Here is a 144,179-nt window from a genome sequence, read left to right as displayed (position 1 = left end):
TAAAGTGGTTAAGAACAGTTTCAGGTTAAGAACAGACCTCCAGAATGAATTAAGTTCTTAACCCGAGGTACCACTGTATATCACAACCAGGTTGTTGGCAACAGTGGGGCTTTTAAAAAAATGTATTGAACTTCCCCACATACTGTAAAGGGTAAATTTGGATTAAGGTGTGTGTGGGGGGGGATATGGACTGAAATTTTGATGACGTTGTTTGGACTCTGAAAAACTTGCACATGTATGCAGAACTCATCCCACAATAAACACCAGTCTGGAAGCATCCAGGAAAAACACAGAATCTCCAAACAAAGAATCTCTCTATTTGCACCAGAGAGGGAAATTGAAAGCGCCATTCAGAACCTCCAATTAGGCAAATCTCCAGGCCCTGATGGACTTACCTCCAAATATTATAAGGTTCTGAAGGACTATTTGATACAACCTTTGTTGGAGGTTTGTAACCAGATTATGGAGGGGAGGAAGGCACCGGAAACGTGGAAAGAAGCTTTCATCACATTGATACCTAAACTAGAAACTGAAAAGACCCAGCTCAAGAACTACCGCCCCATCTCACTCCTAAATGTGGATTACAAAATTTTTGCAGACATTTTGGCAAGTAGGTTTAAAAAAGTGCTTAATGAAGTGATCCATAAGGACCAGGCTGGCTTTCTCCCTGGTAGGCATTTGTTTGGCAACACAAGAAACATTATTGATATTTTGGAACTTTTACAAACAAAGCTTAACACTAGAGCGGTGCTAATCTTTATTGATGCGGAGAAAGCCTTTGACAACATTTCCTGGATGTTTATGAAGAAAAATTTGGAAGGGATGGGAGTGGGGCGGGGGTTTGAAAATGGAATAGAAGCAATATATTCAGAACAAAAAGCGAAATTGATAGTAAACAATGTGGTGACAGAGGAGGTTAAAATTGAAAAAGGGACACGGCAGGGGTGCCCCCTATCCCCCCTATTGTTTATTTCAGTTCTGGAGGTGCTATTGAACTTGATTAGAAAGGACCGGTTGGTACAGGGAATTGAGGTCGGAGTGAAACAATATAAATTGAAAGCATTTGCAGATGACCTGGTATTAACATTGCAGGAGCCTGTCTCTAGTACTAAAAGAGTGTTAGAATTAATTTCGGATTTTGGTCGGGTGGCGGGATTTAAGTTGAACAAGCAAAAAACAAAGGTTCTAGCAAAAAATTTGACAACTACAGAAACAGATGAGTTCGTGAAAGAAACAGAATTAAATGTGGTTAAAAAAGTAAAATACCTAGGGGTGTATCTGACCTCCAAAAATTTGAATCTGTTTAAAGACAACTACGAGAAATGTTGGTCAGAAATCAAAAGAGATTTGGAAACGTGGTCAAGATTGAAACTTTCCTTGTTGGGCCGAATAGCAGCTATAAAGATGAACGTTTTGCCAAAAATGTTATTTTTGTTTCAGACCCTACAGATCGTGGACAAGGTGGAATGTTTTGGAAGGTGGCAGAAGGATATCTCTAAGTTTGTTTGGCAGGGCAAAAAGCCCCGAATAAAGTTTAAGATATTAACTGATGCGAAAGAAAGAGGGGGATTTGCCCTGCCAGACTTGAGGTTATATTATGAATCCGCAGCCTTCTGCTGGTTGAAAGATTGGATCTTACTGGAAAACAGTGATGTCCTAGATCTGGAAGGGTTTGACAATGCTTTTGGGTGGCATGCATATTTGTGGTATGACAAGGTTAAAGTGCACAAACTGTTTAAAAACCACATTGTCAGGAGAGCAATTTTAATGGTCTGGACAAAATATAAAGACTTATTGGAGAGTAAGACTCCGAGGTGGCTCTCACCGGTGGAGGCCAAGGCACGTAAGAGACCTAATATGGAAGCCAATTGGCCTAAATATGGGGAAATTATTGAAAAGATTGGAGACAATTGGAGGTTGCAGAGCTTGGAAAAACTAAAAAATAAGGTGCGAGATTGGTTGCATTATGCACAAATTCAAGAGGTCTTTAAAGTAGATAAGAAGGTTGGATTCCAGGTGGAAAAATCGAAACTAGAGACAGAATTGTTAGAACCAAAAAGTAAACTACTTTCGAGAATGTATAACCTGCTGCTTAAATGGAACACTCAGGATGAGACAGTCAAATCCGCAATGATAAAGTGGGCGCAGGACTTGGGGCATAACATTATGTTTGAAGACTGGGAAAGGTTATGGAACACCGGAATGAAATTTACGGCATGTAGTGCCTTGAAGGAAAACATTATGATATACCGGTGGTACATGACCCCAGTCAAGCTTGCTAAGATATATCACCTGTCTGATAATAAATGTTGGAAATGTAAGGAGGCGGAAGGGACATTCTTTCACCTCTGGTGGACCTGCCCGAAGGTGAAGGCCTTTTGGGAAATGATTCATAATGAACTAAAAAAGGTACTTAGATTTACCTTACCTAAGAAACCAGAGGCCTTCCTCTTGGGCATGGTGGACCAGAGGGTGTTTAAGAAGGATAGAACTTTTTTTATGTACGCCACCACAGCAGCAAGGATTTTGATTGCAAAATATTGGAAGTCACAAGATTTACCCACACTGGAGGAATGGCAAACGCAGTTGATGGACTACATGGAACTGGCCGAAATGACTGGCAGAATCCGAGACTTGGGAGAAGAAACAATCGAGGAGGACTGGAAAAAATTTAAGGACTATCTGGAAAAACATTATAAGTTGTATGAATGTTAAAAAACGCACCTTTTAGGAAATTCTAGCTTCAGTAATGTTAAACTAAAGAAATGGAAATTAAGGTACAAGAAGTCAGAGATAGAATAATGAAACAACTTTATTGTGTTAAAATGAAAACGTACATGATTTGGGTTACAATATATTTGAAATTGGGTAACATGATAAAATGAAAGATACAACAAGTATTGAAACAAGTTAACAAATTGCTGATGTTATGTATCACAGAGAATGCAGGGTTGGGAGGACGCGGGGAAGTCCAGTAGATTTGGAAAAAAGAACAAGAAAATTTGTAACTTTCTTTCTCTACTTTTATAATATGCTCTTTATTCTTTTTTCTGTATTTCATAAAACTAATAAAAATATTATAAAAAAAAAAATATTTGCACCAGAGAGGCAATATTAAGAGGATTGGTGTCAAACATCAGTCATAAACCTTGCGAACTACCCCACAAAGCAACAGTTCTATTTCACCTGCTCAATTGCAGAAGACTAAGAATGAACTAGGGACACGGATGGCGCTGTGGGTTAAACCACAGAGCCTAGGACTTGTCGATCAGAAGATCGGCAGTTCGAGTCCCCGCGATGGGGTGAGCTCCCGTTGCTCGGTCCCTGCTCCTGCCAACCTAGCAGTTCGAAAGCACGTCAAAAGTGCAAGTAGATAAATAGGTACCGCTGTGGTGGGAAGTTAAACGGCGTTTCTGTGCGCTGCTCTGGTTCGCCAGAAGCGGCTTAGTCATGCTGGCCACATGACCCGGAAGTTGTATGCCGGCTCCCTTGGCCAATAAAGCGAGATGAGTGCTACAACCCCAGAGTCTGCCACGACTGGACCTAATGGTCAGGGGTCCCTTTACCTTTACCTTTATGAATGAACTACTGCAGGTATATTTTCACAGGTACACTACACGGTGCCTTAACTGTTCAGAAACAATATGTGAGCCTGGATGATAAAAATGGAAAGCAAATATGTGCCAATCTCTCAAAAGACAATTGTGCAGACGTGCCAGGATGTAGACAAGGAAGCTTTATGTAAATACAGAAGCCAACAGCTACAGAAGCATCTGTCTTGAGTTTGTTTTGCAGAAGAAATTTTTAACACAAGATTTAAATAACATCTTCAGTGACCATAATGAGCCATCTGGCTTTGAGTGTAAATAGCCTGGTGGTAATAAATAATTTCACATAATTAGAGAATCCCTTCAAGCTCACACAGAGAGGAATGTAGCAGCAATTTACACATTATTTTTCTTACCCAAGCTGGACACGAATCTCTGACCACTCCAGATCTCTAATATTACAAGAGTGTGAAGCAGTGGCGTAGTGTGGGTTGTCAGCACCCGGGGCAAGGCAAGTAATTCATGCCCCCTAACCCTGGATTTGCGCCCCCTAACCCTATTCCTGCGGGACGCAGGTGGCGCTGTGGGTTAAAGCCAGCGGGAAGGTAAACGGCGTTTCCGTGTGCAGCTCTGGCTCGCCAGAGCAGCGATGTCACGCTGGCCACGTGACCCGGAAGTGTCTCCGGACAGCGCTGGCCCCTGGCCTCTTGAGTGAGATGGGCGCACAACCCTAGAGTCTGTCAAGACTGGCCCGTACGGGCAGGGGTACCTTTACCTTTACCTTTTAACCCTATTCCTAACCCTAACCCCCAGATGTTGCGCCCGGTGCGGCCGGGCCCCCCTGCACCCCCCACGCTACGCCACTGGTATGAAGTAGCATATCTAATGTGCCTTTGTTTTAAATAATTTTCTTCTTCTTCTGAGAAGGAGGATTAATTGCATGCATGGTTGAAGTTTACAGTTCAAATAGAACAATCCTAAACCACACTTTCCTTTAAAAATAAGTACGTAATGAAAAAGGTACCAGATCTTTAAACTGGATTAATTAAATCCTCTAGACTGTTTAAATAGTGGAGTACCTGTTTCTATTTAATCTCTGGGCTGTACATTTGAGAATTTATTGCTAACTCCTTAATATAAGTAGGTCAGCTTTCCTGCCAATTCCTCTTTAGTATCTCAGCTGGGTTCAGCAGAGCTAGAGTAGCGATAAGACATCAATTTTTTGCTTGGGCATCGTGTTACAAAAGTTGTGTGGCTCTGTTTCTCTCTGCTAAGTGGTGGCAACAGCCCAGGTGTTTTGCAGCACGAAAATTGTATATTCTGATATCTTTTCTAAACACAGTGTAAAGAATGTATGTATTTCCTATTGGCTGAGGAAGTTCGGGGCCAGAACATGACAAGATGTTTTTGTTAGGCGGGTGGGACGTTGGAGAAGAGAGCACTGTAGACTTTATGGTGCTTTCAAATATTTCCTGCTTTTTTCAGATAAACTAACAGAACACAACCTTCAAAAGCACACCAATAGTTTTTGAAGTATTTGTAGTGTCTCAATGAGATTTCCAATGAGTGTTGGGAGAGATTTCAGGTGCTGGGGGAGAGGTGGTACCAAAGGAAATGGGTTTGACAAAACCAAAATACCTAGAGCCAGAATATAATTAATCCAGAATATAATACTGCCTCTGAGTACTGAGTGAACGGCACATCTACGCATGCATGGTGGCTGTCTCAAATGTACAAACCATTCAAAGGGATGAATTGAATATGGCTTATGTTTTCTAGTTTTTTTAAAAATGTTTTTTATCAGGTTTACACTGCAAATTTAGATTTAAACATTAAACATTAAACATGGCCACAGCGTGGTGTAGTGGTTAAGAGCGGTAGTCTCGTAATCTGGGGAACCGGGTTCGTGTCTCCGCTCCTCCACATGCAGCTGCTGGGTGACCTTGGGCCAGTTACACTTCTTTGAAGTCTCTCAGCCCCACTCACCTCACAGAGTGTTTGTTGTGGGGCAGGAAGGGAAAGGAGAATGTTAGCCGCTTTGAGACTCCGTAAAGGGAGTGAAAGGCGGGATATCAAATCCAAACATCAGGATCATCATTTAGGATCCCCTGAATCCTTCGACTCCCCTCCACTCTTCCATGGTTACCATTATCAGTCTTTTTTCAACTGCTTCACTTATTCTATTTTTTTAAAAATAATCCATTTTTACCATAGTTTTCCATACGTTATAAGCATTACTCAAATACTGCCAAAGTTTTTAGTTGTTTACAGAGTTCTCTTAAATACATTATAAATTTTCCCCATTCCTTCTTAAAGTTCTTCTCTTCCTGGTTTCTGATTTCCCCGGCCAATTTAGCCATTTCAGCGAAGTCCGTCATCTTCATCAGCCATTTGTCTCTGGTCAGGACTTTATCTTCTTTCCATCTCTGGGCCAGTAGTATCCGCGCTGCTGCCATTGCATACATAAATAATCATTTCTGCTCCTTTGGTATCTCTTACGTTTTCTAGTTGGATTGAATCTGATTTGATGGAGGGAAACGTATTTGTCCATGAACTACAAGATCAATATGGATTGTGACTAATGTTGTGTGAGTTTGGCTTCTAAAACCAGCAGTGGGAGTGCATTGGATAGGCAGTAAGCAGTGATGTGAGCAATCCCTTAGTTCAGCCATATGAAAGAGGACTTTTAGTTAAAGGTTGACTTGGGAAAAAATTGACAAAATTCTCTTAAGAAATGGTGCCAAAACGAAATGGGGAAAAACGAAAGAGGATAAAAAGACAGGAAGATAGGAGAACAATTTACATAGCCTAGAGTGTCTCTGGGGTGGAGAATATATATACATATAAGGGGGAAAAATAAAAATAAAAAATAAAATAAAGATAAGTAAGATTGTGAGCCCCTTTGGGGAGAGAGAGACAACTTACAAGATGTCGTGGAAAGATGGTAAAAAAGTCGGAGGGACTCCGGGAGATAGAAAGGCATACCGGCAAGAAGAGATTAAAGATCTAGACATTCTATGGCTAAAAATCAAAGAGGAATTCAAGCAAAGAGAAATGCATATGGAAAGTAAGTTAGGAGAATTGCAGGAACAAATAGATAGTAAAATAGAAAGTGCTGTAGGCGAACTCACAAAAAAGATACAAGATCTGACAGTCAAATCAAAAATACTTGAAGAATCAAATAAAAGAACGCAGAAAGATTTGAGGGATCAAAAGAAAGAAACAGAAAAGCTAAAGGATGAAGTAAAAAACTTAAATAAAACACAAGAGCAACTATGGGACAATTTAGCCATGGCAGAGATGCGTCAAAAAAATCTTAATTTAAAATTCAGAGGGATTGCCAAAGAAGCAAATGAAAACATAAGGGAAAGAATAGTTAAGGAACTAGCAAAATGGCTGCAGATGAAAGAGGAACAAGTAGCATACACCATAGAGAACGCATTTAGAATAAGAGGGAAACCACAACAAATCAAATCAAAAAAACCCCCGGGAGACTGCTTAGTAATTTTTAACACCATAGAAATGAAAAACACAATAGTAAGAACGAGCTTCAAAAAAAAGCTGATGATTGGAGATCGTCCAATCATCATTTTTAAAGAAATTCCAGTCAGGATTCTACGTAAAAGGGAAGGATATACACAGTTGACAAGTGTGCTGAAGAGAAGCACAATTCAGTATAAATGGGAATTCCCAGAAGGGGTTTCCTTCTATTACAAGAACAAAAAATTCAAGTTGACAGATACACATGAAGCAGAAAAGTTCCTGAGAAGGTACGAAAAAGACCTGGGTAGAGAGGAAGCAAGACAGCGAGGAGGTGAGCTGGATGCGGGGGGGAGGGAGGCGGGGGGGAGTGGAGTTGGGGGCGGGGGGGGGGAACGGAGGAGGAGACGGAAGACACAAATTCGGAGGAAGAAGAGGAAGGAGAAGACAGAGAATCTAACAGAAAGAATAACACCAGATTCTAAACCAGAAACAAGGATAAAGCGCACGCAGTAATAACCCAAAATGTCTCTCAAGTTTCTTTCGTGGAATGTGAATGGTTTTAATGATAAGCCCAAGAGAAATAAATTTGAAAAGATTATAAAGAAAAAAAATATTGATGTCATTTGTTGCCAAGAAACTCATGTTGCCAAAAAACATAAGCATATTCTAATAAATAAGAAGTTGGGAATAGAATTCATCAATTCAAACTCAAAGAAAAAAAGAGGGGTAGTAATCTATGCGAAGGAGAAACTAGAACCCAAACAAATTTGCAAGGATGAGGATGGAAGAGTTTTAGGAATTCAAATTAACTACCAGGGAGAGAAAATAAACGTGGTAACAGTCTATGCCCCAAACTCAAATAGAATGGAGTTCTTTAAAAAACTGGAACAATCTTTATTAGAGCTAGACAACAATAAACTGGTCATACTCGGAGATTTAAATGCGGTTCCGACACCAGAACTAGATAGAAGTACAAGAAAAAAGAACATAAATCAAGGGAAATTACCGAAATCGTTTAATGATCTGGAAGAAAATCTGGACCTAATAGATATATGGAGATACAAAAACCCTACAACGAAACAATTCACCCATTTCTCTGAACCACATCAGAGCTGGAGCAGGCTGGATCAGGTATGGATCTCAAGAGAATTAATAATAAGAACGGAGAAATGCGAAATTCTACCCAGAACTTTATCGGATCATAGCCCAATAACATTACAATTAAGGTGGAAGATCCAAGGGTTGTACAGATGGAGAATGAATGACTACCTACTTGAAAAAGAAGAAGTGATCGAAAAAGCTAAAACTACCATAAAAGACTATTTTGACTTAAACATCAACAAAGGGACAGGTATAGACACAGTATGGGATGCTAGCAAGGCTGTGTTAAGAGGCTTCCTGATACAACAAAATACCCAAAGAAAAAAGGCTAAAGAAAAAAAAGAAGAATTAATCCATCAATTGAAAGAATGCGAAAAAATATGATAAAAAATCCAAACGACGATGGCCATAAGCAACAATATAAAATGCTCCAAACAGAATACTCAATATTAATAAGCCAAGAGGTGGAATGGGGAATAAAGTTAATGAAACAAAGGTCCTTCGAATCGGCAAATAAAATTGGAAAGTTTCTGGCGTGGCAACTGAGAAAAAGAAGAAAACTTAGTACCATCAATAAAATAAAAGTTGAAGAACAAGTCCTGGAAGACCCCAACGAAATAAAAAAGAACTCCCTTAAATTCTATGAGAACCTATACAAAAGAGAAGAAGAAGATTTAACGGGCATCGCAAAATATCTAGAAGAAAATAGTCCCAAAAATATATCAGAAGAGGAAAGAACCGCCTTAAATAAACCCATAAAAATAGAGGAGATCCGAGAGGCAATCAAGAGGATGAAACTGGGGAAAGCCCCAGGCCCAGATGGGTTATCTGCCAAGTATTACAAGGTCCTAGAGGAATACATAACACCAGTACTATGTGACATAATCAACGAGATACTAAGAGGAGGAAAAATGCCAGCATCCTGGAAAGAAGCCTATATCATGTTGATCCCGAAACCAGATTCAGACAAACTTAACATCAAGAATTACAGACCGATTTCATTATTGAATAACGATTACAAGATCTTCGCAGATATAATGGCACACAGACTTTAAAAGTGTTTAACTAATCTCATTCATATTGACCAGGCCGGTTTCCTTCCCAACAGACAAATAAAAGATAACATTAGACATACAATAGACATTATTGAATATTTAGAATGTCATAATGAAATTCCCGCTGCTTTAATGTTCGTCGATGCCGAGAAGGCTTTCGACAATGTCTCCTGGGGTTTTCTGATAAAGTGCCTGGAAAGATCAGGGATAGACGGCACATTCCTGGAAGGAGTTAGAGCAATCTACACACAACAAAGAGCTAGATTAATTATTAACAATACCCTGACAGAACAGTTTGAAATAGCAAAAGGCACTCGACAGGGGTGCCCTCTGTCACCGCTGTTGTTTATCATGGTTTTAGAGATAATCACAAACAAGATAAGAAAAACCCCAGAGATCTGTGGCATAAAAATAGGAGCGAAAGAATACAAACTGAAAACATATGCAGACGATCTTATGCTGTCATTGGAAGAACCAAAAGAGAGCGTCGGCAAAGTGTTAAAGCTACTAGAGGAATTTGGAAAATTATCTGGATTTAAATTGAACAGAGCAAAAACCAAAATAATGACCAAAAATATGGAAGAAGAAACCAAAAACGATCTCGAAAGTCAAACTGGAATTAAAATAACTAAAAAAGTAAAATACCTTGGAATCTGGTTAACTATGAAAAATATAAATCTGATTGAAAATAACATGGAAAGAAATAATGAATGACCTGGATACATGGAATAGAATACATCTCTCGTGGTTGGGGTGAATGGCGGCGATTAAAATGAGCTTACTACCTAAATTACTCTTCCTATTCCAGAATATACCGATAATTAGAGGAACCTCAATATTCAAAGAATGGCAGAGATTACTCTCTAAATTCATTTGGCAGGGAAAGAGACCAAGAATTAGATTTAAATTGCTCACAGATCAAAGAGATAGGGGTGGTCTTGCGGTTCCAAATTTGAGGTTATATTACGAAGCTGCATGTCTTTGTTGGGTAAAAGACTGGATTGTCATCAGAAACAAAAATTTGTTAGACCTAGAGTGGTTTAATCTAAGATTCGGTTGGCATGCCTATCTATGGCGAGACAAAGGAAGGGTTCATAAAGGTTTTTCTAATCACATTTTCAGAGGGCCACTGCTGGAAGTGTGGGAAAGGAATAAAAATCTGTTGGAGCAGAAAACGCCCTGGTGGTTATCACCAATAGACATTTTAACAATTAAAAAATTAAACATTGAGGGGGAAAGATGGACATATGAAGATTTACTAACCAAAACAGAATCCGGGTGGAAGATTAGACCTTACGAAGAAATAAAAAACAAGCTGACTGGCTGGATTCAATACCATCAAATAAATTCAATGTGGAGGGAAGATAATAAGATCGGAATAAATGACAAGAAATCTAGATTTCAGATTGAAATAATAGAAAGTAAAATAAATTATTATCAAAAATGTACAACCAGTTGCTTGAGTGGGACACCAAGGACGAGGAAGTAAAGGATGTGATGGTGAAGTGGGCGGTGGACCTAGGGTACAACATAGAGTTTGACAAATGGAAGGCATTGTGGTGTAAAGGTATGAATTTCTCAGCATGCACGACACTAAAGGAAAACATGTATAAGATGATGTACAGATGGTACATAACGCCGGTAAAACTACATAAAATGTATAGAACGGGTGATAAACTGTGTTGGAAATGTAGGAGCAAGGAGGGCGAATTCATCCATATGTGGTGGACGTGCGAGACTCTCAAAATATTTTGGGAATCCATCTATAATGAATTAAAAAAAATTCTTAAATATACGTTTGTTAAAAAACCCGAAGCCTTCCTGCTGGGGATAATTGGTAAGGGTATCAAAGAAGAAGATAGAACCTTTTTTCAATATGCAACGGTGGCCGCCAGAACCCTCATAGCACAGAACTGGAAAACACCAAAAATCCCCACACTAAAGGAGTGGCAACTTAAATTATCCGATTATTTGGAATTGGCAAAATTGACACAGAAAATAAGAAATCAAAGAAGTGCAAAATTTAACAATGAATGGGATAAATTTAGGATATATATGGAAATAGAGACAAGGGGAAAATCAAAATGTTGATGAGAAACACATATGTACTTACAGAAATCACAGTAGGCATGAGATAACGCTTACTACGTAAAAAGTTTTATTAAGGAATAGACACAGCAGATAGATAAACAAGGTAATATTTTCCGAAATTGAGATAAAGGGAAGTCGATCAATCTCATTAAAGTTGTATGTATTACATGTTTTTCTTTTTTTCTCTTTTTCTTTTTCTCTTTTCTTCTCTTTTTCTGTTTTCCTTTTTCATTTTGTCTTTTGTACGTTGCCCGCCCTGCCTCTTCTGCTGCCCGCCCTGCCTCTTCTGCCACTGGGGAAAAAGCTGGGGGGATGACGACACACACACAGCTAAAACAGGCTACAGAGACAGAGTGATTTTTGCAACTACGTCATGTTAAAATTATGTATAGTATAGAATAGGTCCGTATAGTAAAAGCTATGGTTTTCCCAGTAGTGATGTATGGAAGTGAAAGCTGGACCATAAAGAAGGCTGATCGCCGAAGAATTGATGCTTTTGAATTATGGTGCTGGAGGAGACTCTTGAGAGTCCCATGGACTGCAAGAAGATCAAACCTCTGCATTCTTAAGGAAATCAGCCCTGAGTGCTCACTGGAAGGACAGATCCTGAAGCTGAGGCTCCAATACTTTGGCCACCTCATGAGAAGAGAAGACTCCCTGGAAAAGACCCTGATGTTGGGAAAGATTGAGGGCACCAGGAGAAGGGGACGACAGAGGACGAGATGGTTGGACAGTGTTCTCGAAGCTACCAGCATGAGTTTGGCCAAACTGTGGGAGGCAGTGGAAGACAGGAGTGCCTGGCGTGCTCTGGTCCATGGGGTCACGAAGAGTCGGACACGACTAAATGACTAAACAACAACAATGTTAAAATCGTATTGTTGGAATAACATTGGGATATTCGCTCTGCTCAAGGCATGATGACTTTTGGCAAAAATCCGGTGGGGAAAGAGACTGACAAGGACAAGAAGAGATATCAAGAACAGAATAAATGTCCACACAGGAAGTATAATGATACAGTATGAGATCTTCACTTGTGGGGGTGGGGTTAATAAATTACTTAATGTGTTAACACAAATAGAAGTCAAAAAATATTGCAGCTGGTGTACAGTAGTACCTTGGTTTACAACCATAATCCATTCCGGAGGTCTGGTTGTAAACCAAAACAGGTTGTAACCCAAGGTACGCTTTCACCAATGGGGCCTCCCAAAAAACGGGTTGTAATCCAATAAAAAAATGGGTTGTAATCCGAAAAAAAGGGACATGCACTTCCGGGTTTGACGTGATTGTAATCCAAAACGGTTGCAAACCAAGGTACCACTGTATAAGGGATTAATATTATGACAGGAAGGTAACTGAAATTACTAAGATTTTGGAACGCATTGTCAAACCAGCAGTCCCAGCATGCGGGGGGCCATCTAAATTATATAATTTGGTATCGGAATGATTTGTATTTGTATTTTAATTGGCATTGTTATAATGAGGCTTTTGTTGGATATTGTAATTGAAAACTAATAAAAAATATTATCCAGAGAGAAAAATGATACTGATTTGGGGTGAGAACTTGAGAGATCTTTCAAAAACCTCTTGAGCCCTCTTGCATTCCCTGAGATCTTGCGATACTTTGGTGAGACTTAGTGAGACCTCATAGGAAATTGGTGTCAATCTGTCACCCTCAGAGGCGAGGGTGTGTGTGGACCCCCCCCCCAGGCGTTTATGCCGCCTGAGGCTTCACCCTGCGTCCTGGGTGGGCCAGCCCTGAATGCATTGTGTGTTGGCATCCATTTGCCTCAGGAGACAATGGAATAATTTGCATTCTGGGGTGAAGTACAATTCAAGAGGAGGTTGCACTCATGTCACCTTCGTTCTGATAAACAGATTTTTCAGGCTTTGCATTGCTTCAAAAACTCTAGGCCTTGTTTTGCACTGCTGCTGTTCATATTTTATCTGATGATTGCAACTATTGTTTTATTGTACTTTTATATGCTGTTATTTGTTTTTAAGCATCCTACTTGCTGGGTTCTCCTCGACATTTTGCTGATTCAGCAAAATTCTGCCCAGATGTCATCTTGCAGCTCAAATCCCGGATGTGTCCAGGACTACCCAGATGTACGGCAGCCCTGGCTTTTCTACTGCTTTCAACAGGATTCCAAGCTGCTCTTCTGCTGCTTATAATATTTGTGTTTTCCATCCAACTGCCATGAAACTTCCAGACATTTTCCTACTGCTCCAAGCCACCATCCGAATCTACTCTTCCTTTTTTCTCAGCTTCCAGAAGTACTATTAAAAGACTAATAGCATCCCTCTTTTTCCATTATTGTAGGGAATAATGTAAGGAAAATACAATGAAGTCATCACTTTAAAAGATTATTGTTGGTTCATAGGCAGTGTTTGAAACTCCCATTGTTCCAGGCACATTTTGCGACAGGGGATTTCATCAGCGCGAGCCATTTCTGAGCTCTGGGCGCAGTACTGCGCCTAAGATTTCAAATCAAAACTGCAAAGCAGAAGGAAAGGAGGACCTTTTTCTGTCTCCCCACTTCCAGCTACTCTCTGAAGACTGGAGAAGAAGAGACCCTCTTAAGAATATTATGGGGTGGGCCGGGGAAGGACTAGACCGTGTGAAAAATGAACATAATATTTTAGCTGCAGTTCAGTCATTTTCAGCTTTGTATTCTTGTTATTATTTTTTTAAGGCACCTAGACGGTCCATTGTTGTGCCCATAACCTTGGTTTAACGTGCCATTTAGCTCCTAGCTTTCATATCTCTGTTTCTAACACTGTTCATAGGTATTCACTGCAAGGGTCAAAGTGACTTAGAAATTCATAACCATACAGCTACATCAGAAAAGAGTATGACATCTGCCTTCATAAAAGGCTCTGGGCAGTTGAAAAAGCTTCTGCATCGGCAGCGTTCTCAGTTATGATAGGAAATGCCTGGAGCTCCCCAGGAAGCTATGGAGATTATACTGTTAATACTTGTAGGGTGTGTGACTGCTTATAAGGGGATTACAGATGTCCTAAAGACTTTTAGGAATGTGAAAAGGAAGTGGTCAATGAGAGCATTGTGCGCTCTGTGAAGCACAGGAAGTGGTCAGTGAAGGCATTGTACACTATACAAAACAGAAGAAGTGGTCAGCAAATGAGGCATCTAATCATAAGCCTGCATTTTTATCAAAGCTTATATGTTTGATCAGGGCTTGTATTTTAAAATGAGCTTAAAGATTTTCAAATGTTTCATGCCAGGCAGAAGTCCAGCTGCCTAAGAACCTTGACAATGTTTTTCCTCCTAGACAAGGGGGCCCCCTGATTTATAGCAGAAAACAATTCTCAAAGTCGTAAAAAGGGAATTACAGGCTGAGAGCAGGACACTGACCTTGCATGTTACAGAGTACAATTAAGCTGTAAGTGGTCAAAATTAAGAGTGGGTAAATAGTAAAATAACACCATGTGCCTCCCATTAAACTTGAGCCATATTTTCCTAAAGTTAAAAGGTCAAGAGCAGTGAAAAAGGCAACTGGCTTGGCTGGAGAAGATAGGTTTCTTCCTATCTTATTTTGAGGCTGGAAACTGTTCCTTCCTTTTTTACTTTGAGAAGATTTCCTTTTAAAAGGTTATTTATGTATTAAATATATTGGCTTAAATGTAATTATGCAAAGGATTTAAGAAATGCTAGATTCTTATTTCATATAGTTGTAAGAGTTGTAACGATCCTGAAATTAAGTCAGCCACCAGCCCAGCCCCCCTGCCAAGCAGGAAACATCATTAGATATATGGTTGTCAGGCCTTTTGTTTAGAGACCTCCAAATGAAGGAGATCTTTCAATGATGATGTGAACTCAAGATCCTTGAAGATAAAAAGTTAAGATTAACCATCTGTTTTAGAAGGCAATAGGGCAAGGAGGGCAAGAGGTGAGCTGGTAATTAAGGTTCCTTGTTGAGACACATGTAAGATATATTACTACTTATTTGTCATTTATAGATATAAGAATATATAGCTTTTTGTGTCCCATAAAAGGGCGAAAGGAAATGGGTGTATCTTTTGTGATTGGTTCTAGCAAACAGCCAATAGGAATTTCAACCAGGCTGATTGGAGGCAGCGCAGGGGGAGCAAGGGGGCTGGATTAAGGAAATATAAGTGCTGGCCAGAATGGCAGGAGGCCAGGCCAGAGCTTGGTAACCATTTACCACTGTGCCTCTCATTTATTTGTCTGACAAATAAATTACTATTTTAATTTCTCTATTGCTGCGTTGAATATTTCATTCCAGCTAAGCGTTAACCACAAGCAGGGTGCTACACAAAGGGGGGTTATTAGGTTGTTGTTTTTATTTTGATTATATATATTGTGGTTTTATACAGTGGTACCTCAATTTTCAAACGTCTCCAGTAATGAAGTTGAATAGCTTCTGCTGAATGTATATGTTATTTTTCTCTATTAAATTTGTAGGCCACACTTTGCGCCTCAGTTTTCAAATGTTTCAGAACTTGAACGGTCATCCAGAACGGATTTCGTTTGAAAACTGAGGTACCACTGTAATGTGTAGAACAGGCACCCCCAACCTGCGGCCCTCCAGATGTTTTGGCCTACAACTCCCATGATCCCTAGCTAACAGGACCAGTGGTCAGGGATGATGGGAATTGTAGTCCAAAACATCTGGAGGGCCAAAGGTTGGGGATGCCTGGTGTAGAAGAATTCTCCTCATGTTCTGCCATCTTTACCCTGTGCATTTCCTTCATTCCCGCTTTCTCTCTTTGGCAGTTCCTGATAGGGACGAGAATAAGAGCAGTAAAATTATTTGAAGAAAGACATGAGCTAAGTTATAATATAGACTGCAGAGAGTGTGGGATGTCAGAACTCTAAATGTTTTTGCCAGGTACATGTTTCTTCTCTCTCTCTGTCATTTAAGCGGATCCATTCTACACAAGTTGACAATGTAAGGTTATTCTGCAAAAATGTACCATAATGTATTTTTCTTTCTTTGCAATAAGAAAAAATGAGACTGATATTCTCTCTTGCTGCCTTGTATTTTTGATTATATATAGTTCTATCCTGAGCTGCGCCACAAAAGACATAAGAATAGAAATGAAATACAATGAATGAGATGCAAAGTATCAGAACATGCCACTGATATTTCTTGAAGCATTTGCAGACAGTGTTGAGATGGTCATTATATTCAGTCTACAGAAACGCACCCTTTCCAGTCCGTTTTAAAATCAATGGCTTACTGACATCTTCATTTATGTCAATTAAGCCTGCAAACTTTTCCTTACGGCAGTTTTCATTTGCTATTCTGTCACCTCTGAAGACTTTGAATGCTATGAGAAACGTATGGAAGACAATCAAACCAGGCGAAATTGCAGGCAGTGATCCTTGAAATCATGTTTTGCCTGAAAGCACTTTCTGTTATGAGTTATAAATTTGCACATCCAAAGCTTATGGTATTTCCCTTTCTCCGACATTACTTAAATAGCTAAGACCCGTAGATGCTAATCGGTTCCAATAAGTTAAGGAAAAATCTCCAAGGTTGGTCATATCTATTTACACGAATACCTACGGCAGCAAACAAACAAAAAACCTCGGCGTCAACCAGTGGCGTAGCGTGGGTTGTCAGCACCCAGGGCAAGGCAAGTAATTTGTGCCCCCTAACCCGTGGATTTGCGCCCCCTAACCCGTGGATTTGTGCCCCCTAACCCCCAGATGTTGCACCCAGTGCACCTGGCCCCCCTACACCCCCCATGCTACGCCACTGGCGTCAACAACTATGTTTAGAATTAGCATGCAATTATTTTCTCCTCAGCAGAAATAGATGCCTGCAAAACATTTTCCATTTGTCACCTATGGAGGAGGCCTTCCTGACTACAGTGACTACACATCCAATTTTGGTAAACATTCCCAGTACTTGACATTCTTCCTTGAGCTTGACAATGCTTGGTGATAAGACTTCACTAGATAAACCACAGAAAACAAGGGGAAGAGGGAGGGAATTACAGTTTTCAATAGGAATATTCATTTTGAACTGAGCCACTAGCTGTTGGTGCATTGCGAAGCATGAGTACCATTCATAGCTGGCTGCACCAACACTGCAACCCTCAAATGACTGGTATCAATCTCCAATATTTCTTCTGTTTCCATACTGTATGCACTTTTAAGGGGCCTGTGACATGGGTGGCGTTGTGGTCTAAACTGAGGTTACCAGACGTCCCCATTTCCCGGGGACAGTCCCCAGATTTACAAATGAGTTCCCTGACAAAATCTATATATTTAGTAGGAAGTTGAAAAGTATCTCCAGATTCACTGAAAAAAATCTGGTAACCTTAGTCTAAACCACTTAGTCTCTTGGGCTTGCCAATCAGAAGGTTGGCAGCTTGAATCTGCATGACAGAGTGAGCTCCCATTGCTCTGTCCCAGCTCCTGCCAACCTAGCAGTTCGAAAGCACACCAGTGCAAGTTGATAAATAGGTACCACTGTGGCGGGAAGGTAAACGGTGTTTCCATGCACTCTGGCTTCCGTCACAGTGTCCCATTGCACCAGAAGCGGTTTAGTCATGCCGGCCACATGACCTGAAAAGCTGTCTGTGGACAAACACCGGTGCCCTCGGCCTGAAAGCGAGATGAGCGCCATACCCCATAGTCGCCTTTGACTGGACTTAAACGTCCAGGGGTCCTTTGCCTTTTACCTGCCATTTTACCTGCGCCAACACTGCAACCCTCAAATGACTGGTATCAATCTCCAATATTTCTTCTGTTTTCATACTGTATTCACTTTTAGGTATACAGTGGTTCTGAATTCTGCTTCGTGTACATTCGATCAGTACATTCCATTTTGGCCTCTTTTTATATCATTCAACCAGTGATTTTTTTCTGGGGCTACACATACTCCTAAACATTTTGTGAATCTTTGTACTTTTGTCCATTTACTGTATTTATTTCCCCTGCAGTGGCGTAGCGTGGGGGGGTGCAGGGGGGGGGGCCAGCCGCACCGGGCGCAACATCTGGGGGTTAGGGTTAGGGGGCACAAATCCACAGGTTAGGGGGCGCAAATCCACAGGTTAGGGGGTGCAAATTACTTGCCTTGCCCCGGGTGCTGACGACCCACGCTACACCACTGTTCCCCCGACCTGAACTATAAAATGGTGGTTTTCTTGAATCAAAATGAGAGTACCCCTAAACATTTTTTTATAGAAAAAAGCACTGCATTCAGCACTTGTCCTACTCAAAGCAAACCCATTGAGATTAATGGACCAACTTCCTTAGTTTCTATGGGTTTACTACGAGTGAAATTTAGTTGAGTACCACCCAGTGGTCCAGATTCAGCTAATCAGTCCTGCTAGTAGAAGTTCACAGAAGGACTTTCACTAGTCAACAAAAGGACTCGAAAAAATTGGCTGGGTGTTTGAGAGAACCTCGGAGAAATGTGTGGGAGGAGAAGGAGAGGCAATTGTTCCATCAGGAAAGCAGAAATGGTTTTGCTCGTGAAGCGATCTCCTCAGCACTTTGGTGAATTATCCCCATTTTGCACCACCACCATTTGTCCCTGCACTTTTTCTCTAGTTATATTTGTGTGATTTTTTAATAATAATTTTTATTAATTTTCAATTATAATCCAATAATAGCCTCATTACACCAATTCATAATACAATCAATAATATCAGTCATTCAAATATATATTTGAATTTATATAAGTTATATAATTTGAAGTTATATAATTTAGATGAGGTGGGCCCCACATGTACAGTACTAGAATTAATGATTTGATGATTTTCTTTATTTCTGCGTTCCAAAATCTTACTGATTTCAATTACATTCCAGACATAATAATAACCCCTTATACAACAGCTGCAATATTTATAACTTCTATTCATGTTGACCCATTAAATGATTTATAAAACTACAGGTGAGGCTCCAGTTCTATTTGTTGTATAAAAGGTAGAGGGACCCCTGACTGTTAGGTCCAGTCGCTGATGACTCTGGGGTTGTGGCACAAATCTCACTTTACTGGCTGAGGGAGCCGATGTTTGTCCGCAGACAGTTTTTCCAGGTCATGTGGCCAGCATGACTGAGCCTCTTTTGGCACAATGGAATAACGAAACCAGAGCAGCACATGGAAATGCCGTTTACATTCCCGCCAGAAGAAGGTACCTGTTTATCTACTTGATGTGCTTTTGAACTGCTAGGTTGGCAGGAGCAGGGACCAAGCAACGGGAACTCATCCCGTTACAGGGATTCGAACCGCTGACCTTCTGATCAGCAAGCCCAAGCGGCTCAGTGGTTTAGACAACAGTGCCACCCATGTCCCATTTGTTGTATAGCCATTAGGATTTGTCACTTTCCTCTTCTGGACTTTCCAACATAACTCTGCCTGTGATGTTGCCCTTGAGGTTTTCGGAATTGCTATGCTATAGTTAAATGCACAATGTTTTGCTGCCGTTCTTAATTTCAATTATTTTATCATTTCATTTCATGATGCATTTTGTGGTTTTTATATTGTACTTTTAGGTCTTGAATAGCCCTGAGATCTATGGATGAAGGGCAGCATGCAAATTTTAATAATAATAATAATAATAATAATAATAATAATAATAATAACAACAACAACAACAATATTAATAAATATTTATTGCATGGTGATGATAATAATTATTGTTTTATTTTTTGTACCCCACCTTTCTGACAAGGTTGCCACAGCCACAATGAAATGATGTCACATTTTATCAGTTAATCTTTTCAAATAAACATTTTATTATTTTTTAATTGCAATTTTGTCTCATTTTAGGAAATCATTAATTTTCCTGTCCGATTTAAAGCAAATACCTTCTGCTTCAGACAATGCCACTATCAGGTGTTCTTTCCATTGTTTCAACACTGAACTGACATAACACATTATTGTAGTACTAGCTTTTTTAGGATGTCATCACTGTAGAAAGTCCAATCACAATTTTAATCAACACATTTAAAAATTATAAGTGGGGAGGGAGGGCCAATCTGGCAAACAAAGTTATGTTAGGCTGCCCTCTGCTGGAAATATTCCAGGTTTGACACATGAAAGAAATGTATTTATCAAACCAGGAAAATACAATTTGTTTTCATTTGTAGGCAATTAGATACAAATCCAGAATATCAGTAATGGCCAGAAAGGCTATAAAATACTTTCTTTAGAGGGCTACAATTTAATAAAATTTAATCTGTTGCAAAAGCATGAACAAGTATATCATGAACTACAGTGGTACCTTGGTTCTCAAACTTAAACCGTTGCAGAAGTCTGTTCCAAAACCAAAGTGTTCCAAAACCAGGGCGCTCTTTCCCATAGAAAGTAATGCAAAACGGATTAATCCATTCCAGACTTTTTTTTTAAAAAAAACCTAAAACAGCAATTTAACATGAATTCTACTATCTAACAAGACCATTGATCCATAAAATGAAAGCAATAATCAATGTGCTGTACTATAAAATAAATAAGACAGTATTGTAGATGGTAAAAAAATATATATTATATTTTCTTACCTGCACTGATGATTGTTTGGATGGGGGGCTTTTATCCATTTCTGCAGTCACACAGTCAGTCAATCAGTAGCTGAACTGAGTTCCACACAGTCACAAAAACAAAACAAAAAGAACCTCAAAATCAAAAACACAAAATAAATAGCAAAGACTGACAGACCTCAGCATAACACTCAAAGCGGAAGTGTGGCACTCAAAATGGAGCACATTTGGCTTCTGAAAAATGTTTGTAAACTGGAACACTTACTTCTGGGTTCGCAGTGTTTGGGTTCCATGTTGTTTGAGTACCAAGGCATTTGAGAACCACGGTACCACTGTAATTCTACTGGTCTCTGTAGCTCAGTAGGTGGTGAAGACAGGCCTCTTGTGAATCATAAAATCAGAGCTTTCCAAACTTTTCATGTTGGCGACACATGAAGATTAAGTCACACATGACACATTAAGATATACATCATTTGGTGACACAGTAATTCAGATTTACTAGTAAACTGGAGGTTCACCAACCCATTTCCAGCAAGCAAGCGAGGCGCAAGCGAGCGTTTGCACGACACACCTATACACACTGCAGGTGTCACAACACACAGTTTGGAAAGCTCTGCATTAAATGAAGTCTGGACTCAGCATCACAGGGGAGCAACTGGTGACCTTCAAGAGAGCCAAGGCTACATGGGTGACCCCAGTTCCCTCATACCAAGTTTTGAGTTAGCAGCAGAAGAAATCCTACTTGAGAGCCAGTGTGGTGTAGTGGTTAAGAGCGGTAGTCTTGTAATCTGGGGAACCGGGTTCGCATCTCCGCTCCTCCACTTGCAGCTGCTGGGTGACCTTGGGCCAGTCACACTTCTCTGAAGTCTCTCAGCCCCACTCACCTCACAGAGTGTTTGTTGTGGGGGAGGAAGGGAAAGGAGAATGTTAGCCGCTTTGAGACTCCTTAAAGGGAGTGAAAGGCGGGATATCAAATCGAAACTCTTCTTCTTCTTCTTCTACATTTTTAACATTATGAAGTTTCTCTGTAGAAAGGCAAACCTGTTTTCTACCTCCCTCAAACCCACATAAGCTACTCCAACCCCTTGTTCAACGTCTTGTTGAAACATCTTTGTGTCTTGCCAAATGCGAGGTGGTTCTTTTTATGAGATTCAGAAGCTATACAAACAGAGGTGAGAGAGAAGATTAAAGATTCTATTCCAAACAGCAAGCATTAAATACATTACCAAGCAAGCATTTCGATCTGCCATTGGGAAGCCCTCAAGAAGTAGCAAACTGAAAAAGTCTCAAAAATATAAACACAAAATAAATAGCAAAAACAAAAGTGCCAAAGTTAATCCATTCCAGAAGTCCATTTGACTTCCGAAATGTTCGAAAACCAAGGCGCAGCTTCTGATCGGTGCAGGCGCCCCAGAAACAATAGCCGACAACTGCACTGGATGTTTGTACTTACCTCTGGTCGTACTTACTTCCAGGTTTTCAGAGTTTGGGAACCAAGGCATTTGAGTACCAAGGCATTTGAGAACCAAGGTGAAGTGAAGGCCCAAGACAGGTGTTTATCATGATGTGAGCTGCGCACAGGTGGGCCGTAGCGAGCGAGCGAGCGAGCTACCACCATTCCTGTGGAGCCTCTTTTTATTGAGACAAACATGCAAGCTAGGCAAATACATTTTTGGGCTGTGACCTTTACACATCTTCCGTCCCGAAATCATGGGGTGGTACAAAGTTATTTTGGCACCTGTTCCACAGCGTCATTTTCCCCTTGCACAATGTATGACCAATGGAGACAAATGTCTCATGGAAAAGGATTACAGACAGGACACCGCAAACTGCTGAGATCGCGAAAGGTCAGGCAGAGGTGGAACGATGTACAGACAGCTGTGGTTTGTCTGGGGGGGGGGGTTGCCCCTGCACCCCAAGGTCACGCGTGCAGGCAGACTGTGGATGCCTGCTGGTGGGGAAGTGTGCTCCCTCTGTACCCCACTCCCCACTCCACGATATCCCTACACCAAGGTACCACTGTAAAATAAAATTAAGATAATCTCTCACCTCTAAATTCAGCATTGTTTAATTTTGCTCAGGTTAAAAAAAATAGAAAAGTAGTAAACCATTGTCAGGGGCTCAGGAGCAGAGGTACAGGAGTGGGAGGAAATGGAGAGCGAGGAGGAGGAATCCGAGGGGGGTGTAGGCAGTGACAGTGGTCAGAGGGATTCCACGAGCCTCTCCAGCGAATCGGAAGATTCACAGAGGGGAGCGCCGATGGCCAGGGCAAGGGGGGTGCCAAGGGGGAAACCCCAGAAGGAAGGGGCCAGCGGGGACTCCCAGAGCAGCAGTTGGAAATCAGGACCAGCTTCCCCACCAGAGCGCAGTGGGGGGGAGGAGTCCCAGGAATCGGGACCAGTGTTCTCACTACCAGCGAGAGGAGATGAGTCAGGATTGACCACGCCTCCATCGGAGAGCGGGGAAACGGTCAGGAGGAAGGTTACCGGCTGGGCGCGCGCGCCAAGTTCAAATGTACAGGCAAGCGGCACAGCAGGTAGCCCGGATAGGGAGCCAGGTCCTAAAGCCCGCCGGAAGGAGGGGCAAGACTCAGGGGGGTCAGCGTCAGAAGAGTCCAGAAAGGAGGAAACCCCAGGGGGCAGAAGGACCCAGAGGAGGAAAGAACAACGGAAGAGGTGGAGTAGGGCTAGGATCTTAAACTGGTGCGGAAGGGGTGGTGATTCAGAGGGGACTTCGCCGATCTAAGGTCAAGACGTAGGGCTGCACGCTCTGGCGTTGGAATGGAAACTAAACTTCAATAAAGACTTTTGTACATTACATCAACCTGGCGTTGGTCCTCTGTGAGCTGGGACCTAGAGGCAGCTCTGACAACCATATAAGTAAAATATACTTTGGCGGGCAGCAGGGGGTAGCTTTGGTGGGCGGTGGGGGCCTTGGCAGCAACAGGGGGCATCATTTTCTGTTTTGGCCCCAGGGGAAAAATGTGCTGGGCTGCTCCTGATGGTGGGATAAATAGATGGCTATTAGCACTAAACCTGAAATGTGTTATAAAGCACGAAACAAACCGCTGATATAACCACTGGTAGGATGTCTCAGATCAAATTTAAAGGAAGTTCAGATATGGTGTTCTCTATTACATAGGTTAAAGCAGTGCTTTTTTTCTGGGGGGGGGGAGGGCACAGGGGTACGCATACCTCTAAACATTTTGTGGATCTTTGTACTTTGGTCCATTTACTGAATTTATTTTCTCCAATTTGAACAATAAAATGGTGGTTTTCTTGAGTCAAAATGAGAGTACATATTTTAAATATAAAAAAGCACTGTCCCTACCTGGAGATGTTAGGGATTGTAGCTGGGATCTTCTGCTTGTAAAACAGATTGCCTAATGCTCTGTATTATGCATTTCATATTGTATTTAAAAGGAGATTAGAGTGGTTCTCTTAGAAATCAAGATAATCTGAAATGGAGATATGAATATGAACAGAGATGTTTCAACAAGATGCTTCAGACAATCAGGTGCCTCAAAGTTCTGAAGAACTTTGAAGACTCAGGAGCAGTGCCCAGGTAGGTGGGTTGTCAAGGTAACAGTGACCTGCCCTCCTTTGTGACATCTTTTTCAATTCTGGCTTAAAGGTCACAAACCAGAGGTGTCCAGTCCAGGAGTCAGGAATGGTAGCAGCAGTGTGAGAATGTGTCCATGGGCGTGTGAGAGAGGAGAAGAGGATTTACAATTTGTTTTTGGTATTTACATATTTTCATACATATTTTAATTAATGCTTCCCATAGCCTTGTATATTTTCAGACTGATATTTAGGGATATGGATTGTAGTAGCTTAGGTGGGTTTTAGGGAGGTAGAAAACATAGGTTTTGGTTGTGTGTTATATTACCTTTCTACAGAGAAACGTCATAATGTCAAAAGTGTAAGTAGGATTTCACTGGGTTAAAGACTTCACTTGAAAGCTTGCCATGTATTACATTATATAAATAAAAGCATTGCATTCGTTCCTTGACATGCAAGCAAAGTTGGATGGCAAAATTGGATGAAGACTATTGCAGACAGCAGATGGCCCTGTTTTCAAATAAATTTCTACAGGCATTTAACAAAACACAGTTATTTCTCTTTGGCTGATTTTTCATAGTAATGACTTTACCATTTGGCTTTCGGTTAATTTTTTTGCAAAAAAAAAAAAAGGAAAAAAAAGTGTCCTCATTTGCAAAACTGTTTGCCTTCTAATTACGTGAATACTCTAGGTAGATGCTACTGATATATAGAGAAGTCAGTCCCCTGAAACAGCCCATGGTGGTCTTGCCCTTGTAGAAGGGTTGTGGGTGAGTCAGAAATTTGGCTGAAGTTTTCCTGTGCAGATAAACAAGCCTCCAGTTCCAAAGAGGTGGAATGTGCCCGCGTGTATTCCCTGTGAATATTGGGTAAATACTGTGTTCCGTCTACATTCCTGTGCTCTTCTCTTCTTCTTCTCTTTGGCGATCACTCGTAGCCGAGTAGGATTCTCTTCCATGAACATGGTCTTAACAGTGAATCAATAAGTGACTGTGGAGGCCAATTTTGGATCCGCATGTCCTTCCACAGTGGGGGCATAGGTTTCCGGGCTGGAGTTGATCATGCCAAGCGTGCCTTCTTCTTAGCATGTTTCTCCCTTTCATCCTGAGTTTGAGCTTCTTCAAAGCCCGTGACACCTTTGGTAAAAGGCTGTTCCCCAATTGGAGCGCTTGCAGGCCAGTGTTTCCCAATTGTTGGTGTTTATACTACATTTAAAAAAAAAAACTGCCTTGAGAGAGTCTTTAAACCTCTTTTGTTGACCACCAGCATTTCACTTTCCATTTTTAAGTTCTGAATAGAGTAGTTGCTTTGGAAGATGATAATCAGGTATCCAAACAACTTGACCAGTCCAGCGAAGTTGATGTTGAAGAATCATTGCTTTGACACTGGTGATATTTGCTTCTTCCAGTACAGTGGCATTAGTTTGCCTGTCTTTCCAAGTGATGTGTAAAATTTTTCTAAGACACCGTTGATGGAATCTTTCAAGGAGTTGCAGATGGCGTTTAGAAGCGGTCCATGTTTTGCAAGTGGGACGCGGGTGACGCTGTGGGTAAAACCTCAGCGCCTAGGACTTGCCGATCGCATGGTCGGCGGTTTGAATCCCCGCGGCGGGGTGTGCTCCCGTTGCTCGGTCCCAGCACCTGCCAACCTAGCAGTTCGAAAGAACCCCTGGGTGCAAGTAGATAAATAGGGACCGCTTACTAGCAGGAAGGGAAACGGCGTTTCCGTGTGCTGCTCTGGTGCTGGTTCGCCAGAGCAGCTTCGTCACGCTGGCCACATGACCTGAAAGTATCTGCGGACAGCGCTGGCTCCCGGCCTCTAGAGTGAGATGAGCGCACAACCCTAGAGTCTGTCAAGACTGGCCCGTACGGGCAGGGGTACCTTTACCTTTACTATGTTTTGCAAGCGTACAATAAGGTTGGTAGTACATTAGCTTTGTAAACAAGCATTTTGGTTTCCCTGTAAATGTCCTCAAACACTCTGCACTTCAGTTGGGAGAAAGCTGCACTCGCCGAACTCAGGCGATGCTGGATTTCAGCATCAATGTTCACCCTTGTGGAAAGATAACTATCCAGGTAGGAGAAGTTTATTTATGCATACTTTCCTGGGAGCAAGTCCCATTGTATTGCCAAAAAAAATAGAGTCAGAAAAAAACAGTAGTGGAACAAAATGATGCAGAAATAATTAGGTGGTAGAGTATAAAGTATAAGACATTCCTACACAATGGTGTTGAATGTATTAGTTGTAAGCAGTGCTTTAATCTGCTGCCTGACCTCCTTTGACAATCCTTCTAGCTTCTGTAGATGTAATTTGGCTAAAATTGGTGGCCAGGAGTCCGTTGGTGTAAACTTATGTAAGGGCTCCCTCCATTTCCCCCATAATTTGAGCAATGCCTGTTGGAATGGCTGTTCAGTTAGGCAGCTACAGTAGTTTTGATCAGAATAACTTTATAAAATATAACAAGCCTATATTTCAGTATGGTATCCCATTGGCATGAAATCTACCGTGCCAAATCTTATGGATTCAATCTGGCCAAACAGAAAATTCTTATGAAGGATGACTGAGTTATAGCAGTTCAAAAACGTTGCTTTTGTGTTGTTGTTTTTTTGTGTGTGCCCATCTGTGGGGAACCATCCCAAGGGCTGCATTCCCTCATGGGCAGCTTTCTGAGGACCACATGCCAGTAGTGGTCTGGGCAAGGGACAAAAGTGAGTGAAGCAATGGAAGTGATTTTTTAATTTTGCCCACTCCTGCCATGCAAAACCCAGGTGTTTCTGCATTCTCACATCCATCCATCCATCCATTCTCCACCAGGTAAGCAAGAGGCATTATCATAGTTCAAGGACACTGGCAGAAGCACTTGAGGAAGGTGTAATGAGGTTCCTCACCTCTGGTGTAAATTATGTTTAAAACAGAAGAATGTGAGTCTTCTTTTTGCTGGTTTAGTGTAAATCTGTTGTGTAATCCTAAAGTTTCATGGTATCCATTTTAATCAGTGATTAAGCTCAGTGCAGCTTATTCAGCTATGCACATGCGTGTTTCCCTGACGAAGAGTGATCTAGATGCATTTGTGAAATGATAATAAAATAATAATTTATTATTTATACCATGCCCATCTGGCTGGGTTACCTCAGCCACTCTGGGCGGCTCCCAAAAGAAGACAATATGTGCTGCTTCTATATACGTTTGCTTGTAATTTGCTGCAGCGTGCTGCTTTTGATGTGCATTGTGCTCTTATTTTCAGAGCCTACTTCTGCCTGTCCTTGTCCATCATTTTTGCTGCTACTGGTGTTGGCTTGCATACTACAGCTTCTCATATTAGTTTGTTAAGTGGTCTTCCTGTCTTTTCCGTTACGTGGCATTGTCATGATGTGCTACTGCAGGTTTGCTCATGTGCCTGGTTGTAAGCAACAAGCTGCTGCCTGGCAGTATATTCATTCACTCATGATGTGCTCTTACCTCTGTTTGCCTGTGTATGGCCATGATGTTGTGCTTCCTGTGTTTGGCCTGACACACATTGCTGCCCATGTTTTCTTGTGCCTATCTTTGCCTATGACATTCTGATGCCTTATTATTATTATTATGCTCTGTTGACCCATGATGTGCTGCTATCAATGTACTAAAGCCCATGTTTGCTTTTGTGTAGTGTTTGTCCAAGATGTACTGCTGTCCATGTTTTCTCATCAAAAGATCTACCCAAGTTTCCTTGTGATGCCCATTTACCCTCTTTTGCCTATGACATCTTGCTAACATTCAGACCTGTTGCCCATGTTTGTCTGTGTCATGTTGCTGCTTATTATGTGCTATTGATTCTCATGTATGTCTATAATGTGTTGCTTCCAGTGCTTGTCTAAGATGTGCTTTTTCCCATGTGGGGCTGCCTTTGTGTGTTCTTGCAACAAAATTCACCTCTTGTTGCTGAATTTCCATTGCAAGAGAGTTTTATTAGTAGTCTGCTTTCATTGTTAGTATTGACGGTATTTTAGCAATTTTGGGTGGGCTGCCTATTTCATCAGTTGCTGGTCTCCCGCTTTATGAGCATTTTTATTGAATGGTATTTCTGTATTTTATGGTAAGCTGCCTTAAAAGAGCTTCCTCTCAAAGGAGGCATAGAAACATTTGAACTATTTTTGTGTGTGTCCAGGGCCCTGTTGTCTACGTGTGCTGCTGTCTGGGATATGATCTTGCCCCTGTTTATCCAAGTTTGGGAGTGACGTGGTACTGTCCATGGTTAGCCTGTGGTCTAAACCACTGAGTCTCTTGAGTTTGCCGATCAGAGGTTCGCCAGTTCGAAACCCCAATGAGCTCTCATTGAAGTGTCAAAATGATTGTAAAATGTATAAACTTGACAAGTATAAACAAAAAACCCCCAAAAAACTTGACAAGTATAAACTATATCAGGAAGAGTGGATTAAATTTAATGATTACTTAGTTAAATTTGTTAAGTTAAATTAAATGAAAACAGCTTGGGGATACCTAATTGGCTTAGGATTTTATTTATGTTAAGAGGTGAATTAATATGTTTAATTTCATAATGTGAATATTTAAGGATGTTAAGGTTAAATTTTATAAGAACTGTGATTTGGAAAACCGTTAAAAGGATATGCAGTGAAATTCAACCAAGGGGAAGTGAGGAAGTCACTTAAGAATGTTAATAAGTGTAATTTTTAATAAGGCTATGATTTATGTTTGTTTGTCTTATGTGTTCGTTTGCTTATAATGTTGTGAAAACCAATAATTTTTTTTTGGAAAAAAAGACAAGTATAAACAAGAACAACAAAAAAACTTAACTAGTATAAATAAAAAAATTAAAAGGGGGGGGGGAACTTCTTAGTTTCCCGCCATCGACCTGAGGCAGGAGAGCGTCTCCCCCACTCCCGCCTCCGCCCCGCGCACGCGCAAAGTTGGCCGCGCGTGCTAACAGGCTCCGCAGCAACGGGGCGGGTCGAGAGATTTCGCCTTCGCCTCACGACCTCAGGCGGCGACACCTGTTCCTCAGGCTAAGCGAAGCGCGGAGGGCGGCGACATTGGCATTAGTCGTCCCCGCGCTTCTCACTGCCGTGTCCGGGACGGAACTTCCTCGGCCGCCTCAAGTTGGCTGCGGGGCAGCCTCCGCCGCTGGCCACCTACGGTCAGCCTCGGCCAGGGAGGAGCCGGGAGAGGCGCGAGTTTCCCCCCGGAGGCGCCGGTCGCTGGCTTGGCTCGTTTGTCCCCTCCGGCGCCCCGTCGGTTAACGCAGCCGCCTCAGCAGTCGCTTCACCTCAAAGCGGGCAAAGTTGAGGCTCCGGAGCGGGAGTTGTCGTCGCTCGGACCGGGCTCGGGAGGAAGCGCCATGGCGCCTTTGGCGAACGGCCCGTAGGGGAGCTGGGCTTTTGGGGGGAAAGGAAAGAGGTCGCTTCGCTCCGTCCGTCGCGGAGGAGCCTGAGGAGACGAGTCCGCCCGGCGCGCCGGCAGCTCCGCTTATAGCAGGTGAGGGACTGGCGAAGGCGGGAAAAGCGCAGGTGCCTCCGCCGCTCGCTTCGCGCCTGTCCGGAGGGGGAATCGCGGGTTGGGAGAAGACCCCAAAGAAAAGGGGAATCCTCAACCCCACCCCGCACACGAGTGTCGCGTGTGGAACTTTAAGGCCCCAGCACCACCCGATCGTCTGAACATAGCCACACACATACACGCATCAGTCCGGGGCTCTGTTCAGACGATCGTTTGGGGGCTTAGGTGGGACTGCTGCTGCCGCCGTTAATGCGCATGAGAGCTGTCTGTTGAAGGTCAGGCGATGGGGCGTGCACGGGTATCGCGTGCGTAACTTGAAGACGGTGCGCGCGTGTGTGGCGTCCACGCGTCGGTCCCGGGCCCCGTTCAAACGATCGGGTGGGGGGGGATGTGTTGGGAGTGCTGCGGCCGTTTACGCGCACGGGAGCTGTCCGTTGAAGGTCAGGCGACGGGGCGGAATTGGGGTGGGGGGCTAAGGTTCGGGCTACTGTAAAACTATGCCGGCCTCCCCTGGCGGTTGGTTGTCTGAATGAGGCTCGTTTGGACCCGTCGGGAGAAACGCGGTAGGGGGAGGTAGCGCTGCTCTGCGCAGGGGCGGACATCGGGGTGTCAAAATTCGGGGCAACCTCCCCCCCCCCCATAACCATGCATGCAAATCTCATTACAAATTTGAGTGTCAAAATTCGGTGCCACACACCCCACATGGTGGGGGGAGGGAGGAGGGGGCAACTTCCTCCCCCCCCCCAAAAAAACAAAGGAAATAAATAAAAACGCCTAACTGAAAGTAGAAATTGTAGAAGGGCTTTGACAGGTGTTTTTTCTGAACGCTTAGGGTGGTAAGGAAGTAATTTAAAACTGTTGCTTCATGGCTGAGTTGGGATTTGAACCCAGATCTCCCAGGTCACAGTCCAACCCTCTTGTAGCCAATATACTGCACTGGCTCTCCCCAGAGACTCTGAGAAATTGTGCATGCATGTTCCTCTGCTGAAAATTTGGGTGTTTGTATTTAAAGTTCTATGACAAAGTAATAAATGTAATAATTGTAAGCACAGTAAAATAATAATAATAATAATAATAATAATAATAATAATAATAATAGAATTGTTGCTGAGCCATTTCATGCTGGATCCCCCAGGCAGTGCCAGACAGAGGATGGTGACAGGTGGGTGTCTTGCCTCCCTTAAATAAATCTTGGCTGTGCCAATGTCCCTCCCCCCGCCTCTCTTGCTCCGTTCTGAATAATAGTTGTGGGGTCCACCATGGTGCTCAAGGTGTGGTAGGGGTTGCAGGGCCACGTGGACAAGCCTCGTCCCTTGATGTCCATGTGTCCAAACTCTTTTGGAAGCGGTTATTTTGGTGTGCACCTGTGGAGCTGCTCCACGGGAGAAGGGGCCGCGGTGCGATAAAGGTCTCTCCCTGCTTGGAGGGACTCTGTGCGCAGACCTTAGTGTGCAAATAGAACTCCTCCTGATGTGTTTTGAACACTGAGGAATGTGATTGCGGGGCATAGTGGCGACAGGAAGTGAAGCTTGCCTGCTGGTCCCAGGACCCTCTCCACATGTTTGGATACATGGAGGAGGTCATTTGAACCCCGCCTAGTCAACTGTCGAAAGAGACATGTATGCCGTTGGCACACACAACTTTCACACTAAATGGGACATCCCTGTAGGAACGTCATTGTGGGCAGAATAGTCTTGTGAAATGAACTTTTTTTGGTAAACAAATGGAGCACAGCAGCCTACGTATCTCTTCAAGTAAATCTGATAAATAATAGTTTTGCCTATAAAAGCTAATTCTCTACATTTCCAAGGCGGCACACTTTCTACTGCTGTCGGGTGTACTGGGTGCGCTTTGCCCATTTCTTTTTGTTGTTCCACTTTCTCCCGTATCCATTGCGACTTTTCCCTCTATTTAAATGAGCTCCTTCTAACAAAAGGCTTGTTTTGAGAAAGAAAACTCCTTGTCCCCATCTCCTCACCCCTACCTTCCTAAGTTCGTGCAGGAATGTCTTCTACTCAGCATGCACTTTGCGTTTCTTGAGGGGTGGGCTGTCGGTCTGGGTTGTTTTGCTGATAGTTCAGCACTGGGTTTTAAATGCCTGGCTAGCTTAACATCCTATACAGCTGCTGCTTTGCTCTAGAGCTGGAGAGCGAAAACTTTTGACCGTAGCTGTAAAACTTGTTTGTTTTTGTTTCATGTGATCCATATATTTCTTGCTGAGAATGGCCTAAAAGGAATACTTTAATTTGTGGAAGCGTTGGTTTCATTCCAAACTTTGTTGGCAATGCTTGTGAAATAATTAAAAAGAAGAATTCTCAGAACAAGTGCAGAATACCTGACCTAATTAACTTCCAGGATGGAAAACAGGGATATCTAACTACTTTAAGCCCCAGAACCCCTCTCTTTCTATTTTTTAAATTAAACTGTCTATGTATGTTGTAGTCTGGTTCCCTGCATCAAAATGTATCTCTGTCGTTTAACTGAAAGGTGTTACTGTAAATGCTGCTGCTGGGTTTTGGTTGTTTTATCTAAATTACAGTACTGGGTTTGGTTGTATTTGAAAATATTTTTCCTGGAGCTAGCTTACTTTAAACTGGTTGTCTTATTGTACTTATGCCGCTATTTTGCATAGATGCTAACAACCCACTGGTGTAGTTTATTTGATTTTACAAGTAGTGTAGACTTGATCAAACGCTACAAAAGCTATATGAGTTGTCAATGCCATCTATGGTGCATTGAGAATTACAACTCTATCCTTTAGTCTAATAGCAAGCAGCTGATTTCCCAGTGTTGATCCTTATGTAAACCAAAGTGCCAACATCCACACATGAGGGAAATATCAGTAGTCTTGGGGGAACCCCAAACTTTTCAGAAGTACAACAAATATAGGGAAAGCCCACTGGTGGCAGTGGGGAAACCACCCCAAACTGCCCATTGAGGACTGTGTATGCTCAGTGAGCAAGGACTGCTAATTGACTGCAAGGGGCAAGTGCAGAAACTCAGGGAGAGCTAATGGAGTATTCTGGAAAAAGTACATGGTTGGCTGCCTTGAACCCTGAACAGAACACTCCATACTGCAACATTTTGTTGCAGGCTTCATTCTAATAGCAGTGTGTTACAAAGTCAGAAGGTTTTAATTGCCCCAAGCACCACTCCATTGGCAGTATTAACCTTTGTATATGTGGCATGCTGTAGAGTTAGTGCTTAAAAACTATGAGTAATCATATACAAAACCAGGAATTAATGGAATGCTTCCACTGTTTCCATGGCCATTTATAATTGATGCATAATCAATCACATGAGCCAGCGGACTGCATAAAATACAGAGCAGGATGTGTCTTTCTTTCCTAGAGGCCAGGGTGGGAAAATGTCAGTGCCTTTCCCCTCATGGGACTGCTATATTGGAACTCTTGCACATCAAGCAAGAAAGAAGAGTTTGGATTTGATATCCCGCTTTATCACTACCCTAAGGAGTCTCAAAGCGGCTAACATTCTCCTTTCCCTTCCTCCCCCACAACAAACACTCTGTGAGGTGAGTGGGGCTGAGAGACTTCAGAGAAGTGTGACTAGCCCAAGGTTACCCAGCAGCTGCATGTGGAGGAGTAGAGACGCAAACCTGGTTCCCCAGATTGCAAGACTACCACTCTTAACCACTACACCACACTGGCTCTCTGTAATGTTTTTCCATTCTATGCTGTTTTTGGGGGGTGGGTGGGGGTTGTTGTCTCCTGAAGATTGATGAATAACAGAAAAAACATGTTTCATAGTCAAGATCTATTCACTTGGAGGATTTGCAGCAGGGAATAGATATTTCCTTGTTACTCAAGACACTTGCTGGGGACAAATGCGGCGGTGGGGGCAGCTGTAGTGAGAAAGCTAAGGTCATTTCTCTGTCCTACTACAAGCCTGCAACACCAACAAGCTTCTTTTGTGCCCCTTTCGCTGCCTGAGGCATGAGACCTGGGCATCCTGATGGATGCACACAGTACTTCTAAAAGACTGAAAATGTGCTCCTTTTGTTCAGTGGTAGATCTGGGTCAGGGGAAAAGGATCAGGGAGAGGTGTCATACTGTCTGTTTCAGTCTTCCTCTCTGAAGACCAGAAGCCCATTTCATCCACTATCTTGATCTCAAAGTGTCCAAACAGAACACAGCCACCATAATTAGTTGCCACTGAGTCCTGTTAGGGAAAAAGGTGGGGTATGTATGAATGAAGGAGTGAGTGGTAGACTTTTTATCAATCCATGAATTTTCCCAGCCTGCTTTTAATAAAACTATCCAAGTTGGTGGCTATCATTTCATCCTGTGGCAGTGAATTCCACAGTTTAATGATATAGTATGTGAAGAACTGCCTTCTCTTGTTTGCTCTGAATCTTCTAATATTCAGCTGCATTGGATGACCTGGTTTTTGTGTTAGGAGAAAGAGAGTAAAATAACTCTCTACCCTCTTTCTGTGCATCACACATACCTTCATCATGTCACCACCCCTCCCCTTTTTGGAAACCAATGGATGGTGATGATGGGAGCCAAGAAGACATTGATCTACCTGGCCTCCCTCTTGCAAGTGCTTTGGTAGGAGATGCAGAGACATTAGCTCTAGTAGGGTGTGATGGTGGAGCTCTTCTCCAGCCACAAGCATGTGTGTCCTATGAAGAATAGGAAGGATTCCAGAGGGTGGGGAGAGTGCTCGCCAACTGATAATTATTGAGGATAAAAGAGGCACAGCAGTCTGAACTTTTATTGAACAAGGTTGGTTGTTAAGCGAAGACCTGTGCAGGTGTTTCACACAATTAGAAATGTGTGAGGAGAGAGCAGAGTATGCTAGCTACCCAGGTGCCCCACCACCCTCTATGCATTGGAGGGCAAATGCCTGCAGTGAGGTGCCTGCTGTGCTCGCTGAGGCTTCTGGCATGATTTAGATCTCTCAATTATGCACCTGCAACATGTGGAGAGTGCTGGCATTGGGGTTATGATGCATAGGATGGCTAATGTGTTCTTGCTCTCTCCCTGATCACATGAGGAGGAGAATGCCTTCATAGGAGTGAGTACTGAGAGTATCAAAGAGACAAAGAGGTGCCAACATTTTTGTTCATTGAAAGCCTCCATTATGGCTGGCTTTGGGCTGTTATGTTGGGCTCCCCATTGATTTTGGTGGGAGCATTTTAATAGATGCCACTTTTGTTGTTGGCGTGTGAAGTTTGCATAATTTGGGCTAGGACTACTTTTGTCTGAGAATAGGATCCCGATCAATTCCCCTGCCATGCCCCTTCATCCCTCTTCTTCTCTTTGCACTAGCACAATAGTCTTAAACCTATTCAGAGCCAGGTCCCACTTTCAACCCAAACACTCATTTGGTGACCCATTTCTTAACCTTCTATATATTGACATGGTGGCAGTGCTCCTGTTGCGATCCAACTTGGATGAAGCTGTGACCCAATAGTGGGCCCCGACCCACTAGTTAAAGACTAGTGCCCTAGCAGACTCCCGACAGTGCAAGGTTCAAGCCAGTCATTGCTTCTCCTCTGTCCAGTGGCATGCATCTTTCAACTGATATAGCATTGTGCTCTGTTGGAATAAGGGTTTTATGAGCAATCCTATCCTGCCTGGTGGCTTTCAGATAGGACATTCATTTACCCTCAGGCCCTCAGGACTCTCTCCAAGCCATGCTTCCTCCTCAGCCACACCCTTTCCCCCTGGTTACAGGTAGGTAGCCATGTTGGTCTGCCATAGTCAAAACAAAATACAAAAATTCCTTCCAGTACACAAAAGCTTATACCAATAACAAACTTAGTTGGTCTCTAAGGTGCTACTGGAAGGAATTTTTTCTTTCTTTTCCCCTGGTCACATCTAGACTTCATTGCTTGATAGAGTGGAATGTGTCCTTGGTTGGCTGGATATAGGATAGCAAGAGCTATGAGAGCAGCCTGCTTTACAAAGGCTTTATCAGTGACTGCTCCCAGACTTTGGCACTCTCTCTGTAGGGAAGCTAGACAGACTCCCTCCTAGCTGTCCTTCCACAGGTAGGTGAAGAATTTCTTGTTCCAACAGGCTTTTTGGAATTGGACTGCTTTTCATTAAAGGGAGGATCCCACACAGTTTTTATTGTAATGATCTGTACGTTTTAAACAAATTTTATATGTGCATATAATTTAAATTCTATCACTGTTTAATTGTGTTTTAATGTTTGTTTGTTTTCTATACTTTTGGTGTTTCTTGCCAGGGTGTAAACAAATATAATAATAAAAAAGTTTGCATGTGTTGTTTTGCCCTTTTTTGCCTGTAGCAAAACAATAACAGTTTTCCCTCAAGGGCCAAGGCACTACTCTAGCCTTGTATCCAGTCTAGCCGACCTTGCTGAGCATAGCTAAGAAACTTAGCAATTTTGATAAAACCAGATTGAGTTTGCATATTATGTGAGCTGAAATGCTCGTAGAAAATGATCTGAAATCCTGTGTCCCACTAAACTTAAGATTTATTTGGGGAAGTTGGCTTTGGGAAAGTTGTTCAGATGATGATGTGGTCTTTGGTCTGAAAGAAGTTCCCCACCCTGGAATAGACCTACTGGGTTGTATTCATCATAACACTAAGGAAATTGCTCCACCAGCGGATGGAACAACCTCTCCCGCCTCCTTTATGAGTAGATTTGTGGAGGGTGCAGGGAGAAGAGTCCCATTGTGAGAGTGGGCATCATTGTGCTGGTTTCCACTTGTTCAGTGATTTAGTTGCATATGACCCACTGAAATCAATGAGCAAGTATACTGTATTAAGTTTCATAGATCCACTCTGTGTATTACTTAGGTCAATAGCACCCTATATTCTGGTGACACTCATGGGGAAGCTTACATTTGGCTCCATCAGGAGCAGGACCTTTTTTGTAACAGCGCTTATGCGCTATGTTTTCTTCTGGAAGAGTCCATACAGCTTCCACCATGCTCTTTATGAAGATGCGTGCGAAACCCTTGCTTTTTTAGGTAGCAGCTGAGAATTGTTGATGAACACTGCTATGCCCCATTAACTTAGTACAGTCGTACCTTGGATCCCGAATGCCTTGGCTCCCGAACAAATTGGCTCCTGAATGATCGAAACCCGGAAGTGGCTTCCACGGCTTCCGATTGTCTGCAGGAGCTTCCTGCAGACAACTAGAAGTCGTGCTTTGATTTCTGAACATCTTGGAAGTCGAATGGATTCTGTTTGACTTCCAAGATACGACTATCAATGTTTTGTAATGTCATCACTTCTGTTTAATTGTTGACTGGGCTCATGTATTTCATTAATTTATGGTTGATGTTTGTGTATGTGTTTTTTTTTTTTTGAGAAACAGTTGTATAGAAGTATTAAAAAATAAAATAAAATACTGGTTGAGTGCAAATAAATCTAGTTAAGTTTAGTGGGACACAGGATTTCAGGTAATTTTCTACAAGCATTTCAGCTCACATAATATGCAAACTCAGTCTGGTTTTATCAAAATTCTTAGCTGTGCTCAGCAAGGTCAGCTAGATTGGATACAAGGCTAGAGTAGTGCCTTGAGGGAAAACTGTTATTGTTCAGCAACTTGGGATGGTTAATGACAAGTCTGGAGAAGTGAAAGTGCTCTGCTTTCGCACTGGATAAGCCACTTTGTTTTGTTTAAAAGAAATGTGTCCATTGACTGAGCTCTATATTTAATGCAAGACTGAAACTGAAAGCTGGCTTCACTCTTCATTTTTCCTTGTAAATACCCCTGAATGCCCAGTAACACAATTCAGGAAAAGAGCACACTTAATTAGCTATGTCTGATCTTCCTGATGTGCATGCACTATGGGATGCAACTGCTGTAACTGGATTTAGGAAAATAGTAAACTGAGTCGCCAGCATATATGTTCTCTTATGCTGCTGAATAACTTGTTTACATCTTTCAGGCTCAAGTTAGGAATGTCAGTTGATTGGCTATGCTGTAAACCTTTTTATCTGAGTATGCAACATACCATGGACCATATTTTCTCATGGTGCAGATTATAACAATCTGTACTCTTCAGCGTGTGTTCTAGATTGCCAGTGGAAATTAATAGTTGATTCCATGTTTTTATTACATCCTAAATAGTATTACTTTGTATACTTTTATAAAATTATGACCTGTATTAAAACAATTTGGCTAACAATATTTCATTATTGGATAATTTTGTAAAACTGGCAAGTTTGGCTTTTAATTTCATCTTGAGCATAGTGGTTTACGTCTGTATTTGCCCATCACGTCCAAAATGAGCAGCTGCTAGTTATTCCAGGTTCTGTATAATATGACTAATTTGTCTCAAGCTTGTTCCCACCAAAGAAGCTTCTACATCATGTGACAGGAACTAATTTTGGTGTTATTTGCTTCAACACAGTAAATAAAAGAGAGAACATGGATACTCTTCTTTGTAGGGTGGAAATGGTAGTACTGTAGAACACAGAGCAAAAACAACAATCGTAGCTCATTACAATTTTCTGTGCCTGTTTCTATAGTTCTACAGTTGGATCAGGGTCCTTTTTTTGTTGAGCAACAGCTGTTGTAAATAGCATGGGGTGACCCCACATTCTCAGGTTAGGGGAGAGAAAGGAAAACCTCTATCCATTTTATTCACTTCATGCTTAATTTTGTAAACCTCTGTCATGTCCTTTCTTGCTCATATTTTACACAATAGTCTGCATCTTATTAACATTTACAATGTTCAGGTTTTCTAATGGTGGAATGCAGTTTAAGTACCTGCCTTAGCTATTGTTCCTGTTCAATAATGTGATGCACTGTTAGTGGCTGACAATTAGCCTTATTCCAGTGGTTTTACCACTTCATCATTTATCTCCTTCGGCTTTTCTTATATCATTGAAACATGAATTGTTTGTAAGTCCCCTTATCTGAAAGGCAGAATATAAGCTTTTCTTTGGCAAACTGTGTAGTATGTAAGGCATTTTGTTGAAGTCTGTAGTTTGTCTGGGTGAGCTTCTTTGCAGTTGTTTATATATGGTGTCACATAAAGCCATAAGGCTGTGAAAAGTCAGTTTGTAATATTTATTATTTGTTTGATTTTATATGAATTGAGAGTTGCTGTTACACAGCAGACTCTCTTGATTTCCTTGCAGAAATCAAGCTGGGGTAATTCAGTCAGTAGAGCAGGAGACTCTTAATCTCAGGGTCATGGGTTTGAGTCCCATGTTGGGCAAAAGATTCCTGCATTGCAGAGGGTTGGGCTAGATGACCCTCGTGGTGCCTTCTAACTCTATGATATTCTATTTGTTTGTTTGTTTTTGTTTTGGAGCTACTTGTTCTCTCTCTCCTTGAGAAAATGTTATTTTAGCTTTTCAAGCAAAACTAAGACCCTCTCAACCTTTTTGGAGTAATTTGGATATGATTGCCTACTGCAGGGGTGGTCAACCTTTTTATACCTACCGCCCACTAATGCATCTTTCTTCATGGTAAACTTTCCTTACTTCCCACCAGTGCTCGATGGAAGGAGGATTCAGCTTGTGCCATAGAACCCTCTACCGCCCACCTAGAATCCTGAAGCGCCCACTACTGGGCGGTAGGGACTAGGTTAACAACCCCTGGCCTACAGCATCAAACAGCGTCTACTTCATAAATCAATTTAAACATTTCTTAAATGGACATTTTACAGAGCTTGCTCAGTCGGTGATCTCCAGTCAGAGAAAGTGGGTGTAACCTTTAATTATTTCCTGGTACCTCTCAAGAAGCAAAACCCACTTGTGCTGTATTGAGCCTCTTTTTCACAGTGTTACATGGTTGTTGTTTTTTTAACGGATATAAATCTGTATGTATACAAATGTATACACTATTAATATTTAACTTTTTCAAACTTAGGAGCTACTTTTAACTAAACTCTGGAACTTAAAACCTGCTTTTCAATTTTTAAACTTTCAAATCAGTGTTTCTGACTTTCAGACGGGGGTCAGCAACATTTCTGGGGCAGTAGGCACTTTACAAACTGGAGAAACTGTTTTGAGCACCACATGCACACACTACACCTTTTAAACACCCCTTTCTGTTTGCCTGTTAAAAGTGCAGGTGGCCTGCCTTCCTTGACTTCTGTAGGCTGGGTTACAATCTGCTGCTTGAAGAACAGTGGTCAATCCTGTAGATACATAGGAAGCTTAGTCCCGTAGAAATATAGGAAGCTTCCTTACACTGAGTTAGACCAATGCTTCCAGCTAGCACAGTATTTTCTACACTGACTGGCAATAGCTTTCCAGGATTCACACAGGGAACTCTCCCAGATCTACCTGGAGATATTAATGTTTGAATTTGGAACTATCTGCATGTAAAACAGATACCGTGCTTCTTAGCTATATCCTTTCCTTTGTGCTTAATATTCCTAGTAACCAGAACCGACTTTCCCATAGGGCTTAGTGGTGTGTTGCGCCAGGGTGCCGGCCTCTCAGGGGCCCCCCAGTGAGTGGGGGACGTTTCCCTTTCCCTGCATGCCCACCTGCGCCCCGCCAACTGTATGGCTGGCAGGCATGCAGCTTCCTTCCCAAGCCTCTGCGGGGATTGCTCTCCTGCAGCAGCATGGGGGAGAGTTGCGCCCCCCCCCCAATGTCTGGCAGTGCACAGCTGCGCCCCCCCCCCCACTGTGTGTTAATTTGGGGTGCTGGGCAGATATTTGCACCACAGTGCTGCATCTGCTAAGGATGACCCTGCTAGTAACAGACACATATATTTTTGGAAAGTTGAGATACTGTAAGCATTTAAGACCACCTGAATCAAAGGGTGAAGAAGTCAGCTGTAGTTCTGAAATTCTTGTTTCTTCCACTCGATTGTATAATGCTTGTACACAGCATGTTGCTTCCTTAACACTTGAAATTTTGGGTCTCAGGTACAAAAACACAAGCCTTTTTATTTTGAGTCATTATAATCATGTTAGAAACTCCCTGAATTATCAGAACCGTTTTTTATCACAGTTCTCCAGAGCTGCATTAATCTCCTAAACTGATTAACTATGAAAGGAGTACAACAGTATTAATTATGAAACACAGAAGTAGGTGGTCTGTTGGAAAGCATGCTTTCCATTTTAAGCCTGGAGTAACAATCCTAGTAACACAACGCTGCTCATGTGACAGCTAGACAAAGAAGCCATTATGCATGGCTAGCTGGAGATGCAGCCTGCTCAAACCTATATTCAGGCAAAACTTGGCAGATCCAACCTTAGAAAGTCTACTTTGTTAACACTCTTCCTTCTTCCAGAACTCCTGGGTTATTTTTCCTTGAAGTTTCCTTGAGTTGACAAAAAAATGGGACACTTACAGTATCCTTGTAATATTTGCTTTATGCAATATATGACATACAAATAAAGACAATTGAGATTTAGAATCAAGCAGAGCTCTAAAAGCTAGCAGATTTTCAGAGAGCAACTTGTGTGGCCACCCCCAATGTTGCATCCTTTGTTCCAGCTAATTCCAGCTAGAAGCTTTTAGCTTTCTCTCATCTTCTGCCTCTGTCTCAGGTTCAAACTCCAAAGTTAATTATTTCTTGCAAACTGTTTTAAGACTACCATAGATAGTCATTAAGAAATATTAATGTTCTTTTTTCAGTACTCAGATCAACGGTGATCAAGGCAGCTAAACTCAGAACAATATTATGGGATCAGTCACAGATTAAACCAAAGAAGTCCAGATTTGCTTTAATTATCCTGCTCATAGTGAGATAACAGGTGCAGGTCATATGCAGTAAGTTAGCCAATGAGTTACATTTTGATGTTCCGTGTTCCATTTTTACCCTTTAATTTGATACTGTCTTCATTGGCTGGCAGTCTCATAGATCAGGCAATGAAGGGATTATCAAATGAAAGGTTAAATTGGAAGCTGTAACATTAAAATGTAAGGCATTATTGAACTTTTGCTTTGCTCCAGTTTAGCCTTCCCCAACCTGTTGGCTTCCAGATGTTATTCCTGATCATTCCATCATTCCTGATCATTGGCCATGCAGGCGGGGCTAGGAATATAAGAAAGCAATGCTTGTTTTACTTCCTTTATGTTCAGCACATGCATCATTTCCCCCCCATTCCACTGCAATTCAGCTTCTGACAAAAACTGTGTTATCCGTCTTGCTGTCTGCTGTGGTGGAATTTTATGTGCTTAATTACAGGTAATCATGCTACCTGACCCTGGTCCACCGCAATACAAATGGGGGTGGGTCATCATTTATGTATTGTTTTGTGGACTGAAAGTGCCAGCAGTGAATACCGATAGTATTTGTTCCAGATGTAAAAAATAAAAATCAACAAACACTGGCAATTTCCACTCCTGTTTCTGTTTCCTTTGGAATTATCCAACATCCCTAGCTGCAGTTGATGGGAACTTCCCTCAAAACATACCATGTTGAAGATAGCTGCTCTTTTTTTATCCCAGTAATGAATCTCAGGGCAGTGCTATTTAACTTATCCTGCCATTTCTAGCATTTGTATTTTTGACTGTGTGTAAAACAGGCGTTATATGTGTCCTTAAATTCATGCAGTATATATTGAATAACCACCTAACAATGATTCCAAAATATAATTGGCTGGCCCATCTATGGGCATATATATTTGAAAGCAAGCTTTCATATGCATATCCCTAGCTCATTTATGTGCATTTGATATTTGAACCTAAAAAGCATGCAATGAAGGCTACTATGTGATGAGATCATAGCAATAACACAAGAAGGGGAGAGAAAAATTCATTCATCCTGGATCCCCTGGAAAGATGACCAACACAGTCTTCAGTGTTGATCTAACTAGGGTCACATAGAGGCAGCAGTTTACTGTTGTGCACATATACTGTTGGATTGGAGCCATTGAGTCCTTCCTTGCTTGTTGATTCTGACTTCTAGTCTGTCTCATGATTCCTGGCTCACCTCACACTGTTGTCCTCAGTCCAGTTCTGACAGACACCATAGAAGACAGAATCAATACTCAAAATTACAGATAGGTAGCCGTGTTGGTCTGCCATAGTCAAAACAAAAAAAAAATCCTTCCAGTAGCACCTTAAAGACCAACTAAGTTAGTTCTTGGTATGAGCTTTCAGATACACTGAAGTGTATCTGAAGAAGTATCTTCAGTGTATCTGAAGAAGTGTGCATGCACACGAAAGCTCATACCAAGAACTAACTTAGTTGGTCTTTAAGGTGCTACTGGAAGGAATACTCAAAATGATAGTCTGGAACTCTGAACTGAAACCAGGAAGATGAAACACTCTGAAGATGAATGCCATGCCTTGCATTTAGGAACAAATAAATGAAAAGCCTACTATTGTATGAAGGACACTGAGCTTGTGGCAGTGCACACAATCTAGGTGCCTTAGTGGAATACAAGCTGAACATGAGCCAGTGGTGTAGTGCAGCTGTTAGAAAAGCTATTGCAATCTTTGTCTGTATCAACAGAAACACAATGTCTAAATTACAGGAAGTAACAGTCCCCCCTTTTTTTTGCATACATATGAAATACTTTATCAAGTTCTGGGTGCCACATTTTTGGAAGAATCTGGATAAACCAGTGCATGTCCAAAAGAGTGGTCTGGTAACCCATGAAAAAAAAAAGCCTTGTAGAAGAGTTGAAAAAGCTGGGTATGTTTTGCCTGCAGAAGAGAAGATTAAGAAGTGAGAATCTTAAAATATCTGAGTGGTTTGTGGACATTTTGTACTACATTCAATTAGCCTCCGTTCTCTTTCATTCACTTTCCAATAGGTCTTTGCTGAATTTTCAGAGGAAAGAATGTGGTTCCACAAGTTGTGGAAAAAGGAGGTCCAGTCTATAGTTCCTCATTTAAATCTTTGACAGTTCAAAAGAGAAAAGATCTCACTCTTTAAACCCCACCATCCCATCTAGTCATAGAACTAGACTAGTTATGTTTTAATACTTGAATCAAATCTGATCCTATACACTGGCAGAAATGTTTTCTTTTATTTAGTGTCACAATATCCAAGATGTAGTCAGAAATATTATTCTACTTTGTTCATAAGTTTTCATCTGGGGATTTGTTGTTTAGCTTTCTGGCATGGGAGAAGATAGGTTGAAAAACTTTGCTAAGCCTCAGCAAGTTGATAGCTTAAATCAGAAGCCTTGCTGGGCTTGCTTGCAGGATTTGAATGAACTAGCAGCTCAGATTTAGCGAAGTTATCTTAATTAACCCTGACTTACACTACATTAATTGAATAATTGATGTTATAACTCACAAGGGTGTTTGCAGTGGTGAAAGAAAAACAAAAGCAGTTTCTTTGTCATTGCCAGTGGAATTGTGTTAAATAATTTATCTTGTTTATTCAGTTAGCTGACACTAATCTATTAAAAAAACTTTATTTATTTATATACATTTGGTAAAAGGTGTCAACAAAATTTGCTTCCAGGAGGATCATATAATCCACTGAGAAATCTGAAACTCTGTTTTGCTGTTTAGTTGTGTTACAATTTATAAGAGAGGGTGGTAGCCAGGTAAGGCATATTCAGAGTAGACCAATTGAAATAAATTTATATCAATTAAACTACTCAGTTATTTGGTGATATCAAACTAAGAGTAGTTTCATTTAAAGATTCTACTTTTTATATCATGAGCATTATTAAGAACAGAAATATGAGTTCTTACTGTTATAATCACTACTTCCTATATTCTACAGACAACACATAATTTATCACACTCTCCTAGATTTACCATTTTGGCCAACCTCACTTTTACTTATAATGACTGTAAAATATGATTAAAGTAATGTATGTTGAAATATGCAAATTTCCCCAAAAGCCTTACAATTTGGAGCTACTAACACACTTGAATCAAGTCAGTGCAAGTCTCTAATGATTCCTGAGAATTGCCATCGATGATTTCTAACTAGGGAAGTAATCATGGTAAAACATGTTCAATAAATTTTTGATCATTGTCAGTGATAAAGGAAAAAATTGAGGAGAATGTTGACACACCACCAGGCCTGAACCCAGAAACAGAGCCTGTCTAGGCTATCTGCTTCAGACATTCTTTCCATTGACTAGATCCAGCCTCCTAGGAAAAGTGATCACTGTGACAACACAGCTGAATGGGTTAGAGTCGTTGGATGAATAAAGGCTTCACAAGTGTAGGGCTGAGCTAGACAGCCTGTTTCTATTCTGTAAGAGGCAACTTTGAAGAGAAGGAGCTTTATTTAACCATTTTATTTTTTTAAAAAAACACACCCTTGTTTCTGAGTCATTCAGACATGGCGGGTGGGGTGAGTAAAAGGCGTTGTGTTCTATTAGAGAAGTACTTTGAAAGTGATGCCTGGGAGCTTTTCATGAACTATTGTTAAAGGGTGTTCTTGGGCTGCAGAACATCATTAATGACTTTAGTGGATTTTAATTATTGAATTTTTTTCCGCAGATAAGTCACCTTCATTAAAATAATCACTTTTTAAAAAATGACAGTCACATAAAACTGGCTTTTTAATGTTTGTAAGATAGTATGGGAGAGCTGAGCAATTATTTTTGAAAATTACTCAATATAGTTGTTTTCTAGTTTCACCATTGCTCTATTTTTATAGAACAGTACTTAATAGTTTTGGGTGGAATCCAGTGTTCTGCAAGCAGATTTCTGCTCAGGAGACAGGCATTTATCTTCTTCCTCCTGCAGTCTTTGTGTGGTTGTAAAATCTGTTCCAGAGGGTCCCCCAGCCCTCTGGAGCAAATTTTGAAGGCCCACAGGGGGTGCAGTGGGGAGAATAGAAAGATGAAGTCATACTGCATGTGTGGAATTAGATTCTGCATGGGCAGCAATATATAAACCCACGCCATTTAGACATCTAATAGCTATTATAGGAGCATAAAATCCAGCCATATTTATATTTATGGCGTATAGTTGCAGAGATTGTTGGTGCATACAGATAAAACAAAGCAGTTGGCACTGTTTTTCTTCCCATAGAGCGAGACTGGAGTATTCCCACTTTCCCACTGCATTTACTTCCTAGGAAGTATGTTAGGGATCCCTGTCCAAAGCAGAATAATGAAAATACAGCATAACATATTAATAGTGCAATCCTTTGCGTGTTGTCTCAGAATTAAGATGCATTTGGTTCAATGGAACTAACTTTCAAATAAGTAGGACTACAGTCTATGAAAGATTCCTTAACATTTACACACATTTACACACTCAAAATGTGAGTGTCGCCATGCTGCAGTTTGCTTGGTCACAGAAAACTATTGACTGATGACAACCTTCAGAGAGCTGCCAGGCCTTCGCAGTAGCATTGGAAGGCAGTGCTGGTGGCAGGAAGCCCAGGCAATCTGCAGAGGAACAGTCACAACAGTCCTCGGCAATTGTTCTGCTGCCACCACTGTCCACTTTACGGATGCCACCAATTGATCCTTCACTCCCAAGTAGGACTTCATGGTTGCCTGGGCAACCTGCTGCCACCTCTTTCCTCTACTTGGGAGGAAGTCTATAGCGGGTTCCTCCATAGATCACCTGGACTGCCCCCACCTCACTCATGAGAGAAGGTCTAAAGGGAGGGGGTTCCTCTCCGTGGCTCATCTGGGCAGCTGCCAACTTCTTCCTTTTTGCAGGAGGATGTCTAAAGGACAAATTGCTTAGAATCGCTGCCTTAATTGGCTCCTTCTCTCAGATGTTTTGGTATTCTAGATTAGACTAAGGTAAGGATATGAATTCCACTCATTGAACTGTTACTGCAGTACATACATACGCAGAAAACCATGAGAAAAAAATAACCCTGTTGAAGCACATCATGAACGGTATGGCAATCTCTTATGACGAATGTCTTCTACTCCAATGTTGTAATCAAACATGGTAGCCATAGGTGACAAATGAGTAAGCTGGTGGAGGAGGGACAGAATACTCCATTCTACTTTGCAGCTAGCATAGAAACCAAGCTTGCCACTGTAGAAGGGACACACACTTTCCCCATTTTCAGCATAAAAATGCATCAGGTTGTTTCAAGAAGGATGGAGCTCTTTGTTTCTCTATCAGTTCCCAGCAGGCTAGCAATATTTGGTGGGCTAATTTGAAAGGTGTACCAAATGGAAGAAATGTGTGTTCACTAAGTTCATAGTATGGAGGCGTGCTTCACCTATTTAACAAAGATATTCTTTTAAAATATGAACCTCAGCATATGAATTTTCCTTTAAACTCAAAGCACATTTTCACAGCTGTATGTCATAAATTTGCACATCTCTCCTGCCATACACATCTCCTTCTCACAATGCTGAAATAAAAAAGCTTCCAAGGCCCAGTACACACTAGCAAAGCTTTGACAAATGCAAAAAAAGTAATCTTGCTAGCCAGATTGGTACTTTACTTGTTTAAGCTTTAGTAGTTTTAAGGGACAATTCATTGGATGACAGAGGCCTGTGTGTAAATTGAAGATACTGTGCCCATTGAAAGGTACATTTGGAAGGTAGTACTTCTCAAAACATTTTTTCTCCCACATAACATTACATTTATCTTGAACTTTCCTATGCATTATTTATATTCAGCCTGAGAGTACACAGGATTAATCACAGATTTTGGACTGTTTTCAATTGTCCTTAAAAGAGACCTTTCTCTGTGTGCAAGATACGGAAACCCCTCTGAAGAGAGTGTCAGATGACAGAATTTACCAGTGTCACAGGAGTTTGGTGTATAAATTCACTGTTTAGCCTACTTTTATAATAGAGCTTTATTGCTACTTTAATCCACACCACATGCAGATGACCTGAGCAAACCCCACGGAAAGACAGTAGTCTTGTTGTGTGTATGTGAAACAGTTGCTCAAAATCTGATGCACCAGCTGTGGCTCGACTAGTTTGGAAGTCAAGGGAAACTTGATCTCTTAATCTTTTTTTTTTTTCACCAGACAGATATTGTAAATAACAACTGTTTCCTAACTGTATTCTGTCAGTTAGGCAGAATACAAGGTTTGAATACAAGGCTTTAAAGAATCATGCTCAATGTGGTCAAAAAGTTATATAGGAAAAGGCCATTAAGAGAAAAGAAATTTATCCCCCCATCCCCAGCAATATTTTTGTCTGGGTTTATTTGTCTTGTTCTGTAGCAGCAGCTGAATATTATGAATGCAGTCCAAAATACAGTGGTACCTTGGTTCTCAAACTTAATCCATTCCAGAAGTCTGTTCCAAAATCAAAGTGTTCCAAAACCAAGGCGCGCTTTCCCATAGAAAGTAATGCAAAATGGATTAATCTGTTTCAAACTCTTGAAAACAACCCCTAAAACAGCAATTTAACATGAACTTTACTGAATAATGAGCCCATTGACTGAAGCAATAATCCATAAACTGAAGCAATAATCAATGTACTGTACTATAAAATAAATGACAGTATTGTAGATGATTAAAATTAAAATTATTATTTTTTCTTACCTGCACTGATGATAGTCATTGTTTGGATGGGGGGCTTTTATCCATTTCCACAGTCACACAATCAGTCAATCAGTCAGTAGCTGAACAGGGTTCCACCCAGTCACAAAAACAAATTAACCGAAAAAGCCTCAAAATCAAAAATGCAAAATAAATAGCAAAAACAAAAGTGCCAAACTTAATCCATTCTGGAAGTCTGTTTGACTTCCGAAATGTTCAAAAACCAAGGCACAGCTTCTGATTGCTGCAGGTGCCCTGGAAACAATAGCCGACAGCCGCATTGGATGTTCGGCTTCAGAAAAACACTTCTGGGTTTTTGGTGTTTGAGAACCAAGGCGTTTGAGAACCAAGGTACCACTGTAAATTAAGTATGCTTGTGCTCCAGTTGAAATCAATGGAACATTGCCGGGTGATTATATTCTCAAATCCCACAGATGTATCTGGCTCCTACCCTATATATATTTTAACTTTAATGTACTTTGATGTAATAGGGACCATTAATGATGGTTTCTGAAGGTAGTAAATTAGGGTAATCGGCAACAAAAAGCTACCCAGCAATCAGTGTCTTTTAAGTCTTTCATGACAGAATCCATGCATAATATCTGGGTAGCTTTCAATGACTAACAGTATATAATGTGAAAGAAACCATTAATACCAGTTGGGATGTAAAGTCTGCTCATGTAGTATGTAAGCCTTTTTTGGCACAGAGTTTGACACACACACACACACACACTTCACACCCTCTCTCTGCAGTCAATCACTTTAAAGTGCTTCATAACACATGTTGCAATTAAGCTGTAGAACTTTCTCCCCCCCCTCTTTTTCTCTTAATTTTTACTATAGAGAATAACTTTAACAAAGTGCCTCATTAAGTCCATAGCCACAGATTTTATTTTAGGAGAAATGGAATTGAAATAGCTGTAAAACTTGGATTATTGAATGCAGTATAACTCCTAGGTGCTTCCTTAGACAATGGTACCAATGACAATCCATTTTTGTAATGACAGATAAGCACCCTTTATCAGTACTATCCAGTTTCAAAAGGGGGTGCAGTCAGATTTAAATAATTCAATAAGTACTCTATAAGGAACATGGTTAAAGGACCGAAATCTTTTTTTTTTTTTTTGCTTATGTTAATAAAAATACACTCATCATTCATTTCCCTTCAAATTACTGCTCACAGCAAGGAATTAGCTTCCAAATTCACTTTCAGAAGGTTTCAGATAACCTGAAACCAGAGTCAATTTACATATTTTAATAGGATGATTTATCTTGGAAAAAATATTAATTACAACAAAAAGTCTTTGATTGTTAGGGTTTCTAAGGCAATGCCTTTGTTGGATCCTTTTAATGATGAAGCAGGCTGTCTCTAAAGCAGATTCTGTTCACATTAAAGGAAATGAATGTGAGAGTTTAATGACATGGGGCATCTTTTTTCTTTTTTTAAAGTAGCATTAAGAAAAGTTAGATTGATATGAATAACAATTGAGAACTTTGATATCAAATTGGTATGAAATTATCAAAGTGTTTTCTGTGCATAATGTATAGGTTTGTTTACCACTATTAAATTAGTGTATATAGCATTATTTTCTATTTCAAATGCCAAATATCAGATGCTGTTTTAAAAGTAATTTCATTCATTCATCGGTTCCTCATTGTGGAATGAGGAAAGGTATGTACAGCAGGGCAGAACATGCTGCAGTGATGACATATCCCCATTCTGTATACTTTTATTGCATTTGTAGGCTCTGGATCATGAAATGTGGTGTATGGTGGGCCACTTTCTTCCATGGCTTTCTGTAATAGATCATGCAAGGAAAAAATGGTCTGGCTATACCCTTTGAGAATATGTGGAGTCTATTTTGAATTTTTTTAATAAAAGCACAAGGTATGCTATCTCTGAGGAGGATGAACTCTGTTCTGTTAAAAGAACTGTTTGGGAAAATCCCTAGGTCAAAGCTTTCCAAATACTGTGTCATGACACATTAGTCAGTGTGTTGTGCGAATGCTCCCCACGCTCCTCCCAGAGCTGGAAAAGGGTTAGTTCAACTCCCAGTTTGCTAGTAAAACTGAATTACTGTGTCGTGAAATGATGCATGTCTAAAAAGTGTGTCACCAACATGAAAAGTTTGGAAAGCTCTATCCTAGGTGAATTCATCAAACCAATTTTAATGTGAAACTGATGTAAAACATAATCCAAATAAATATTCTGAAAAGCTCAAACTTTGAGGGTTTGTTTTGTTTCTGCAAGCAGTAATTAACTTTTAGCTCTTTCATAAAATGTTTATTGCAGGTCTCTAATGTTATGTATCTTAGTCATGCTGGCCACATGACCTGGAAGCTGTACGCCTGCTCCCTCGGCCAATAAAGCGAGATGAGCGCCACAACCCCTAATGGTCAGGGGTCCCTTTACCTTTTACCTTTAATGTTATGTATACCCTAAATTTCCTAAAGTTGCTAATACTTTTAACATAACTTCTTTTGGAATGCCTAGAAACAGAAGGACTAGTCTTTGTTTCTTTTCTGATATAATACCTGTTTTTGTTTATGTGCACCACAGTCTTCTATTATTTGTGGCCAGCATTTTTTAAAAAACAAGATTCTATTGCATTTATAAAGAATATTACTCTACGGCTCTTCAAGTATACTGTTATTTTAAAACTATTTTTTGAGCTCTCTTTTCTATATATTCATAGATAAGTTAGCTTGCATTTTTTCAAAATACAGTTTTGACATTTGATGCCTTAGCCTTCATTCTATGCCTTTAAAATACTCTTCATTATATTAACTTTATCAAATGCTTAAGGTATATTTTCCTTTATTTGAGATCGTCAGTAAAGAGCTAATGCTGGTTATGGCAGTCCTCCATACCCAATGAGTTAACGATTTGCCTTGCAAATTTATACTCTGCTTTCTGTGCCATGAGCCAGATTATAAGGTATGTGACAGAATGCGAAAATATATACATGTGTGAAAATGATTTCCTAGTGCACTGCTCCTGCTGCATTTAATGCCCGTTATCTATTAACACTGCAAGCAGAATCGATAAAAGCAATCAAGTTTATTCATAGCCACAAGTTAACATGAGACTAATCATTGCTGACAAGATTGGGTCAGATACAAGTTTTGATAAGGTCAGCATTGGTTGCTTTAATTAATGTTTCTGTCTGTCAACAAAAGATAACATTTTTGTTTTTATGTCCAAAGTCCCACATTGCTGCCTTGTGTTCGTTGTTTACTGTCTAAGAATGCATTATGAGCAGAGATTGTGTACAGCAAAAGCCATAGTGAGGTTTCAATACCTGTGGGACCAGAATGTATGAAAGTGTTGGCAATAATCGTTGGACTGGTCCTGTCCTATAGACGCTGAGCATTTAGTGAACTCACTGCCTGCTGCTGCACGTTCTGAACCAGTCTGTAGTACATTTGCACATGCTTAGAGCTCCTGCCATGGGCTTGAAAATACTATTTGATGGGGTGTAGATGTACAATAATGTGGGGTGCTGGTTATGCCTCTGGATGCTGATGCATGTCCTAGGGATGCTGGTGGCGCTGTGATCTAAACCACTTAGCCTCTTGGTCTTGCCAATCAGAAGGTTGATGGTTCGAATCTCCGCGACAGGGTGAGCTCTCATTGCTCTGTTCCAGCTCCTGCTAACCTAGCAGTTCAAAAGCACGCCAGTGCAAGTAGATAAATAGGTACCACTGCTGCAGGAAGATAAACGGCATTTCCGTGTTCTCTGGTTACCACCACGGTGCCCCATTGCACTAGAAGTGATTTAGTCATGCTGGCCACATCACCTGGAAAGCTGTCTGTGGACAAACACTGGCTACTTTGGCCTGAAAACGAGATGAGTGTTGCAACCTCATAGTCGCCTTTGACTGGACCTAACCGTCCAGGGGGCCTTGACCTTTTTTTTAACCTTTACCTGCGTGTCCTAGGCATGTTCCCTGTCTTTGCATTTTTTACCTTAGTTGGAGGATACCTGTGCAAGTACAGGTGTATGCACATAGAGTTCTCTACATCAAGTGTGGGCAACATTTTTCAGCCCCAAAGGCAACATTCTTTGGAGGGTAACATTCCAAGGGCCACTTTCCAGTGGGGAATGTGGGCGAGGCAGAAGCAAAGGTGGGAAAAGAAATGGATGTGACTCCTGCATTTGTACAGTATTGCAGCTATACAAAAGCCAGACGAGTTTATAGACATGCTTTGACATGCATCCCTCCCATCTAGGCAAGCAGGTTGGAGTGATTATCACAGTTCAAGGACTCATTCCAGCTAGGCAAAAGGACCCATGAAGGGTTTGGCCTGGGGAGAGGGCGCATAAACTGGAGGGCCAGAGGGAGAACCCTGGAAGGCCGTTTTTGGCTTATGGGCTAGAGATTCCCCACCATGAGGGTGAGAACACTGACCGGGATCTTCATCTCTGTGGAGGTAGCCCTGTGTGTGCATATATCTGTGTTTGCGTAGTCTTGCTTTGAACTTGCATGGCCACCCTTCTTTGGGAATGATGCTGAGCATTCTACACTGGCTCCCAGTACGTTTCCGAGCCCAATTCAAAGTATTGCTGCTGACCTTTAAAGCCCTAAACAGCTTCAGCACTGTACCTGAAGGAATGCCTCCACCTCCATCGTTCAGCCCAGACACTTAGGTCCAGCTCTGTAGGCCTTCTGGCGGTTCCCTCACTGCGAGAAGTGAAGTTACAGGGCACCAGGCAGAGGGTCTTCTCGGTAGTGGCACCCTCCCTGTGGAACACCCTCCTTTCCGATGTCAAGGAGATAAATAACTACACAACTTTTAGAAGACATCTGAAGGCAGCCGTGTATCAGGAAGTTTTTTTATGTTTGATGTCTCACTGTGTTTTTATATTTTGCTGTTAAGTCACCCAGAGTGGCTAGGGCAACCCAGTCAGATGGGTGGGCTATTATTATTATTATTAAACAGGGAACATGATGCCAGCTTGTGTGTGACACAAAGGGAGCAGGGCTAGTCCACATATTCTTGCATTCCCTTTCTTGTATTTAGTACCTGTGGTTACTGCATAGCAAGCAGCTAAATATTCTGATGTAAAAGTTGTTTACAATTCCACTACCCTTATTGCACAAAAAGAAAGCTGTATGAAGAACAGCTTATGCCATTTCATACAGTTCTAGCTGTGAGGTGCCTTGCGTATATTGTGGGGCTACAACTTGCATCAGCCTTAGCCAGCCTGGCCAAAAGCCAGGGATGATGGATGTTGTAGTACAACAACATCTGGAGGGTGCCAGGTTGACTACCTCTGTTCTAGTGGGTCTGTAATAGCCCACCCCAAACACATTGTTGTTTTTCCCCAAACCAGTTTAGTGCTGATCATTTTGTAGGCTGCTCTGTGAGCAGAATAATCACCATTCTAAGTGGATGAAAACTTTAAACCTGCTATTCTTGCAGCTGTCATATGATGTGCAGCTGTTTAGATGATAGCTGGGCTCTGCGGATCATGGAAACACACTCCCATTTATAAAGTCCTTTAGCACACTACTGGGATTTCAGCTTCTCCAAAGTGCTTTTGAGAACAGAGCACCATTTCAATATATGATTAGCAAAGAAAATATTAAAATTACGCTAAAAAAGGTATATATGTGATCACAAAGGTAGACTTGTATGTGAATAAATTGTCATTGCTAATTTTTTTTTGAGGGGGGGGGATTCTTATTTTGAAAGAGATCTGGAGTGGTCAGCCCAAAGAAGTTTTTACTGTCCTATAATTTCCTTTCCCAATGGAAATATGTGGTGTTTCTTTAACTGTACGGTTTATTTTCCAGGGATACTAATGGAAAATCTAAACCAGTAATTTCTTTGCTTTTCTGATATTGCGTGGATCCAGATAGCTGCCACATGCCAGACTAAGCCGCCCCCAGGCATCTGCCAAATCCCATGGGTTCCTGTCCACAGTTAGGACAATGGTGGACTTTAACTAGTGTTTACAAATCCACTTCACATTCTTGATTGCACTTTTGTTTGAAGCTAACCATGGTTAATATTAACAATGGTGCAAATGCAATGCTTTTCAAAAAAACGAATTTCAAAAAATGCAAACTCACATTTAAGAGGAAGGCAAAGAGTGTGAAAGCCCACAGTTCACTCACAATATCTCAATCCTGCTTATGGGACTGGACATGTTAGATCTGCACTAGGTTTCATTCAAATCGAAGAAAACTAGGAAATCCCTCAGTGAAAGGGATTAGCAAGAGTGTGCCAAGCTAGTATCCTTGAATAAAAACCATCCCCTAACCATTACCTTTTGGTTGATTATTATGCAAGTGTGCCATCTCATTTCAGATCCTGTCCTCTTTTATGTAACTATCTACCACTGCCACATTTTTTAAAGAATTTTTTTTTTTTACTACTGCAACTATTTCTCATAATCTCAAACAGTGCTATCTTTCCACCAGTTATAGTGGGATAGTCAGTAGTTTGTCTCTAACTAAGTTTTACTCATAGTAGACTCATTGAAATTAATGGAGCCAGGTGACATGTCTATTAATTTTCAATAGGTCTACTCTGAGTAGGACTAACATTGGATTCTACCCAATACCTTTTATAAGGTAAAAGTGAAAGACCCCTGGATGGTTAAGTCCAGTCGAATTCGACTGGGGTGTGGCGCTCATCTCCGCTTTCAGGCTGAGGGAGCTGCCGTTTGTCTGCAGACTTTTCCAGGTCATGTGGCCCACATGACTAAACCACTTCAGGCACAATTGAACACTGATGGAAGGTAGAGCACACAGAAACACCATTTTCCTTCCCACTGCAGCAATACCTATTTATCTATTTGTGCTGGTATGCTTTTTAATTGCTAGGTTGGCAGGAGCTCAGACAAAGCTCCCAATAAGTATCAGTATTTACCTTCACGTGTCATTTCTACTGTGACACTCGCTTATGTAATCTTCCATCTGGGGGCTTGAAAAGTGGTCACTGGGTATCTTTTTAAAAATGTTCTTTATAAACAACATAACTGACATATGAAACTTTCAACCCCTTTATAGTTTGTGTTGTCAGTGTTGTTCATCCAGTTATGAGGAATCCTTGAGACCTTTATATTAATGTATCATTTAGAAATGTATTTCTGCATACTGTAGATAGAGTTAAATCTTCTACATTTTTTTGCTAATATAAACACTTTAGCAATGCTAATCAGTTGTACTGATTTTCTGTTTTGATTTTCCTTAATAATTAAGCAAAAGAACTAGGATGCAATCAAGTTGTACACTAGGGGGTTCATGCAAATAGTTGAGTCTTTTTTACATTAATCTTTTTTGTTAGAGGCATTCAGTAGGAAATTTATTGACATTTTAAGAAAAGGAAATACAATTTACCTGCATAATCTGCTTTAATAAGGGAAATCACTGCTTCATTGGAAATTAAACTGCAAGTGCACAACTTTTCATTCCTGGTTAATATAGCTCATTGACTACCACAGTATTAATGCTACTTAAGGAGCTTTCAAATCTTGACATGCATAGAACAAAGGGCTTGTGTAGCTGAGAAGTGCAGAAACCCATGAATGCAATTTAGCTCAGCCCAGTCTTATGCTGGTTTTTCCTCAGTTGTGCTCTGATAATGGAAGCAAATCTAGAATGGATATTGCTGCTCACAGGATATTTGCAGTTCAACGGCAGAATGTTTGCTTTGAATGCAGAAGATCCCCATTTCAGTACCTGGCATCTCTAGATAGGAATGTTGTCTGTCTAAAATCCCAGAGAGCTGCTATTAGTCAGTGTTGACAATACTGAGCTAGATGGACCAGTGGTGTGGCTTGTTTTAAGGTGGCTTTCTATGTTCCTAGGCAGCAGTCTTGCTTGCTGTGACTACACGGGTGTTTTGTGCAATAAAACATAAACTTCTAAGAGCAGAGTCACAGCCTATGCACAAGCAAATATTTACCAGTGATCTATGGCCTGTTGGAGGGATGCGGGTGGTGCTGTGGGCTAAACCACAGAACCTAGGACTTGCTGATCAGAAGGTTGGTGGTTCGAATCCCCGCAACAGGGTGAGCTCCCGCTGCTCGGTCCCAGCTCCTGCCAACCTAGCAGTTCGAAAGCACGTCAAAGTACAAGTAGATAAATAGGTACCGCTCTGGCGGGAAGGTAAACGGTGTTTCCGTGCGCTGCTCTGGTTTGCCAGAAGCGGCTTAGTCATGCTGGCCACATGACCCGGAAGCTGTACACTGGCTCCCTCGGCCAATAAAGCGAGATGAGCGCCGCAACCCCAAAGTCGATCACGACTGGACCTAATGGTCAGGGGTCCCTTTACCTTTACCTTTATGGCCTGTTGGAAACAAATGCATCTTAAAGGCCATTCACTGTCCCACTCCCTCTGCTCTGCCAAGGGCTGTGTTAATCATCTATGAGTTCTGTTGATTATGTCCCTACAAGCAGAATTAGAGCAGTGAAGGAAACCTGTTTATAAATAGTCAGTGGAAAGTTGATTGAGGCTGCAGTCCTGTACTTATAGACCCTCTAAGTGTCCCTGTTTTCTAGGGACGTCCCTGAATTTAGAGAAGCTGTCCTGGTTTATGATTTGATCCCAGAATGTCCCGCTTTTCCTTAGGATGTCCCTAATTTCATTGGAGAAATGTTGAGGGTATGGTAGGATGTCCCTATTTTCATCAGAGAAATGTTGCAGGATATGGAGTTATCCGACCCTTAAGCCATCTAAAGGCAGCCCTGTATAGGGAAGTTTTTTAATGTTTAATGTTTTATTATATTTTTCTATATATTGGAAGCCTCCCAGAGTGGCTGGGGCAACCCAGTCAGATGGGCCAGATATAAATAGTAAAATTATTATTATGGAATAGGACGTGCCTATTTTCTTCAGATAAATGTTGGAGGGTATGTACTTACACAGCTCAGGACCACAATACCTCAAGGACTGCCTTTCTCCATATGAACCTTCCTGGACCCTGAGAACATCTTCTGAGGCCCTTCTTTGTGTGCCTATCCATGATAAGTCCAGAGGGTGGCAATGTATCTTTTCTGTAGTGGTTCTCCATTTGTGGAATGCTCTCCCCAGGGAGAATCTGCGAATCTGCTGGCATCTTCATTATACACCTTTAGGTGTCAAGCGAAAACATTCCTCTTTAACCAGGCCTTTGGCTGATTGACATCCAATGACCTTTTAAAATGCGTTGTGGAAGGTGGTGGGTAATTGGGTTGTTTTTGTTACGTATTCTGTGTTCTTATAGTGTGATTTAATGTTGTGAACTGCCCTGAGACCTGTGGGTATAGGGCAGTATACAAATTAAATTAAATTAATTATTAATAGTAATTATGCTCACAAGCTGGAAGTAAGCGCCACTTAACTCAGTCGGACCTACTTTTGAGTAGGCGTGCTATGACTGCACTGCATATTAAATAAACAAAAGTGACCTGTGTGATCTAGTCTGTTGCATCCGCGAACTGCATCCTCGAACATCCCCTACCTTGCTGAAGAAGATATTAAAGTGCAATTCTCAACTCCTTCATGTCACTGGAAGTATGAGTTCTTCTCCACTTATACAATGATACACCTGTGCCAAGTTTATTGTGCTTTCCACCATTCAGACACCAGCTCTTATTTTCATATATCCACTCCTATAGTCCCATCTGAAACAGGTTGCTTCATCCTCCATCAATGCAAAGTTGGACTTGGTTGTAACAAGTTCCTAACAGTAATATTAGCAATTGTTTTCTTTTTTCACACAGGGCTATTCTGTGAAAAAGATGGTTCTTTATTTGGACTGGTTTGTTCACTTCCCTCTCATACTTTTGTACCACTGGGTGACCACAACTTTATCCCTAAATCTTGAGGATCCAAATGTCTGTAGCCACTGGGAGAGGTAACATTTAAGAGCTATTTTGCTTGTAGTTTATGTTTATTTAAAGTGCATACTGCATGTATGAAAACGGATCTGTGCTCTATATCCCAAAGCAGCTATATAGAAAAAATGCATCACTGAGACACACACACACACACACACACACACACACAAACAAACACACACACTACTTTAAAATATATCCATGCCTGGAATGGGAAATAAAAACCATAACAGTGGTACCTTGGATTACAAACACTTTGGGTTACAAATTCCACTAACCCGGAAGTAGTACCTTGGGTTGAGAACTTTGCCCCAGGGTGAGAATGGAAATCACGCACCAGCAACGCTGTGGCAGCAGGAGGCCCCATTAGCGAAAGCATGCCTCAGGTTAAGAACGGTTTCGGGTTAAGAATGGACCTCTGGAATGAATTAAGTTCATAACCCAAGGTACCACTGTATAAATACCAGACACACTATAAATGGATACCTTTAATCCAATTAACTCTGTGGGAGAATGTGCATATTCAAATTAGCCCAATTGGAAGCCATCCAGGTGTAATTATGAAGCTTTTTAATCTACCTTAAAACTTGTTGGTTTAATTATTTTCACATGGGAGGAAAATACAGCTATAATTTCAGTGCAGTGTGTCTTCCACTGGCAGCTCTGTGCATACAAAGGGATGTGTGCACAGATCTGTCTCCTTTGCTTAAATGAATGAAGGAATTACATATACAAGAGGAGCACAGCATATCCACTGGAGTTCTCATGCATACAAAGAGATGAAGGGCTGTGGGTGCACATTTAGCACCATACCAAGCTTGCAAAAGCAAATTCAGATGCTGTTTTTACTCATTTTGTAGCCTTTAATTTTTTGCGTCTTTTCATGTAAACATCTGAAGCATTGATTGCATGTTGTTGGATCTAGTGTTAGTTGTGCTTAGAGTAGACCTACTGAAATCAATGGGATTTACCGTAAGTTTGCCTAAACTTAAGTCTCATAGATTTCAGAAGGTCTTCTCTAAGCATAACAAAGTCTGAATCTTGCCCCTAAAACTAGTATTTCTAAATATAGTATTCTTTCATTCTTCTTCCAATATTCAGGGGTGTGGCAAGAGGGAAGAACATATAAACCACCATCTGGAAAGTTACCATACCACTAGCAGTTGCACTGGAATAGATGGTAGTCAACAAATTACTTGTTGCTGCTTGAATCTTTGGCAATCCTATAGGATAATTCCAACTAAATTGCGAATGTAGGGGAAAGGAATGAGATACTAGCCTCTAAGTGAATTAAGAATGAGCAGAACACCAGGCGTATGCAGCACACCGGTGTGTACAGTCCTATGAAACTCACTGGGACTTATTTTATAGTAGGTTAGCATAGGAGCATGAGACACCTTAGTGAAATTACACTTTTTTCTTTGGCAGTGATAAACAGAAACAGCTGGCCTATGTAATTCATGTAGGTGTTCGCCAAGGAACCTTTATACTGTATTTATACTGTTTACCTTTATACCTATATACCTTTACACTGTTACTGTATTTAGACTTTTCATATATCTTTTTGAGGGGTATTCATTCACTTATTTTTTTTTAAAAAAAAACAAGTTTCTTCAGATGAGCTCCACATACTGAATCTGCTATAGATTTGGAATTAAGGAAGCAGGATTTCAATTCTCACGTATTCAAATCTAAGTGTCGAGATTGCTTTTCTAGGTGCAAATCACATTTCCCCACATTTTGTGGTCATCATTTTCACAGTAAGAATATTTGTATGGATCATCCAACTGTAGCACCACATCTGCTATATTAATGGAAATTTTATTAAAATGTTAATGTCAGGGGCTCAGGAGCAGAGGCACAGGGGAGAGAGGAAATGGAGAGCGAAGGGGAAGAATCGGAGGGCAGCGTAGGGGAGTATGAAAGTGGCCCGAGAGATTCCATGAGCTTCTCCAGCGAATCAGAAGATTCCCAGAGGGGGGCGCCGATGGCCAGGGCAAGGGGGGTCCCAGGGGACACACACCAGAAGCAAGGGGTCAGCGGGGACTCCCAAAGCAGCAGCGGGAGATCAGGACCAGCTCCTCCACCAGAGCGTAGTGGGGGGGAAGAGTCCCATGTATCAGGGCCAGCTTCTCCTCCAGCAGGGAGAGAAGATGAATCAGGGCTGGCCACGCCTCTATCACAGAGTGAGGGAATGGAGGGGAAGTCAGGTCCAGCTAGCCCCTCCGAAGGGGGGAGCAGTGACAGGAGCAGTGTAACGGTCAGGAGGAAGGTTGCCGGCTGGGCGCGTGCGCCAAGTTCGAATGTACAGGCGCGCGGCACAGCAGGAAACCCGGATTGGGAACCAGGTCCTAAAGCCCGCCGGAGGGAGGGGGAAGACTCAGGGGACTCAGCGTCAGAAGAGTCTAGAAAGGGCGAGACCCCAGCGGACAGGCGGGCCCAGAGGAGAAAAGAGCAAAGAAAGAGGTGGAGCAAGGCTAGAGTCTTAAACTGGTGTCAGGGGGGAGGAGATTCAGACGGAGCTTCAGCGGTCTAGAGTTTGAGACATAGAGCTGCGCGCCGCAGCTTTGAAATCGAAACTGAACTTCAATAAAGACTTTTGTATATAACAACGAGCTGGCGTTGGTCCTTTGTGAGCTGGGACCTCGGGCAGCTCTGACAGTTAACTATCAACAATAGTGCAGAAAAGCATTCTGGTTCACAATCCATTTATAATGTTTGCTGTGTTGCCCTCCTTTATCTGTGGGACACCTCTGAACACAAATGGTAGAAGGTGGAAGAAAACATTGCCTTAAAAAGTGGAAAACTCCTTTAGTAGATGCTGGCTGAAAACAGGCACTTACTTTCTGGGCTGCGACAAAACATTAGATGAATATATGCACTCAGGTCTGCACCAAAGAAAAAAGTTTGCTGCTCATCATAGTTTACAATACTTTTCTGCTATCAAAGATGTAACTATAGTAAGCAGATAGTATTTGATGTAGAACAACTTAAAGACTAATTGATTCATTTTGTCTGAAACATGGTGAGTGTTCACTTGCACAGATAATATCTCTGAAATGTTGGTAAACCTATATATTTGTTTCCTTCATAATTATACTTTATTTCACAACGATTGTTCTAGTAGTGTACATACTTAATATTTTTGTTTTGTTTCTGTGCAGCTATTCTGTTACAGTCCAAGAATCCTACCCACACCCTTTCGATCAAATTTACTATACCAGCTGCACAGACATTCTGAACTGGTTTAAATGCACACGACACAGGTGATTCGCTTATAAACAATAAACTATGTTCTTATATTGCTTTGCTAGAATAATCCTTTGTAGGTGATTAAAGATTGTTTCACGTTAAAAAGAGTCTAGAATAATTTATATCAAGCACAAATGAGATCGTATGAGTGCAACCATAGTTTGCATGCTGGCATGTGTGTGCTTCTGGCTATAAGTTATCCAAAGTAAGACTATGAGGTGAATAATCCTCTCACGTGATCACTGTATGTTACAAAGGATTATTGGGCTGTGGAAGATTGTGTGAGGCACTAGTGTGAAAATATGTTCCCTTGCGTTAGAGAATTACAGAGAGACTTGTAATGTTGATGCAGTGGCTTATTCAGTTTTTACTATCTGAAAATAGGAATTGATCAAGCAGTTCTGTAGCATGCCTGCCATATATTTTGATGGATATTGTTATACGGGATATAACCATAGAAGGTGGTCATTTTCAATGCTTCTTGAACAGTAGAGAAATGAGGCCACTTCAGATTTAATGCTTGTACTGATGGTGCCATGAGCCACTGCAGTAACGTATTCTGTGACTCTGGCATGTGTTTTTCTCATGGTGGCCCCCGTTCCCTGGAATTATCACTTCATTTTCTGCCAAGCCTCCCCAAATTACTGTATTTTATATCTGTTCTTAATAACGATAGGATAAATGGTTTTTCTTTCTTTCTCTACACCACTCAGGTATTCCTTGAATGTAGAGCAGTCACTAAATTCTGAAATAAATAAATTCCTCTTCGAGTTCAGCTCAATTAAATCAGTGGGTATAAGTACACAAATTCTGCTGTTTTAACCCTGTGCTAGACACTCAAATCTATCCCAAGGGGTAGCGAATGTGGTGTTCTCCAGATGATGTTGGATTGCAGCTCTCATCATCCTAAACCATTGGCCATGATGATGGAGTCTTGTGGGAGATGGAGTCCAACAACATCTGGAGGGTATTGACTACCTCTGGGGTAGATTGGTTATGTCTGATCAATCCAGTTTCCCACATATGAAGGATGCATTGCTGGCTTGAGTTCTAATAATTATTCTTAAGATATTTTTTGAAATAGTTGAACAGTCCAATATAGAATTAGTGAGAGGAATACTTAATTAACAAAGGAAAAGGAGGGTTGATTTATAGGTCAGCAATATTCCTAACTATCCATAGTTGGTTATATTCATGTACTTGTTAACAAATTTTGCTTTCATGTGTTTTAATAGAATCAGTTACCGTACTGCCTATAGGCATGGAGAAAAAACTATGTACAGGCGGAAATCTCAGTGTTGCCCTGGATTTTATGAAAGCAGAGAAATGTGTATCCGTAAGTAAACTGATTTTTGCTACTATCACGTTAAAATTTGCTTAAGTAATCAAGATTTCAGTTCTATGCATGCAACTCTTGGAGAAGTGTATTAGTGTTTCCCATGACTATCTGATCTCTGAGAACGAGTCCAAATGACCATTGCCTGAGAACTCAAATGCTTCTTTAAAGAAATGTGAGGCTGGTTTGGTGATTTGCTGATGAGTATCTTGACATCCACTGTGGGGCAATTGAGGGGAAAGCACACAGTACCTGACGGGAGGCAAGGGTAGAGTCAGGGTCTTTCTTCATTTGGCACTGTGCAAGTGAGAAGTTGCTGACTGTCTATCAATCTGTGGCATTGACTGCTGACACTAACAGAGGCTCTTAGTCAGTTAGCAGTTTGTTTCCAAGCCCAATTCAATACACTCACATTAGTGTTCAAAGTCCTTAAACGACTTACGCCCCAAGTATATGGAAGAGAAACACCTCCTTCCCTACATATATTCTCAGGGTACAGATCAGCAGAGGGAGGTAAAAAAGGTAAAGGACCCCTGGACGGTTAGGTCCAGTCAAAGGCGACTATGGGGTACGGTGCTCATCTCGCTTTCAGGCTGAGGGAGCCGGCATTGGTCCACAGACAGCTTTCTGGGTCATGACTGAACTGTTTCTGGCACAATGGGACTCCGTGACAGAAACCAGAGTGTATGGAAATGTTGTTTCCCTTCCCGCTACAGCGGTACCTATTTATCTACTTGCACTGGCATGCATTTGAACTGCTAGGTTGGCAGGAGCTGGGACAGAGCAATGGGAGCTCACCCCATTGCGGGAATTTGAACTGCCAACCTGCTGATCGGCAAGCCCAAGAGACTCAGTGGTTTAGACCACAGCGCCACCCCCGTCCCATCTTGAGGGAGCCATCTTGGTAGCTCCACTGCTCTAATAAGTTCAGTGTTTGTGTGGCTTGGGAGAGGGCATTTTCTGTGGCAGCTACTAGATGGCAGAATTCCCTTCCCACATAGCTATGCCTGGCACCTTCATTGTAAAGTTTCCATTGTATTTTAAAGATGGACCACTTTGCCCTGGCATTCGATACGTGAGATATACTTCTTCAGGACCCACCCTATTACTATGATTATAATTTGTTTTAAACTGTTTTTAAAATTTGATTTCAAATTGTTGAACCTGCCTTGGGACTGTAGGATAAAGGGCAGGTAAGAAATTGAATAGATAGTAGTCGCAGTACTGATATTTGTGTGGTTCTGCTAAATGCCCTCAGCCTCCATTGCTTTCCAATTGTTTCTTGTAAATGACAATCTTTCCCCTTCTCACTTTATTGCCCCTCAAGGGCAGCTGGCAATTCCAAATATTTATTTTTCAGATGATTCCAATAATGGCCAGATAATAAGAAGTGGGCTTTCAGTAGTTGCACATTAATATCTGGTAAGCAGGTTGACCTCTGTCTTAGCAGAATAGTCTATATCTTTCACACAAATAACCTCTTCAGGCAGACTTTTCCATGTCTGAGAGCACCAGTGCACACAAAGTAATGTGATTTGCATGTTTGGAGTTGCCTCTAACATGTAAGAGAAAATGAAGCTCATGTGTGAACCCTGATGGAGCCTTGGAGAGAGAAGTGTTGTATTGTCAAAATTTTCTATTTTTCATGTCCAATATCTTCTTTGGTTTAAGGGCTAATGTAGTGTATCATTGCAGTACAGGCTCTAATATCTAAAAAGAATAACAACTTTGCAGAGCTGAAAAGTATGTGTTAATTATGGATTCAATTACAACTGCTAATACCTAATAGAATTCAGATAAAATGTACTGTTTGGATTATATACTGGATGACAGCAGTTGTTTGTCCTCAGGTAGCAAAGGAATTATCACAGAGCACTTAATCGTCAGTGCTTCCCATCTTTGAAAGTAATTCTAGAATTCATTTAGTTTCGTATACTTTTTTTAAAGCTAGTAATCATATAAATGTTCAGTTCTAAAGAGGCTTGCTACAATTAAGTCTTTATAGGATTGTAGCCTTAGTATGTATTTAACTACAACATTCTTTTAAAAAAAGATTCTCAGCACATAGTTGAGATTCTTAAGTGAAAACAGAAAAGGAGACAGAAAAACAGGTCTAACATTATTGTGTTGGAGTTATCAGTATGCTTTCATATAGCTGTAGGATCATTTCTTTATGGAGCCCAAAAAGCGTTGTGCCTGATGGAGTGACACCAATTGGTTCCTGCTACATTAATCCAAACTTCAGTCTATAGTAGACCTTCTTGTGCAGGTGTCCTAGGGGCTTGCACGTCCGTTTGTCTTGACTTCAACAAGAAGATTTGATAGTAATTGAAAAGGCTGTATTTTAATTCACCCTCTCTGAATTCCTTTTCGTTGTAAGTGCCAATGCTGATGGATGCATAACTCTTCGACCGACAGCTCCAGTTGGCAGTTGTAAGTTCCTGTCTAGCATCTCTGGTGCCAGGATTAGAAGAGCCACTGATTATTTCTTCAGCTGTCAGTCAGCCAGGAAGATCCTTGTGTACAAGATTAAAAGTGGACAGTGGCTTTCTCAGGCAAAAGGGAACAAAAATGTGGTCTCTTCCTGCAGAGGAAGGGATGGAGATGAATGTCTGAGATTCCATGAACACTGGCCTTGAGAGTGACATGACAATAAAGGGATTATTCTCAAGGTCCATCCTCCCTGATGCTTCCATCCGCTTGCCATTTCAAAAAATAAAACAAAACTCACTTTCTTTCCTGGGTGCACATGGGACTTTTGTTGCTGGCTTCTGGCTTGTCTTTCTGTCCTACTCTCTGGGATGGACTGAGATGACTCCAAATGTTGTCATCTCACTGCTCATACTTGATTTGGATAATGAGCTTCCCTGGGGAATAAACTTTCTCCAGCTGTATTTGCCCATGTGCACTGATAGTAGCAAAAGAAGCAGAAAACATATAGAATGAACACATAGATAAGAACATTTATTGTTTGTTTCCTTTTTTCTAGTGCCAACTTTTCATGTTGGTCTTGTAAATAAAACAGAGTGGTTTATTTTGTTTTCACTGGCAATAGCTGGTATTGAAGAAAATTGCAACTTGTGGATGTTTCAAATGATTATATTTGGCTCAAATATCCTTTCAACTAGAAACTAACTAAAGGGCAACTGGTTGAAACCACTGCCCTACTACTGCTGCCTTTTATTCTTCTTATACAGTGGTACCTTGGTTCTCAAACTTAATCTGTTCCGGAAGTCCGTTCCAAAACCAAAGTGTTCCAAAACCAAGGTGCTCTTTCCCATAGAAAGTAATGCAAAATTGATTAATCCGTTCCAGACTTTTAAAAACAACCCCTAAAACAGCAATTTAACATGAATTTTACTATCTAACGAGACCATTGATCCATAAAATGAAAGCAAGAATCATTGTAAAGGTAAAGGTAAAGGTAAAGGTAACGGTACCCCTGACTGTTAGGTCCAGTTGCGGATGACTCTGGGGTTGTGTGCTCATCTCGCTCTATAAGCCAAGGGAGCTGGTATTTGTCCGCAGACAGCTTCCAGGTCATGTGGCCAGCATGACTAAGCCGCTTCTGGGGAACCAGAGCAGCGCACGGAAACGCCGTGTACTGTGCTATAAAATAAATAGGACAGTATTGTAGATGATAAACATTAAAAATATTTTTTTCTTACCTGCACTGATGATAGTCATTATTTGGATGGGGGGCTTTTATCAGTTTCCTCAGTCACACAGTCAATCAGTAGCTGAACTGGGTTCCACACAGTCACAAAAACAAATTAACTGAAAAAGCCACTAAAACAAAAACCCCAAAATAAATAGCAAAAACAAAAGCGCAAAACTTAATCCGTTCCGGAAGTCTGTTTGACTTCTGAAATGTTCGAAAACCAAGGCGCAGCTTCTGATTGGTGCAGGCGCCCTGGAAACAATAGTGGACAACCGCATCGGATGTTCGACTTCTGAAAAACGTTTGAAAACCAGAACACTTACTTCAGGGTTTTTGGAGTTTGGGAACCAAGGCGTTTGAGAACCAAGGCATTTGAGAACCAAGGTACCACTGTAATTCAGTCAGTATTCTATAGGAGATACCAGTTCCACACTTTCCCCCTCTCATATAGGCCCCCTTAAGTAGGTATTAGGATTTTGGTTTTCAGTTCAAATGACAAACTAACCAGCATAACCCAGTAGTATCAGCAAAACAGAAACATGCTGTCTATACAAATGCACGTCTAAAGCCATTGTTACCTGCAGAAGAAAATATAATCTGCAAATAAATTAATTTCTGCACACTTTTAGCATTAAGGAATTGATATTATTGACATGTTCTCCTTTGAGAAGGGAATACTTAGTAACATCTGTATCTGACAAATGTTTATAGGTGGATGGGCTTTAGAGCACCATACTAACGGTCTCAGATTCTATCCCCAATGTCTTTAGGAAATTGCAGAATGCACCAAAAAATATACATTTCCTACACAAGAGACACAAAACTTTTTATTCCTAACTATGCTAAAGCTAACCAATAGCAATAGAAAGAAACCTCTTCCTGAGTTCCTGAAGACACAGCACTTGCCCAACACTAGATATTTTTCTATAGATTTACAAAAATGATCGGACTCAGAAAAAGGCAGATTCTGGTTTCCGGTCAAGAGTTGCAATAATAATGTTTATAACATTGTTCTGTGCCTAGCAGTAATTTTCCAGTTGCTTTGAGAAAACCACTTTATTATGTTATTACAGGCAGTTAGATAATGCAGGTCAGGCTAGCCTCCTGATGCTGCAGCTCCTTGTATTCCTAATAGAAAACTAGACTTTAAGGCTGCAGTCCTCTAACCACACACCTGGGAGCAAGCCCCACTGAATGTATTAAGATTTACCTTCTGGTGATTGTGTAGCATTGCATTGCAAGGTACACTAGGCTTTGTACTTCAACATTTTCCTGCATCTGCTCTTAAAATTTCTTGGCAAGCCATGATACAAACACATCCCCTTATACCTTCCTAAAACTCTGCAAGTCTTTGAACTCAGTCCAAATGTAAATATTCTTACAGCTGCTTCTAGTGTGTAGCATATCTCCCTAGCAGCTGTGCTATTATTTTTTTAATGTTTCCTAGCATATGAAGACCAAAATTTAATCTTGTTTTAATCAAAACTCTTCAGAATGCCATGGCCTTAGAAGCATGCTTAATATGCAGATTGGCACCATTTTACAAAAAAATGTCATGGAATGCTATGGTAGGAAGCAAGAAGGAAAGGACAATAGGGAAGACAACAGGAAGAGGGGATAATGACCCAGTGAAAAGGGAGGCTTGTATCTACTGTTTCTCACATATTTTGCCCAAAGTTCATGTCAGTTTTTAGGTACAGTGGTGCCCCGCAAGACGAACGCCTCGCAAGATGGAAAACCCGCTAGACGAAAGGGTTTTCTGTTTTGGAGGCGCTTCGCAAAACGAATTTCCCTATGGGCTTGCTTCACAAGACGAAAATGTCTTGCGAGTTCCTGCGGTTTTTTCCCCTTTCCCCCCCTTTTTCTAAGCAGCTAAGACACTTATCAGCTGATCCGCTAAGCTGATAAGCTGCTAAAAGCCGCTAAACCGCTAATAGCGCTAATCCGCTAAGCTGTCAATGGGCTTGCTTCGCAAGACGAAAAAACCGCTATACGAAGAGCCTCACGGAACGGATTAATTTCGTCTTGCGAGGCACCACTGTACTTGTATGCAGTGGATAATTGCCCTTTTAACAACTTATACAGGGTAAAGTGTTGAGAGTAGGGGCTCTATCCCTTACATCTACAGCGGTACCTCGGGTTAAGTACTTAATTCGTATCAGAGGTCTGTTCTTAACCTGAAACTGTTCTTAACCTGAAGCACTACTTTAGCTAATGGGGCCTGCTGCGCCGCCGGAGAACAGTTTCTGTTCTCATCCTGAAGCAAAGTTCTTAAGCCGAGGTAATATTTCTGGGTTAGCGGAGTCTGTAACCTGAAGCGTCTGTAACCTGAAGCATATGTAGCCCAAGGTACCACTGTATTTGTCATTTTTTGGACTGCAACATTATCTGCAATACTGATTGTTACTTTAGAACCAGGGATTAATTGTAGAGACCCATTGTAAGGATGTTCAAGAGATACAAGTATTAGAAAAAATGTTGAATGCACCTGCCCTGTAGGAAAATCTGATAGCAGTCAATATTACCCTTTTCATTCTTTACACCACTGGAATCTTTGTTTTCAATGTGGTAAGAGAAGCTGTTGTATATATATTTTACTCTTCTCTTGCTTTTACCTCTGAATGCAGTAGCCACAGGCTATCATGTTCACTGATGATCATGACTGAAAAAATATGAGACATATGAGACATATGAGAGAGATAAAACAAGAGAGCAGGAACAGAAGGGGAGGGTAATTATGATGCAGCTTAATCATCTCTCCACTGGAGAAGATGAATGCCTCTAGAGATGGCAGGGGGGCTCTCCTGTGGCAGAGGCCTGAATGGATAAAAGCTCAGAAATAGGGCATTGTGGGAGCAAGGGGCTAGAGGCTATGAATCTGTGGAATTAGAAGCCATGTTGCTCACCCAATGGAGCTGGCACAGCAAAGATGGACAAAAAAACCCTGTCCTTATTTTTCATCCTTACCAGCAGAAGTCAGATGTGGGTGTGACTCCCCAATTCTTCTCCTCCCTGACCTGGTTACAATTATTCTGTCAAGCACCTTTCCTGCACACAGTTGCTAATATAGAGTCACTAAAGGACAAGAACTGCTTTTTGCTATCTGGATAGATAAATAAAGTTGAAGCAGCCATGGTGAAATTCCTTCCAAAATACTGAAACTAGAGAGGACAATCCAAGGATATTGAACACCCAGCAAATGTGGGGAAGTTATTAAAAACTTTAAATATGCTAAATAAGTTTTTGTTTTTCAGGAGAAACCAAAGACAGTATAAAACAGCTGGATTATGGAAAGTAGGTGATTTAAAAAAAATCAGTATTTTTAGTCCTTCTTTCTTTGATGATTTCCCTCTTTCTCTGACAGCTCACTGTGCTGATAAATGTATCCATGGTCGCTGTATTGCTCCAAACACCTGTCAGTGTGAGCCTGGCTGGGGTGGACCCAACTGTTCCAGTGGTAAGTCTACATCTGCTGCTGTCTGTCTGGGTCTCTGTCTGTTCTGTTCCCCTTCTTTGCAGGGAGATTTTGAAATCTTGTGCCAGGAATCCCCAGTGCCTGTCTGAAAAGTTAGCTCTGATTTACATGAAGGTATAGGATCTCTCTGTGTATGATTGTTTCTCTGTTTTCTCTTTATTAAATTAGGAAGTGCCAAATGTCAGCAGATAAAACCCTACATTAATTTGTTTCCTGGCACACAGGACGTGGCTTTTAGCACTTGAACAGATGATATGGAAAGCTGCTATTTCAACAAAATAGCTTGAACAACCATACCTTTTCAAACATCTAATAATTCAGGAGAATATAGTTTCATATTTAGAAGCCAAAAAAAGGGGGGGGGGAATTAACCACAGTTCAAATATTTTCAAAATCGTTGTGTGTAGTATTTTATTACAACTGATGGACAAATCAGAGATATTACAGAGTTTGGGACGTTAAGAATAAAAACTATTTTGGGGGAAATCCATCAATTATTAAAAATGACACAGTCAAAGACTACATGGTAAAATGGACCCAAAATATTGGAGAAAATATCAAGTTGATGTGTGGGGAAAGCCTTCATTAAATGCATGTGCGGTAAGTTCTCCTTGAATATGGGCATAAAAGAGAAGTGCTTTAAATTCTTGTCCAGATGGCATATCACCCCTGAAAAATACAAAGAATAAATAAAAACTATCTAGACATATGTTGGAAATATAAAAAAGAAGAGTGTCCTTGGGTGAAATGGCAACCAATTTCTCATGTTTCAGATCTAATTTATCAATGATTTTTCTTCCCACTTTTGTTTGTTAAACTCACTGTGTAAAATGCTACAACCTTGTATACTGAAACTACTAAGTAACATAGATAAATATAGCAAGGACACAGATTTAGTTTTATTATAGTGATTCAAGAAAAAAAATGAGTAAACACAGCTATTTCACTTTAACTTGAGTATCGCTAGGTGAATTCACATGTTGTTATTTACATAATTCCTTGTGATTCATACTTGACAGCCTAAAGTCCAAAAACTGGCATTAATTGGTCATCATGCTTATTATCTTATCACTTAACCCGTGAGTGTGATGAGCTTGTTGCCTTATTACTTTAACTCAATGTGCTTGCTCCAAGCAGGACAATAACAGGCCAATTATGGCACTAAATTGTATTTAAGTTTTATGTGAAGTGGGACCGTTGAAATTAATGAACCTACATTTGCCATGTTGATTAATTTTAATGGGTCTCCTCTGAGTACGACTAGTGTTGGATGCAACTCAACCACTCTAGCAACAGTCAGTATATAGAAACTATCCCCAAACAAGTTACAATCAACTAGTGGGTCAATCCTAAAATATGCTCTCAGGAAGGTATTTAGAATGTGGGGAGATCTGTGTTATTCTAGTAACAGGGTAGCAGTTTGTCTGTTCTGGCTCCCTGGAAGTCTAGAAGAAAACGTAAGTGTGGATTCTCATGTGCATTTCTTTCATGCTGTTTTCTTGGAGACATTTTTACTGTTCCTCCAAATATTATTAAAACTGCAGGTGAAACTCAGCAGAATATGCCTATGTATACCTGCAAAATGGGGCTTTCGTTCTTTTTCCTTTGCTTTTCTAATACAGAAGAAAGCACAGCAGTTTAACCAAATTCAATTATCCACTGATTTCATTTTGAGGAACAAAGTCTTGTTGCTATGTTCTCCATAACTATTTTCTTCTTCCTTTCATTTGTGCTGGTGCTAAAGCTCTTTCTTCTGTCCCTGCTTTCTCTCTGTTCTTTTGCCACTTGCTGCTAATGTCATCGGGTTCAACAGTGCAGATACTGTGTTCTTGTCTCTGTGCAACAGAAGTCATGTGAAAGAGCCCTTGTTGCCGAGCCTGTACCTTGAATTGAGAGATCCCCTGGGATGTTAGTGATCCCCTGTAAAAAGTTTTTGCATACGAATTGCAACTAACTTGGAGCTTTAAAAAAAAAAAACCTTCAGAAAAATTATACTTCAAGGACAGATTAGGAAAGAAAAAGGCATTTTGTTCACACGCAGTTGAGGCAGGGTTTGGGGAGAAGCAGCCTGGGCTTTCTGGCGTGCCTCCATGTTCCCCTAGCAGACAAAAGAAGAATGAGATGCTGCTTTTATTGGATTGCCCTGCTGCAAATCAAATTGGCCATAGTCAAAACGAAGCAACGCTTTTAGCTTGCATAATTTGAGCTATGCTGTTTGTTATTATCTGAGCTGTAAGGCATGTGTGATTTCCTCATCTGTGTTGACAAATAGAGCTTTTCATTGTGAAGTGGTAGTAGGATTCTCACCAAATAAACAAATGAGCGATCCTGGGAGAAAGTGTGTGGACATCTACTCTGTCCATCTGTAATTGGTTCAATGCATACATAGCATATTAAAACTTCCTTTAAGATTTTTTTTAAAAAATAACTAGGCGATGTGTTCTGTCAAGCAAGACTGAACATTATTATCCTAATACTTGTTCCAATACATGGCAAATATAATCCTTTTTTCATCAAACTTATTTTCTTATCACAGTGTATAAAAATGTGTTGCTTTGTTTATAAATTCAATTGTATATTGTGCTTGTAAATTGTTGGAGCAGCTGCTTTCACGTATACTCTTTTAAGTCAAACATATTTTTGGGGGGTAAATAAAAGACCTGCTATTTATAGAAGAATAGCTACAACTTTTTTTCCAGACATATTAACAATGTGATTTTAAACATGTCTAATCTGTTGGAACCCTATAACTATCATAGGTATTCCTAATATCTGTTTCCATGATATGTAGCTATAATCCAACTAATCATCAAAACTTTTTAACACGTCGGAAAGCAAATTTGATTTTAAATGATTTTAAACACACACTCTTTTACTTATTTCTTTACATCTAGTTTGTATTTTGTTGTTTATCGGTCTTGTAGATGATCATTTTCTCAATTACTGGATGTGAAGTCACATCAGTTTTGAGTTCAGCAGATTTCTCTTTAAAAGTACCAGGAGTTAGGGCCAAACTATTCATATACTGCGCTCAGTTCATAATAATATCTCCCAACAAGCACCCTCCCACATTCAACTAATTGGCAGTCCCAGCCCTGCAGCTGTATTTTGGTTTTTGAAAACGTACTTAGATCAGGAATTCCAATTACAGATCTCTCACATAATCTGTAGTATGGTCCTTAATCCCCGTTTCGGTTTAGTAAAAATAGTGCACTGCTTCCTTAGGCTGCAGTTCTGGTGCAGCAAAACTGGACAGAGTGGTGGAGCCTCACCAGATCCATAGCTCTCTAGTTATGCTGGCCAGGATGGAAGACGGTGGTAGTAAAAATTGCTGATGTTTGCTGCACCAGCTCTAGGTTTCTCCAAATGGAAGTCCCAGATTAGGTTTAGGCTAATCTCCATGTTTCAGGATTGATGCTGGCTATTGCTTTCACCCACCTGCACTTTTGGTAGATGCAGAGAGAATCCTCTGCCACTTCGCCACAGAGGATTGGGGTTAGGATTGCTCTGTTACTGAAATCTTTATTTACTTTGCAGCTGACATGCAACATGTCTGAAACTCTTATTGTAGACCTTCTGATTTTGCATGCCCTTGCAGCTAAGGAAATGATACAGCTTTCTTCTTCTTTTTGCTCTGGCACTTTCTTTACGAAAACCCGCTTTATAATGCTGAATTGGAACGAATGGTGTTATGTACTGAGTTGAATAGGATCCAAAATGCAGCAGTCTGATTGGCCCTAGAACAATGGGATCCAGAATGCAGCAGTCTGATTGGTCCTAGAACAATAGGATCCAGAATGCAGCAGTCTGATTGGTCCGCAGGAGCCACCCAATCCAACTCCGGGTGGAAGTGAATCCGCAACCTGATGGGCCTACAGGATAATCCCAGAATTAGCCAATCACGTGGGGCCCATTGTGTAAATAATTTATATAAAGCAGACATTTCGGGGGAACTTTCATTCCTCCCTACTCTGAGTTGAATAAAGAGCATGAAATCCACACTCGACTCTGAGTATATTTCAAATGGTGATTCGAGTTTTCCATGGGTTGCTGCTTGCTCCTATTAACTGGCAAAAAGCAGGTTTTGTGGGGCCAAAATAAAGTGCTCGGACACAGTGCTTTAAAGCTTGGACCTTTGCTTAAGAACGCAGCACCAAAGGGAGTCTGGATGAGCCCTAACAGATAGCATGAAGCGTAATTAAAGCTGAGCTCTTACGTAGGTTGCAGCTATGTAGAGGATAAAGGTAAAACAAAACTCCCTACTGCCTTCCACCAACCCCCCCCCCTATGGAAAACACTTCCTTGTGTTGAAGTGGGGTAAGGTAAAAAAGAAATGCTTGTTGTGACTGATAGATAACATGAGGTAGCTTACAATAATGAATGAAGCAACATGCAACAAAATTGCTGCTTTCTCATTGAGGCTCCCTCCAGACGTCATTTTTATTGTGCAATTATGATTTGTGCTCCCAATAGTATCAGGCTGGTAATATATGATTCCACTTTCAATACTGTTTGGACCTGCAAAAGTTTCAGAGTGAACATACTGCTTCATTCCCAATCAGTGAATGTCCTGTAGCTTCCTGCTGAAATTATGTGACATGTCATATCACACACTGCAAAATTTTGTAGTGCAAAATTGCCCCTCCAACAACAATATAGTAAGCAAAATAATCACCAAACAACTAATAATGTTGATTGATGTGTGGACAGCCCACTATAAACACACTCTAGTGCACTATTTTTGCAAGATGCATCTGCCGGGGATGTTCACCTCTTTTCACTGCAACACCAGAGCCTTGTATTTCATTAGTCCTAGCAGAGCCACCTGATGTGTTTTGCTTTCCTAGTCTCTCATTATAAAATGATTTCTAATCTCTTATCTGTTATGCCTGCATCCCTGCTTTACACATTATGTGTTTTTTCTTAGGTCAGCAAACATCTCGCTATACAATGACCTTCCTGCTGCTTCTAAACATTGCCCCTCTTACACCCTTCACAATTTCCCCTAAGCAACTCCAAGCACACAATTTTCTCCTTTGCCTTTGTTTTGAAATGGTAATTGTAGTAGTTTCATACTCACAAAGTATGAGATATCCACTCTGAGTCAAAGATTTAGCAGAGACATCAGAATATGACATGCCATAGCATCCTCCAAAAATTATCATAGATGAAAAGTGATACTTTAGGCTTTTTTGTTTTTTGTTTCTATCTGATCTTTCCTTGGCAAACATGTTACCATAATAGCGAGTGTTTGTATTGCCTGAAGTGTATTTTGATGAAAATGGATGAAGGGATGGAAAAGACACGTTACATTATGTAATGGGATATACACATACAAAATATGCTCTTTTCAGCAAAGGACTTGACATTCATTGGAACTAAATTAAAGGATTATTGAGTGAATACTGTAGACAGATCGATGTCATTTGAACTGGACACAAAACAAGTTGAAGCTGTCCCTTGCAGCTACAGAATCAGCACACCACACTGTCAGAGTCACGTCGGGGAAAATTGTTCACGAAGCTGTAATAGTATTGATTGATCTGTTTGTTTCCAAATAATATGAAGGGAAAGGAGATGGTTAGAACTGCAGTGGAAGCAGTTCTGTGGATCTCAGTCTTAATAAAACTTACTTAGGAAACGCTTTGTTTCTCAAAGCATTCAGATCATGTGAGGGGATTATTATTATATGGTGAAAAATCAATGGCTACTCCCCAGCTCAGACTTTAACATTCTAAAACATAATAATAATAATAATAATAATAATAATGATACAGTGGTACCTTGGGTTAAGTACTTAATTCGTTCTGGAGGTCCGCACTTAACCTGAAACTGTTCTTAACCTGAAGCACCACTTTAGCTAATGGGGCTTCCTGCTGCTGCCGTGCCACCGGAGCAGGATTTCTGTTCTCATCCTGAAGCAAAGTTCTTAACCTGAAGCACTATTTCTGGGTTAGCGGAGTATGTAACCTGAAGCATATGTAACCCGAGGTACCACTGTAATATATTTATACCCTGCACATCTGGCTGGGTTTCCCCAGCCACTCTGGGCAGCTCCCAATAGAATATTAAAAGCACATTATAACATCAAACTTTTAAAACTTCCCTAAACAGGGCTTCCTTAAGATGTCTTCTAAAAGTCAGATAGTTGTTTATTTCCTTGATACCTGATGGGAGGGCATTCCACAGGGTGGACGCCACTACTGAGAAGGCCCTCTGCCTGGTTCCCTGTAACCTCACTTCTTGCAGTGAGGGAACCGCCAGAAGGCCCTCGGAGCTGGACCTCAGTGTCTGGGCTGCACAATGGTGGTGGAGATGCTCCTTAAGGTGTACTGGGCCCTTGGTTATACCGCTTCTGCAGCACCAACCTGGGCCTCCACTGCTCTCCTCACCCCCAAGGGCTCCTGTAGTGGGTCCCCTCCTGTACCCAGGCCTGAATGCTCCTCCCTAGTGGGTGGCAGCAGCATAGCCCAGCATTCACCTGTGATTCATTGTCACTATGCAACACCTTTACGCTTCTCAAAATGAAACGTTCCACACAGTCACAAAAACAAAACAAAAAAGCCGCAAAAACAAAAAGGCAAAATAAATAGCAAAAACAGACAGACCTCAGTGTAACACTCAAAATGGAAGTGTGGCACTCAAATTGGAAGCGTAACACTCAAAATGGAGCATGTTCGGCTTCCAAAAAAAGTTCGCAAACCAGAACACTTACTTCCAGGTTTGCAGTGTTTGGGTTCCAAGTTGTTTGAGTACCAAGGGGTTTGAGAACCAAGGTACCACTGTACTTTGCTCCCCTGATTTAGTGAGAGTGTTTGGCCAAGAAGAGGGGGGGGAAGGAAAGACATTTTTTAAACTTGATATTTCATGTTGACAAAACAGACATGACAGATCTAAAGCAAAAAAAACCAAACCCTCCACATCTTTTTACTTCTGAATTGTGCACGTTTGTTATGGAACTTTACAGACACAATCATCTTGCTTCCCTGCGGTGCCATTTCCCATCAGGAATGTCTGTAAAGTTTGCAAGTTCCATACTCACAGTTATGTTTCTCACAGGACCTGGCAGGCGCAGAAGAGAGGAGAAACAGGATCCCTTGGCACAATCTCTGTGGGATATGCACATGAGATGCAAACACTGCCAGATTCTCAGAGAAGCATTTAGTTTTTAATCAGCCCCTGAAAGTCTGAAGTGAATTGACATCCCAAACCCAGGGAATGCACTCAGCTAACTCAATAGGAGAATAACCAGGGAATCAAACCAAATCTGAACTTGAACTCAAAGCTGAATCTTGTTTTTAACTGAACCAGAACTGAACCAGAGCCATTATTGGAAATGTCTGTTGAGTAAGAAGTGGAGCAGATCCTTAAAAAAAATGGTTCTAGGACAGAAAGAGTTATAATTACAGTTGTAATACTTGTCTAATGAGAATTAATCACATGCCCTTGAACCAAATATTTCAGTGTTTTATTAAAAATTGTATACTGCCCTATACCTGCAGATCTCAGGGCGGTTTGTCCATATCTGTATGCTGCTGTTCTTCTGGACTTGGCAGCAGGAGACTAGATGGGAGTCCGATGCAACAGGGCAAATAAGTATTTTGATGTACGAATGGAAAGATGGCTACATTCATATTCATTATAAAAAGAATGCACTAACTATAGAGCACCTCGGCCATGAGGTAATGTTCAACCCATTTCTCTAACTTAAGGTCATTGCAACCCTTTCTATCTAATCCTTGATGTGAAGCTCAAAATACTGTATAGTTTTATGTAAACTGGTTACAATTTTATGTAGATCTTGTAATACAGTGGTGCCCCGCAAGACGAATGCCTCGCAAGACGAAAAACCCGCAAGACGAAAGGGTTTTCCGTTTTTTGAGGCACTTCGCAAGACGAATTTCCCTATGGGCTTGCTTCGCAAGAAGAAAGCCCATAGGGAAATCTCCGGGGACCTCTTTTAAATGCTGGCGGTGGGGAGCAAAGCCTTCCCCCCCCCTCCGGCCTTCAGAAGAGGTCCAGGAAGGCCGGCGGGGGCCGAAAGGCTTTACTCCCCACCGCCAGCATTTTAAAAGCAGTCCGGGCTTCCCGCTATCCTGGACGGCTTTTGAAGGCAGGCGGGGGGAGCCTGCCTTCCCGGGAGAGCAGAGAAACGCAGCGTGTTTCTCCGCTGTCCCGGACAGCTTTTGAAGGCAGGCAGAGGGGAGCAAAGACTTTCGCCCCCCACCCGCCTTCAGAAGAGGTCCAGGACCTCTTCTGAAGGCTGGCGGGGGGCAAAAGTCCTTGCTCCCCCCCTGCCTGCCTTCCCGGGAGAGCGGAGAAAAGCAGCGTGTTTCTCCGCTGTCCTGGACGGCTTTTGAAGGCAGGCGGGGGGGAGCAAAGACTTTCGCCCCCCGCCCGCCTTCAGAAGAGGTCCAGGACCTCTTCTGAAGGCGGGCGGGGGGCAAAAGTCTTTGCTCCCCCCTGCCTGCCTTCCCGGGAGAGCGGAGAAACGCAGCGTGTTTCTCCTCTGTCCCGGACGGCTTTTGAAGGGGGGGGGAGCAAAGACTTTCCGCTCTCCCGGGGTTTTTTAAAATGCTGGGGGTGGGAAGAAAAGCCCTTGTCCCCCCCCCCAGCCTTCAGAAGAGGTCGGGGGACAGACTGTCCCGGACCTGGTCTGAAGGCGGTTTCCATAGGAACGCATTAATTGATTTTTAATGCATTCCTATGGGAAACCGTGCTTCGCAAGACGAAAAACTCGCAAGACGAAAAAACTTGCGGAACGAATTAATTTCGTCTTGCGAGGCACCACTGTATATCTATATCTATATCTATATCTATATCTATATCTATATCTATATCTATATCTATATCTATATCTATATCTATATCTATATCTATATCTATATCTATATCTATATCATCTATATATATCCTGGACCTAATCTGAGTTCCTCAGGACTCACAATTTTTAGATTCACATTTTGAATACCCAGTATTCAAACTTCAAGGGTTTTTACCCAAGGCTAGCTTTTACCCAGCGTAGATTTATTGAAATTAATTGACCTTATTCTTTATATTGGGTTTTATAAACAAGAATAATGTTATACAGACAAATTTGTATATCACAAAAATAGCATAATAAATGTGGAAAAATATCTACAACATTTGTTTCATTATTAGTGGTCAATTAATTGACCTTTCTTAGTCAGGTTTATTAATTTCAGTGGGTCTACTCTGAGTAAACTTAGTTGAATATCACGTCAAGATAGGAAGTTTTCAGCTGACTTGAAGGAGAGAATCCAGCATTCAGAGGATAGGTGGAATAATCGGAGTAAGGAGTTTAATCTCTCCCCCCCCCCCCCATTTAAACATGGCAAGCTCAGGACCTGCAAGAAAATCTGCTAGAGGGTAGAAAATAATGTTACAAGGAAAAAACCCGTTTGTATAAAAAGAGACAAAGAGACATATTTTATAACATAATATATTATAAAGCATAGTATGTTATAAAAACATACACCATCCTTTTGCATCAAGTTCAAGTTTATAGATCTTCAAGTTCTGAAAACAAATTCTGTGTTTGATTCCATTCAACTGGAAGGACGACTTTAAAAAATACAAGAAAGCCCAATATACCTAAATTTGAGATACAGTGGTACCTCGGGTTAAGTACTTAATTCGTTCCGGAGGTCTGTTCTTAACCTGAAACTGTTCTTAACCTGAAGCACCACTTTAGCTAATGGGGCCTCCTGCTGCTGCTGTGCCGCCGGAACATGATTTCTGTTCTCATCCTGAAGCAAAATTCTTAACCCGAGGTAATATTTCTGGGTTAGCAGAGTCTGTAACCTGAATCGTATGTAACATGAAGCGTATTTAACCTGAGGTACCACTGTATAGCATTTATGTTTCCAATGAAATCATTCATTTCCTTCAAAATAGGAACAACTATTTGTTTTGTTTGGTGCATATTCATATTACATGCAAGTCATTATCCCCAGTTCATTTATATCAGAATGTAAACCAATTAATCAGTTACATATTGTTTCAACATACACAATAAGTATGGAAGTGTATTTTCATATTCTAAAAATGGTGGTGGGGTTCAGGCCACTCACTGTCATCCATACCAGCAGCACGAAAAGTAATTCAGGTAGCCTTCATGGGTTTCACTGTTTCCTTGATATTGTGTGTGTGTGTACATCATCAACAATCCTTAACTTCCATTAAAATAAAGAACTGTGAGATAATAAGAAACTTATTTTTTTAAAAAAGAATTTTATTAAGTTTTCCAATAATTGTATAAAAGCAAAATAAAACAATAATAAAACACAGACAAAGAAAAACAAACCAAAAAAGAACAGGTTTCATTCCCTTTTTTCCTTATACCTTACTTTCCCGACTTCCCCATACCTCCCCTCTCTGTATTCCAATTTCTATTATGTTAATCCAGCAAATCCTTCCCCTTAATTTCATTTAAATTTTTAACCCTTCTTTTCTTGTTACTTATCCAATTCAGCTGGAAACCACACAATTTCTAAGCCAACGCCATTCTAACACTCATTAATTTTACAGTATTTCTTAAGATAGTCCTTAAATTTCTTCCAATCTTCTTCCGCTGTCTCTCTCCCCTGGTCTCGGATTCTGCCCGTCATCTCTGCCAGTCCCATATAGTCTATCACCTTCATCTGCCATTCTTCCAAGGTGGGTAGATCTTGTGTCTTCCAATACTTTGCGTTGAGTATCCTTGCTGCTGTTGTAGCATACATAAAAAATGTTCTATCCTTCTTTGACACCGTTTGGTCGACAATACCCAAGAGAAAGGCCTCTGGTTTCTTTAGAAAGGTATATTTAAATACCTTTTTCAATTCATTATATATCATTTCCCAGAACGCCTTAATCTTAGGGCACGTCCACCAAAGGTGGAAAAAGGTACCTTCATTTTCTTTACATTTCCAACATTTATTATCAGGTAAGTGGTAAATTTTTGCAAGCTTGACTGGGGTCATGTACCATCTATAAATCATTTTCATAATATTTTCTCTTAAGGCATTACATGCCGTAAATTTCATACCGGTGGTCCACAACTTTTCCCAGTCAGCAAACATAATGTTATGACCAATGTCTTGTGCCCACTTAATCATAGCTGATTTCACTGTTTCATCCTGCGTATTCCATTTCAACAGCAAATTATACATTTTTGACAAATTTTTAGTATTGGATTCTAACAATTCTGTTTCCAATTTTGATTTTTCCACCTGGAAGCCAATTTTCCTGTCCAGAGATAATAAGAAACTTAAGCAGGGGAAAACTCGCCACAGATTGTATCTTGGTGATGAACCACATTCATATTTGTGGTTTTAAGTTTCCTGTCATCATAATTATTCTCCAGTGTATCCTGTTTTTCAGTATATGAATAACAAAAAGAACTATCCGAACTTGCTTTAAACAATTCTTCAGTTCCATGTATTATATTCCAAAATGCCTTAAAGTGTCTTGTGAAATATATAGTGTCTGAAAGAAATACAATTGAAGTGTTTTTATACCTCTGGGCATTACATTTTCTCTTTTCTTCTACTTCATTGGTCAAAAAGCTTTTACAAAAGAAAAGAAAGAAACAGGGGAGGGGGAAGCTTAGATTCCTGAATACAAATTATTTCTTTATATACAGCAGTAATAGGGAAATGACAGATACGCCAGAAGGTCGAAAGCCAACAGTGTAACATATGAAAGTGAATAGAAGGGGAACTTTACAAAATACGCTATTAGTTCTGGAACAACAATAATTTTAATTTTTTTTATTTATTATTCATAGGCAAAGGCTGCTGACTAAAAAAATAAATAAATCATTGCAAGCAATGTATCACTTTCCAGTTATATAGTATCAGACTTCCTTGCTTCTCAGTTTGCCAAGCACTGCAAGTTTAGGAAAGTGTAAGACTGGATCTTAAGTAGTGTACATTAGAGTTGGATTAGAATGTGAAATGCATCTTCAGATGTGCAAAAGTCCGAAGCATGATGTCTATTACATTACAGCTAAGTTTTTTTTTCTGGAGGAAAGTTTTGGTAACTTGGGATTGTTTCTGTGTATAAAGTTTTCATTTGTCATTGAGCTTCAGAGAGCATTTATAATTTGCCTTTGTTGCTGTTGATGGTAAACTGGCATTGGCTTAGAGTACTGTGCATTTTAATTGTGTTTATATAATGCAATTTTCTTAGTCCCAAAGGCATCTTTTTCACTTGAGATGTTGTTGTAAGTGAAATGTTCTATATTTTGCATGATCTGCTGAATATGTACTACAGAGGACTAAAGCAATAGTGCTCCCAAATGATCTGAATGTTTAAGGGGAGAAAGCGAACAAAAGTTTAATCAAATGTTTTTATTTGCTTATAATATACTGTATATTATTTAAGAACAGTGTCTCTAAGGGGCTGTACTTGAGGTGCAGAATGCAACATTCCTGTAATACCTCAAAATCCTATTTTCCCTGCAGAATGCAACATTCCTGTAATACCTCAAAATCCTATTTTCCCTGAGCATTAAGCGGGAAGCACTTCATTGTACTTAAATAGGAGGAGAACATATAAGTTGTTGCCATGTGCCAAAAGAATGGGTTGTTCTAGGAAACAAAGGACAGAAAATAAAACTTGATATACAAAGGGCCTGTTCAGATGGATGTATTTTCAGGAGGACTCTCACACTGGGCTCAGCTAGGCTGATAAAGAAAAAGTGATTTATATGTGTTGTATGTGTGATATAATATTGTGCCATCAGATGACAATGTGGAGTCCCATTTTTCTCAACCTGTTTTCCCTGTTTAAATTTACATAGCTTTAAACTGAAACGCTTCTTTGACGTGTCTGGATCCAGCCACTGTCATTCTTTTTGAGACTTTGTAAATATCCTTCTCCTTCTTAGGTTGGATGGACTGGACTATACCACATTTAGTTGAACATGGCTTTAACTAAAGTAACGGTAAAGGGACCCCTGACCAGTAGGTCCAGTCGTGGCCAACTCTGGGGTTGCGGTGCTCATCTTGCTTTATTGGCCGAGGGAGCCGGCGTACAGCTTCCAGGTCATGTGGCCAGCATGACCAAGCCGCTTCTGGCACACCAGAGCAGCGCACGGAAATGCCGTTTACCTTCCCACTGAAGCAGTATCTATTTATCTACTTGCACTATGACATGCTTTCAAACTGCTAGGTGGGCAGGAGCAGGGACCGAGCAACGGGAGCTCACCCCGTCGTGGGGATTCAAACCTCCGACCTTCTGACCGGCAAGTCCTAGGCTCTATGGTTTAACCCACAGCACCACCCGTGTCCTGACTTTAATTAGGGCCACTTTATTAAGAACTTAGGAACTGCATAGGGGAAATGAAACCAGTTGTGGGAAATGCTCAAATCTCTTTTTAGGCTCCTATTTTTAAAAAATAGTATTTTGCGTACTTCAGCATTACAGTGGTACCTTGGAAGTCAAATGGAATCGGTTCCGGAAGTCTGTTCGAAGCCATTTGGAAGCCAAGGCGCTGCTTCCGATTGGCTGCAGGAAGCTCCTGCAGCCAATCAGAAGCCGTGGAAGTCACATTGGATGTTCAGGTTCCAAATAATGTTCGAAAACCAGAACAATCACTTCCAGTTTTTGATTGTCTGGAAGCCAAAACGTTCGACACCCAAGGCATTTGAAAGTCAAGGTACAACTGTATTTTGCTCGCATCTGAAAAACATGTCAGGTTTTTGAATTTTTTCAGTGAATACAATGAGGTATCAAAGCAGCTAAAGTTAATAAGGAACATTGACAGTTTTCCTTAAGGCGGCTTATGGTTTCTTTAGGAAACATTGTCATAATCATGATATCTGGAAACTGGCTTCCACTGCCAATTTTAGTCTGTTTCCTCACATTTCTTGGCCCCATACAACTGCCCATGGGAGCACTGGGGGCAGGCAGTAGGATTGGGTCCACATGGAGATGCTGGTTGGGGTGGTTGGACAGGCGATGGAGGGCTCACATAATGCCACTACAATTTACATGATATTGGTACACAAACTGCAGCAGCATCGCACCCACTCTGCATGTGAAGGCACTCCACTGTTTCTGTGAAATCCTGGCTAGATCAAAGAGCTCCTTCAAGGCCTTGCCAATGCACAATCTCAGCCCTGTGATTCTCAGGATTCTAACAATATTCTAACAATATCTTCTGCTATAGAAAAGTGCTATGAGATCTGTGCACCACCTGCAATCATATAAATGTATCTATGTGGGGGTTTTTTTTTTAGTCATCAGCATTAGCAGTTCCACATTGTTCATTTTTGAGAGGCATGCTCTCATGGGTATTTTGGAAAAGCATAATGGGTTAATTTATAGGCTGTGATAATTCAGAGTATTTGTTCTTATAGCACCATGTTTTGTTCATTGAAAATAGATGCCCGGAAGGCAGCCCAAATTAATATTTGATCTGAACTATCCCTTCCCAGTTGAGGCAAAAATATAATTCAATTAGATTGAACACGTTAGTTCACAAATTCTTCCTGGGGAACAGATTGGGTGTAGGGCCCAAGCTAGTCGACCTTCTTTCAATTCAGGGGGAAAAGAATAAGGACATCATATCAGTAGCTGTCAAAATGTGGTGTTTATTGGGAGGAGGGAGAAGCAGAAGAAGGAGCATTTAAATCCAAGACCTATTCTGAAAATTTGCCTGTGAAGAAATTCTGAAGCCAAAGTATAATATGGACTTCTTTTTTGTTTTCCATTTAGGTCTGAATAAGAATAAGAATAAGAATTTTATTATTTATACCCCACCCATCTGGCTGGGTAAGGGACGCAGGTGGCGCTGTGGGTTAAAGCCTCAGCACCTAGGACTTGCCGATCGAAAGGTCGGCGGTTCGAATCCCTGCGGCGGGGTGCGCTCCCGCTGCTCGGTCCCAGCGCCTGCCAACCTAGCAGTTCGAAAGCACCTCCGGGTGCAAGTAGATAAATAGGGACCGCTTACCAGCGGGAAGGTAAACGGCGTTTCCGTGTGCGGCTCTGGCTCGCCAGAGCAGCGATGTCACGCTGGCCACGTGACCCGGAAGTGTCTCCGGACAGCGCTGGCCCCTGGCCTCTTGAGTGAGATGGGCGCACAACCCCAGAGTCTGTCAAGACTGGCCCATACGGGCAGGGGTACCTTTACCTTTACCATCTGGCTGGATTTCCCCAACCACTCTGGGTGGCTCCTAACAGAACACTAAAAATAGAATAAAATATCAAACATTAAAAACTTCCCTAAACAGGGCTGCCTTCAGGTGTCTTCTAAAAGTCAGATAGATGTTTATTTCCTTGATATCTGACGGGAGGGCGTTCCACAGGATGGGCGCCACCACTGAGAAGGCCCTCTGCCTGGTTCCCTGTAGCCTCATTTCTTGCAGTGAGGGAACTGCAAGAAGGCCCTCGGAGCTGGACCTCATTGTCCGGGCAGAACGATGGGGGTGGAGATGCCCCTACAGGTATACTGGGCCAAGGCCATTTAGGGCTTTAAAGATCAGCGCCAACACTTTGAATTGTGCTCGGAAATGTACTGGGAGCCAATGTAGGTCTTTAAGGACCGGTGTAATAGTGTCTCGGCAGCCACTCCCAGCCACCAGTTTGGCTGCCGCATTCTGAAATCTTTCCCATGAGGTTTTAAAAATCATTATAGTGATATAATTTGTAGAAGTTACTTTAAGTGGTGCTTCTCCCCCACCCCGCCCAGTGACAAAGTTGCATTTACAGTGTGCTCCTTCTTGACCTCCTTTAAGCTTGACTTGTAATTTGCTACCCTTATCTTAATAGAAGTTAGGTTTTGTCTCATCTGCCTCCTCTGTCTCTTACCTTGGAACAGCAATGAGTCACTATGGTACATATGCTGATTAACCCCCTGCCCAACAGTCTGTAACCTGAGGATAGTCATTAATTTGAAGGCAGCCTGTTTTCAGCAGATTAACAGCCGTGCTGCTTCCATATGCTTTTTAATGTTTTAAATGTTACAAGATGAAGTAATGAGATAAAGCAGTAATGAGATAAAGATAAAAACCTCATGGAGGTTTTTTTAGCACACGTACTAAATAATAGCTTTCCACTGCAATTTTGCTCATATTTCTGTAATTTCAAGTAACTATTCTTGACAGACCTCTTCAACTTGTCATCTGAGAGCTTTTAAATGTGATTCCTGTATTGCAGAGACTTAAACTAGATGACCTATAGTGTCCCTTCAAACTCTACAATTCTCTGAGTCTGTGAAGTCGGTCAGTATTAGGCAAGAAACAACGTGACTTACTTGTCCTGTACAATAATATTATTTGTTCCTAGCAATGATGCAGGCTTTTTTGTACATTAGTCATGATACTTGGGTAGATAACGTTTCTTGGCTTTTTGACTCCACAGGCCAGATCCGTATCAGAATCCTGACAGGTAGATAGAAAGGCAACCTGGTGTGTATGGTTGCAACCAGGCTAGAACAAAGAGGTGGGACAACACAAGTGATAGGTTAAAATAGGGCCGTATTTTTAAAAAATAATATACTGTATGCAGGTGAAATGAGAAGTATGGGAAGATATCCTAAACCTCAGCTTTGGACAAGCTGAACCCCTACACCTTCCAAGCTGCATGACAAAGCATAGCCCCAATGTCCACACACCGGGAGGCCTTCCTGCCCCACCCTCTTGTGCGCCCCCACAACTCCAGGGAGGTGCAGCAGGTGAACCTCAAGAATATTCCATATCCAGGCTAAGGGACTCGCAACCCAGGAAGAGCTGACCTCCAAGAACGTCCTTCACCTTCAAAGGCGCCGAAGGATGCTTATCTGCTCCCTTAGTTGACCTTAACCTTTCCTACACTTCCCTGCTAAGAATGTGATCTAATTCACCACACCATCAAATTAACTTATTTAAATGCACCCACACACTGACACCCCCCCCCATTCACTGCAGTAGAGGCAAAAACACCTAGTTCAGCTTGGCCAATTTGCAGGTGGACATGGTGAACCACAACAATGCTCCCAAAAGCACTTTTGCGCAGCTGACAGGGGTGGACATGCTTTCAACTTGAACATTGCTAATTGTCCTCATTAGAAATGCTCTGAAACTACTGAATGTCCAATGATAGATTCATATAAATTGACAGAAGGCTGCAATTCTGTACATACTAACTTGGGACTGTACATACTAACTTGGGAGTAAGTTACATTGAATTCACTGGGGTTGAGCTCATACCCGTCTACTGCCCCAGAAAAACCGGGACAACTGTCCCCCCCCCGCCCCGCCCATGAAAGTACAACAGCCATTTTGGGCCCCTTGCTCTTGTGCGATTTCAGTCCGAGATCGCTTTTTCAGGTCTTTGATATTGTGTGGGTCATGTGAAATTCGTACCCAGAAGATGGTGTCTCAGATTTGGGCTGCATCGTGTTGGAAGGTATGGCTGAGCTCTGAGTACACATGACCAGGACTGCGCTGATAATCCTGTTGATTTCAAAGATATTAAGATATCAAAGATATTAAGATAGTTAAAAAGAGAGAATGCTCTGTTTCTTAAACGCATTGCAAAAATAGGTATCCGTATGTAGATAAGATACCTAGACAACATATAGAACAGCTCCACATTTGACATTTGTTAACATGATTCTGAAGGGGTGGGGCGTTGAGTAAACTATTGCTTGTAAAGGTGCCATGATAATTTCTCTGCATGTACATAATTGTAATGAGAGTTGGCATACTGTATTGTAGCCGCTAATACTGTATTGTAGGCAGAATAATCCCTCTCACCCTTAGGCCCCCATGTGCAATATGAACATACAGTGGTACCTTGGCTCTCAAACTTAATCCATCCCGGAAGTCCGTTCCAAAACCAAAGCATTCCAAAACCAAGGCGCACTTTCCCATAGAAAGTAATGCAAAACGGATTAATCCGTTTCAGACTTTTAAAAACAACCCCTAAAACAGCAATTTAACATGAATTTTACTATCTAATGAGACCATTGATCCAAAAAATGAAAGCAATAATCAATGTACTGTACTATAAAATAAATAAGACAGTATTGTAGATGATAAAAATTAAAATTATTTTCTTTTCTTACCTACACTGATGATAGTCTTTGTTTGGATGGAGGGCTTTTATCCATTTCCACAGTCGCACAATCAATCAATCAGTAGCTGAACTGGGTTCCACATAGTCACAAAAAGCAAAAACAAAAGCTCCAAACTTAATCCATTCCGGAAGTCCGTTTGACTTCCAAAATGTTCGAAAACCAAGGCACAGCTTCTGATTGGTGCCCTGGAAACAATAGCCGACAGCCACATCAGATGTCGTTTTCTGGGTTTTCAGCATTTAGGAACCGAGGTACCACTATAATAATATCATTACAGGTTTGTTGTTCTGTAAAATTTACAAGATTAGGTGTGTGAAGTTCGTTGAACGTTCAAAGTGTAATATAAATGTTAAGTTTAAGTATTACGAATGAGTGTAGCACCTTTCTGACTTATGTACTTAATGGGAAAATGAAATTCATGCTGTATCTCTCAATTCAAGTGATACTAAGCATGTATTTCCTCCCTTACACTGAAATGATATTGGTGTTGGGGAAAATTCATATGAGTAGCAGCCCTGATTCATTGATGACTTATAGCTAAAATGTTCACGGACCTGGAAAACTTGCCAGCAGACACCTGCTTTATCTTTTAAAGGCCTCTACAATCACAATGAGCTGTGCGCATCCAGGAAACCAATAAATTACATTCCTTTATTCAGAAAGATGATCTTACAGCTGAAATACTTTAAATTTAGACATACAGCCAGTCACAGTATACAACTCACCTCAACAACAGTGGTAAAGAGACAGGAACATGGTTTGGCATTTTGAAAAATGTCACGGGCTCAAGACCTACAGTTTATGTAAACCAGCCTGTGTTCTGTCTGGTCTGCCTTAATACCATAGCAAATGTGGAGTGATATAAACTTGCTATGGTAACTTTCAGAATGATTAAGCTGTCTCTCTAAACATCTGCATGACCATTGGTGGGTTGCATCAAATATCTTGCTTCCAACAGTCAGTAAAACAATATGAGATGGGCTTTATGAGCCAAAAGAATTGTTTCCCTCTGCTGAAATATGCTGAATATAAAGATACTGGGCCAAGTTCATACCTAGTACAAATCTACCCCAGGGATGAAAATGGTCCATTTTATTCCATGTCTGATGGTCACTTTTAAATTCTTCAATTCTCTATGGTGGTTCAGACATTCCAAGACATTGGAGTTCATTTTTAAATCTCTCTTGGGAGACTGGCTGAAACAGTCTTGTTCCACTTGAAGGGGGACTGTAATCTGAATACGCTAGGAGGTGTAAAGCAAAATTAGTCTGGTGGTCTTTCTAAGGTCTTTGGGGAACGTAAGTCTGTCTAATAAACGCAATGCAAGCATACATATGTCTCAGAGCATTTTGCTTTCTGAGATGTAAGGAATGCATAAGTGTAAACATAGCATTTTCTTGTCTGCCCAGACCCATTCAAAGGGCTTTATTTATATATCTTATTTAAAGATACTAATCTTTAATTTCCAAGCCATAAAACTTTTCACAGTTTTTGAGAGCAATGTAATATCTAATTGTAGTGTGTGCGCACATACAGTGTAGAATACAGAAATGAATTTGAAATTTGGCCAGCCTAGGAAGGAAGCATTTCAAAGTCTTTATAAATGCTATAAGACCTTATCTAATGTAAGGAACTATCTGCCATAGTGGATGTATACCCAATTATTTCCATTGCACATTACAAATTATAAATGCCATTAGAGGAGAATCTTGTTCAATAAGAAATGGTCACATCAAGGTAATCTGTGATCTTATGATATATCTAGGTTACCAATCACATACGGGAAATGATCCTTAAAAGCGCCTGTCCTTTTTTATTTGCATGGTCTGAATGGTTAAACCTTATGCTAGAGTAGTTTTCACCCTGAGGAGATGTCTTGAGTTCTTTGTGTCTCCTTTAAGAAAGTAGGTCTGTTCTCTGCCTGATTGCTCTGCCTCAGGAGAAGGCAATGAGAACAATAGCTGTCAGTCACTAAGCAGGCTGAGTATGTACGATCATAAAGTAGCTGCTCTGGAATTTTGCCACGATACTATTGTTATCAGAACAACATGAAAATAAAAAGCAGATGCTCTGAGCTCATGTTTAGCAAAATCTTGGTGAACTCCATATGACCTTTTTATGGGTTACTTCTAGTGCTTCCATTTTTATTTTTATTTCTTTATTAAAAAAAAACCTTTTATATTTTCTCGTGAAAGGGAGCAAATAGGAGATCTTAGGAGGTACTTACTATTCATATGTCAGCTTTCTGTGAAATAATGGATTTGATATAATACACATTGACAGTGCACATTGACAGATTATCTATCACCTTAGGGCATAATGGGGCCATATCACTGGATGGAATAACTGCTTTTGGATGTTTTTAATTATAATTGTTTTTAGAATGTTTTAAAGAGTGTGTTTTTGTTTTTGATTGTGGATTTGTTTGCCGCCCTGGTCTCATTCTGGAGGAAGGGCAGGTTATTTAATAAATGCAATAAATGATAATAATATTTAAGAGGTTTGAATAAGTTCACAAAAATAATTTCAAATATGCTGTCCTGTATTGATAAATACAGCCAAATAACTAAAGCAGTAATCAAGATAAAATTTTCACTTATGGGAAAATTTATCAAAGTTGTTACAGTTGCAGTGACTTGGTGGGGAATGATGAAACTCATCATTCCCCTTGTCATGTGAGCTGCTACCTTTTATAGGATTCAGAACATTTTGAAATGAACAATAAATGTAACGATGCATATAGAACATACTGAAGTTGTATTAAAAGTTTCTCTTGAGGCCTTGCTAGAGGTTACACGCCGGCAAAAAATATTCACAATACATCAAAAAGTTGAGGGTTTATTTTATTTTCAAAGACTCCAGGGCCCATGCTTAAATCTCTCTCATTTAAACCAGTGAGACTGAAAGCCCCCAACTTTGAATAATTTTTACCAGTGTTAGCAATAAAATCTCTAGGGGGAAAGTCAACAAGAAAATACAAAGAAACTAGATTTAAACTTGTACACAGACATGGGTTCTTATTTCAGTTTTCTTGCTTGGAATATTTCTCTACATTTGCTTTAAAATGATCAGCTTCATTTGGTTAACATTTTCTGCAATAAAGTATGGATTCTCTCTGCATGTGCTTCCAGAGAGGTGTTTATTGTGGGATTGATAATCCTCATGCATTCAAGTTTTTTGTTGTGTCCACGTGGCATTGCTGCCATCAAAATGTGACCCCCTATTTCCTCTACCCCTTTAGTTTGGATTTCTGGGGAGAATCCAATAAATTTTAAAATTCCTGTTTACAGTATGTCAGTAACCGGTTTGCAATAATGAACTGGATAAATATTGCAACCCCTCTAACCCTCTTTTTTATACAAGCACCTATACTTGAGGAAAAGTAATGCACAACTCAATAGTTTATGTTTCCAACGTTGCAGAACATTTATCAGTCCAATGAAAAATCAGTTGGCTTTTTAAAAAAAAGAAAAAGCAAGCAAATCATTTTTGTGCTGCTGATTTCAAATTGCTGAGTCATAATAATTTAAGTATTGGGGAATAAGTGGTTAAGGGAGCCGTTGTCACCCTTGCTTTCTGCTTTCCACTCAGCATGTGACAGTTACCACTGGGGACCGCACTGCAGTAGTCGCTGCCAATGCAAAAACGGAGCCTTGTGCAATCCCATCACTGGAGCCTGCCACTGTGCTGCTGGATTCAAGGGATGGCGCTGCGAAGAACACTGTGACCAAGGGACATATGGAAACGATTGCCACCAGAAATGCCAGTGTCAGAATGGAGCCACTTGTGATCATGTGACTGGAGAATGCAGATGCCCTCCTGGATACACCGGAGCCTTGTATGCAACAGTTGTATTTGTTATGTGTGTGGAATAGCTGCAGATTTCATGATACACGTCATTTATTGGCATGGGTGACAAGATGATCCATACTGCATCAGTGAGGGTTAAACAACTTGCTCTTTGCTTATGGTTGGGTTGGGAGTTGAATTTGCCTCTCAGTTCCAGGTCCAACTTGCTAAAACATAAGATAAAAATTAAGTACTTTGGAAGTTGAACAGAATCTGTTCCGGAAGTCTGTTTGGCTTCCAAAATGTTCGAAAACCAAACCCATCAGAAGCCGCAGAAGCCCCGCTGGCCGTTCGGCTTCCAAAAATCGTTCAAAAACCAGAACACTCACTTCCGGGGTTCGATCGGGTTTGGGAACCAAGCCATTCAAGATCCAAGGTATGACTGTAATAGAAATATGGCAAAAACAACAAATCTTAAAGACTGTTGTAGATTAAGCTTTCACGATCTGCTGGACTGGGACCAGGGAAGCATGGGTTCAGCTCTTTGCTCAGTGATGACTTTCATTTAATTATATTGAGCCAACCACAGTCTTTCTCAGTCTAATCCAGTGGTTCCCAATCTTTTTTTTGGCCATGCCCCACCTAAGCATCTCTAAAATCCTGGTGCCCCTCCCCCCCGTGACATATAATTCTTATTATTCAAAAAATGAACTCATATTCACATGGAGGAAGCCTAAAAAGCCATTAAGTTGGTCTAACTCATTCTCAAATTGTCCCTCTTAAAAATCAAATTGTCCTCTTGTGGGGTGGGGGTCCCCTCGTTGGCCACCACGGGTCTAACATATCATACAGAATTATAGTGAGGGAGGGGATGTATTCTTAGTTCCTTAGAGAACAGTAGTGAATTTTTCTGTAGGCAGCTGCTATGGATGACACTTTCTTGTTTTGAAGCTTGTACTGTAATTGTGGATCCCAGAGCAGAAGATATTCAAAATGGGTAAGATGCCCTTTGCTGAAACAGTGCAAAGAATGGTAACTCTGGCCACAGTATTAGCAAAGTATCCTCAGAAGACAAAAATTAGACAGTCACCAAATAATAGGGAATTGGGATTGCCCATGGTAAGTAAATAAGGATACTTGGAGCATGTGCTGATTTAGTACATATCTTCAGGGGAACCCAGGCTGATAAGATAAAAAAAGCTGATTGCCCCAGGCACAAATTACCCCCCCCCCCCAGTTCCTCAATGCACATACTAAGAGAAAAAAGGTAAGGTACTGAAAAGCCAGCTTCTCCTGGGGCACAGATAGAAGCACTGTACAATTTCTACACCAGCCGTAATATTTTTCATACAATAGGGCTAACATCCTGCAAACATTACCACAGTTAGATAAAGGGGCATTGCAATCCAACTAATAAAATTAGAACTCATTAGAATTTTAACATCGCCTCCCCCCCCAGTGCAACTCAGTTAGAAATTGGACCAGGGAAGAAAAATTTGAAAGGAAGTAGACCTATTTCTGCAGTCCTTTAATTGCTAACATAGGGACAATTTACCATGAATTATGTCTCCGTGCTCCATTGTAAGCTGGGGAGTTGTACTGCTTATGCAGCAAAACTCTTGGTGCAATGCTCCCTTTGTTTTTACGGATTAGTTTTGCATTCTTTAGCTGAAATAAATGTGCAGCCTATTAAAAAGCGCCAGAGAAATGCCAATATATTTCAAAGTATCTGTAATATTTAATACGCTTTTCTTTCTTTTTTTTTTTAGTTGTGAGGATCTCTGTCCTCCTGGTAAACATGGGCCACAGTGTGAAGAAAGATGCCCATGTCAGAATGGTGGAGTATGTCATCATGTAACTGGGGAATGTGCCTGTCCTTCTGGATGGATGGTAAATATACCGTTATAAAAGAGTATAAGCTTCCGCTACTGGGAGCCTCTGGAGAAAAATGTAATTGGAACCACAGCCTAACATCAGGCAAGAAAAGAGGAAATGTGTCAGCACACAATACTATCATAAGGGATCAGAACCAAACCATTACAAAAACATATGGTAATCGGCATCTACCAATTCGCATGAGCCTAGACAGGAAAAGAAAATGTATGCTTTCTGTCCCACACAAGATGAATCACTTAAAGCTCTACCAAGTCAGTGACTTGTATTTATCTAAATTTCTGTCCTGCTTCTATAGTTGTATCGGAATTTATGCATGCATTTATATTCTGTTGCTCTATCCCTAAGGCTATGGACCACTTATACAAATATTTACGGCTTTACATTTTGGACAGAAGACGAGGACCTAAAGATAATTCCCCAATATACTCCATGAATATCCTCCAAACACTTCGTTGCAATTACAGAAAGCACCTGGCTTTTTTCTTTTTTCTCTTTTGGTAGACCTCCACATGGAGGAAGTTTTTCCAAAGTTTGGAAGCATCTTCCAAGAATGTGTCTCTTTTTGCGTTCTGTTTTGTATTTTATGTTTGAAAAGCATAGTCAGAAGACAGACAGAGAGAGAGAGAAGTGCTGCAAGAATTCCAGGCTAGATAGTGCCCTCTCAGAGATGAAGGCAGCCCTGTTTAGGGAAGTTCTTAATGTTTGATGTTTTATCACTTTAGTAAAATCATCATCATCATCTGTTGGGAGCCAGATGGGTGGGGTATATATAATAAATTATTATTATTATTATTATTATTATTATTATTATTATTATTATTATCATCATCCAGCTACTCCTCTCTGAGTCAGCATGTGGTTTGTTGTCCTCAGTTGTTTGTCCCCACTGTTGTTCAAGCTTTACAGCTGCCATTCCATGAAGCCAACATACTTTTTAGAAAACGTTTATTAGACGAAGAATCTTACATATGCCAGGGGTCTGAGCAAAATTTGTGCAGAAGGGTTTGTTTGTTTTTTAAAAAATAAAAATTGACTTTAAAATTTACAGTTGAAAACAAATTTAAAATAAAAAGATTGATGTAACAAGTTATCTTTCCCTTTGAAGCATTTTAACTAAAGTATCTCCTTGTATTACAATGTATGCATGAACACAGAAGAGCTATATTTAAAAGATCTAAATGTTTACTGTTGCTTAGAAATTAAATCTAGGATTAGATTTATTTTACCGAATGAACATTCCAGCAAATTAGCACCCCAACACTTGAGGCAAACGTTTGTTGTGTTGCAAGCTAAAACGGTATCTGGCATTTTTAAGATGTGCACAAGCTGTCTGGTATACGAACATGTTAATCTCCTTGCTTCCTTCAGATCCCCCCTCGTCTTTCCCTCTCGCAGCTGCACTCCCAGGCATAAAACCAAGATTCTGTTTCCAAACAGGGCACAGTCTGTGGTCAGCCTTGTCCTGAAGGGCGTTACGGAAAGAACTGCTCTCAAGAATGCCAGTGTCACAATGGGGGGACATGTGACTCAGCTACAGGGCAGTGTCACTGCAGCCCTGGTTACACAGGCGAACGGTAAGCAGATACAACTTCGCCACTTTCTACCATGGCTACTGAGCAGAAGGGAGAATTCCAATACAGTGGTACCTTGGTTCCCGAATGGCTTAGTAGTCGAACAAATCTGCTCCTGAACGCCGCAAACCCGGAAGTAAGTGTTCCAGTTTGTGAATGTTTTTCGGAAGCCGAATGTCTGGCGTGGCTTCCGCTTGAGTGCAGGAAGCTCTAGCAGCCAGTCGGAAGCCGAGCCTTCGTTTTCAAACGGTTTCGGGAGTCGATCAGACTCCTGTAACAGATTAAGTTCAAGGACCAAGGTACCACTATACAGTGGTACAGATTCAGTGGGGATGCTCAGTGGAAATTCCCCTTAAATTCTAAGTTTCAGTGTGTCCTCAAGGTTCAGTGGAGATTCCCCCTAAATTCCAAGATTCAGTGTGTCCTCAAGAGTTATTCAGTCAATACCTGTTGACTGAATTCCTGTAGTGGAGGGGTGGGGCTGATACCACTTATCTGATACCACAGGGGGCTGACCTCCAGACTGCAGAGTTGCTGCTTACCAGGAAGGGAGAGTATGATGGCCAAGGGTGTTGGGAGGTTGGCTCTCTGCAGGTGCAGTGGCAGGAGTGGCATATTGGGATGCAGGTGATGCTGAGCCTCTTGGGCTTGCCGATTGGAAGATCGGTGGATCGAATCCCCGTGACGGGGTGAGCTCCCATTGCTTTGTCCCAGCTTCTGCCAACCTAGAAGTTTGAAAGCACGCCAGTGCAAGTAGATAAATAGGTACCACTGTGGCAGGAAGGCAAACAGCGTTTCTGTGTGCTCTGGTTTCCGTCACGGTGTTCCATTGCACCAGAAGCAGTTTAGTCATGCTGGCCACATGACCTGGAAACCTGTCTGTGGACAAACGCCGGCTCCCTCGGCCTGAAAGTGAGATGAGCGCCGCAACCCCATAGTTGCCTTTGACTGGACTTAACTGTCCTGGGGTTTTTTACCTTTACCTATTGGCTCCCACTGTTGCTCCTACTAAACAGCAGTTACTCCTCTGCTGGGAGCTCAGGAAAGTGCAGCCATCCCACTATTGGAGAAAAAATATATACTCTAGCTACTAGAGATTTCTTATAATAAAGTATTTTAAAACTGTTGTCCTGGAGAAAGACTGATTACATATTGGCCAATTATGACATCACTGCTCTGCTCCCCCTGCTGGTTCTGAGAAAGCTTGCAGCTCTACAGTTACAATTTCACTTGCCGTATTTTTCGCTCTATAAGACACACTTTTCCCCTCCTAAAAAGTAAGGGGAAATGTGTTTGCGTCTTATGGAGCGAATGCAGGCTACACAGCTATGCCATAAGCCAGAACAGCAAGAGGGATCGCTGTGCAGTGACGGGCTGCCCTTCTCCTTTCTTTGGGGAAAAGCCTGCAAGCGCTGCACACAGCTCCACGCGGCTCATGAAAGGGAGTGCTGAGCAGAGCCTGGGATGCATACAGGCTCTGCTCAGTGCTCCCTTTAAAGAATTTTTTTTTCTTGCATTCCCCCTCTAACAACTAGGTGCGTCTTAGGGTCAGGTGCGTCATATGGATTGAAAAATATGGTATTTTCTGTTTTTATGGCTCATGTCAGGACCCCAAATCCTGGTTAGCAAGTTGAAGTCTTTAGAACCCCCCCCCCCCCCAGCTACTGAACTGGAACTCAGCGTGTGTTTCCTTCCTTTTGTGATCAATATGCTGTTGCATTTTACAGACCACAAAAATATCGATTTGCAACATTAGGCCTTTTGAGAATTAGAAGCTTATTTGGATGGGAGATGGAAGCACTTTTTCTTTCCTGACAACTAACATTTAAAATTCAGCAAGGTTTTAGAATTCAAAGCTGACTTCTTGAATTTACAAAGTCTACTATTGAAATCTGGTGTTGAACGTATTAAGCTGCTTTAGGTGAATCTGAAGCATTTGGTCCTACATCTGCCTACTCTGACTGGCAGAGGCTCAGCAGGTATTCCCCTTGTACCAGAGATCTTTTAACTGAAGATGCTGTCAATAAAATCTAGCAAGAGTTAACTGGGAAGAGCCCCAAAGAGATGAGCGAGACGTCATATTAAAAAACCAAAAAAACTAAAGGGGGGAAAAGGGATGCTGCAGGGGGGCCCTGAATGACGGAGAGCAGAAGGCAGGGAACCCCATCCAGGACATGAGATTCCAAGTTCTGCATGAAATAAGAGGGGATGGAAAATGTGTGGTCTGATGTGTTGCTTGTCTTTCCCATTGCAAGGGGAAACTCATGAGATAGAGACCAAATGAGATGGGAGCATAATGGGAGGCTTGTCTCTGAACTGTGGAAAGATAGTGGTGATGGCTTGATTGAAGCTCTTTTTTCCCTAGCCAGCACACATTTTTAGGCCACCTCATTTTGGGGCACTTCAGTTGTGGCTCAATAGAAGTATGTAAAAAAAGCCCTGCTAGATTAGACCAAGGACACAGCTAGTCTTGCATTCTGTTTCCTACAGTGGCCAACCAGATGCCAATGGGAAGCCCACAAAAGCAGGAATTGAGCACAAAAATAGCAGCCTCTCCACGTCTGTTCCCAAGCAACTGGCATTATATGTTTCCCCAAGGTTAACAAAACATGACTAACAAATCCAATATGAAACATCTGGAAAAAGAAATGTCCCCAAACTGATGAAAGCAACAACAAAAACCTACTAGAAATAAAACCTTTTAGAAATATAAATAAACATGAAAAAGTAAAACTAACTTATTTTTTTCCAGCAAACAACATTGTCAGATGCATGAAACTTAAGGTTATGTACACTCCCCTACCCCAGATACTAGAAGTGAACTTGTCAGGTTGCATCTCGGAGAAAGGTTTCTTTTCACAGCCCCATTTATGAAGGAGGATCCGGTGGCGTCTTCCCTTAGCCTCTCTCAGCTAACAGAGTTTTGGTCTTCTGTGTTCCCTGCTTTCTGTGTGACATACCATCAGGAATCACTGTCAGAACTGGAGGGGAGGAAAAATTCTGACAACTTCCCCAAGTGGGTTTATTTGCATCCTTGCCAAAGAAGGAACTTTGGCTCTGCTCCTTTTCATGTCAGTAGAACTTGTGCAAGAGAACTTCCCAATGGATTATTCCCTTTGCTACTATGTACTAAGAACTCCCTGTGCTCCCCATTTATGTTTCATCAAATCATGCATACTGTCTGTGGTGTTTGAAAAGAATGTGTAGCAGCTGGCCTTAACCCTGGCCTCTTTTCCTAACCGTCAATTATCTCTGCATAACCATTTCTGTGTGTGTTGGAAGGAGCACAGAACTTTGGTAGAGGTTTTCTTTCTTAGTTCTTGCTCCAACTGCCACAGGAAATAACACACTATGCAGGTTTATTCATTGTGGATTTGACCCTGTAGTGAAGTGAAGGCACTTGTGTTTCGAGGGTAAAATGACCTCTCGTATGATGGATCTTGTTGGGTTCTGTGTGGAAGAAAAATTTGGTTTAAAGTCATGTCTTATATTTCACATGTCAGAATTGTGGTAGAATTTTGGGTTCTAAAAAACAAGCATATAAAGAAAATTCCCCATTTCTTCTGAGGTATTATAAGTGCTGCATCTAGGGAGATAACATAATGGGGTGAACTCTCTCCCTCCGTGGTAGCTGGAAATAATTGGCTTAGAGCAGGTCAGACTACTTGGCTGTCTAGCTAAGTATTAACTACGACTAGCAGTAACTATCCAAGGTCTTAAGCAGAGGTCTTCTCCATTATATGCATCCTCATCCTTTTAAATGGAGATACCAGGTTTAAAACTGAGACTTTATGCTTGCCAGGTGGTTTGTACTACCATAGATTCCGGCGTATAAGACGACTTTTTAACCCCGGAAAATCCTCTAAAAAGTCGGGGGTCGTCTTATACGCCAGGTATGGGTTTGCTGGGCAGCAGCAGTGGGCAGTGGGCTCCGCTCCGCACTGGGAGAAAGCCGCCCAGCAAAGCCGGCCTAGCATCGCTGGGCAGCTTCGCCGGGCAGGTTCCTCCCGGTGCAGACCCCGCTGCCCACTGCCGCTGCTCAGCGAAGCTGCTGCGTATAAGACTGGGCATATAAGTTGACCCCCCCAATTGGCAATTTGGGGGGTCGTCTTATACGCACAGTCACCTAATACGCCGGAATCTGTGGTATATCACTGATGTGCCGTCCCTTTCCAGGAGCTTCCTGCAGCCAATCAGAAGCCACACTTTGGTTTTTGAATGTTTTGGAAGTTGAACGGACTTCCGGAACGGATTCTGTTTGACTTCCAAGGTATGACTGTACTCATTTCCATGTTATTTGCTTCCAGCAAAAAAAATGCATTTGCATATAATATGGAAATGAGTGCTAAACTTGAGCTATATTCCGCTATAGTTCTGGAAGTGGTTTTTACATTTTGTGAAAGCTCAAACATCATGTGGAGACTAACAGGGGAATGTCCTGAAAATGGAATAAACTGCAATGTGAATGCTGCGCTGTTCTCTCTAGATTGCACACGTGATTCTGGTCTGAATGATCTATGGTAGTGATAGTGTTGCCTTGCAACAAATGGATCCGAGTTTATATTTGTCTAGCTCTAACCTGTATGAAATAATCTGATTGGGAAGAACAGAGGTGGAATACTGATAAGACTTAAATAGTACCAGAAAGTGACCACATGGGGCTTCATGTGTGGCTACGCATCACAATCTCTTTGAGAAACACACAGACACAAAACCTGTTAAGGTCTTGGAACTGACCTGTTTGGGCAGTTTTTCATATAAACCAGACGAGTCGTCATCTCTTCATAGCCTTGGGTGGGTGGGAGAAATCAACTAGAAGAAAACATATACAATGTTCTACTCAGTACATAGTCATTCTAAAAAAAAGAAGCTGGCTGTTATTTGAGTGCGGAGATCTGACAAAAGTGGGATCGCTTCATACAAATGGGCTTTAAAAGATTAACCGTTGATTTAAATAGAAACAACAATCTCTTAGCATTTATCCTAGTCTATTATTAAGCAGTCCTTTAGCAGAGATTTGCTTTCTTCCTCTTGACTGTTTATATCTGGTAAAGAACAGTTGTTTTTTTCTCTGTTGGTATACTAAGGATTCCACTTCCATCCTTTGTGTTCATGTTATATCATCGAACCATTGACCTGAATCATTTTAAAGGTGTTTGTAGAGGGACCTGCTTCACTCCCTCCTCATTCACATAGAGGTTTTGTACACTAGAGAACCCATCTGGTATTTCTTCAGCAATTATCATCTCATGTTGTGCATGTTTATATCCTTGTCCCTTTGCACCCAAATTTACTGTGTAAGCGAAAGCTTGGCTTGAAATTTTCTTCCTTTTATTTTTTTAGAGTTGTGCATTCCTTTCACAGCCTCCTACACACTATACCTTTAAAGCCCCCCCCCCCAATAATTGCAGTTTGTTAAGGGTTACTGTGAATTGTAACTCCATGGGAGGTAAACTAGAATGCCCAGAATTCTTTGAGGTACAGAATTTACTTTGGATGTGCTTTAAAGGTACAGTGTGGATGCAGCTATTGCCATTGTGGAAGGTATTAGGAATGGAGATTCCAAATAGAACTTCAAAATATTTTAATAGAAAGTAAAGAGCATGTCTCTCTCCCCAACTTTCTCAACAGATGCCAAGATGAATGTCCAGTGGGAACCTTTGGAGTACAATGTGCAGAGACGTGCCAATGCATGAATGGTGGAAAATGCTATCACATTAGTGGTGCATGCCTTTGTGAGCCAGGATACACAGGAGAACGCTGCGAAACAAGACTGTGCTCCGAAGGTGTCTATGGTCTCAAATGTGACAAAAAATGTCCCTGCTATTTGCCAAATACTCACAGGTAAGCTTCTAGAACTTTTGGCAGACATTCTTGTTCTATGCTAGTCCGGGCAACTTCAATTGGCCAAATATAGAGGGAGTTAGACTAAGGTCTGTAAAGGCTATGAGGAGGTTTCTGTTGCTTCTCTGCAGTATTGAGATGGCATTCTTGGTAGCTACTAACCACAGGTCTGAAGCTCCTTGGTTTCTAGTCCAATGTGCCAGTATCTGAAAGGATGGTTAGTTTTCCCATTCATTTCTCAGAAAAGAATAGTGAAGATTGCTTGTAAATAGGAAGTCTTGACTGCCTCTTCTAAGTATCAGTCATCTTGTGCTGCAGTTTTACCAGTTGTGGGCGATAGGTAGAATTAGTTAAGTGGTTGAATCAGGTTGAAACTGGGAACAAATGAAAACACTTTTGTGAGAGAGCAGAAGACAGCTGCTGTTTCAAAAAGGGTAAGGGAGCACAATTGTATGCACACAAGCCTGGGCATGGATGCAGTGGGGCTTGCTGCATTTAATCCAGTATTTAAGATGTATATACATTTTTAAGCAAGATTGCTGTGGCAAGCAGTCAGAGAGCTAATCCTTACATGGTGGAATCCATGGTTTTATCAGAGTTTATGGTTCAACTGTTGCACCAAGTGGCAGAGAAGCTTTAAAAGAAATGTTTTCACTGTTATCTGGCATCATGATCAGCAAGGATTATATATTTAAACATTGTGATTGCTTGATGTGTTCAGTAATTGATGTGGGAGCTGGTTACATTCCTTTCTCATTTTCATTAACGTGACTTTTCACTGATGTGCTTCCTGTTTTCTCATGTGCCATTTCCCCGTGGGCAATAGGTAATGTAGTAACTACCAGGTTGAGTTAGTTAAATGAAGAAAGTTTTACCAAACCAGTGCACCTTGCTTCTGTTAAAATCTGTATGTAGGAGCTACAATTAAGCTTTTAGAACATTAACTAAAGTCTGCTATAAACATTTTACATTGACAAGAATGTATGGCACAGCACTGTGTAGCATTTCTGATATTTCAAGGTTAATGCTTGATTCATGTTCAACACAGCTGTTCCATCATTTATACCACTGGAAAGACAGCTTTGGTCAAGTCAAACTGCAGATGTTCAGATGTAAACAGAAGCATGTGACTATTTTTGAACATGTTTTTGACATTTCCTCTTTTCTGTGACAAATGGAATGGACTTAGAAATAATGTAGGCGTGGGAGCATCTGTTTGTTAATTCTACAGTTTACTTCAAAAGAGCAAACGGTTTAAGTTGGCAGTATAGGATGAAAGCAAAACATTTCAGTTATGCCTGAACATATCCAAAATATATTCACATGTCTCTTTTAAAAGTGTGTGTATTATTCAATAGCATAAAAACATTGGATTTCGCCATGGGATAGTCATACGTGGGTGGCGCTGTGGTCTAAACCACTGAGTTTCTTCGGCTTGCCAGTCAGAAGGTTGGCAGTTCGAATCCCCACAACAGGGTGAGCTCCCATTGTTCTGTCCCAGCTCCTGCCAACCTAGCAGTTTGAAAGCACACCAGTGCAAGTAGATAAATAGGTATTGCTGCGACAGGAAGGTAAACGCCGTTTCTGTGTGCGCAGGCTTCCATCACAGTGTCCCGTTGCACCAGTAGCAGTTTAGTCATGCTGGCTACATCACCCAGAAAGCTGTCTGGACAAACACCGGCTCCCTTGGCCTGAAAGTGAGATGAGTGCCGCAACCCCATAGCTGCCTTTGACTGGACTTAACCGTCCAGGGGTCCTTTACCATTTCCCCCCTCAGCAATAGGCTCTACTTTGCCTCTTCCCAAGGAACTGGGGCATGGAGGCAAGTTTCTTCCTTTCAATGTACTGTATTGCCGACCTTTGCCATTCGAAGCTTTGACTTTCAAAACAGTAGTCACCATGAAAGTGCAGCCGTGCCCTCATACCCTGTTTGTCTTAAAGGCATCTGGTTGGTCACTGGAAAGCAGGATGCTGGACCAGCTAAGCCTTTGGTCTGATCTGGCCATACCCGCAAAATGTTAAGCACCATACCTAAGAGTATAGGCACAATGTATCTGGCATCTCTGCATAATTTGTCGCTGGCAGTAAAATATTTGATTAATTGCAGATTTAGATACTAATTTGATGTCCTGCGTGCTAGCAGATTCCCTAAGATGTGAACTTAAGAGATAAGTAGGTGCCGCATTTCTTAACATCTGTGTGCGCTGTGTATTGCCAATTAAACTAACTAAACACGAGCCATCAAAAGCTTCCAAAGTGTTTCTGCTTCCTATATTTTAATTACAAATTACGGAATACTAATTTTGGTGTCAATCAATATGTGCGCAGCTATGGCTTCCTAGCACACCGTGGCTGGGGAACAGGGCTACAGAATATCAATGTCACAGTTTGACTTCTACTTAAAGAAAAAGAGAGAAAATGAACGAAGAGGGATTTCTTATTCCCCAAAGACTTAAAGAAGAACAAATGGAGCTGTGGTTATTCAGTGGGGCTTTCCTGGCTTCTACTGCTGCACCCGATGCATCTGCTCCTGAGAGTCAGGGGGCCCCTGGAAAACTGTGGGATGAATCTCAAGGAATGTAGCAGGACTTGGGAATTTGCAGAATGCTATTGAGGCCTTTGTTGTGCAAGAAGAAGTGATAGGGGAAGCAGCCATAGTTCAGTAGTCAAGATTGGTATCATCTACATGGACAGACAGCAGCCCTTCAAGATTTCAGACTGGGGTCCCACCCAGCTCTACCTAGAGATGCCAAAGATTAAACCTGACACTTTCTGCATGCAGAGCTGATAATGTACAACTGGGCTACAGTCTTTCCCCTTTAGATACGGCTAGCCTCACTTAGAATCGCTTTTACTGAGCTGCGATTCAAGCTATGCCCTCCGCCATCCTGGACAGACAATATAGTAAGGTAACATACAAAGACAGACTATGTATATGTGGGCAACTGCGTGGAAGACATCTTGCACTATTTACTATTTTGCCCACTATACATTGGACCCTGGAGGTGATTTCTCGCCCTACTGTCCATACAGGAAAGATGCCTCTCCCTGTCAGAGAGGTCCTATGGCTTCTTAGCGATGTAAACTCTTCAGTGGCTCATAAAGTCGCCCACTTTTTGCTTTGGTGACCAAAAAGATCAGAAAGAAGACCCTGGACAATATAGGTGTGAACTGTAAGGGAGACATAGAGATCTAAATAAGGTAAAGGTAAAGGTACCCCTGCCCGTACGGGCCAGTTGTGTCCGACTCTAGGGTTGTGCGCCCATCTCACTTAAGAGGCCGGGGGCCAGTGCTGTCCGGAGACACTTCCGGGTCACCTGGCCAGCGTGACAAAGCTGCATCTGGTGAGCCAGTGCAGCACACGGAAATGCCATTTACCTTCCCGCCAGTAAGCGGTCCCTATTTATCTACTTGCACCCGGGGGTGCTTTCGAACTGCTAGGTTGGCAGGCGCTGGGACCGAGCAACGGGAACGCACCCCACCGCGGGGATTCAAACCACCGACCTTTCGATCGGCAAGTCCTAGGCACTGAGGCTTTTACCCACAGCGCCACCCGTGTCCCAGAGATCTAAATAGAGACCATTATTTGTGGCGTAACACCCCTTTTGCTTATATTTCTTTTTAATTCATATTTGTTGTGGCCAATGGCTAGTGCGATAAAGTTATTTAGATTGGTTCCTTATATGGAAACAGCCATCTTTCACCCCTGAGACACTGTCCATGGGAGGGAAAACATGTCATCATCTCCCATCACTCCCAGGAGTATTCGTCACCCCCAGGATCATTTGAAATGTGCACACCAGAAGTTGCAATTTCTCACTAAGTGGAACGGCTATTAGCTCTTTAAGAAGGTTTTGTTTTATTTTTTTAAGCAGCATTGGGATATTGGGGATAGGAGTGCTCTTAAAGTTGGAGTACTCCTTGGAATGGAGTTGTCGTCTTGGGTTTTGAAAACAGGCTACATGCAGCACGCCTGTGTAGGCAAGCACTTCGTACATGCCTCTTCTCATAAGGAGAACTGAGCACCATTGCAGCAAGCCCACTACCCATATCATTTTCTCTGACCTTCTCAAATGAATTATTATTATTATTATTATTATTATTATTATTATTATTATTATTCCCTGCCCATCTTACTGGGCTGCCCCAACCACTCTGGGCAGCTTCCAGCATATATAAATACATAGTAAAACATCAAACATTGAAAACTTCCCTAAACAGGGCTGCCTTCAGATGTCTTCTAAAAGTCAGATACTTGTTTATTTCCTTGACATCTGATGGGAGGGTGTTCCACAAGGTGGGTGCCAGTACCGAGGAGGCCCTCTGCCTGGTTCCCTGTAGCTTCACTTCGCTCAGTAAGGGAACCACCAGAAAGCCCTTGGAGCTGGACCTCAGTGTCTGGGCTGAATGATAGGGGTGGAGATGCTCCTTCAGGTATGCTGGGCCAAGGCCGTTTAGAGCTTTAAAGGTCAGCACCAACACTTTGAATTGTGCTCAGAAACATACTGGGAGCAAATGTAGATCTTTCTCAGCTGACCTTCTCAAATGGAATATTATTATTATTATTATTATTATTATTATTATTATTATTATTATTATTATTATTGTCTCAGCTTCTGCTCCCATTCACCAGTCTAGCCGCCACACTCTGAATTAATTATGAACTGCCTTGAAAACCAAAGATTGAAAATTAGGATCAAATATTTCAAATAATCAAATAGTAATGAATAATCTCAGTCCTCTATGTTTCCCAAAGATTTCAGAAACATGTAACACATAATATATCAGCTAGAAAAAAATGTGCACTTCCTGCTTTCTGTAGATTGGAGTTGAATGGAAAACTTACTTTATACTTGTGTGTGTGTGTGCTTTTATGCTTTTTGATTTACTCTCATAAGAAAGCCAGTGTCTTTTAGTGGTCACAGCATTTAGTAAGAGTGATAGAGAACATCAAGCATTAAGGAAGTTATATTCAATGAGCAAGGAGTCTTACAGCGAGGATTTCCCCCGCAAATCACTGAAGGAAGGCCATCTCCAGCCATAATTCATTTGATGTGTCTGGATTTTGGTACATCCTCCCCCTTCAGGATGCCTTGGGGAATATTACTTCAATCAGTGATCAGAGTCCATCTTTAAACAAGCTGTCTATTGTAAACATAATTGATCTGGATATTAAGGCTTCCCTTTGGTGAGCGTTAAGCTGAGTGCTTTGTCTGCCAGAGAACCACAGAGCACCCCTTTGTGTCCATTTTCCCGGCACATATATCTTAGCGCAGCTGATGGTGTCCATTTGTTACAAGACAACAGCTGTGTGACTGTTACTGAATGAAGCTGCTATTGAATGGAGCTGCTGTTTTCAGGTAAAGACAGCTGGTCTTTCACCAGGTATGGAAACCACAGGCTATCCATATTCTCCAAGGTTGTAAAAGTGCCCCGACCTTTCTTCTGTAAAAGTGATTTGGCGTCATTTCAAGGAAGGAAATCTGTTGCAGGCTAGCACACCACTTTAAGCGAGGGGAAGCATATATAGGTTTCTTACTCAGGGCCAAACTACACATGAGTTAAATGCATATTTGCACAGGATTTATTTATTTTTTAAATTCAGATTTACAGCATCAGCTCTGAGGCAGGTATTATGGCAAGTACAGCAGACATGGAAGAAATTTAACCCTTTCTTCCATGCTGTGGGAATCCCTGCTCTGAAGCTTGTATTTGCTTTGGGATGAAATTCCACACTGCACGTTAAATGCAAGGATGCCTTTTAACGCCATATCTTTAGTTTTAACTCACAAAGAAGCTCATGGATGTATCATAAAGGAGCACTAAGTTTCAATATGGTCTTCATAATAAAGCAGAACGCAAATTATGAGCATGAGTTTAGTGGTAGTCAGTTTGTGGGAGTAGGTGAGTGAGTTGCACCCTAAAGAGCCATCAGTGAAACACAGAGGTTTGTACACTTCATTTGAAAGGATATTATGGTTGTTTATTCGGATTACTTTTGTCACAGCCCACCCCAGAAATTAATTCTAACCATACCCACGTAACAGGAAATTTTCCACAATACAAAAGGAATGTTTTTAATTATTTAAGATATAAAATAGAAGTCCGTTTTACAATTACATAGGTAACATAATATTACAGTGTGTGTTCCTGTATCCCCACCCACTCCAATGCATGCATTTTCATTTTATTTTTAAAGCCCTCTGTGTGAAATCCTTTTATAATGTGTCTGTAAGAGTATTTTGCTGCATTGGATTCTTGGTGTCATATTTAACTCCAAATGTTTTATTCCTTTCATGCCTTGGTCACAGCTGTCATCCTATGTCTGGAGAATGTTCCTGCAAGCCAGGCCAGTCTGGACTCTACTGTAATGAGACATGTTCCCCGGGATTCTATGGAGAATCTTGTCAACAGATTTGCAGTTGCCAAAATGGTGCTGACTGTGACAGTGTGACTGGAAAATGCATCTGTGCCCCAGGATTTAAGGTACACAATTTCGATTGTCATTGACTATTCCTCATTGGCTATCTCAGCAGCTATCAGTCCTTTGGACACAGTGACTGCATTTTCCTGATGCTTCCTACTTGATAATTTTTATGTATTATGTGATCTGTCAAATGTCATAAAGGCCACTTCTGAGAATCTACAGGAAGTCTAACGTCCATTTCCACATTAATTGCCTATAGAAAAAAAATAGAATCTGTTTACAACCTCATTAACACGGAAAATGGTTGGATGAAAGAAATTTGGGGTACAGGCCTTTCTTGCCATTTTCATGTGTGAATCAAGGGGGAACAGAAGCACATAAAGGGTGCCAGCGTGTCACACCACGCTCATTGGTGTGAATGAAATTTAGTGTGCCATGGTTCTATATTTATTTTAAAAAGCAATAGTTCAGTAGTGCAACAGTGGAAAGGGAATGTTAGAAATCAAGACAGAAGCAGTAGCATTGTAACCAGGAAAACTAACACAATATCCGCCACTTCTGAATGTGTCCACTGAGTTGCTTGTAGCAATAACTGATAAAATGTAGATGAACCAGTCGCCTTAAAAAAAATAAAACTGAATTAAAAAATGTATGTCGGGAGGGGGATAGATCACACCTACAGGTTATGGAATTCAGTAAAGCAATCTGTTAGAATCTCCTCACCCATATTTGAGAATAAGAAAAATGGAAAGCTGCTAATTCGTTTGCCCTCCTTGGGTGGGTGGCTTTGCGGGCGGGCACCAGGTCTTCCCTGTGAACCGACCTATTGCCAGCCGGATTGTACTCCTGCCTCCAAATTGGCCAATGGTGGCAGGACTCTAGGGGGCGTTCACCTGGGTGCGGTGCCAACTGACCAGTATCAACACTTGGCCCCGCGCCCAGGAGAAGGATAAATACCTGCTGGCAGGGCCTGTGGAAAAGAAGCAGGGGGAACTATGGGAAGTTTTGATCCAGGGATTTAAGTGACAGTGTGTAATTCTCATTATAAATTGAATTATTGGTGTAAACCTGACATCTAATGTAGCAACCAGTCACCTGTATTTATATAAAAATGTAATGCTCAAAATACAGTCTTAAAAGCAATGATACTTTTTCTTCTGTTCTTCTTTTCCACCTATTTCTACTTACATTGTATGCCTTTAGTTGCCTCTGCTTATAGTAGAAGTAACAGGAATAAGGGAGAAATTGTGAAATGATGCATTATCTTTCATGCCAACTAATATGAAATTAGTATCTTTTATTAAGGATGATGTGGCAGTCTAGCAGGTTTGGCTTCCGCTATTAAATTAGCTTTGTGTCAAAAAGAAATAGCAGCAACTAGATGTATAAGCTAAGCCCCTTAGCTAACTTGCCAGAGCTTAAGTAGGGGGACATAACACTCAGATGTGCATATGAATTTCCATGAAATTGAAAGCAGTAGACACCATGTGCACTTGGGTGCACATTACTCTGTGCATCAAATTTTCACCTGCAGTTCCTAAGAGCTAGGGAATCTGAGACACTCTGCAGAGTTTCTCTTTATCATGACAGAAAAGAGGAAAACACTGTGGAAATGCAAATTTTACACATTCTTATTTATTATAGATTATGCACTTCCTAATATTTGCACAATTTCAGAGTGAGCAAATGGATATCTAGAATGCACTAAGAGACTTTCATATATTATATTTTTCCTGCCTGGGGATAATCTCAGTAAGAAAATATGTTTATGTTGCATGTTTGTTTGTTTGCTGTGAATATGCTATGTGCAAGCAGTCAGTAGGTACAGATTATCTCTTGCACAGAGATGTAGGACATATATGAAGGTATATGCTCTGCTTTAAAATTCAATAATGGCAATTATTCATTCAAAGACTGCTTGTGTAGTCATTGAAATCAAAAGGCCAACAACTTTCCTTTCAATTGCAATATGGCTTTTCTTTTTGTCAACCATGTTTTAGGGTTCTGATTGCTCTATTCCTTGCCTTCTTGGAACATACGGAGTAAAATGTTCCTCAACATGCAACTGCAAAAATGAGGCCACCTGTTCCCCTGTGGATGGTTCTTGTACCTGCAAAGCAGGTACGATAAATAATGTACTACTTGTAATACGGGAGTCATATGAAACATTAATTTATTTTTTTAAGGCAAGAAGTGGGACATGGATCACTTACTAACTTACTAACTGGATGTTAAGGCAAAGGGCTGCTGAGACCTTCTAATGTTACCAGAGGTGTTAAATATAAGCAAAACTGCAAAATGAAGAAGAAAGAATGGAACCCCCCTCCCCTCTTCTGTGGTTTCTAAGCACTGCTCATGCAACCAAGCTCTTCTCAAAATCTCAACAAATTTGATCCTACTATTCTGCAGTCCTGAGGAGTTGAGACAGTCAAACGGAGCACAAATACATGATTTTCAAATAATGTTTGGGGATGCTAGCATCATCTCAGAAAGGACCTAAATGTCCAACATAACAAATAAGCAGATGGAAAAGAGCTATAAGATAACAATTGTAACCAGCCCTTGACTATAGGAAATGCATTTTTATTTATTGTGTTAAGTGCACAGCGGCCTGCGTCAACAAAATGCCTTTCCTAAACATCTAATTATGCAGCTGGGGACTCTGGTCATGAGACAAATTCATCACAGAACATGTGTTTTGAACAACATATTGATTAGATTCAGCACAGAGTTATTTTTCTTCCCCTTGCTGTAAGTGAAGTATAAAATTAGGAATCCTGTTTGTGTCACTATTGATTACACAGAATTGCATTTATTTTTAATTTTAACTAGAAGGGGCATCTCCACCACATTTCCTATGATTTTATGGACCAAAATGTTCACAAGTATCAGCTTAAAACTAATTGTTCTTGGACAGCTCGGATCTTTTTTAAGGAAGGCTCATTTCCCTTCAGCTCTTACATATTTGTATCTTACTCTCACATACAGTATTTAGAGAAGGGTAGTGATAATCCCTACTGGATAATTTCTAACATCTATCCCAAGACAAATGGTGGTGTTGTTGTTGTTTTAAAAAAGCTGTGTGTTGTGCTAAAATTCTCAGTCAAAACTGTATCTTCACATCAGAAGTCTATCTGGCCCTCAGGACTCTCCCTAAACCGGCCTGAACGTGCCATGTTACTGAATAGTGACCTTACCAGCAGTTCACTTTTGATAGTAGCAAAGTTCAGCTCCTATCCATGTCCATTTGGCATCTTAATGTTCCTAAAATGTAAGCCAGCCCTCCCCCCGGGCTGGATAGGTGTGTAGGTGCCTGATTTTGCATGACTAGAAAGTAACCTATTGTACAAAGTCACATTTATTGCTCTGCCTGCTTTTGCCTCTCAGACCTGCAGACCCCAGACATGTAGTTCCCAGAAAGATGTCCATAAGGGAATTTGGCCCTCCCTTATCTATAGGCCCGAACATTGCATTACAGGTAAATTAAAATGGTGGGAGACCACCATGGATAGGCGTTCAGCTTGGCTCTGATTCAGTTATGGCACTGCTGCCCACCATCCACTAAAATCCCACCCAGGAAGTCTGCAGGCAGGGTGGTGAGTGGCACTGTTGGTGCCACTGCAAAGACAGCAGAATATAAGAAGGGGGAAAAGACAGTTGTGGCCATCTTTCAGAAAGGGAGCCCATTGATTCCACGGCACTAAGCATCCCCTGAAATCTGACATTGATTGTTGGAAGAAATAGGCAGGAAGAATTTGAAAATTAGAACTCTCTACTGAAAAGAGCTGTTTTGTTTTCATTGTGGTAGGTTGGCATGGAGTTGACTGTTCTATAAACTGCCCTAGTGGGACGTGGGGTCTTGGCTGCAATTTAACATGCCAGTGCCTTAACGGAGGGGCATGCAATACTCTGGATGGAACTTGCACCTGTGCTCCAGGATGGAGAGGAGAAAAATGTGAATACCCTTGCCAGGTAATTAAACACATTCCACTAAAAGGTGGGGTTTGTGAGTTTCAATATTCATAGAAATGTTTAAACTGTCCTGCTAAATCTAAGATGTTACACTGTTTAAAGGGGTGTGTGGAGTGCTAGGGGAGGGGTAATGCCTCTGGTGGGAGACATATTGTCTTCCTTCTGGGGTAGTTTTGTCCACCTTTGGTCCCCACCCTGCACTCCACTATCACCTGTGGTTCCTAAAAGCTGTCAGCATGCAACAGAGGCCGCACCCTGGGAAACAGCTTTGACTGGCCAGCTAAACCAGGTGAGAGTAGCCGATGGGTCTTAAACCTTCAGTGAGTTAAGGATTTTCCCTGCATGCAAAGACAGGCTCCGGCAGATTGAGGTCAAGTGGTCAAGAAGGTGGTATCTGCTTGTCCTGTAGAGGGAAGTGATGGGCAGATGGGGCTCATCAACCTGGAAAGGTAGCCCATCTAGGAGAAGGAAAAGTCTGATCCTGAACCTAAAACTGCCTTGTAGGGTATCTTCAGGTAAACAAAAGGTTAAGGAGTAAACTCTACACAAATCTGGAGTGGAGTCCCTAAAATGGTCAAATGGTGGCTTGTATGCTCCCTTCTGGCTCCTCCTGCAGCAACCTCCTGGTGACAAACGTATTGCTCTGTTTTCCTTTAGACCACATCAGTAAGGCCAAGAGTGGTTGTCTTGACAGCCGAGGACTTCTATACACACTCCATCTAGTGTGGGCAAACTGGTTGCACTCCCCTAAGTCTGCCTCTGAATTATAGCTGTACTTACGACAGTTAATCTTTGGTGGCAAAGATAAACTTGTAGCTAGATAATCCAGTCAACATCTTAAAGGTAAAGGGACCCCTGATCATTAGGTCCAGTCGTGACCGACTCTGGGGTTGCGGCACTCATCTCGCTTTATTGGCCGAGGGAGCCGGCGTACAGCTTCCGGGTCATGTGGCCAGCATGACTAAACCGCTTCTGGCGAACCAGAGCAGCGCACGGAAATGCCGTTTACCTTCCTGCTGGAGCAGTACCTATTTATCTACTTGCACTTTGATGTGCTTTCAAACTGCTAGGTTGGCAGGAGCAGGGACCGAGCAACGGGAGCTCACCCCGTTGCAGGGATTCGAACCGCCAACCTTCTGATCAGCAGGTCCTAGGCTCTGTGGTTTAACCCACAGCACCACCCGTGTCCCAGTCAACATCTTACACCTCTTTTAATTTCTTTTAAATCTAGCCATGGTGTTAGTGTGTGTTTATATGAATGAGAGAGTGATTGGATCAGGACCCCATGCTGTTTCCCCTGATCAAAATCCCCCCTTCCGAGTTGCTTTAAGGCCCGTTAGAGAAAAACATAAGAACATAGGAAGCTCTCTTATGCTGAGGCAGACCATTGCTCCATCTAGCTCGGTAATGTCAGTGCTGACTAGCACCATCTCTCCGTGGTTTCATGCAGTGGACATTCCCAACCCCACCTGGAGAGTCTGAGGGTTGAGCCTTAGACCTTCTGCATCCAAAGCAATTGCTCTGCCACTGAGTGATGTCCTTTCCCTGTACAAATATGGAAAGCAGCCAGGAATTGCTTTTTATCCCATCAATTGGAGCCCAGAAATTTGAAGCTCTAAACCACTTGCATACCAATGCCATCTAAAATTTACTGTTTACATTCAGCATTATTTTGTCTTCTTTTTTTCCTGACAGGATGGCACATACGGGTTGGACTGTTCAGAGCGCTGTGACTGCAGCCATGCAGATGGCTGTCATCCCACTACTGGCTATTGTCGCTGCCTCCCAGGATGGTCAGGTACATTTGAAATGAGTGGGGCAATAGTACAGCAGCATCCAAAGTATGGTAGGGTTTTACCATTGTTCTCTAAATCAGGGGTGGGGAACCTTTGGCTTTCCAGGTGTTGCTGAATGGCATCTCCCAGCATCCCTGTCCATTGACCATGTTTGCTGGGGCTGATGGGAGTTGTAGTCTAGAGCATCTGGAGGACCAAAGGTTACCTAACCGTGCTGTAAATGGATAAGATCTAGATCAGTTTATTCATTGGACAACAACTATTGCTTGTACATAACAAATATAAGAACCAAATGACACAAAATGTTGGAAATGGTTTGAAACCAGCATACTTAACCAGGACAGTTATATTTGCGGGGGAAATAGAGTCATGGGTCTCTGATACAAAATAGGTTTCCCATCTTGATCAGGGGCTCACGCCAGTTTTTAAAATGAAAAATTGCCACCTCCCTGTTTGCCCCAAAAGTAAAACAGTATCTTAGGGGGCAAAATGAAACCAGGAGGGAGTGACTTTCAGTACAAAAGGGGTACTTTCTCTCTCCTTTGCCTCTTTCAAGTAAGGTAGCTGTAGGACAGACTGCATCTGCTGAGGACCTGGATAGGCGATCACCTGGGGATTCTATGTATGCCACTATTGAGTTACATGAGGAAAGAAAACCATGATATAAATGTACTAAATATACATAAATAATCTTGTTCATGGAGCACAAGGATTCTACTCCTTTTCTGTAATGGCAGATAATCTCATGGTTATTCCAGGAACTGAATGTTACGGGAAGATCACTTCCTGGTGAGTTGGTGGCTGGCACTAACTGTTTCCCTCTACAGCAATGGTGGGGCTATTATAATGGTCCACTCTTAGAGGTTGATAGAATCTGATGGGAGTCTCTGAGACCCGTCAGTGAGTTTTCCCTTGGCATGGTTCCTGTCAGGAGCCATGAGACAGTTTAGTAGTGAGAACTGATGAGCAAGGCAGGACCAAAGAACAAGCCAGGAATCAGGACCAAAGAACAGCTGGGAATACTGGAAGACACCATTGCTCAGGAAGACCTACTTGCCTTAGCAAGACTCAGCTAGAAAAGGAAGTCCTTTATACTCCTTCCTGCCCACTGCCCAGAAAGATCCACTTTGGATGGGCATAGTTAGCCCAGAAGGATTTTCACTGAGAAAACGGCTGGCTGCAGTTCACTGGCTCTTGACATGGGGCATCCATTCAGCTCCCTGGTTTACCAAGAACTTAGGGGCAATTAAGCAGATAGGGATATGGCTTGAATGCAAGTAATAGAAAATGTGGTGTGAACCTACCCGGACCCTGAGATTATCCTCTGAAGCCCTTCTTTGTGTTCACGAGAGGTCCAGAGGGTGGCAACACGAGAACAGGGCCTTCTCTGCAGTGGCTCCCCATCTGTGAAATGCTCTCCCCAGGGAAGTTCACCTGGTGCCTTCATTATGCACCTTTAGGTGCTAGGCAGAAATCTTCCTCTTTAACCAGGCCTTTAGCTAATTGATATCCGATGCCCTTCTATATGTGTTGTGGGAAGGAGGATTATTAGGTTGCTTCTGTTTTTATTTTTATGATGCATTTTGTGTTTTTTATATTGTAATTTTATCCTGTGAACCACTCTTAGATTTACGGGTATAGGGCGGTATGCAAATTTTAATAATATCTCATCTCTATGGCTAGTCATATGCTCTAAATTGGATGAGGAACATGTGGCTCTCCAGATGTCACACTACAGCTTCCATAATCCCTTACCACTGTTGGCTGAGACTATGGTAAAGGAAGTCCAACAACAATTGGCAAGCCACAAGTTCCCCATCTCTGTCCTGACGGCGTACACCAGACTTGGCTCTCAGCAAGCCGGTGTGGATTTGTGGGTTGGGATTTTATGTCCTCATTGAACAATTCCACCTCTTCCAAAAGCAGCCACGTTGATGTCGTGCTTCAAAGTATGCCTGTAAGATCAGCAAATCTGGACTCTGTTTGACAAGGATTTTCCATTAAACCGTTATGAAAAGCACAGGTTTTTGTGGAAAGAGTTGAAGCATTTTACAGGTCATGGCACATTATTTTTTGCTGTGCTGTGACATTTTGTGGAAAATGTCAGGGCTTGCTGATAACTTTGGTGCAAGAGCACTTAAAAACTTATGTTAGGTCTCCAGTTATGAAGTTTTACTAGTGTACTATGAGGCATTATAAACACTGGTAGCATAGCAGACTGTAGTACTGATTTATGGATTAGTCCTGTCTGTTTTAAGGCAGCAAATTGGACTGTCGACTGTGTTTGTCTACTGTAAGATTTTTGTTTTTGTTTATCACATCACTGTTTTGCATCCTGATTGAGAGACCTGATAAAAGCATGTGCCCTTACCACTAGTGCTGAAGTAGATACACAGCAGCAAGCTGCTGGACCACCAATCCAATACTTAGCCCCCCCCCTTTCCAATTCATGTGCAAGCAGTGCACCTTTTTTCATGTTGTTTGTGTACAAGGTTGCTCTTCAACCCATTGCAACCCATTGCAAAGGAATTGCAGTTTGCATTAATACAGCCTCTGAAATGATACAGGTTCTAAAATTAGCAACACGTGGACCTCTGACACACACTTTTTGTGTGAGTTTGTGCCTTTGTTTTGTTTTCAGTTGACACCATTCTTTCACCAGCGCTATTTAGGCCTCTCCCTCCGTACCATTCCATGCTCTCCTTGTGGCAGCTCCACTGAGTTTCTCTTTCTCTTAAATTATCCTTTCCAGCTGCCTCAGCTCCTTGCTTAAGTACACACTCACACTGCACTCTGGTTTTTGTTTTGTTTTTTATGTGCCTGCGTTGTTCTGCTTGAGAATACTCTCCTGAAGTTTTTCTCTGAAGGATGCACCTGTGTTCCCTTGAGTGCCTGCCCTTACTTTAATAGGAAAATAGCTTTAAGGAGTTAGAAGAGGTGTTGAAACTTTTTGTAAAAGATTTTCTGAGACCTCAAACCAAGCATATTGACCTCAATAACTGTTTTATCAGGAAAATCAAGAGTTCTGTAGCACCTCAAAACTAATGGATTTATTATGCCAGAAGACATGAAGTTGATTTCAACACATGCATTTATATATTTTCTTAGTCTTTATATTCTGCCTTTCTTCCATCATGAAGCCTAAGGCAATATACATATGTTTCCTCGGCATTTGCCCAAACCTAGACAGGCTTGGCTCCATCAAGGGGGATGGCCTCAGACCGTGCACTGAGTTCTACAGGTCTTTTCTTTCTTTCTTTCTTTCTTTCTTTCTTTCTTTCTTTCTTTCTTTCTTTCTATCTATCTATCTATCTATCTATCTATCTATCTATAGATCATCTATCTATCTATATCCATCTATCTCTGCAGCAGATGAACATGGTTACACCTTCGGATGTGTTAATCAGGAGTTAGATCACTATGAAACAGTTCCTGTGAGCATATAGCAGAAAATACCAAATATCGCTCACAGTAAAAACATTCTGGGGATAAATTAATGGAGGTAACTATAGTTTTCAGTGTAGGGCTTTCTTTGCTTTGCTGTATTAGCATCTTCATACATAGTGTTGCTTGAAAATTTTAAAAAACAAAAAAGTGTGAAAATCAGTGGTTAAAATCAGTGCAGTTTTGAAATGTTCAGACCACAGTTTTGATTCAAAATAGCATCCAGTTGTATCCAAACATAGATGAAAAACCTGCTCCTTGATCCCAAGAACTACCATGCAAAATTTGGTTATGGAATCATAAGAACTGCCAAAATGCATAGTGAACAAACAGCGTTTCAAAATATGTAGTGGTAATCAGGGGTGCCAACTTGAATGGAATATTGGGGGGTAGGTAAGATAATCAATCACAGGACACGGCGCATGCACACCATTTGAATGGCAATGCCTATCAACTTTTGGAAGGGCAGCCCCCTCAAGTATTTTATTGGGGGAGTCAGCCCCTAGGGACCTCAGCCCCTAGGAGCTGGCCCCTATGGTGGAAATGTTGGTTTTGAAGAGACCTTTATTGTGGCTTTTCAATATGAGAAATTTCTCCTGATATTCAATCGACTAGCTGTCGGTGTGAACTAGTTACTGGGTCTGCAACAGCAATGGAGGTGTGGAGAGTTGAGTCCCAGTGTTGGGATAGGTTCTCCTTTGGGGTCAGTGTCGTTGGCCTGGATGTTATGTTCCACAGCCTCAGTTCAGTACATCACACTGTTGCATTACTAAAAGTATTTCACAACACGATCCTATATTTACCAGCTCATAAGTCAACCCCACTGAGTTCAATGACACTTCCTTCCTTGTAGGTGTGTGTATAATTAAAGTCTTAATATATATAACATTATAACAACATAGATGTTACCACTCAAAGGATTATTTACTTCTTTCACACAATTACAGATGCTGCAGGAATGCTAATTTAGATGTGAAACACTTGGCACAGTCCTTTGAGCATTAAATGCATGAGGATTTCTTCAGAGCTGCTTAGCTGAAGTTTATCATGACCATTTAGCTATTGCCTAGCAACTTGCAAAGGCCGTCAAAGAGTTCTTTGTCCATTATCCTGGCAAAAACTTTTCCTTACCAATCTGCTTATCAAGAATGAAATTTGCGTACCAACTTATTCATAATTCTTTTGTTTCATAGGGCACATTTTAAACGTTCAGAGCTTCGTGGATACATTATTCATATTGATTTTAGTTAAAATTGTGTCGGAAGACTTGCATGCAAATTACCCACGCAGCTCTGTTGTCTGCAGTCTTAAATCATTCAAAAAAATAAGGCAGAGCTGTTTGCTGACATTTGTTATTCAAAATCTGAGCATGCACATGTCTGCTGCAGATACAAATTCTCTTAGAAATTTTCTGTGTGAGCTATACAGAGATAAAATAAATATAATAGATTAATGTTTATGGACAAGAACCTAAACTCATGAGAAAAATCAGGTTAGCTGTATATGTGCATATACACACACAGGTTTACTCTCAGTCGGACTGATAAGCTGTGACAGCCAACACCTACACTATACATTTAAAACACATTTCTACCCCTTTCACAGTCATGGCTTTCGTCAAAGAATCCTGAGAACTGTAGTTCAACCCTCATAGAGCTACAGTTCCCAGCACCCTTAAAAGACTTAAATTCCCAGGATTCTTTGGGGAAAGTGATGTGGTTCAAATGTGCTTTTAAGTGTATTGTGTGAATGTAAGTGTGTCTTAGACTCTTACATGTGTGGCCACAAGGAGTTGATAAGCTTTCATTTCTGTCTGTAACTAACCACAGCTTGTTGTAATGTCTGAACTTGTCTTAAGTTGGCTTACCAAAGCACAACAACTTCCATTGGTAATTTATGAAGCTTGCTTGTTTAGATATTTCTTTAATGGCAACACAAAAATAACAATAAAATACTTTGTTATATACAATGGAACCTCAGTTTTTGAGTTTCTCGGAAGCTTAATGATTCAGAACCTGAACGCCGAAAACCCGGAAGTGAATGCTTCCGTTTTCAAGAGTGCCTTGGAAGTCGAACGACTTCTGAGGTGCTTTTCTCCATTGAAACTGCCTACCACCTATTGCGCCTCGGTTGTCGAACATTTCAGAAGTCAAACTGTCTTCCGGAACGGATTTTGTTCGACAACTGAGGTTCCACTGTACTCCGATCACAGAGTATGTACATTGCTTCAACTGGTCTTTCAGTATTGCATTTTCTGTATATTTATATATGACTTCTGTAATCTTTGAGCATTCAAACTTAGCTTAGATAAGCCCTCCAAAATTAATTCTGAGAATTAAGGGGCTTTAGCTCCCCAGGGTTAGAATTACTAAAAGAAAGAAAAGACAGCCACTCTTCATGAAAGGTATCCTGGTACATAAGGATAAAATCATTCATTTCCTAATAGTGGCTTGTGTGGAAATTTCATATTACTGTAAGAATAAGGATTTTGCACTAAGATGATGGCAGTTAGCACTGGCTGATGAACTCACACAGTACTGTAGGCTTATTATGGCAGGGGCACTTTTAAGCTTCTGCAAACAGTAGTTAAAATAAACCACAGTTTAGGGTTTGGATGTAACACAAAACCGTGATTAATAAAAATGGAAGCATAGATGTCCATACTTCTCATGGTTGTGCCAGAAGGGGAAGAGGGGGGTGTAAAAACTGTTCGGAATCACATGCAAATGCAGCCATGAACTTAAACCAGATGAAATTGGGCTGAGCATGTATGTCTTATAATATGTTTAAACATATGTCCTTTGAACCATTTTTACTTAAAATTCATTAAAATATGCCACATTGACCACCCAGAACTCTTTCAGTTCACCTTACTAATGTGCAACTTAACACATGGCCATTGGAGAAGCCAGGTGGAAAGCAGTAAAAAGGCAAGTGAGGGCTATATACTAGTTTTTCTCTACTGGGTTCTACTGGACCCATATTTTTTGCTCAGCCATTTTCACTTGTCTCCTCCAAGCATATGCACATGAATTCCTACATCTGAGCCTGTATTTTAGAACTTTGCAGCATGTTCATGTTGTTTTTTTCAGGTGCTGCGTTCATGCAGCTTTCAGTGGCATATAAGGGCCCTCAGTATCTTTCACTTAGGAATCTCATTCAGATGCAAATCTAGGTGCCTCTGTTTAGGTTACAAGTTGAAAAAGGTTGTTCTAAGCTGTTGAAAAATAAGGTACTTTGTGTCTTGATTCAGAAAACTCCCGTTAGCTAGGCAGACAAAAATCAGCTTGTAAAATGCTGATAGCATAACGAGTCTTCTGTGTCTTGGCAATCAGTTCAAATTCCATTCAAATTTGCGCATTCACTCAGGAAAAGTAGTCCCTTTATGGTTGTTCAGCATCCTGTGCAAAATTAGTTGTTGAGTTCTTGTCAAATTTCAGTGTGACGCATTTTCCACCACAGTTGCCTCTGTGGCAGCTTCTCTGACAGCCTTAAGTCAGCGTCAGGGTCAAAGATGCAAAGGTTTTGACCTTCATTCACCTTTCTTCCATCGAACAGGAAACATTTCTCAGACAGGACACATCCCCTATAGAGCAGGTGGGTGGGACTGCTTATTGTACAGGCAGCCGCAGTAATGAATTGTCTTGCAGTCTTTCCCAGTTCTTCAGCAAACTGTGCAAAATAATTACTCTGGGGTGATTTAAATAAAGCTTCCTCTGCAAAAACCGGGGGAAGGGGGGGAGTCTGTTTTCCTGAGTTGCTCGTTTAAGAAGTCTAATAGCAAGTGGAGCTGAAGCACATTTTTCATGAAATACTTACAAAGCTAGTCATTCTTCTGGATTTAGTCCCCTTTTTCTTTAGCCGAATGATTCATTCAGTAGCTGTACGCTAATAATAAGTCAATTGATAATAGAAAGCACTGTAGACACAATAAAGTCTGAGAGCTGCAGTGGATTCCGACTGGCATTTGACATGAAAGGAGACTTCTGAGAAGTAATAAAAAACAAAGAAATCAAGGGAGTTAGTCTTACTAACTGTAAAAGAGGGGTGAAAAAGACCTATGGTTCCTATGAGCCATTGTTGTGTTACTGATCCAGAACTGGCCTCCACAGTCACTTATGGACTCACTGCTCAGACCGTGTTCGTAGAAGACAATCTTACTCGGCTACAAGTGGTCGCCAAAGAAGAAGAATATGTGCTGGAGTTTTGCCCATGTTGTATAAACTTTTGCAAAAAGCAATGAGGCGAAACATTGAATGACCAAGGTCCTTAGCATTGCTAGCATTCTGAATCAGTCTTGTACTTCGCTTATTTCAGTTGGGCAGGAAACCTAGCAGTAATCAGATTACCAGTGCTTTTTTCTGGGGATACACAGGGGTACACATACCCCTAAACATTTTGTGAATCTTTGTACTTTTGTCCATTTACTGTTTTTATTTTCCCCGTTTTGAACTATAAAATGGTGATTTTCTTGAGTCAAAATGACAATTCCCCTAAACCTTTGTTTTTAGAAAAAAGCACTGAATTTAGTACATATGTGGGTTTCTTCAGTAGCTGTTGCCTTCAGATTTTCCTCATTCAAAACAGAAAAAGAATAATCTGAAACTAAACTCGGTTCTCCTCCCCCAATGGAATGACAGGGCCGGAAAAAGATAGGAAGAAAATGGCTGTTTTTTTTCTGGATAAACAACAGATGTCCTTCTAGCTCAGTATCTGTTCCCATTCAGAATGGGGAATATCGGTCAATTTCCAGTCTGTGCCATTCCTGCATTAATTGCAGTTAATAATAATAATCCATGTGAAAATTCATATTTAAATATATACTTAAATACACAAAATATCTGTTTAAATGCTTATCTTACCATAATGTATGTATTTCTAAATATATCGGGATGTATCCAACACAGTGCGAGCGGCGTTCCACTAATGCAATGACACTTCCTCCCCTCTCCCCTCACATAGTCCAAATCAGCTCTAGAGGATCCCCCCAACCTTTCAGAGCAGCTTTGGGGGTACACAAGGGACTGCAGGAGAGAGAAGAGGAAAGTTCCATTGTATGAGTGGAAGTCTGTTGCACGAGTGGAATGGCGGAATTGCGTACAACACATCTTATCTTAAAAACACACAATTTGAATGCATTCTGATAGGTTGCATAAGGCACTGCAGAATAAGCAACGCCTTTGCATGCTTCTTCCTTGCATCATTTTCCTTCTGATAGCTGTGCAGTGTTAGCAGCCTCGTGCTTGTGATACCTTTGATTTGAGAGTTTTCCTCCAGTGCGGTTCGTGACAGCTCTGTCTGCTTGTACACTTGTAGGCATGCATTGTGACAGTGTATGCACTGAAGGACACTGGGGTCCAAACTGTTCGCTGTCCTGTTACTGCAAAAATGGAGCATCATGTTCACCAGACGAAGGGATCTGTGAATGCGCACCTGGCTACAGAGGCACCACTTGCCAAAGAAGTAAGCTTCTAAGTCTCTTGTTCTTCTATTTACTATGGCTGTGCTGTAATGCTGAATGGTAGTATTTTAAACTACTAGTAGTATTGTAAGCTACTGAGGGACGAGGGTGGCACTGTGGTCTGAACCACTGAGCCTCTTGGGTTTGCCAATCAGAAGGTTGCCAGTTTGAATCTGCATGATGGGGTGAGCTCCCGTTGCTCTGTCCCGGCCAACCTATCAGTTTGAAATCATACCAGCACAAGTTCATAAATAGGTTGCGGGAAGGTAAACAGTGTTTCTGTGCACTCTGGCTTCCACCATAGTGTTTCATTGCGCCAGAAGCGGTTTAGTCATGTTGGCCACATGACCCGGAAAGCTGTCTGCAGACAAATGCCATCTCCTTCAGCCTGAAAAGCGAGATGAGCGCCACACCCCATAGCCACCTTTGACTGAACTTAACTTTCCAGGGGTCCTTTACCTCTTTTTTACCTTATTGTAAATTGAACCCAGTGCTAAGTACTACGGTTTTCTGTAATTAGCACAATATGCACTTCCACTGTTACTAATAAAAATTTGCTTTGGCAGTAATCTTGTTACAATTGTTTAATTTGTAATTTTGTATATTATCTATCCAACCTACCCAACATCCAACAAGACTGGTGTCTGACGCTGTGGAAAATGCATATGGTCGCAGAAACTATTGCCAACCGCCTTTGTAAAATGGAGGGGGAGGGGGAGGGGGAATAAAAAAGTTAGGATTGTTCCAAACATTGTACCACCCACATAAAAGCTACTGGGAGAGAAACCTCTCTTTGATAGCAACCCCATGCTGGGGCTATAAACATTTCTAAGCTGTTTGCCATATGGTTCAACCATAGTTCTTGGTGGAATGCTCCTGGCAGCTGCTGGAACTAGCACAGCGACTTCCTGTACAATTTGGCTGATTCATGAGGAAGTGGTTTTTGGCATCCTTAGCGCAGATCCATAATATTTGGCTTTGTTTTAGTTGGAAGACAAGTAGGACAGATTCAGACACATTGAGAGAACGGTTATTTCTGGAAAAAAATGTGGAAGAGGGCTAAGGGAAAAACACACCAAAAATACAACAAATTACATATACAGATCTTGATTTTTGCCAAGATAATTTACAACAGTGAAGGGAACCTTTGGCCTGCCCGTCAAGTCTCCACATTTGGCCTGCAAGGCCATTTTGGCAAAGCCATACCCACCTGTCCTACTCCTGATGATAAGGGACACAGGTGGCACTGTGGTCTAAACCACTGAGCCTCTTGGGCTTGCTGATCAGAAGGTCAGCAGTTTGAATCCCCATAATGGGGTGAGCTCCCGTTGCGCTGTCCCAGCTCCTGCCAACCTAGCAGTTCAAAGCACACCAGTGCAAGTAGATAAATAGGTACCTCTGTGGTGGGAAGGTAAACTGCATTTCCATGTGCTCTGGTTTCCGTCATGATGTTCTGTTGCGCCAGAAGTGGTTTAGTCATGCTGGCCACATGACCCAGAAAGCTGACCTTGGAAAAACACCCGTTCCCTCGGCCTGAAAGCGAGATGAGCGCTGCAGCCCAATAGTCGCCTTTGACTGGACTTAACCATCCAGGGGTCCTTTACCTTTCCTCCTAGTGATGTTAGGTATAGAGAAGGTGAAGACACTGCTTGGGCAAAAGTGGTTTTTCAGGAACCACCAGTCAGCTGATTGTCACCACATGCGAAGTTCTGTGCAAACACCTATGCAAAGCACTCGGCTGGCATGGGCATGGGCTTACAAAGCTCTGTGCACAGTGTTCTGCAAAAACGATTCACTTGATTTCATTGTGATGTCATGTGATTGACCCCCCCCTGCCCCAAATGTGACCTCTGGTGGGTGGGGCAGATAAGGATGCCCAACCCCTGATTTATATCTTGTCTCCTAATGCTGCGAAAAGTAATGGATGTAAGAATTTCATCAGGCAGGGGGCCTTCTTGGTAGTTTTACCTGCCCTGTGGAACGCCCTCCCATCAGATGTCAAGGAAATAAACAACTATCTGACTTTTAGAAGACACTGTTTAGGGACGTTTTTAATGGTTGATGTTTTATCGTGTTTTAAATAGTCTGTTAAATATTCTTTTAAAGCTACAGACATCCTTGATGGATTGTTTCCATGGCTAGCAGCAGTTCTCACCATCTATAATGGCTCTAAAGTTAATTGTTTAGCTAATATAAAGACACTGGTGTAATGATGTTGTATCATCACCATAATAATGCAAAGCAGTGACTCTCCCCATTACATTACCGAAAAGAATATTTAAAAGAATCAGGCTTTTCAAGACCGCCTAGGCATCTTAAGTTGCGCAAATCCAGTTTGGACTATAAGGAGAAGAAGGAAAATAATAGGACTGGCCCACTACTTTATCGAAAAGACATCAGGGTCTCTGGACTCCTTTTTTGATCAGGCAACCTGTTTCAAGCATGCCCTCAGGCGGGCATGCTGACTTCTAAATGACTTCAAATTATTTAAAGGCAAAAGTTAGCTTTGTAAATGTTAATTGCTGCTTAACAACAGGTACTTAACTTGAAGCATTGCTTAATATACTAATTTGCCAGTGAAAGAAATTCCAGGAGAAGCTGAAGGAGTAAAGAGAGAAATTCTCCCCAACAGCTTCTTTCTTCCTCTGGCAATCCAAATGGTGATGTATCTGTGAAGAAGAAGAAGGAGCTAGTGTATTTGGCATAAAAATGAATTGAACTGCTTTGTTTTTTAAAGACCTGAGTTGAATAAAAGCAAGCAGCAGTGTATAGTTGTCTGCACTTTGATTGCCCTTGAGTTGGAAACAGAACTTTAAACTTGTGTTCCGTCAGGAACTGCCAGGTTACAATGATTCAGCCCTGTGCAACTGGAGAGGAAAAATATTACACAAATGTTAATCATAACAAATAATAGCATAAAGATTCAGTATTCTATAATGGTGTTGTTGAAGTTGTTGTTTGCATGTGCCATATTCATCATAATCATTAACAACTGTCTGCCTCCCCACCAGAAAAAAGACATGAGGCAATTAAAGAGATGCCATGGCTTTATTATTAACAAATCTGCAATGAGTTAATAATAATAATAATACCAGTGTGGTGTAGTGGTTAAGAGCAGTAGACTCGTAATCTGGTGGGGAACCGGGTTCGCGTCTCCGCTCCTCCACATGCAGCTGCTGGGTGACCTTGGGCCAGTCACACTTCTCTGAAGTCTCTCAGCCCCACTCACCTCACAGAGTGTTTGTTGTGGGGGAGGAAGGGAAAGGAGAATGTTAGCTGCTTTGAGACTCCTCAGGGTAGTGATAAAGCGGGATATCAAATCCAAACTAATAATAATAATAATAATAATAATAATAATAATAATAATTTATTATTTATACCCCGCCCATCTGGCTGGATTTCCCCAGCCACTTTGGGCACTGGCATGCTTTCAAACTGCTAGGTTGGCACGAGCTGGGACAGAGCAACAGGAGCTCACCCCATTGCAGGGATTCAAACCGCTAACCTTCCGATTGGCAAGCCCCAGAGGCTCAGTGATTTAGACCACAGCACCACCCCCGTCCCCCATGACCAATACAGTTTTGCCAGACACGTAGACTACAAGTCAGGGAGTGATGGTATAATCATTGCATTGAAATATTAATAGCAGCAGTTGTTGTTATAGACATATGTCATTATTCATCAGCATCAACAGCAATAATTGTTTTAGATTAACTGCAATGCATACTAAGTTGTTCTTCTAAACTGTTATTAAAGTATTAGATTTGTTAACGTGTCACTAGGGCGATTGCCTTTGTGAAGCAGGTGACCTGCATAAATCAGATTTCTCAAATGTTTTCAAGACTTCAGCAGTGAACTGAAAGCAACTGTATTAGATTTGGCTTTGTTATGTACCAATGTAAGGTGAATATGATAATATATTTCTGCTTTCAGTTTGCTCTCCCGGATTTTATGGCCATCGCTGTAGCCAGGCCTGCCCCCAGTGTGTTCACAGCAGTGGCCCATGTCACCATGTGACTGGTTTGTGTGACTGTCTACCTGGTTTCACAGGAGCTCTCTGCAATGAAGGTACAAATCACAATTATTTTCGTAAACTGCTTTGAGATGCTTTTACAATCAAGTGGTACATGATTTTCCAGAAATAAATAAATACACTGTAGTGTAATACCACACCGAGTACAATAATGTTTTCTCCTTTTTGCCTGTTTACAGTCAAAGTTATATTTTTCAGACAGTCGCTTTGTATTTTTTTTTTAAAAAAAATCTTACTGTGTATAGAGCCCATTCTGAAGCTAAATAAAATATTGGAAAATAAAATTTGATTATCATTGGTCTAAATGAACTGCAAGAGTGCAGAATATTCATGAGTTCTATGGTTTCTTTTTACAGTCTGCCCCAGTGGCAGATTTGGGAAGAATTGTGCAGGAATTTGCACATGCACCAACAATGGAACCTGCAATCCAATTGACAGATCTTGCCAATGTTATCCTGGCTGGATTGGTAGTGACTGTTCTCAGCGTAAGTACAAGTATTTTATTTATTTTAAGGTTTTTGTCAGGAATTAATATAACTTTTAGTTTTGTTTATCCCCCCTCTCAAAATTGCTGTGTGTAAACCGCTAATAGATCTCAACCTTTTGTACTTCAAAGTGCATCAGTTTTGCATGGCAGTGTCACTTTTTTGGGGGAAATCAGACTTCCTAACGCAGCCAGTTGTTTAGATTCTACCAATAGCATATTGAATGTCCCCCCCTATGGCAAATATATATTGTAGCATATGCTTTTCAGGAATTGAATCCACTTCATCTGGTGCACCAACTCTTATCATCAATTGTCATATTTCTCTATATGCATATGTATTGGGGTGGGGGAGAGTATACAAGTGCCCATGAAATGAAAATGGTTCAGTCGGTGATATTTCTTTGTAAATGTTAAATGCATACAACGGAAATAGAGTGACCGTTCTAAACAGCTCAGCAATAGGCAATCTTCATAACTTCCTTGTGCTATTTTATGAACTGGAATGAAAGAAGAAACCACCAGCTTGACTTGAGGCTAGCAGAGGCTAGCAAGGCTGTTCCCAAGCCAGAACAGCGAGACGGAGGCTTTGGGTGAATGCACCTTGTTTTAGAGGGGGATAACAAGAAAAAAAAATTTTTTTCCTCTGTTCTCCCCCTCCTATGGGCCGGTGCGTCCTATAGAGCGAAAAAAATGGTATATTTGCTGTAAATAACCCTACTCTGCATTAGTCCTTAGATCTGTACAAATCAAATCTGAATGTGCATAATGGTTCTTTATTAACTTGTTTACTGCCCTCTCATGAAATATCAGGGTGGTGTTGTACAGCTATGTAGCAACTCATTAACAACAGTACAGTTGTCTTGATTGTTCTATAAATAAAAAGCTATGACATGGAAAGACTTATTGATTGGGGAACTGATGAAAACAAAAATTAGTCCCCAGGCAAAGAACTGTGATCCTAACCTCATTAGTGGCTTCCAATGAAGGCTGTTATTCACATTGATAATGTGTTTTGCTGGTGTGGTTCAGTGGATCTAAGGGTTCAGATGACAAGTCCCTTCCATTTATGGTATATTGTTCATAATTAATATTGCCTGGTCACAAACAGGTAACTTTAAATAACAATTTAACAATACCCAGCCAATAACAGTAATACTCAGCCAATAAAATGGGGTGCAGAGGGGAGAAAGAGAGAGAGGTTGGCATCAAACTGGTACCTAGGAATAATTAACAGTGTGACAACACAAGAAGAATAGATTGCCAGATTACCAGTTGTCACATACTGCTCCCAACTGAAACCATTCCAATGTATTATCCCAAAGCCTGTCTTGGGTGGCGCTGTGGTCCAAACCTCTGAGCCTCTTGGGCTTGCCGATCAGAAGGTCGGCGGTTCAAATCCCGTTTCTCTGTCCCCGCTCCTGCTAGCCTAGCAGTTCGAAAGCATACCAGTGCAAGTAGATAAATAGGTACCGCTGTTGCGGGAAGGTAAACAGCATTTCCATGCGCTCTGGATTCCGTCATGGTGTCCCGCTGCACCAGAAGCAGTTTAGTCATGCTGGCCACATGACCTGGAAAGCTATCTGTGGACAAACCCCGGCTCTCTCAGCCTTAAAGCAAGATGAGCACCACAACCCCATAGTCACCTTTGACTGGACTTAACTGTCTAGGGGTCTTTTTCCTTTATCTTTTACCTTGGTTAATAATACTTCTTGATTACAAGACAGAAGGGCTGTTATTGCTTGCAGACAGAGCCCAATTTAAAACAGTGGCTACTTAATAAAGATACAGACCTAGAGATCTGGATGCCAATTCTGTATTCATATCTGCTTAGGCAGAATAATCACAGGAACTAGTAAATGTCTTGCCATTTTGTCAGGAGCTTCATTTTCCAATATGGCATATAGAGATGTCATGTGTATGTGTGTTTATATATATATGAGAGAGAGAGTTTATGTATATAAAAACTATAACTGCAACCCTTGCAGGAAAACCACGGTATCTATCCATTTGAAGTTTGGCAGGATCCTACCCTTAGAAGGAATTGCCTTGCGTGCACATTTCATCCAATTGTGCCCCAAAATTAAGAAGTTATTGATGTTTCCTTTTCTAGAAAAACTTTAAAATGTGTTTGTTCATCTCCAGAAAGGCTTGGGACCCATTTGCCTGTAATTTAGCAGGTTTTATTCACTGTGCAGTAGTTCACATGCCTGCAAATATTACCCGCTTCTGTCAGAAGGAAAAATAGTTACAGCCGTTTTTGCATTTCCCAGTAGTGAAAGGGCAAAAGAAGCAGTCTCTAATGGATCCCAAATGGAAGCAGGCAGTCTACAAACCAGCTTGGACTGAAGTGGGCTTTTTTCAGCAGCATCAGACGAGGGCCCAAACAAAATCTTGTGCTTGTTGCACACCTTAGTGTATAAAGCTGAAGCAGTTGTAGTTTATTCACTATGACATTTTGGGGCTTAAACAGAAAAAAGGGGGGATGTTTCTGCTTTTGACTTGTTTCCCCTGCTCCATAATTTGTACACACGGAATTAGATAAATACAATTTTGTAGACAAGAAAATTAGCCTTACACTGCAGCAGGGTTAAATATAGCCGCTATTTAAATGTATACATTATGCAGCTGTAAATACCAAAGTCCACATAGGGAGCTGATTGGTAAACATTGTAAAACTATAATAAAAATCCGAGTTCAACTGAGAAATCACATTTGTAAATTATGTTCTGATTTGAAATTATAAGATGAATATTATTCACAAACACCTGTAGTGACCTGGGCTAAGCAGCAATGTCCTATAGAGCCGTGTTATTGTTTTGCCAAATAAGTCTAACTGGGTATGTTTTTTTTTAATTGTTTCAGCTTGTCCTCCTTCCCATTGGGGCCCAAATTGTATCCATACCTGCAACTGCCATAATGGAGCTCGCTGCAGTGCCTATGATGGGGAGTGTAAATGTACACCGGGATGGACTGGTCTCTACTGTACCCAAAGTGAGTTTCCTAATATTTATCTCCGTAGCGGCGTGTTAAAAAGAGTTTGTTAGTAGTGCGGAAAGTATAATCCAGGGACTCAGGTGAGAGCCAGAAGAACATGCATGCACCTCTGGGTAATTTCAAATAGGGGGGATGCATTCAGGAGCTGCTTGCAGGCAAGACAGCAAGTAATGGCATGTATACACTCAAACAAGGTACACAGTATTTCATTCTGTCAGCAAGCACAGACCTGCTGATTGTTGTTGTTTAGTCGTTTAGACGTATCCGACTCTTCGTGACCCCATGGACCAGAGCACGCCAGGCACTCCTGTCTTCCACTGCCTCTCGCAGTTTGGTCAAACTCAGGCTAGTAGCTTCGAGAACACTGTCCAACCATCTCGTCCTCTGTCGTCCCCTTCTCCTTGTGCCTTCCATCTTTCCCAACATCAGGGTCTTTTCCAGGGAATCTTCTCTTCTCATGAGGTAGCAAAGTATTGGAGCCTCAGCTTCAGGATCTGTCCTTCCAGTGAGCACTCAGGGCTGATTTCCTTCAGAATGGATACGTTTGATCTTCTTGCAGTCCACGGGACTCTCAAGAGTCTCCTCCAGCACCATAATTCAAAAGCATCAATTCTTCAGCGATCAGCCTTCTTTATGGTCCAGCTTTAACTTCCATACATCACTACTGGGAAAACCATAGCTTTAAATATACGGACCTTTGTTGGCAAGGTGATGTCTCTACTTTTTAAGATACTGTCTTAAACTCCATGGACAAAGACCTGCCGGAGACATGTTTATATAGACAAGCCTGCCCAGATGTTTAGAAAGCTTGTAGGAGTTTTCATTTATTTTAGTCTATTTTATTGCAGTTTTAACCTTCTTTATGTTTTTATTTTATTTATTTTTGAAATCAATTTTATTTTGCTTTACGAATACAAAATTTTACACAAAGAATCAAAAAACATATCCATAAAAAGAGATTCCTCTAAATCTCAGGACTTCCTCCCACCCCTTCCATGGAATCCCGTTTTAAACATTTTATTATTGCATATTCTTCCATACTCCAATTTTTATATCAAACCATATTATCCATGGTAATTGTTAAAATACAAGTGAGATCAAAATCCTGCTAATGTTTCCATCCACTTACAGTGGTCTCCGAAATAACTTATAAATTTTCCCCATTCTTATATAATGTTATTTTTCTCTTGATTTCTGAGGTTTCCAGCCAGTTTTTACATCTCTACATAGTCCATCAGCTTGATTTGCCACTCCTCTCTGGTAGGGACTTTGTCTTCTTCCTATCTCTGGGCTAGTAACATCCAGGCTGCTGTTGTTCCATACATAAAGAGTCTTTTCTGTTCCTTTCGGATGTCAGTACCTGTAATTCCTAATAGAAAAGCTTCTGGCTTCTTAACAAAGGTTATTTTAAGCATTTCCCCCCATTTCATTATATATCATCTCTCAGAAAGCTTTTGTTACCCTACAAGTCCACCACATATGATAAAAGGTACCTTCTTTTTCTTTACATTTCCAGCAGGTATTTGTACTTGCCTATACATATTTTCCAACTTGGTAGGAGTCAAATACCACCAGTACATCACCCTTCTTTATGTTTTAAATTACAGTTGTGATTTTTAAAGTAGTAATTCTACTGCTCTGTCTTTTTCGTCAACTGCTTTGAAGCCTTTTCCTGCAATTAAGCAGTATATAAATTTAAATAAATGGAAGTCCCCTCGCACCATTGAGAATGAAGATTGTTTTGCATGTCAGCATATTTTTCCAAAAGATCTTGGCCGCTGAGTGCCCTTCACCCACGCTTATAATAATGGCATGGCTTCACTTTTTGAAGCACACAAACTCTCAATAATGCTGGGAAGAAGCCCATGTATTTATTGCAGAGCCATATGGTTGCTCTGTGCTACTTGAACCATCAGTGCTCGGGATTTTTTTGCTTGCTGTTTTTGAATGACGATCTCTTTATCTGTAATTAGGGATGGGGGGAATTCACTTGGGCAACAATTTGAAGCAAACTGACCTAATTTGCCTAATTGTATGTGGACAAGAATGTCGCTGTCAGTCAGATTGTGCACTTCTCCAAATTTTGCAATGCAGTTTCAGTTCTAAAGAAATGAATATAAATATGCTATTTAGCAGATAAATATGTACAAAAATGTGTATTTTAGGAGACACACAAAGTGCATATTTTAGGAAAAGATGAGTATAATCTAAATGCTATTCTTTGTGCATTTCTGTAATTTTTAAAAGTCCACCAAGTAACAAAAGTGGGACAGAACAAACTGGCGCAAAATAGAAATTGGCTGAGCCTAGCATCTCTGAATAATAAGCCTTCAGACTGAAATGGAATATTTGTGTGGGATCCCCTCATCAGTCTTGTGCACCGGAATTCTCTATAAGATATGTAGTGGTACCTCAGGTTAAGAACTTAATTCGTTCTGGAGGTCCGTTCTTAACCTGAAACTGTTCTTAACCTGAGATACCACTTTAGCTAATGGGGCCTCCCGCTGCTGCCACACCACCGCCTCACAATTTCTGTTCTCATCCTGAAGCAAAGTTCTTAACCCGAGGTACTATTTCTGGGTTAGCGGAGTCTGTAACCTGAAGCGTCTGTAACCCAAGGTACCACTGTATATCCAAAGAATGGCATTACAGTGGTACCTCGGTTTAAGAACAGTCCTGTTTACGAACAATTCGGTTTACGAACTCCGGAAAACCAGAAGTAATGTCCCAGTTTGCGAACTTTACCTCGGTCTAAGAACAGAATCCGAACAGTGGAAAGGGCACCGAAGTTGGGAGGCCTCATTAGGGAAAGCATGCCTCGGTTTAAGAATGGTTTCAGTTTAAGAACGGACTTCTGGAACAGATCAAGTTGATAAACTGAGGTACCACTGTACTGAAAAGTCGTCCCTTTCTCTTCTTACTTGAAATCCCACTGGCATTACATTGAAAGTCTAAGGAAGTAGTAAGAATCACAGCACTGTATTATGTATGCTTACCTGGGGCTAAGCATCTTTAAACTCAGTAGGTCTTGCTTCCCACCAAAATTACACTGTAAATCCCGCTACTTTCTAAGTAATGTGACTAGTATTATTCACATAGGGACGCGGGTGGCGCTGTGGGTAAAAGCCTCAGCGCCTAGGGCTTGCTGATCGCAAGGTCGGCGGTTCAAATCCCCGTGGCGGGGTGCGCTCCCGCTGCTCGGTCCCAGCGCCTGCCAACCTAGCAGTTCGAAAGCACCCCCGGGTGCAAGTAGATAAATAGGGACCGCTTACTTGCGGGAAGGTAAACGGCGTTTCCATGTGCTGCGCTGGCTCACCAGATGCAGCGATGTCACGCTGGCCACGTGACCCGGAAGTGTCTCCGGACAGCGCTGGCCCCTGGCCTCTTGAGTGAGATGGGCGCACAACCCCAGAGTCTGTCAAGACTGGCCCGTACGGGCAGGGGTACCTTTACCTTTACCTTATTATTCACATAATCACTTTCAGGCTTCATATCTTGTTTGGCAAATGAATTGGGAAGTATAAATTCTGTGTGTCAGTTATGGTAACATTCAATATATTATTAAAAAGCCACAAAGCTAGTTTTAAGTATAGGGTGTTTTATTTTCTCTCTTCCTTTCTCCTACAGGATGCCCTTTGGGCTATTATGGAAAGGACTGTGCATTAATCTGCCAGTGTCAGAATGGAGCCGACTGTGATCACATCTCAGGGCAGTGTACATGTCGCACAGGATTCATGGGGAAACACTGTGAACAGAGTATGTTGGCAACAAGGTCCTTGCACATAGTGAAAGGAAAATTAATAAGTGGATTAGATCTTACAAAGCTGTTTTTCATACTCAAGACAAAGCCAAGACTGTGAAAATTCCATATTGACAGCTAGTGGAGGTTTTCTGTAAGACACATCCATGGTATAGGCTTGCAACTCGGTGTTACACATATTGAGTCAAGTGAAACTGAATGCATAGTAAGTGTTTGAGCCAAGACTTCGCCTTGCGGGGCTCCTTCAGTTCACAGATTTGGTGGAGGGCCTTGGTGACTTTGCTTATCCCCCCCCATCTCCCTTGAAATCAATGAAACTAAAAGTAGATAGGTCCAGAGGGTGGCAACACGAGAACGGGGCCTTCTCTACAGTGGCTCCCCATCTATGGAATGCTCTCCCCAGGGAAGTTCGCTTGGTGCCTTCATTATAAAAACATCCCTTTTTAACCAGGCCTTTAGTTGATTGGATTGGGTTGTGTGTTTTTTTGCGATACTGTATTTTGTGGGTTTATATTTTGATTTTGTTCTGTGAACCGCCCTGAGACCTCTGGGTATAAGGTGGTATATAAATTCAATCAATCAATCAGTCAATCAATCAATAAAAATAGATAGTGAAATGCTTGAGGCTGCAACCCTCACTAGAGTCACAGGAAAGTAAATACCATCAAAGCAAATAGAGCTTACATTTATAAAATTGGGCTGGAGGCTTCTTCTACTCCAGTGGAACCCAGCCTATCTGCACACCATACATTTAAATCAGATAATACATTTAAAGCACACAAAAATCCTGGCAACTGTAGTTTACCCCTCACAGAACTACCATTTCTAGCCCCCTTGAGAAACTGCAGATCCTGAGATTCTTTGGGGGGAAAGTCATGTGCTTTAAATATATGGCATGTATGTAGGGCTCCTTGCATCAGTGTCTTAGTAGATTGTGTTCTGGATTTTAAGAACCTCTAGAAGACCACTGGTGACTGTTAACATCCTTTTTCAAAGAGTTACTTTTGTTTCATTGTTCTGAGAATAATTATTTTTTGACACACTGCAAAGAGGAAGCAAATCGCTATAATTATGCTATTTTTTTTCTTTTAAAATGTGCATTTCGGGGGTACAAAATGTTTACAGTTCATAGCCAGGAGACTGAACTTCAATCTGAATAAAACATATCTACCTAGGCATGACTTGTAAAATAGGTGGCACCACAAGAAAAACTTAAGTTGTTTTTGTTCTGTGAGCTTGCCATCTGTCTGGTTTCTTAGCCGCCTAACACTCTGGATTTGAGTGGTGCTTTCTAAGAAGCACAGTGTCAGCTTCCCTCTGTTACTGAATAAATGGAACCTCTTTAAGCCTATATGCTTCAATCATACTTGATATGCATTTGTGAACATATTTTAAACACATCGATTGGGGCTGATATTTTTTGAACTTGCACAATGAAACACTGCCACCTAGGGATAGCCTGTGAAATCTACAATATTTCTTGCAGTGAACTATAAAAAGTACAGTAGGTGGTTTGAAAATGGCAAATGGTAGAGTTTTTAATTCTACACAAGCCAGACTTACAGAAGAGCAACAATGGAAAATTAATTCTAGTGTTATATAAGATGATGGCCGCATTCTAATTTGGGAACATCTAAAAGTTTCATTAATAAAATAAGATAAAAACAATTTATTCCATAAGCATAGTACATTAAATCATAATACATTTAATACCTTATTCATTGCCCTTTCTCTAGAAAACTGCAGAACACCTGGAGATAAAATGGTTTGATATGTTGCAGCAATGCTCTTTAATCGTATGGTGTGCTGCCTCCTCATTTTCCATTGCTAACCAATTAAAGATCTCAGTTACACACAGTTCTGATTTACTCAATCATGGTTACCGTCACTGAGAGATTTCAGCTGAGCACAAACTGGAATAGGCTAAAAGGGGTGGGTGGGAAGCTTCAGTTCATATTTTGTTATTCTTTTTTACAGAATGCCCCTCAGGTACCTATGGTTATGGCTGCCGGCAAATTTGTGACTGTTTGAACAACTCAACTTGTGACCACATCACAGGAACCTGCTACTGCAGCCCTGGGTGGAAAGGAGCGAGATGTGACCAAGGTAATATTTTCCTATAATGCCAAAATAAAAACGAGCTTTGAAATGCTGATATTTATGCAAAATGATGACAAAAATGCCACGCCTAACTTTCCCGTCCCCACCAAAAAGAAATAAAAATCTGAGAAGGGAAAAATAGGGTATTTCTTCTACTGGAGTACCCTAATTAGACAAGTGGTCAGTGTTAGAAACTGAGATATGAAAGCTAGGAGCTAAATGGCAGCTTAAACCTAGGTTATGGGCGCAACAATGGAATGTCTAGGTGCACTTTTTAAATAGCAAGAATACAAAGCTGAAAATGAATGAACTGCAGCTAAAATCTTAGATTCATTTTTCACACTGTTTAGTCCTTCCCCTGCCCACCCCCCTAATATCCTTAAGAGGGTCTCTTCTCCAGTCTTCAGATAGTAGCTGGAAGTGGGGAGGCAGAAAAAGGTCCTCCTTTGTGCAGTTTTAATCTGAAATCTTACGTGCAGTACTGCTCTCAGAGCTCAGAAACAGCCCGCGCCAAATAAATTTCCTGTCGCAAAATACGTCTGGAACAATGGGAGTTTCGAACACTGCAAGTGGTCATGCTATGGTACTGCAACATGCCATTATAGGGCAATCCTTTGCATATTTATGCAGACACAAAACCCGCTGCTTAATTGCAAGTATGATCAGAACTTCAGCCTAACAGTGCAATTGGATGCATATTTAGTCAGAAGCAAGTCCCACTGTTCTAACAGGGCTTACCTATAACTAAGGCCGCAATTCTGTACCCAGTTACTGGGGAGTAAGTCCCACTGAACTCAGTGGGCTTGCGGATCAGAAGGTCAGCGGTTCAGATCCATGCAACAGTGTGAGCTCCTGTTGCTCTGTCCCAGCTCCTGCCAACCTAGCAGTTCGAAAGCACACCAGTGCAAGTAGAAAAATAGGTACCACTGCGGCAGAAAGGTAAACGCCGTTTCTGTGCGCTCAGGCTTCCGTCATGGTGTTCCGTTGCGCCAGAAGCCATTTAGTCGTACTGGCCACATGACCCGGAAGCCTGTCTGTGGACAAATGCCGGCTCCCTTGGCTTGAAAGTGAGATGAGTGCAGCAACCGCATAGTCATCTTTGACTGGACTTAACCGTCAGGGGTCCTTTACCTTTTTACCTTACCTTTATTCATAGTAAATCCACTGGAATTAATGGGCCTAATTTAGCAATGTACATTAATTTCAGTGCTCCAAGTAAACCTTAATGGAATGCAGTCCAGAGAAACTTAATTTCTGTGTAGGCATGTATAGGATTGAGTTGTGGGCAGTTGTGGTCAAGGACATAGTATTGTTCACCTGACTTCCCAATGTTGAGTGCCGCTGCTGGTTACCAAGAATACAGCATGGCAGTAGAGCTAATCCAAAAATCCTGCTGGCGTGCCCCTTCTAGCGTACCTGTGCCCTGCCATCTCACCTTTCTCTCTCTCAGTAACTCACAGTGCCAGTGACACTTGCCTTGGGGAAGACAGGTGAGGAACACCATCACTCCCTTCACTACCCTGCTGATTGCTGCTGGTTATAATAAATAATAATAATAATAATAATAATAATAATAATAATAATACAAATTTTTAAATTTATATCTTGCCCATCTTGCTGGGTTTCCCCAGCCACTTTAGGCGGCTTATAACATATATAAGAACAAAGCATCAAATGTTAAAAAACAAAATATCCTCTACAAGAAACAAACAAACCAATAAATCAATAGAAACCAACAACAGTAACAATAATAAACAGTTTACAGTTATACCCAAATTAAAATAATTGCCCACCCGAACTAAACTTTTAACCAACACCAACCCAGAAAAACAAAACAGAGGAAGCAAAATTAGAGATGTTTGAAACATTTTAGCCAGTTGCCCCAACCCAAGAGTGCAAGCATGAGAAAGTAATGTGAGGGGTTTCTAGATCTGAATAACGAATGACCTGACTTCTATCTTTGATGATGTTGCGTCCTGATGGCACATGCTTTGGCGATCCTCTGATACATACTTAGTGCATATATCTTTCCCCCACTATAATATGTGTCTCCGATGTTATTTCCTTCCTCTTTGCGAACATTACAAGTAGTGACAGAACGTATCAGTGCTGGTTAATGTACAAATGGTTGTACGTATGTTTCGACTTGCAGTCTTAGGTACCGCCTTCCTACCTGCTCCTAGGAATGTACAGTATTCTAGGCTGCCAGACAAAGTGGACTGGTAATTTGGATCCCAAACTTCATGTTTCTGTGTGGATCATTTTGCTCGATCTTCTCTGCGGCGCTTGCACTTCATCAAATTGTGTGGAAATTGTCTGCATTTTATTTAACGAGTGTTCACATTTTGCTTAGAGGATGTGGCACTACATTTAGTGTATTAATATGGAGTAAGCCCCATTGAACATGTTGAGTAGGCACTGAAGTTAAAACTACGTCTTACATGCATCTTGTCTTTCTTCTTTCCCAGCTGGAGTAATTATAGTGGGAAATTTGAACAGCTTAAGCCGCACTAGCGCTGCCATCCCTGCTGATTCTTACCAGATTGGAGCCATCGCTGGCATAATTATTCTTGTCCTTGTCGTCCTCTTCCTGCTAGCTCTATTCATCATTTATAGGCAAAAGCAGAAGGGGAAGGAAACAAATATGCCTGCAGTTACCTATACTCCTGCCATGAGGGTCATCAATACAGACTACAGTATTTCAGGTAGGAACACAGTGATACAAGGCTTAATCCTGTCTATGCTGAGTGCATACTTTAGCAAACGGCAGGTTTTCTCTGACTTTCAGAACTGTTTATCCTCTTTTAGCTTTATCAAGTTCATATGCTGTGTATTTTCATGCACTTACAGGTGTTTAGTAACACTTTAGTATGTCAGCAATTTCTGTAGTGACACAGTGCCTATAGCAAAGACTCTATACAAGCAGCACCCCTTGTCTGTTTATTTTTATTTTATTTTATTATTAAATTTGTATACCGCTCTATACCCATACATCTCAGGGCAGTTCACAACATAAATACTTTTGTTTATTAAACTATTTACCGTATATGCCGCCTTTCAGTGCAAGTCTCTCCAAGGGTTAGGTTGCTCAGTAGAACACGAGGCTCTTAATCCCAGGGTTTTGGGTTCGAAACCTACGACTGGCGGAGGATTCCTGCATTGCAGGGGTTGGACTTAGATGATCCTTTCAATTCTATGACTCTAAAAAATGTTTTTGCCAAGTTTGCCCATGGTTTTTGGCTGCAATAGATGCTGTCAAATATGGCTAGCCAAGGACTGTACCCATCAAGATGCTTATCAGAGAATCACTCTGGAGGAGAAAGAGAGAAGATATAACATATAGGGACACAAGAAAGACAGGAGATTCTTATCAGTCAAAATCTGAAAGGCAGTGGGATTGTACCATATAGAGGAAGATGCATTTTAGGAACAGAAAAACAATCTGTATTGATCATATAAATCCATATTGTATTTTAATTCTAGGCGAACTGTTGGATTGTTCTTCAGCATAGTTGCGTAAGGCCAAGGATGAGCAATGACACAGCACTCACTTTTTCATTCCCTTCACAGAGACGATGCCTCACAGTAATAGTGGCAATGCTAACAGCCATTACTTCTCCAACCCAAGCTATCACACTCTAACGCAGCGTTCAAACCAAGTGAATGCCAACAACATGGACAGGATGACTTTGGCAAAGGTAAAAATATACATTAGCTACATACTTAGGGAATGTTGTTCCTGGTATGTTACATGTATAAAAGGTTAGGGGACACGGGTGGTGCTGTGGTTTAAGTCACTGAGCCTCTTGGACTTGCCAATCAGAAGGTCAGCGGTTCGAATCCCCGTGATGGGGTGAGCTCCTGTTGCTCAGTCCCAGCTCCTGCCAACCTAGCAGTTCGAAAGCACACCAGTGCAAGTAGATAAATAGGTACCACTGTGGCGGGAAAGTAAACTGCACTTCCGTGCACTCTGGTTTCCGTCACAGTGTTCCGTTGCACCAGAAGCGGTTTAGTCATGCTGGCCACATGACCTGGAAAGCTGCGGACAAATGCCGGCTCCCTCAGACTGAAAGCAAGATGAGCACAGCAACGGTGTCCTGTTGCGCCAGAAGCGGTTTAGTCATGCTGGCCACATGACCCATGCTGGCCACATGGACAAACGTCGGCTCCCTCAACCTGAAAGCGAGATGAGCGCTGCAACCCCATAGTCGCCTTTAACTGGACTTAACCATCCTTTACCTTACCTTTACATGTATAAAACACCATATCTTTTTATTTGCACTACAGTTGCTCTCTCTCTATGACAAATGTTGCCGAGCAGTTGCCATCTTCATTCTCTGCTTTCTGTCTTTATTTGAAACAGTCAAACAACAACCAACTGTTTGTGAATCTTAAAAATGTGGATTCTGGAAAGCGAGGCCCTGTTGTGGACTACACAGGAACCCTACCTGCTGACTGGAAGCATGGAGGCTACCTCAATGAACTTGGTACAGAAATAAATAATAATAATAATAATGCCAGTTTTGTGCATCACAATTTGTGTTTTATGGGGGGAAGACAACATGCGTCATTTCCATCTCTCTTTGCAAAGAGAATATGGTGATGTTTTCCAGCTATCTCCCCAAGAGTATGGCTTCTGGGAATTTAACTATGATATATAGGCAGATTAATGCAGGCTCTTAATATATGCAGTTATACAGACCTTAGGGTGGCAACAATGTCCGACAAACTTGTGCATTAAAAATGAAAAGACTAAATTGCAATAGATTTTTAAAATGACTGTTTTGGGAATTTAAGGCTGCTGTTTTTATCCCAATTTAATGCCGTCATGCCTCTCAATATTTTACAGGAGCTTTTGGAATCGATAGAGGCTGTACAGGGAAATCTCTGAAAGGTGAGTTTTCTTACAGATCTAAATATAGTGGGGCTCAGAGAATGGTCTTGGGGCATCTTATGTTGCAGCCTTGTTGAAGCTAAGCAGCCCGTGGGCCTGATCAGTCCTGCATGTGAGCTCACCTGGAGCTCCACAATAGACTGGGTTAGAGTCTAACTCTAACTTACTTGAAAAGGAGCGTTGTGGATATCATTTTGTTCATTAGTTTGTTTCACTGTGTTAAAATATGAAATCCGAAAATGTCAAAGGAGACTTGCCAAAAAGCAAAAAGATCGTTTAATTTTTAAAGATCATATGCGTTTTGCTTAATTTTGTCATTAAAATATATTATTCTTTGAAGAGAACAATTAAAACATTTTTTTCCTGTTTTCTCAGATCTAGTAAAGAATTCTGAATACAATTTAAGTAACTGCTCCTTAAGCAGTTCTGAAAATCCTTATGCCACTATTAAAGACCCGCCAGCACTGACACCAAAACATACAGAATGTGGATATGTTGAAATGAAGTCTCCAGCACGAAGGGATTCTGCCTATGCAGAAATTAGTAACTCTGCTTCCACCAACAAGAATGTCTATGAAGTTGGTGAGTCCTGACAGAGTGTTTTGCCATCATTGTACACACAAATGCACATCCTGGAAGCGTTTCTTAAGTTAAAAATAATACGTATTTTACAAAGTGTGGCTGAACTGAAAACCAGGCATAAGCTCACAATGTGTAATAGATGAACATATGAAAAACAGTATTTCATTCATGTCTTTATTTAGTAAAAATAATTCTAGCCCCTTGCCCTTCATCCATATATGGTACATACTAGGGTATGTTTGATTTTGTAGTTAACTTGCATTTTCATGAATATACTGAGTTACAGTTATTTCACAGTCTTCTTTAATGTGACTGAAGATTGTTTGATGCTGTATCAGAAATACTGAAGGCTTTTAAAGTACAGAAAACCACAATGGGACTACTACGTTAATTTTCATTAAACGTTGTGATTGTTCATCCAATATCGGAGCACCAATGTGTTTGTATGTTTTTATTATTGCAGAACCTACGGTCAGTGTTATCCAGGGAACGTTTAATAACAAGGGACCTTTCAGCCAAGATCTTTACGATCTGCCAAAAAACAGCCACATCCCCTCTCATTATGACCTGCTGCCTGTTCGCGATAGTCCTGCATCTTCAGAGAAAGACGAAAGCAGCGAATGACACCAGAGGCACATTCTGGAGCATAACAGAGCTCTTACGGAGAACTAGGATCTAGTGATCCCTTTTCTTCTACTTCGCCATCTGCATTCAGTAAACATTTTGCTGTACAGGAGAAACAAACTATGGTTTGTATACACTCATGGCAGATGGATATATGCCAGGCTTGGAAGACCCTGTCAGTTTTTCCATTGCAATTAATGTTTAGAGAATGAAATGCCAAACCTGTACTGGCTCAAAGGTACAAGCTTGAGAACGATTCTTGCGCCAGCTGTATTGTTGTTCCTACAATGGATGGCAATTTTCTTTTCACTAGCTCAGCTTGCATAGTTGACATGCAGCCAAGACTGTACAACCTACCAAATACTCACTTAGCCACATCATCTGAGTTACTAGTTACTCTGGAAAAGAAAAGAAACCAATGTGTTGCTGGTTTTTCTTTCCACGTGTAAGGAGAGATGCGGTCTTAGAGCATATCCAATTACATTGCTGGATTGATTTGGGAAAGCCAAGGCAAAATACTCCATTGCTGGTAATGGAAGTATAATACAGGAGTTGTTTGGAATGTCTGGGAATTCCTGGATAAATATGGCTAAAGGTTATGTGCCACAAAATGTGATTTTTGGCACCGGCGCTTGCCAAACGATGGGCACGATTGAGACTCACGGTTAGCAATTCCGAGTAAAGTTTCTGCTCTATGCAAGTAATAAGGCATAACATATCAGCAATTGTTCCATAAACATGTGCGTTAGATGGTTTATTTTTGTCAAAATGGATTGAATGAGTGGGTAAGAGAAAAGGCAAAACGTAGTGTATGCTGTACATTTTAAATGCAAGAGAAGGTTTCAGTTTTATAAACAAGTAGCACTTGTAACATGGAATAAGAACAATGTTTGATCAATCTTTGTGCGTACTTGTTAAAAAGGCACCTTTCTTTTTGTAATTGATTTAGGGAAAATATGCTTAAGCTGGTCTTTTGCATTGCTAATAACTTGGCACATATACCCCACATTTCATTAAGTTGTATCTCTATTTTAAAATAATGTAGTTATGTTTTCTAGTGCTTTAGAATAACAGTGCAGAAATATAATATTTTTGACCCTTGTAGTTTTGTCAATGCCCCCCCATTATGTCTGCTTTAGAAGCACTGTTTTTTATGAAGAAAAATATTTAGATAATGTCAGTTTCTCCACCAGAGATAGGCTAGAAAAGTAATCTTAAACTAGTGTGTAAACTGTTGAAATTTTTCAGATTTTTTTTTTTAAAAACTGAATTAATGTTAATGCAAGGGATAATGTTCATAACAAGAAACAGTATTGAAAAGAAATAAATCACATTATTTCCCACCAACAGTTTCAACTATTGTTTTCACCCTAGAAGTGTCATCTTTCTGTTCCAAAGGAACATTTTGTGTGAGCCAATTTATAGTTGAAGTGTCATTGAAAGATAAAAATGGCAAAGAAATCTTTCTTTCTCTTTCCCCTGCCCCCTCTCCATGTAGACAATTTAACTTTCCATTGCTAGATTATTTCTAGCCATAATGGGGACAGAGAAAGATGTATTAAGTCTAATCGTTTATGTTTTGTTTAGTTTGCAACATCTCATTTCATCTCCATGGTACATCTGAAACCTAAAGCTGATAAGTAATAAGTTAGGTCTTTTAAGTTACCACTGCTGAGCATGTTAGTAAAATGTTCTGCTATTGGTTCTCAACCTTTGTACAATATGCTGGGTTCCCAGTACTAGATCTGTTAAATTCAAAGAACTATTGTGACTATGATCCAACAAATGGAACTGAAAACAACTACTGATGTAAAAGCTTTTCTTTTTCGCCACTATGTATTCCTGGGGCACTGAAATTGAAATATGCCCTACTTTGTTTTACTCAATGTTATTTAAGCTACTCTCCATCAAAAGGCATTTCCAGAGCTTGTTTCAGCCCTTGACATCCTGCGTCTTTACACGTACTAAAGGTGTGTAATCTTTGTTGGACCATGCAAATATAAAAGACAAAAATTGAATTGGGGTTGTGGGGTGTGGGTTTTTTTTGGAATTTGAGCAACACAAATACCTTGCTGTAGAATAGGTTTGGTATGGTGTTGGAATAGCTCTACAATCTTTTTGTATTATGTTACAGAAACTCACAAATAAAGCCTATCTTTGTTTTCTTTTCTTTTGACGTCGTGATTACAGTTTTATTTCTAGCCATTCCAAAGCCGCAAGAAACTTGTATGGCGAATTTTTATTATTTATTTATTTAATTTATATACTGCCCTATACCCGGGGCTCTCAGGGTGGTTCACAGAATAAAATCGAGATAGAAAACCACGAAATACATAATAAAAACAAAAACAACCCAATAACCCCCTTTGCTCTTGAATCCCACTTACCGTTGAAGTGTCATGAATCTCCAAAGTCAGATGTCGACTGCTCACTCCAATCCCCAAAGAGCTACTGATGCAGAACATCAAGAAAAGGGAATGTAAAAATAGGGGCTGCTCCTCATATTGCTCGCCAACTCTGCTTAGATCCTGGCAGCCCCTATTCCTCCCCTTAGAGCTCACCCCAAATCCACCCCTCCATCCTTATAGCAGTGGCTCAAATCTTTTCAGGCTGGCAGTCGAGATCTTTATTTCCCACCTGTAAAAGGCCAGAGAAGACAGGTGCATGGGGCTATCCACTGATCAATTACCTTATATTATTTGAAGCCCTGATTGCCAGGAATATTGTAGCAAAATACAGAGCTT

At 41.2% G+C, this 144,179-nt stretch overlaps 1 protein-coding gene across 1 annotated transcript; it reads left to right on the top strand.

Moving 5' to 3' along the window:
* Positions 1 to 29,238: 29,238 nt before the first annotated feature.
* On the top strand, positions 29,239 to 143,605 carry MEGF10 (multiple EGF like domains 10). Its single transcript, XM_083702223.1, has 25 exons — positions 29,239 to 29,785; positions 57,851 to 57,984; positions 61,132 to 61,233; positions 62,455 to 62,555; positions 69,581 to 69,673; positions 91,353 to 91,599; positions 93,320 to 93,440; positions 94,884 to 95,020; positions 100,649 to 100,861; positions 107,173 to 107,347; positions 109,289 to 109,409; positions 111,097 to 111,260; positions 112,956 to 113,058; positions 121,817 to 121,963; positions 125,895 to 126,029; positions 126,351 to 126,479; positions 129,344 to 129,472; positions 133,103 to 133,231; positions 135,213 to 135,341; positions 137,804 to 138,040; positions 138,906 to 139,033; positions 139,699 to 139,822; positions 140,185 to 140,229; positions 140,605 to 140,811; positions 141,275 to 143,605. Exons 2-25 carry the CDS (start codon positions 57,869 to 57,871, stop codon positions 141,433 to 141,435), a joined length of 3,393 nt encoding a protein of 1,130 aa, XP_083558349.1. The 5' UTR covers positions 29,239 to 29,785; positions 57,851 to 57,868; the 3' UTR covers positions 141,436 to 143,605.
* Positions 143,606 to 144,179: the final 574 nt, after the last annotated feature.

Source organism: Podarcis gaigeae (genome assembly GCF_964106915.1).
Source record: "Podarcis gaigeae genome assembly, chromosome: 11".
Classification (NCBI taxonomy): Eukaryota; Metazoa; Chordata; class Lepidosauria; order Squamata; family Lacertidae; genus Podarcis; species Podarcis gaigeae.
The sequence above is the reverse complement of the archived record's forward strand: the minus strand, read 5'-3'. Positions and strand labels throughout refer to the sequence as shown.

Bases quoted from the DNA above. Each gene is read 5' to 3' on its own strand.
- MEGF10 (XM_083702223.1), top strand. From the start codon at position 57,869: ATGGTTCTTTATTTGGACTGGTTTGTTCACTTCCCTCTCATACTTTTG. The intron at 91,600-93,319 runs GTATGCAACAGT...TTTTTTTTTTAG, and splicing joins CCTGGATACACCGGAGCCTT to TTGTGAGGATCTCTGTCCTC. The intron at 93,441-94,883 runs GTAAATATACCG...GTTTCCAAACAG, and splicing joins CCTGTCCTTCTGGATGGATG to GGCACAGTCTGTGGTCAGCC.